At 39.6% G+C, this 144,179-nt stretch overlaps 1 protein-coding gene across 2 annotated transcripts; it reads right to left on the bottom strand.

The window, feature by feature from the left end:
- Window positions 1-46,170: 46,170 nt before the first annotated feature.
- GASK1B (golgi associated kinase 1B) lies at window positions 46,171-115,604 on the bottom strand. 2 transcript variants are annotated; one of them, XM_060178900.1, is made up of 6 exons: window positions 115,523-115,604; window positions 113,150-114,283; window positions 87,345-87,559; window positions 69,130-69,159; window positions 55,948-56,174; window positions 46,171-49,331 (listed from the first exon to the last, which is right to left on the bottom strand). In XM_060178900.1, exons 2-6 carry the CDS (start codon window positions 114,054-114,056, stop codon window positions 49,124-49,126), a joined length of 1,587 nt encoding a protein of 528 aa, XP_060034883.1. In that variant the 5' UTR covers window positions 114,057-114,283; window positions 115,523-115,604; the 3' UTR covers window positions 46,171-49,123. The 2 variants fall into 2 exon arrangements, with proteins under 2 accessions (XP_060034883.1, XP_007530448.2); XM_007530386.3 differs by lacking the exon at window positions 69,130-69,159 and having other exon boundaries at window positions 115,523-115,601.
- Between the last annotated feature and the right edge of the window lie 28,575 nt (window positions 115,605-144,179).

The following is a 144,179-nucleotide window of genomic DNA, read 5'->3' as shown; positions in this document are numbered from 1 at the left end:
TTTCTTCTTACACTGCAATGCTCTAGTACTCAGTACCACTGGTAGAGCATTATTACTATTATTATTTGAAGATTAAATGTTTCCGTAGTTTTTGTGCTATTATGTGGAATCTAAAACCAAGGTCATGCTGCTTCAGCTTTACCCACTGTTTAACCAAGAAGAAGCCTTTTGGCAGAAGCACCTGTTCACTGCAGGCTGAACTAAATTGGTCCAAAGAAGAGAAAATGGTGCTGTGAGATGATAGGATGAAACTACAGAGCACACACCTCAGTAGTCAGCCTCTAGGTGGGTTTTCATTAACACATTGAGCCTGCCTCTTCACATAGACATAATGCCAATACTGCAAATCCATCAGTTGCACAACATTCACCTTGAACCTCCCCAAACCCATGTCGTCTCTGTGTTTTAGTTTTGATAGTGACTACAATGTCTTCCAAAGCTGAAAAGCATCTTAATGTCACAAAACTCAAAAGCATCTTCACTTCATTCCTCTTGTTCATTCCAAATTCACAAGACAGCTGCCTTTTAGCATTTCCTGCTTCTCCAACTATGACTTGAATTCAGACTTTCTACATCTCTTACCTGGAAAGTCACATTAACCCTCTAAATTAGTCTCCCAGTCTTTACTTTTCCCCTATTTTTATATCTCCTTCACAAAACTGCCATACATGTCCTCTTAAGTAAATCTTAGAATTGATGATATTTCATGCCCCCCTTCGGAAAAATGAGTCCTTACAACCCACTTATTTGAGGAAATTTGTTTCAACTTGTGCTAGGAAGCTTTAAAATAATGGTGGGAATATATAAAGATAAAAGATATAGGAACAGGGGCTGGGTGGTGGCACACCTGATTGAGTGCACATGTTATAGTGCACAAAGGCCCAGGTTCCAGCCCCTAGTTCCTACCTGTAAGGGGATAGCTTTATGAGTGGTGAAGCAGAGCTGCAGGTGTCTCTCTGTTTCTCTCCCTTCTATCACCTCCTTCCCTCTCAATTTCTGGTTGTCTCTAATAATTAAAGATAATTCAAAAAACAAAAAAAAATTTTAAAGATATAGGAATGAATTATAAAAAATGTCAAAACTGAGTTGGAAATTAGTTCAGCTGATAAGGTTTTTGCCTTGAATTGGCACTACAGCACTGAGGAAGCACAGCTGCTATGGATCTCTCTCTCTCTCTAAGATAGTGAAAAGTTTGGTCTGAGAGTCTGAAATCACATATATGTGAGCCTCCTGCATTGAAAAATGAAAAAGTACTTAAAAAACTTTAAAAACAATTTTACTTCAAATCTTATTTTGCATTTTGCTGAAGTTTATTAAACTTCCTATATGAAATAATCCTATTTAGAGAATGTGAAAACATATGCCCCTGCATACTTTTACAAAAGCAAAGAAAGAAATCTGAAGTGAATATAATTAGTATGTACATGGGGAAATGTAAATCAGATAAAAGTTCTGCTTTTCCTGAATTCAAAAACTGTAATGTAGTTTTTATAAGAGAATAGCCTCCTCTTGGGAAATATATATTATAGTATCAATAGGTAAATTAGTGTAACATATATGACTTATTCTTTTTTTTCTTTTTTATTTATTTAAGAAAGGAGACAATAACAAAATCATAGGATGGGGGGGTACAATTCCACACAATTCCTGCCACCCAATCTCCATAACCCATCCCCTCCCCAATAAGCTTTCCCATTCTCTATCCCTCTGGAGGCATGGACCCAGGGTCATTGTGGGTTGCAGAAGGCAGAAGGTCTGGCTTCTGTAATTGCTTCCCCGCTGAACATGGACATTGACTGGTCGATCCATACTCCCAGTCTGCCTCTCTCTTTCCCTAGTAGGGTGGGTCTCTGGGGAAGCAGAGCTCCAGGACACATTGGTGGGGTCTTTAGTCCAGGGAAGCCTGGCCGGCATCCTGATGGAATCTGAAACCTGGTGGCTGAAAAGAGAGTTAACATACAAAGCCAAACAAATTGTTGAAGAATCATGGACCCAAAGGTTGTAATAGTTGAGATGAAGTGTTGGGGGGTACTCACTGTTATTTTTAATTGGTTCAGACTAAAATGATAAAAAAGAATTTATATGTGTGAGAAAAAGAGTAGTAAATCAATTTTGCAAGATATTAAATATTGGTCAATCAAAGTTTGAATCATTTTCCTGAAAAAAATTTGTGTCACTTTTTGCAGCTGAGGACCATAGAGAAGAATTGCCCAGATCCACAATCTATTTCTTTTCACTAACAACTTAAAACAGTGAGGACTTAAATGTTTGGAATAGAACTAAAACAGACCTACTAGCTATCTTCAAAATGGAGACCCCCAAATCTTCGTCTGCAATATTCCAGCCTTTAGGTTCATGATTAGTCAACAATTTGTTGGGCTTTATATCTTAACTCTTTTTTTTCATCCACCACCTTCCTACCATCATCAGATGCTACCACGATGCCAACTGAACTTCCCTGGGCAGACGACCCCACCAATGTGTCCTGGAGTGTCGCTTCCCCAGAGCTCTGCCCCACTAGGGAAAGAGAGAGACAGGCTGGGAGTATGGATCGACTTCCCAATACCCATGTTCACCAAATAAGCAATTACAGAAGCCAGACCTTCCACCTTCTGCACCCCACAATGACTCTGGGTCCATACTCCCAGAGGGATAAAGAATAGGAAAGCTATCAGGGGATGGGATGGGATCTGGAGTTCTGGTGGTGGGAATTGTGTGGAGTTGTACCCCTCTTAAACTATGGCTTGGTCAGTGTTTCCTTTTTATAAATAAAACTTTTTTTAAAAAGTGATGACTTACTAGTAATTACGGAGTAGGAAAGACTAGCAGTGTTTTAGTAAAATACCTGTGTTTTGGCATGTCATATGTTTAGTTCTTCTTCTTCTTCTAGCGTTTGCCCTTCTTCCGTAGCCAGTTAATGGCTTTGAAAGTGACTAGGATCCATGTGGATTCAGTCGGCTAGGAAGGATCGTCAGTTTCCCCAATGAATGGGTACTCACGGGATGCACCACAGGAAGGTCGATCCAATGCATCCCATATGTTTAGTAAGGAGTTACATTAGTTTATTTTTTCTTTGATAGGTGTGTTGCAGCTAGTTCATTGTTATTGCAATCTACTTTCAATTCATTCCCTGCTTATTCGGATTCTTGTGAAATGAATTTCCCTGGGCTTAAAATTTCTTCATCTGCAGAAAAGGACAGTTGGGAAATAACTAAAATACATCTCCAAGGTTCTTTTTCACATGAAGAAATCTCATAGTTTGCTTCCTGTCTTCTTTTTAATGCAGTGTAATTATCTCACCCACAGACTTTTTGTCACAAAGGGAAAAAATGCATTCACTTGAGACTCAGGTGAAATAAAATTTGTTGTCATGCTTGTTCCTTCTTACATGATTTTAATTTCTTAATTGATCTGAGAATTACAAGAATCTTATTATAACCAGGACTCTAAAAAATGCTGGCTCATGCCTTAGATTGTTTAAATTCTTACCCGTTACAGAAAACTGTTGGAATAATTGGTTCCTCGCCAGTTGAATGCTTTTAATTTTTATTATTTCTCCGCACTTGTATAGTGCTTCACTGTTATGAAGCTTTGCGTAAATGCTAATCTGGCATTTGCTAAAAATAATCAGCAGCATGAAAGAATACTGCACAGGACAAAATGCTTTATAGTTGACTACAATCTTTCCAATGCATTATTTTAAGTGTTTTGCAAATCACTGGCAAAATAAGGTAAAAGGCTAATATATTTTCTCTTCTTTCTCCTCCCCAAGGGGGATTTGAAAAGAACTAAGAGCAGTGCTGCTGAGAGTCTGAATGAAACCAACCTCTGACAGAAACTGGAGTCAAACTGAAATTCATAGAGCCTGAGAGGTTAGATGGCAAGAGACTCACAGATCACTTATTGCAGTAGATGCGATAGCACAGGAAATTAATAGACAATTGTTTGATTCTTTTTTTTTTATTGCTGGGCTTCAATGCCTTTTTTTTTAACCTTTTTTTGTCTTCTTGTCTTCTTCCTTTTTTTTTTTTTTTTACAGGGAAGGGAGAAGTTGACAGGGTTGGGAGATAGGAAGGGAGAGAGAAAGATAGACACCTGCAGACTGTTTCACCACTTGTGAAGCATACCTCCTGCAGGTGGGGAGCGTGGAAGTGGAAGGAGAGTGGGGACTGGAACCCAGGTTCTTGCAGTTGGTGATGTATGCGCTTAACTGGGTGTTCCACCACCCAGCTCCCTTGATCAATAATTCTCAAAGATATTTGGATCCTATGCCATAGGAGAGAGTCTACTTTAGAAAAAAATTAACATTCCAAAATTTAATTAAAAAAAAAAAACACAAGGAGAATGTGAAACCTCAAGCTGCATCACTTAAAAGTAAAATTATCAGTGTCTGCTCCAAGGATGTCACCAAGAAGAGACTGATAAGAGGATGCGAGGTGGCACACCCAGTGGAAGGCACACAACACAGTGAACAAGGATTCAGGTTCAAGCCCCAGGTCCCCACTTGCAGAGGGGAAGATCACAGGCCTGAAACAGAGCTACAGCTGTCTTGCCATGCTCTCTTCCCTTTGCCTCTCAGTTTCTCTCTGTCTCTATACAAAAAAAAAGGAAGGAAAGAAGGGAGGAAGGATGGAAGGAAGGAAGGAAGGAAGGAAGGAAGGAAGGAAGGAAGGAAAGATGGAAGGAAGGAAGGAAGGAAGGAAGGAAGGATGGAAGGAAGGAAGGAAGGAAGGAAAGATGGAAGGAAGGAAGGATGGAAGGAAGGAAGGAAGGAAGGAAGGAAAGATGGAAGGAAGGAAGGATGGAAGGAAGGAAGGAAGGAAGGAAGGAAAGATGGAAGGAAGGAAGGAAAGAAGGGAGGAAGGAAGGAAGGAAGGAAGGATGGAAGGAAGGAAGGAAAGAAGGGAGGAAGGAAGGAAAGATGGAAGGAAGGAAAGATGGAAGGAAGGAAGGAAGGAAGGATGGAAGGAAGGAAGGAAGGAAGGAAAGATGGAAGGAAGGAAGGATGGAAGGAAGGAAGGAAGGAAGGATGGAAGGAAGGAAGGAAGGAAGGAAGGAAAGATGGAAGGAAGGAAGGATGGAAGGAAGGAAGGAAAGATGGAAGGAAGGAAGGATGGAAGGAAGGAAGGAAGGAAAGATGGAAGGAAGGAAGGAAAGAAGGGAGGAAGGAAGGAAGGAAGGATGGAAGGAAGGAAGGAAAGAAGGGAGGAAGGAAGGAAGGAAGGAAGGAAAGATGGAAGGAAGGAAGGAAGGAAGGAAGGATGGAAGGAAGGAAGGAAGGAAGGAAGGAAAGATGGAAGGAAGGAAGGATGGAAGGAAGGAAGGAAGGAAGGAAGGAAAGATAGAAGGAAGGAAGGATGGAAGGAAGGAAGGAAGGAAGGAAGGAAAGATGGAAGGAAGGAAGGATGGAAGGAAGGAAGGAAGGAAAGATGGAAGGAAGGAAGGAAAGAAGGGAGGAAGGAAGGAAGGAAGGAAGGAAAGATGGAAGGAAGGAAGGAAAGAAGGGAGGAAGGAAGGAAGGAAGGAAGGAAAGATGGAAGGAAGGAAGGAAGGAAGGATGGAAGGAAGGAAGGAAGGAAAGATGGAAGGAAGGAAGGAAAGAAGGGAGGAAGGAAGGAAGGAAGGAAGGAAGGAAGGAAGGAGGGAGAAAGGGAAGATGGAAGGGAAATAATTCATGAAAATGATGGTTTCTTGTGCTGGCACCAAGCCCCAGTGATATCAGCAGTGCCAAAAAAAAAAGGGGGGGGTGGAAGGAGGGAGAAGAGGAAAGGAAGAAGGGGAAAAGAGAAAAAGAAGAAGCTGATGGAGGTAGTGCATGAATGACAAGCAAACTGCTAACAGGTAACATCTCACAGGGATTTGTAGGAGAGCAAGCCTTTTCTGAATCAACTCCATTCCACTGTGTGACTTTTCCAACAGTTCCAGACCTGTCCCACTTCCTGGCAGCTCTTAGTGAATCCTGAAATCCCAACAAGGAAAAGCAATCTCTTTACCCCAAAAGCCCAGCAACCCCTCTTCCCATTCAGATCTTCCTACCACTCCTACCTTCTCTAGTTCTGGCTTCCCTCAAATTTATTTATTTATTTATGAGCTTTTAAAGATCTGTTTATTAATGGGAGAGAACCAGAACATCACTCTAGCACATGCAAGTCAGGAGATGAAACTTAGGGCCTCAAGCACCCAAGTTCAGTCAGAGTCCCAATTATTGTGTCACCTCTAGGAACACCTCAACAGTTTTTTAACATTCTCATTCCATTTGGGTTGAATAAAATAGAACAAATCCCCTCCAAGCACTTCAGTGTAAGGTAGGGATGGGGGGGGTGCTACATTTTATAAACTATAAAATTGTATTCTCTAGCAGGCCCCCATAATGAAATTGTATGCATATGTCAATGACGCCACTGTAAAGCATTAACCCACTCATACATGAATACTTTCACATAAAAGTCCTTCTTCTGTAGCAGCATGATAATTTGCCTGGATAGTCTGTGTGCTTTGTCCTACAGCTGACCTAGATTAGAAGCAGGCTCCATGCTCCACAGCACTAGAGGAAGCTTTCCTGTGATGGAATCTTTCCCTTTCTTCTTGTTTCTCTAACTTCCTCTTTCTATCTGAAAAAAAATTAGCTTGGAGTGGTTGAGTACCATTTGTTTATTACCTATAAATAAATAAACACATAAATAATCACTGTTCTTGTCTGGGGAGATAATGTCATGCCTGCATAAAGGACCAGAAAGCTGGATCAGGGAAGAGAGTAGCTGATTTCAGGCTCAGGGAAAAAAAAAAAAAAAAAAAAAACTAGTATAGCCACAGACCTTTTGGAATATAACTAAAATATGCCTACTAGCTAGCTACAAAATGGAGACCCCCCAACTCTTCATCTGCACTACTCCAGCCTTTAGGTTCATGAATGGTCAACAATTTGTTTGGCTTTATATGTTAACTCTCTTTTCAGCTACCAGATTCCAGATGCTACCATGATGCCAACCAGACTTGCCTGGACAGACAACCCCACCAATGTGTCCTGGAGCTCCATTACCCCAGAGCCCCACCCCACTAGGGAGAGAGAGAGACAGGCTGGGAGTATGGATCCACCTATCAACACCCATGTTCAGCGGGGAAGCAATTACAGAAGCCAGACCTTCCACCTTCTGCACCCCACAATGACCCTGGGTCCATATTCCCAGAGGAATAAAGAATAGGAAAGCTATCAGGGGAGGGGATGGGATACGGAGATCTGGTGGTGGGAATTGTGTAGAGTTGTACCCATCTTATCCTATGGTTTTGCCAATGTTTCCTTTTCATAAAATAATAATAATAATCATTGTTCTGTACACCACTCTGCATTAAGAGTGAAAATTATCTTTTTAAGATTGTTAACATCAATTTAAAAAAAAGCTTTAATCAGGATAAAGAAGACATGTGTTGATTTTCAATGCTTTACACATGAAAGCCATATAATATTATAGTTAAAAAGATTTTAATAGCAACTTTAAATACAAATTAACTGTCATTGTCTCAGTCAATAAATTTTAAGTATTTATAGTATTCTGGGTTCTATGGTTAATAAGATGAGTCTTGGGGTCAGGTAGCAGCATACCTGGTTGAGTGCACACATTACCATGTACAAGGATCTAGGTTCAGGTCTGCAGTCCACATCCTCAAAGCAAGAGCTTCACAAACAGTGGTGCAATGCTACAGGTCAGTCTCTCTCTCTCTCTCTCTTTCTCTCTTTCTCTGACTTCTTTCCTCTCAATTTATCTCTGTCCTGTTAGGAAGGAAGGAAGGAAGGAAGGAAAGAAGGAAGAAAGAGAGAGAGAGAAAGAAAGAAAAAGAAAGAAAGAAAGAAAGGTCACTCGGTATAGTAGATTCATAGTGCAGGCACTGAGCCTCAGAAATCATGCTGGTGGCAATTAAAAAAAGTACAAAAACAAGACAAGTCTTTGCTTTCAGGAAACTTCCAAGATAATAAGAATTATATTCAACAAAGCTACAGAACCTAGATATAGACCCAAGCTCATGAGACAGGGCACATGTGCACATGTATCTATAAATTGAAAGATGCTCCTTCTGGTCACTCTCAGGCCACCTCATCATCAGAGGCCCTAGTCAGGGAGTCCTGGGATTCCTGCATAGATATGGTGGGGCCAGACCTCCAACAGATCCCTCTCTCCACCATCACTGAACATCTCCATCAGAAACAATATCATAAACCCTCTTGTGGGCCTCTACAGGACCTTGCCCTCAAGGTAGAACAACAGTGGTAAGGACTGCCCTACTCTCCAAAAGGAGTCTGGGTCAACATACTCTTGACACTTAAGGAAGACAGGTCCTGAAATGAGAGCAGCCTAGAATGTTCCTAGCAATGACCATGAATACAAGCTCAGACCTACAGGAATGCAGAGGTTACAGGGGCCCCTGTACTGAATATGAATAGACACAGGCTCCAAATCAAATTGATGGGGTCTTCAGTTAATGGTATTATTATACTATTCCTATATTTGGAAGATACTCTCTGCCCTGATCCAGCTTTCTAGTCCAACACTAACACCATCTCCCCAGACAATACTTATAACCCAGGCAAAAATTAGTAAAGTCATGGGCCCCTTGGAATATACTTAAAATAGATCTACTAGCTTTTTCCAAAATGGGGACCCCCAAATCTCATCTGCTATATTCTATCCTTTAGGTTCCTGATTATTAAACTGTTTGTTCTGTTTTATATCTTATTGCTTTTCAGCCACCAAGTTGCAGATGCTACACACAACACAATGTCAATCTGACTTCCCTGGGGAGATGACCTCACCAACGTATCCAGAAATCCACCTCTCCAGAGCCACGCCCCACTAGGGAAAAAAAGAGACTGGCTGGGAGTATGGATCGACCTGCCAACCCCCATGTCCTTGTGAAGAAGCAATTACAGAAGCCAGACCTCCCATCTTCTGCACGCCATAATAATCCTGGGTCCATAATCCTAGAGGGATAAAGAGTAGGAAAGCTATCAGTGGATGGGATGGGATACAGAGCTCTGGTGTTGGGAATTGTATGTAATTGTAACCCTCTTAGCCTATAGTCGTGTCAATCATTACTAGATCAATTTAAAAATTAAATTGTCAGGAGTCAGCGGTAGTGCAGCGAGTTAATCACACATGGCACAAAGCACAAGGACCAGTTTAAGGAACCCTGTTCAAGCCCCTGGCTCCCCATCTGCAAGGGAGTCGCTTCACAGGCGGTGAAGCAGGTCTGCAGGTGTCTTTCTCTCCCCCCTCTCCATTTCTGTCCTACCAAACAACGATGACATCAATAACAACAACAATAATAACTACAACAATAAAACAACAAGGGCAACAAAAAGATAATTAAATAAATAAATAAAAATTAAATTGTCTAAAAATCAATTAAAAATTCCCCCAAAAAACATTATGGAGATCCTACTTTCAAAAATTTTTAATAAAAAGATATTAAGCTATAGTGGTTGAAAATTTTATTGTGTTTTAACTATGATGTATATATGCTTGAGTATAGTTTTAATTTTTGTAAAATAACAAGAGATATTATTTTTGGTGGGCCTATGAGACTAGTCTCAGAAATATATATATTGATAATGCTGCTTTCTTATGAAACATGCTATTACTACTCCCACACTGTAATTTACCTTGTTACTCTTAAAAGAGCTTCTATGTATAATATACATATATATATGTGTGCATATATATATATATATATATATAGAGAGAGAGAGAGAGAGATTCAGAAGCAATATATTTCTGCTTTGTAGAAATATTTTTATTTCTTGCTATGACACCCAGCCAACTTCAAGTTTTTAGGATTCAGACTTGTAGCTGGTGTTGACAACATTGTTAATCTTCCTACAGAGACATTCAGGGGAAAATTACCAAGGCAGAGTTGGAAAGAAGTCAGCATCATTTTAAAACATGACTTCTGCTCAGACAATATTGTCATTGTCTAAGTGCCAAGGTCTTCTTGGAACTGTAAAAGTTTTCATGATAATCAAGACTCACTGTCTGTTAACCAATAAATTGCTTTTGAGTTCTAAAATATCCACTGTGTTTCTTCATAGAACATGGTATCTCTGAAGGAGAAAATAGCATTATGTTTGAATTATTTCTTAATGAAATTAGGTTTAATTAGAACAGGCTTCACATTAAGGATATATATATATTTTTTATATATATATTTATATATATAATAATATATATTAATTATAATATTATAAAATAATTATAAATAATTATAAATAATTATAATTATAAATAATAATTAATTATTAATTAATAATAATTATAAATAATAATTATAAATAATTATAAAATAATATGTATTAATTAAATATATATATATTATATATATAATATATATATATTTTTTTTTCCTCCAGGGTTATTGCTGGGGCTTGGTGCCTGCACTACTAATCCACTGCTCCTGAAGGCCATTTTTCCCATTTTGTTGCTCTTGTTGTTACCATTGTTTTTGTCATTATTATTGTTGTCATTGCTGTCGTTGTTTCTGGATAGGACAGAGAGAAATGGAGAGAGGAGGGGAAGACAAAGACAGGAAGAAAAAGACACCTGCAGACCTACTTCACTGCCTGTAAAGGGACCCCTCTGCAGGTGGGGAGCCGGGGACTCAAACCAGGTTCCTTATGCCGGTCCTGCGCTTTGCGCCATGTGCACTTAAGCTGCTGTGTTACCGCCCGACCCCCGGTAAATATATTTTTATAAGCTAGAAAGAGAGATAGTTCAATGCATAGTTCCATCACAGGCAATGTTGTGATGGAGCAAATTTCATTCCAAAAATTATTGTAGAAGTAGAAGTGCATTTTAGCAAGATGTGATGTTGAAAGCACATGTGAATATTTGCAATTATGCATTGAATATTTTTCAGATAAAAAAAAAAAAGGTCGGAGATTAGGTGATAGTGCAGCAGGTTAAGCGCATGTGGCACAAAGTGCAAGGGCCCACATAAAGAGCCCCAGCAATAATCCTGGAGGCAAAAAAAAAAAAAAAAGGTCATGTCTGAGACAGGCCACAACTGTCACTTCCACCTGAAACTTGAGAGGAAGCAGAAAAAAATTGCAAAGAGCGAAGTGCAAATAGGTTAAATAGTAATTGGAAGCACGTTGGTAACTAAAGAAATGAAAACCAAGGGGACTAAATTGGAGTCTCTGTCTTAGGAGGAAAATTCAAAAGCCCCTCCCCCCAAATATTGTCATGAAGGGATTTATCTTATCAAAAGTTTGCATCGTCAAGGGTTCAAATCATTCACGAACACGTAATTCATGAATGTTCTCTGAGATGACACAGAAAACCAAAATGGAAGCGATTTGTATATAGGTTCTTAACCCACATAAGTGGCTAAGACAGCTGAGAAAGTGGTTATAGCTCGAGCACTTGCGGCTGTAAGCAATTCAGCAGCAGAGTAATTGTATTAACATTACTGAAACATTTATGAGTCACTCTACAAAAAGGCACATCTAATTTCCTTGCAGTATGGGCTCATTTGATAAAATTGTTGATTTTTTGCTCTGTTCCTTTGATATATTTAATATGACTCACCGCGGTTGAGTAAAACCAACATAAGCTGTTCGTGTAGCATTAATATATTCAGTACGCATTTCCTAGAAAAGGGGTTTTGATACTCATTTTCTATTCAGACATTTTTATTTCCATGTTGAGTTGTATACAAAAAGACTACAATATATTATTACAGGGCACTGATGAGATGCTATTTGATTCTAGTTCCTCTTAACCTATATTAAATAAACACTACTGTGCTGTACACTCCCTTTTTTTTTTCATTTAAAGGAAATAAAATTGCTGGACGATTTTGTGCAATCAACTCAGTCCTTACTGGTTTTGAGAATTGCTGCAATTATTTTGATTCCTCTTTGGATTTCTCTAGTTTGTTTGCCTTTTCCATGTTGAAAAGTGCAAGTAGCACATAAAGAATGATTTATGACTTATGTTGATTCACTGTGCAATTCATTTTATTCCTCACCTCACCTACAATACCCTTGCAGAAATTAAGAAAACTAAAATCCTTTATTTTATTTTATTTATTTATTTTCCCTTTTTGTTGCCCTTTTTATTATTATTGTTGTTGTGGTGGTTATTGTTGTTATTGGTGTCGTTGTTGAGGAATGGAAAGAGAAGGGGAAGACAGGGAGGGGGCAGAGAAAGATAGACACCTGCAGACCTACTTCACAACTTGTGAAGCGACTCCCCTGCAGGTGGGGAGCCAGGGGCATGAACCATGACCCTTTTTTTTCTGATTTTTTTTTATTGAGGAATTAATGTTTTACATTCAACAGTAAGTACAATAGTTTGTACATGCATAACATTCCCCAGTTTCCCATATAACAATACAACCCCCACTAGGTCCTCTGAATCCTTCTTGGACCTGTATTCTCTCCACCCACGCACCCCAGAGTCTTTTACTTTGGTGCGATACGCCAATTCCATTTCAGGTTCTACTTGTGTTTTCTTTTCTGATCTTGTTTTTCAACTTCTGCCTGAGAATGAGATCATCCTATATTCATCCTTCTGTTTCTGACTTATTTCACTTAACATGAATTTTTCAAGGTCCATCCAAGATCGGCTGAAAACGGTGAAGTCACCATTTTTTACAGCTGAGTGGTATTGCATTGTGTATATATACCACAACTTGCTCAGCCACTCATCTGTTGTTGGACACCTGGGTTGCTTCCAGGTTTTGGCTATTACAAATTGTGCTGCCAAGAACATATGTGTACACAGATATTTTTGGATCGATGTGTTGGTTTCCTTAGGATATATCCCCAGGAGAGAATTGCAGGATCATAGGGTAGGTCCATTTCTAGCCTTCTTAGAGTTCTCCAGACTGTTCTCCACAGAGGTTGGACCAATTGACATTCCCACCAGCAGTGTAGGAGGGTTTCTTTGACCCCACACCCTCTCCAGCATTTGCTGCTGTTACCTTTTCTGATGTATGACATTCTCACAGGAGTGAAGTGGTATCTCATTGTTGTCTTTATTTGCATTTCTCTGACAATCAGAGACTTGGAGCATTTTTTCATGTGTTTCTCGGCCTTTGGGATCTCTTCCGTGGTGAATATTCTGTCCATGTCCTCCCCCCATTTTCGGATGGGGTTATTTCTTGTCTTGTTGTTGAGTTTGGCAAGCTCTTTATATATGTTGGTTATTAAACTCTTGTCTGATGTATGGCATGTAAAGATCTTCTCCCGTTCTGTGAAGGGTCTCTTGGTTTGGGCGGTGGTCTCTTTCGCTGTGCAGAAGCTTTTTAATTTGATGTAGTCCCATAGGTTTATACTTGCCTTAGTCTTCTTTGTAATTGGATTCGTTTCATTGAAGATGTCTTCGAAATTTATGCGGAAAAGAGTTCTACCGATATTTCCCTCTAAGTATCTGATAGTTTGTGGTCTAACATCCAAGTCCTTGATCCACTTGGAATTTACTTTTGTATTTGGTGAAATACAGTGATTCAGTTTCATTCTTCTGCATGTTTCAACCCATTGTTTCCAACACCATTTGTTGAAGAGACTCTGCTTTCCCCACTTAATAGTCTGGGCCCCTTTGTCAAAGATTAGATCTCCATAGGTGTGGGGGCTCACTTCTGGGCTCTCAATTCTATTCCACTGGTCAGTGTGTCTATTCATGTTCCAGTACCAAGCAGTTTTGATGATAATGGCCCTATAATACAATTTGAGATCTGGGAGTGTGATGCCTCCAGTTCTGTTCTTTTTTCTCAAGATTTTTTTGGCAATTCTAGGTCTTTTCTAGTTCCAGATAAACATTTGTCACATTTGTTTTATTTTCCTAAAAAATGTGCTTGGGATCTTGATGGGGAGAGCATTAAATTTGTACATGGCTCTGGGTAGTATATTCATTTTGATGATGTTAATTCTACCAACCCATGAACATGGAATATCTTTCCACTTCTTTGTGTCTTTTTCAATTTCCTTGAGTAGTGACTCATAATTTTGTATACCGAACCATGATCCTTATGCCTGTCCTTGGCGCTTCACGCCACGTGCGCTTAACCCGCTGCGCCACCACCGGACTCCCAACTAAAATCCTTTTTATATGTCATTGCAGGAGTCCTAATTTTGCTACCAATGAACAGATACTCAAGTGGTTTGTCTTACACTTCTTACATTAGACAAAGAATATAACCTAAGGATTAGAATTAGGAAGTAGTTTTACCTTTTACCCCGTCACCGTAATCATCACCACCACCACTGTTATCACCGGGACTCAGTACCTAAACAACAAATCCACCACTCCTGGCAGCTCCAACTCCTCAACCCAAGGACTCCATATAGGTTCCCTCTCTCAAGGCTACAAATGTGAGCAGTGAGCTGCAGGAACTAGAGGATTCAACTTCTTCACAATTTTGTCCAGTGATCATTATGGCTAATGCCTGATAGCCAGGTCTTAAAAAACATTTTTATTCAATGTCTCATATTTCTGTTTCTTTTTTTGGTTTTATCAGTGAGAAGGATGCTTTCAGTCTGTTACAATAGCTTGTGCAGAAGATGAAGTTCTTCCTCACATTTTAAATAACAGCTAGAGGGAAATGTAAATCAATTAAAGAATACAAAACAAACAAAAAACTCTGAAAATGTCCTCTTCATCTCTTGCATTAGTGATCTTCAGTAGGGGTTTTTATTTTGTGTTTGTTTTTAATACAGAGAGAAATGGAGAAGGAAAAGGTAGAGAGAGAGGAAGAGGGAGAGGGAGAGGCAGAGGGAGAGGGAGAGAGAAAGAGAGAGAGACAGCAGGCTGAAGCACTTCTTCCCCTCTCCTGAAGCTTCCCCCATGGGCTGAGGTCCAGGGTTTGAACCCAGATCTTCCTACATGGTAATATGTATATTTTACCAGGTGTACCACTGCCTCACTCCTTATGCTATCACTGTTTTCCTGTGCTGAGTATAATCAAGATTCTTTTTAGCCTTAATTTTTATTACTTAAATCACAAGTATATGAAAGCTCTTGACATTTCTTCAGAATCTGAATTTGCTTCTCTCTGTTCTTCACTCTACAATAGTCCCTGTTATTATCTCTTAACATTCATTATTTTTATATCCATTAGTACAGTGTCAGATTTTTCTCATAATATCTATATTTTCCATAGCTTGTCCACATCTAAATTTATGAATCAAGATCTTCTGTGTTCCCTAAAGAACACCTTGAGCATAGCCAATGTAGTTATAATTATTGCAATATCATTTTTTTTTACAATTCTAATGAATCTGGGTCAAAACTGGGTTAAGTTCAATTTTCTGACAACTCCCTTTATGAGTTTATTATTAGTTCACTGTATGCCTGGTAATCTTCAACTTAATGACAAATATAGTGAACTTTGCCTTGTAGGCTGTTTCATTCTGGAATGCAGTTAGGGTAGCTGAAAATTAGTATAACTTTTCAGACCTCCCCTTTTTGATCTTTAGGTAGATTAGTGTCCAATTTAAGTTTAATAATTTTCTACTACGACTAAAGCAGGACCTTCCTTGAAGTATAACTTATTCCCGTAAACCTGGTAGAATAGGAAACTTCTTCTTACCTTAGGTGCCCAGCACTGCTGCCTATAATTTGAGTTCTTCCTTCACTTTCTCAGACTTGAGTAGGTTTTGTTTTATTAGTTAATTTTAATGAAAGAGAAAAAGATACAAATAGAGAGAAACCAAAGCATTGATCAGCTCTGGCTAGTGGTGGTGGTAGAAATTGAACCTGTGCTTCAAAGCATAAAAATCCTCTGCAAATCATTATGCTGCCTCCCTTGCCCACTTTTGTTGTTGTTGTTGTTGTTGTTGTTGTTGTTTTTCTTATACATATGCACTAGTCAATTGAGTTCTCAAGGAAACCACTTCTACAGCTCCAGGAATCAAATTCTGTGCATCTCTTTCCTGCCTGGTACCCTATTATGAGAACCACAGTCTCAATCAGTGTATGTTGACCACCAGCTCCAACTCCTCAACCCAAGGACTCCATTTAGGTTCCCTCTCTCAAGGATACTACTGTGAGCAGTGAGCTGCAGGAACTAGAGGATTCAGTTTCTTCACATTTTTGTCCAGTGATCATTATGGCTGATGCCTGATAGCCAGGTCTTAAAAATCATTTTTATTCATTGTCTCGTTTCCATTTCTTTCCTTGGTTTTATCAGTGAAAAGGATGCTTTCAGTCTGTTACAATAGCTTGTGCAGAAGATGTTCTTCCTCACATTTTAAAGAACAGCTAGAGGGAAATGTAAATCAATTAAAGAGAGAACGCAAAACACACAAAGAAAAAACTCTGAAAACGTCCTCTTCATCTCTTGCATTGGTGATCTGCAGCAGTGAGTAGATTAGAGGTCCTTCTTGCTCTATCTTCAAAGCCATAGCTTTGTATCTCTGCACATTCTCTAGTTTCATTTACCTCTGGCCAAGACAGAGAAGATCTACTTTAAAGAATCCGTGTGATTAGATTGTATCTATATGTACAGTTTAATATACGCTCAACCACCTCCAAATTCCTAGTCACATCTTTAAAAATCCTTTTTGCCTGGCAAGATAAAATAGTCACAGACTCTGAGGATGAGAATATCTTTAGGGGATCATGATTCATCATTCAGCTTGCCACAGTTTACATCTGGTGGTTTTAATTTTTAACATTCCACTCACTTGTTTTAAACAAGAAACACACACACAGATACACACACAAAATCACCTTTGTTTTTCTGTTTGTTTGTTTGTTTGTTTGTTTTCTAAGCAGAGCTATAATGGTGGTGGTATGTGTTGGGGGTGGGAGATTGCTATGCAAAGAAAGACATGTGGGGAGCAGGTCTTCAAAACTATTGTAGAGCCAAGTAGCATCCCTGCAGAAAGATGGAGGCATGATGGGGTCAGGAGGGAGTCACAAAAGTCCTTTTAAAAGTATTTGGTCAAGTAAAAAGCTTTTAAGAAAATTAATTTTGTGATTATTATTTATATAAACCAGTATATTAATAAATGAATAAAAAAATTTGTGGGGCCAGACGGTGGTGCACCTGGTTAAGTGAACACATTACAGTGCTCAAGGACACAGGTTCAAGCACTGGTCCCCACCTGCAGGCTAGTGGCTTTACAGGAGGTGAAACAGGTCTGCAGGTGTCTCTCTGTCTCTTTCCCTCACTATCTCCCCCTCCTCTCTCAATTTCTCTCTGTCCCTATCCAATAAATAAATAAATAAATAAATAAATAAATAAATTGGACTGATTTCCTTGCACATTTTAGTAGTGAGCCTTCCTTTCTTGCCCCCATGGTACTGATTCTTCCTCAGTCATTAGGATTAAATAGTGAAGACTAGCATGCAATGAGTTCTATATATTACAGGGTTAACTCCTGTTTCTTAGCATTTACCCCCAAGAGTCTTATCTAACTGTTCTTATGTTGATTGAGATTGTTTCTCAAGCCAATTTCATGAGCAATATAAGTAATAAAACAAGAGTCAATATTTATTAAGCACTTATGATAAGCCAGGCACTTGATTTAGCATGAATAACTCCTTTGGCATATAAAGCAGTAACTATGATTGTCCTCACTTTATTAATGAAGAAATGAAGCATAGAAAGTGTGATTTTCTGACTGTCTTAGAAGCCTTTGAAGTGGAGGTCACTTCAAAGAGCAATTTTAGTCCAGGATCTGAATGTTTGATCCCTATTTTTACTGCATTTCAAGTTTCCGGAAGTCAGGATCGGTGCCTTAATATTTCTGTTACTCCTGCAAATCATCCGGCACAGTACTAGTGCTTAGGTGTGTAACAAAAGACTGCATCAATAAAAATTAATCCCTTTCCTGTGTTTAAGCATTATGTTAATTAGAAAGACATGCCATGAAAGGTTTCCCTTGACTTTATTGGGACAGGGTGAACATGGAAAAATCGGCATGACACATAACTTAACAATCACTATATATCGGTATAAGGAAAATAGTATTGGGGCCAAGCAATAGTGCACCTGCATAAGTGCTCCCATTACAGTGCCCAAGGACCCGGGTTCAATCCCCTGATCCCAACTACCTGCAAGGAGGTAAGCTTCATGAGTGGTGAAGCAGTGCTGCAGGCGTCTGTCTCTCTGTGTCTCTCCCTCTCTATCTCTCTTTCCTTCTCAATTTCTCTCAGTCTCTAGCCAATAATAAATAAATAAAAATATTTTAAAAGATTTATTTTTAAAAAGAAAAAATAGTGTCATAGAACTGCTTCAAAAGCTAGTCAGTTACACCAGGAAGCCTCCTCAGATAATTTACTAAAATTTAATATTTGCACATGGATGTACATCTGACTCTGAAATACTAAACAGGATTCATCATTTTAATTTTATTTTTGCCTCCACGGTTATCACTGGAGCTCTGTGCCTGCACTATGAACCCACTGTACCTGGAGGCCACTTTTCCCATTTTGTTGCCCTTGTTGTTGCGCTTGTTGTAATTGTTATTGTTGTCATAGCTATTGTTGTTGGATAGGACAGAGAGAAATGGAGAGAGGAAGGGAAGACAAAGAGAGGCAGAGAAAGATAGACACCTGCAGACCTGCTTCACCGCTCGCGAAGTGACTCCCTGCAGGTGGGGAGCTGGGGGCTTGAACAGGGATCCTTATGCCTGTCCTTGCGCTTTGCGCCACGTGCGCTTAACCTGCTGCACTACTGCCCAGCTCCGAGGATTCATCATTTAATCTTGAAATAGTTAAACTTTGAAAATTTTTCACAAAAAAACAGAGTGCATATATATGGTGTATGTATAGTTTATCATGGTATATAATATTTATATTCTACATCATGTAACATATATGTTATATGTTTGTGTATATATGTAGAGAGACTCCTCCAATCATCAGTGAAAAGATTTTAAAGAACATAATCTTGAGGTTTCTATAAATGTTTCCCTCATGTAAGAAGGAAATATTTAACTACTTTTTTGAGTTCACTGCCATTACTGACAAGTATTTTAGAACCATCATCCAAAGCAAGCTTACTTGGAAGAAGTGTCCTACCATTAATATGAGTTTTCTATAGCTACCTTAACAAGTGACAACAAATTAAGTGAACTGAAACAACAGTTTATTCTGTAAGCCTGAAGTCCAAATTCAAGGCATTGACAAAACTGGTTCCTCCTCAGGTTTCAGAGGGGGAATCTGTCCTGCGTTTCTGTTCTTGCTTAAGATGACAGCTACCAGTCTTCAGTGTTTGTTTGCTTGTTCAATCTGTATCACGTTCCCTTCTCTGCTTTTCTTCCTATGTATTAGGATCTGTGTCTAAATTTTTCTTTTTTTTTCATAACTTCACAGGTCATAATATTAAAATTAAGGTTCACCATAATGAATTTTGAAAAGTCAAAATGATCCTACTAAAAAATTATTTCCAAAAATAGGGTCAATTTCACAGACACTAGGGATTCTTTTGTTTATTTTTATTTATCATGAAAGGTTCAACACTCAGCCAACAGTTTTCATGTAGAATGAAAGAGACAGAAGGAGAGAGTAAAAGATAACATAGTATGAAGCATTTGCCAATGAAGTGGGGGCAGGCCTCGAACTTGGGTCATGTTTACGCCAGAGTAAGTGCATTGTCTAGGTGAATTATCTTGCCAAAGTTAGTACTAGGGGTTTAGAAATTCAATATGTCCTTTGTGATGACAGAATTCAACTGTAGCTCCACCCTGCTTGTTGAAGAATTTAAAGTTAAGAATCACTCTTAAAATATTTTTCCTTTCTTTCTTTATTATTTATTATTTTCATTATTTTTCCAGAGCACTGCTGAGCTCTGGCTTATGGTGGTGCAAGGGACTGAACCTGGGACTTTGGAGCCTCAGGCATGTTTGCCTCTTTGCACAACCATTATGCTATCTACCCCCTCCTAAAGTCAGGAATCTTTAAGCCAAGTCATTTAGCTCTGACTCTTTGGGTACTTTACAGGATTCAGTGATTTGGTTTTATATAGATGCCCTTACACCAGACATTGAAAAGTCTTGCTAAGAATCAAAGAAAGTGTTCAGGTCAAACCCTGACCATTAAAATATGAAATACATCATCTTTTCTTTCTCAACAGCATTTATGTATTATTCATCAGTCATGTAAAGCTTACATCCCATTCTGTCTTGTCTTATCTGGTTGCCCCCAGGTTGCTCTACAACTGATTCAACAGTCACTTAATCAGCTGCTATTTAATAGCTTTCTGTGTGCTCAACACCATACATAGAATTATAAGGCTAATGAAAAAGCCCTTACTGTGATATTATAGAAAAAAATCAGTCAAGACAATCTTTTCACGATACCCAGAGGAAAAAACCAAGACCAAGAGAGGTTGATTGTTTCTTAAAGTGAGTGGTCTAGTTAGTGACAGAATCAGCTATGTCCAAGGTATCAGTTTTACTTAACCTACTCATATTTTTCCACTCACTACTATGCCATAATATCAATATAACCCACAAAAATAGTGATGGAGTATTGCCATTCTAGTAATTACTTTCAGCCCTGGTTAAGGCCACTATGGAACAAAATCCCAATTTTGTTCCCTTGGAATTTAGTATTAAATCCCAGGGAAGTGTAAAGTGTTTGCATAACCTTTACTAGAAATGCATGAATAGAGCAAAAGCAAGTACACCAAGTACAAGACTCAAAGACCTGATGAACAGGCAAGTAAGTCAGAAAAGGAATCGATCAATCTGCTGGGATTTAAGCTCCTTTGATCTTCCACAATCAGTGAGATGAAGGGGTAGCTGCAGACCTTTTTGGAGATGATAAATGGAATTTTAAGCATTAGATAGGTTCACACTTTGTCACCCCCCCTTTTTTTTTTAATCTGCCAACAAGGGCTTCCTTCTTATCTATCTTCTAGAAACAGTTCCCTTCAAATAATTCACATATCAGTGCAAAGCCTGAGTAACCCTGGAAGCATGTATAGTTAAGAAAGGGACATGGGAATAAAGAGGTATGTAAAAAATAAAGTGCTGTTTACTTGCCGCTGAGACTGCTGACACTCGCCTAACTGGCAAAGTACTCCTGAGATGTCATTATTGTTATTTATTTATCCACTTGTTTATGTTAGCCAGAGCATTGCTTAGGTCTTGTTTATGGTGGTGCAGGGGATCAAACCTGAGCCTGGGGTCTCAAAAGTCTTTTGCATAACCATTGTGTTTTCTCCCTTAGGCACTATCAATTTGACTAACACCTTGGAAGTTCTGTGAGATCAGATCAAGCCTCCTGTGTGTACAAAAGGTGAGGCCGAGATTTCCATGTCCATTTAGAAGTAAATATAGAATTTATGATGATTTTTCATCTCCAGAAGCAGTGAGCATGTTTCTTCATTCTTTTTTAAAGCTGCAAAAATACTCTGATTCCCATGAAAACGTTCTTTTGAGCTATTTACTTGTGAAATGTTAAGAAACCCATCCTCTGTTCTTGGCAAATAACTTTGACATCAGCAAGTGCAGAAACAGATGCTTGTCCATGCTATTATCCAGAAGAGGGGGAAAAAAAATACTCAAGGTCAGAGGTATTTGAAAAAAATTCCAGTAAATAACAGATGAGGGCGATTACATAAGATGAAGGGTGAACAAAAATGAAGGAACCAATGATTCTATCCCTGAGCTCCGCTAAATCCTGTAGAAGAAAAAAACAGGAGGCCCAACAGCATTCATTATAATTCATTTTCATTGTGAGTGCCTCATCTTAAATGATAACATTTTAGCAAGCAGCTTCATAATCAGGCTAAAGTCATCCCAAGGTCCCAGCTTCTCAGGATGTTTCAAAAGTTTCCTCTACTATTTTTGAGATATAATGATTTTTTTAAATATAATTACACCCAAATTCCACAAAATACTATTTTCCTAGAGGAAAAAATACATAGACATTTCATCATTCTCAATTTTTTAAAATTATGTTTATTAACCTATTGGATAGAGACAGCCTTAAGTTGAGAGGGAAGGGGGTGATAGGGAGAGAGACAGAGATACCTGTAGCCCTGCTTCACCACTCACAAAACTTTCCCCCTCCAGGTGGTGACCTGCGGCTCAAACCTGGGTCCTTGTACATTGTAACATGTGCGGCCCCCATCATCTTCAAATTGTTGAGTAAAATGAGATGCCTCTGCTGTTATGATAAACATCCCTACAAAGGAGCGTGAAGTTTGTTCTATCTGAACAAAACACATACCAAAGCAAGAGCCCCAAGAATACTGCTCACTTGTAAGTCTGTTTAGTTATTTCTTCTGTGTTGGAAATGTATTAATCCTCAGCAAAAGAAAAGATGGGTATAATGTCAAGGGTATTGAAGATGGGAGCTAAGAATTAAACAAATTATTAATTTGCTTGAATTAAAATAGGTGTGTAAGGAGCCTGAGAGTGTAGTGGTTATGCTAAAAGATTATCGTTGTCATGTCTGAGTTTCCAAGCCCAGCCAGTTTCAGTCTTCAACACCACCATTACCCAGAGCTGAATAGTGTTCTGATAAAAAAAAAAAAAAATAGATCTGCAGAAGTATTTGGTAGTCTGCTGGTCTATGAAACCAGACCAACTCTTACCTGCTGCCTGTGATTGCAACACTTACTAGCATTTCTTTGTACTTATCTGATATTGCTTTCAGCTGGTTTATGGATTTCCAACGCAAGTTCTGGGTTTCAGACCCAATCTTATTATTTGGAGATGGAGTAGAGAGAAGCATAAATGAGTGTCAGTTGGGCATGTGGTTTAGCCAGAGGTGAAGCCCTCTTTGCTATCTACTAATAAGTAGAAGCAGGCAAATATCTTGACCCACACTGAAGAGGTAACAGAAGGTACTGTTTCTGTAGGCCCACCCACCCAAACCAGGCCTTCTCATTTCACAGCTGGCCTTGTTCCTTTCTCTCCTCCAGACCCAATGATTGGAGATAACCCCATGCAGAGCCAGAAGTGGGGGGTGGTTATGGTTTCAGGAAGCTTTTTTGCTATCAGTGTGGCTGAGAAATAATCAGTAGGAATCCTTGAAAAATGTTAAGGAAATTAAACCATTAACAAGAAGATATTTCTAGAAACAAATTTCTCACCCAAATTTAATTAATATATCAGCACAGAGATTGATTACTTCGTTCATTTAACACCTAAAGCAGAATTGCTTTTATTCAGTACCCACTTGATATATATTGATTTTATTTTTCAAGACACTACCTCATGCTAGATCCTAAATTTCTTTTAAAAATATATGTATGCGGGAGTTGGGTGGTAGCTGCAGTGGGTTAAGCGCATGTGGTGCGAAGTGCAAGGACCCCTGTAAGGATGCCGGTTTGAGTCTCCGGCTCCCCACCTGCAGGGGAGTCGCTTCACAGGTGGTGAAGCAGGTTTGCAGGTGTCTGTCTTTCTCTCCCCCTCCTTGTCTTCCCCTCCTCTCTCCATTTCTCTCTGTCCTATATCACAATGGCATCAATAACAACAACAATAACACAACAAGGACAACAAAAGGGAAAATAAATAAATATAAAAATATATATGTATGCATGTAAGCATTTGATGAGCCTGAGAAAGTAAGAAAGGGGCTTGGGGTAGGTAGGCAGAGTACTGTTCTGGCCATATCTGGTCCCAGTGATCAGTCATGGCCCTCTACTCACTGAGCTACCTCCCCAGCCACTACATCCTAAACTTCTTAAACTTTATTGTCTTTGACTATGCAATCTCTCTCTCTCTCTCTCTCCTTTAGAGCTTTATTGAGTAAAAGTTTATAGTACAGTCTTTTTAAAAAAATTGTATTATCTTTATTTATTGGATAGAGATTGTTAGAAATCAAGATGGAAGGGAGTGATAAAGAAGGAGAGAAACAGAGAGACACCTGCAACACTCCTTCACCACCTGCAAAGCTTTCCCCCCTGTAGACGGGGACTGGGACTGGGGTTCGAACCTGGGTCCTTGTGCAATGTGATATGTGCGCACAACCATGTGTGCCACCATGCAGATCCAGTCTTTTTTTTTCACCATTCCCTACACCAAAGGTCTGTGTCCCCATTTCCACCCCCATGGATAACCACTATAATTCTCCCACAGTCTTACATATAGGTTGACGCTTTTTTTTTTTTCAAGTTCGTATGCTCAACTGTCTACATGCCCCACAAGTGAAACCTTTCTGTAGCTGTCCTTCACCTCCTTACTTGCTTCACTAAGTATAGTCTTCTTCAATTCCATCCACTTTATCTCAAACCAACTATGTCATCTCTGCAGCATTTTTTCCAGCACAATACCATAGACAAATGCTTTTCACTTTCTCATATTTCTTAATCTCCTACTCCCTCACCTTTTGCTATATGAAATATAGAAATCAGATACCATATTCATCTATCACACACAGTTAATTCTGTAAGTTCCAAGACTATACGTACTGACTTTTCTATCAGTACCAACCTCCATCCATCTCCACCTAGGTGGAGATACTTGAGTGAAAATTCCAACAGAAAGTTTCAAAACTGTTCTTTGCTCACCAACTCGTGTCCAGCTTTAAGAGACCCAGGGAGTGGCTGCTATCATTTTTCTCCTCATTCTCTCTACATTCGATTTAGTTGTGTTGTCTATTCTCTGGCTTTTTGGTGATTAAATGAGTAACAAAGATACAAACCTGGAAGCTTATCCATGGATGTAGGACATTTGATTGACTTAAAAATTCATTAAGGAAAGTATAATCAGAAAGTCCGGAAGATAGGACGAGAAGGACCTAAGAGGAAATACACCAAAGTGGTATCTCACGAGTCTTTGACTCTATACTAAATACTGAGAAAAATCACTGATGAAAAACAGCAACTCAAATCTGCAGGTACAATTTGGTCTTTCATATTCTCAGACATCTGTCATCACGTATGACATGTAGGGACACTTGGTGTTGAGAAGGGAGCAGCATGAGGTCTTTCTGTCAGGATTACAACTGAAAACATCCCACCTACATAAGAAGAGCTTTTTCATTAAAATCATGGGAGGTTTGAACTTTATGACCAGAAATAAAAATGAATTACTTTTATGTTTTTATTTTTATTATTTTATTTTATTTGTCTCTAGGGTTATTGCTGGGGCTCGGTGCCTGCATTATGAATCCACTGCTCCTGGCGGCCATTTTTTCCCTTTTGTTATCCTTGTTGTTTATCGTTATTGTTGTTACTATTATTATTGCTATTGCTGTCGTTGTTGTTGGGTAGGACAGAGAGAAGTCAAGAGAAGAGGGGAACACAGAGAGGGGGAGAGAAAGATAGACACCTGCAGACCCACTTCACTGTTTGTGAAGCAACCCCCCTGCAGGTGGGGAGCAAGGAGCTTGAACTGGGATCCTTATGCCAGTCCTTGCGCTTTGTACCTTGCACTTAACTTGCTGCGCTACCTTTCAGCCCCCAGTGAATTACTTTTCCAGTTTGGTTCTTCTTCCCTCCAAATAGAAATATCCTCCCATAGGTAAACTGGAAAAACCAGAACGTTAGGCTTAGGCTCTTTGAGGGATGAATGAACCCATCAGATTCAAGAGTCAAGCTAAGAAGACTCATTAAGAAAATTATAAATTATGATTTGTAAATTATATTTGATTTAGTAAACACACCTTATCTTATTAAAAGTCTATACCATCATTATTACATATATATAGTTATCATATCTGAAAAATTAACTTAGCTAATGAACCAGTTCACGGGATATGATTGTAGACAAGTTCATGATATTCTTGACTTTTCTATCGCTCTTTTTTTAAAATGTGTAAAAAAATATTGATTTAGTATCAACTGTTCTTTTTTATCTTATAGATGTTCTCATTGGACTGAAGTAGGAGAAATAGAAGAAAACTACCATGGAATATTGAAAAAAAAAAAAACAAAGAGTGATATAAAAAATAAATCCAACTTATGTGATTTTCAAGATTTATCTGTAGGGTTTTCAAGACAGCTCACCTGGTAGAATTCCCACTTCCCTATGTTCAAGGCCTTAGTTTGAGACCCTTGTATGTCAGTCATATGGAAGTATGACAACTACAACACTGTGGGAAACTTCTCTGCTATGATGACTTTCCTTCTCTCTTTGTCTCTATTTTTCTATCTCTTTTTCTGGGGACAAAAGAAAGAAAAAGAGAAAGAAAAGAAGGAAGGACTTCAGAGTGGGTATACTTGTGCATGGATGAGACCCTGGAGCACAAAAAATAAACAAAAAAGTCAAAATTCACAAATTATCTTAAATGTATAAGTACATATGGGTTTCTCTATATGCTTACCATCTCTAAGTTCTCTCTTCACATGTTATCACAACCACTCCAGTTAGGTTTTTGTCCTTCACTACACCAGCCAAACATTTTTTACCATTTAAAATTTTTTTCTTTTTTTACTTTCTTGAGAGAGAAAGAATTAGAGAGACCAGACCACTATTCAGCACTGAGGATTGAACTTGGGACCACTGGGACCTTGGGCATGCAAGTCTACTGCTCTAACAACGAAATGTCTTCTTGACACTTCTGTGAAATGTTTTCTCCAGGTCACTAATTAATGGTAATTTTTTTAGTCTCCAATCACTGTTTCTCATCTTTATATTTTCTTTTCTTTAGATTCCAGTGCACTAAAATTGCCTGCTTTTCTATCATGTTGGTAGTTCCCCCTCAGACTCTCATTCCTAATAAATATCTGTTTCTTAAAATGTCCCCAGAGATCTATCTTCCTGGTAGTTCCAATTGTGGCCAACCTGGGATCATCTCATCTTGATAATTGCCAATTCATCATTTTCTTTCATATCTTACTTATAGCCTGTTAGTTCCACCTTCAGAATGTACCCAGACTCTCTCTTCTGGCCACTGTCACTACTCTGGCCTAACCGAAATGACCATGTGAATATAGATCCCTACCACAGCCTCCGATTGGCCTCCTGCATCTGCCCCTGCCCCTGTAATTTATCCTCCACAAGTCAACCAGAATGATCCTGTTACAAAGGAAATTGGATGGTACCATCTTTTAAATTACTAAATCTTAGTTAAAAACCAAAATACTTACAATAGCATTGAAGTCTCCACGCAGCCCTGCCCTTTTTTACTTCTCTGTTGAGACTTCAACAACAGAGCTGGTTTGGTTTGCTTGCTCCAGACATGCTGTCCTTCTTGCTCTTTGCAGTACATTCAAAACAACAGTCACTGCAAGTGTCAAATATTCTTCTCCCAAATACATGTGTGACTTAGGCCCTCACTACCTTCACGAAGTCGCCATCTGGCACCCTCTTACTGAACTCTTCCAAAATTACACAATTTAAAATTATAATCCCCACCTTGGCACTTCTGATCTCTTTTAACTTGTTCTAGTACTTCTGCACTCCACTTCTGGTCTCTCAATATTTTATAAAATGATCTGAGTTGTTTACCATCTGCCTTCTTCACAATATAAAGTGAGCTCCTGGAAATTAGCCTCTCGATAAATATTCTAGTATATTAGACGACTCATTTCAAAAATAACAGTTTTCTTAAGAAAGACCACAAGGCAATAACCTACAATGAAACTTCTCTGTAAATGTTCCTTTTTTTTTTTTTTTTTTCACTCCCTAAGATTGCTAGTCTAATTTCCTCCACTGTTAGTCTCTTATGGGACACACATCTGCAAAGTTTAGGAAGTGATGGTGAAACATGTAGAAATACAGTGAAAAATGTAATAGTTACCAGAGAGAAAGGAGAAGACAGTGGGAAGAATAAATAGAGCAGTCACTTTGCTAATGTGATGTTTGTAGGACTAGGGTAGGAGTGTATTGAGATTGGTGTACACAGTGAGGTGTGAAGTTGTATGCCAGAAATGTTTACAGTATGGTTTACCAGTGATAAATCACTTAAAAATGAGTTTCTTGAGTTATAATTAAATTAGACTTGTAAATTAGCTCTCATAAAAATAGAATTATTAGACTTGTATGACTTTCAACCAGAGTCTTTGTTACTATTTACAAGGAAGTGTTGAGTAAATAAACATATATATACATGTAATATAAATAATTTGGTTCTAATTTCAGTATCAATATTTATATTGAAGTTTGACATAGTTTTGACTTATGGAAATCTGTCATATTTACTAGTTTCCTTACATTTTAATTGTCTTAGACTTGTGACATTTTTTTTCTGTTTCATGAGCTCATGTATCCCCAAAACAAACTTCTTCAAAACAACCACTTCATGCATGTAGTCTTTTTACTAGTATGCAAAATTCATGTTTTAGGTGTCGATTACTTTGTTTTATGATATGAATTGTGCTGCATTTAACAAGAAACTAGGTACTTTTTAAAATGACAATGGAAAGTACATTAACACAAAACCAACTTCTACACAAAAGCATGTCTTGAGAAACAGAATTTATGATTTGTTTTCTAGCAATAGCCCCTTATCAAAAATCATTTTGTAATAACCATTTCTTTGAGAATGACCACTTTCGCTCATTTCTATGTTAATGGCACTGAAATGGATTTGACAGACTATCTTGACTTTAAAAGAAAGAACATGGCATCTTGAAATACCAAATCACCTCATTCCCCCCAAAAGGCACCGGACCACAGCCATGAGTTCCATATTATTTCCTGTGTCATGGTATCAGATACCCTACTGGTTAAAAGCTTTAAAGTGTCTTCATGCTCATGATGCAATGACTGCATGGTGAGCCCCAGTATTCTTTAAAAGCTGTAAGTGTGAAAGCCAGATGGTAGCGCAGAGGGTTAAGCACACGGACCAGCACAAGGATCCTGGTGCAAGGCCCAGGCTCCCCACTGCAGGGGGGTCGCTTCAAGGGGCAGGCGATGAAGCAGGTTTGCAGGTGTCTCTCTTTCTCTCCCTATCTCTGTCTTCCCCTCCTCTCTCGATTTCTGTCTGTCTCATCCAACAACAACAACAGCAATGGCAACAATAACAACAACAACAAGGGCAACAAAATGGGAAAAATGGTCTCTAGGAGCAGTGGATTTGTAGTGCAGACATGGAGCCCCAGCAATAACCCTGGAGGCAAAAAAAAAAAAAAAGTTGTAAGTGCTTTAAAGGGGATATTTATATTTTAGCCGTCAATCTTCTAAAAATGGTCAATATAAAAGCTTGAATACTGGGTAGTCTTGTGGTAGCACACAAGACTAAGTGCACAAAGTACAAAACACAAGGACCAGCTCAAGGATCCCGGAGCCTGCCTCCCCACCTGCAGGGAGGTCACTTCATAAGCTGTGAACCAGGTTTATAGATGTTTATCTTTCTCTCCCTCTCTCTATCTTCCCTTCCTCTCTCAATTTCTTTCTCTCCTTACCAATAAAATGGAGGGGGGGAAAAAGAAAGAAAGGAAGAAAGAAAGAAAGGAAGAAAGAAAGAAAGAGAGAGAGAAAGAAAGAGAGAAAGAAAAGGCCGCCAGGAGCAGTAGATACATAGTGCCAGCACCGAGCCCCAGAGAGGTGATAAATAAATAAATAAATAAATAAATAAATAAATAAATAAATAAATAAATAAATACTCTAATGCTTTGTACAAGTCAATCAAATAGGTACAGGGTTGTTGACTATATACCAGAGACCATTTTAAGGGTGTCATCACACATAGCGCTAGCAAATATTCCTTCAGTTAAAACCATATCTCTGGTCATGAAAGTAGATTTTTTTTTTAATATGAGACCAAGTAAAAGGGCTTTTTCCCAGCAAAGTTGATTTTATAGGGGTTTATTTCTGTCCTTTGTTTTTTCAGTCTCTTGCTTTAAAATACACTAACTAATCAGTTGCCCAGAGCTCTGCCTGCTATTATATCTATACTTGCAAACTAGCAAATTCAATTTTGGACAAAACAACACAAAGTAAAATGAAGTGGAATGGTGTGATTTTAAAGGGGCTTTACTGTTCTTTGTTCTGTGAACCTGACCAGTTTGCACCTCATAGTAACCTCACAGTCCTTTGTTCAAACTCACAACATCGAATGTAAAGAATGGCTTTACATTGTGATTGCCTTACCCAAGGACTCCAAATGCATCAAGAAAAATGCTCATCAAGGCTTAGAACTGAAAGCAGTATTTATCTTGTATGTACCCTAGTTCTGTATAACTCAGCATCATGATAAATGGGTTCAGACTGCAGCTCAGAGCAGTTCTTATTACTTATGAATCATAAAATCTAAACACGTGGCCCAGTATGGTAACACTTTTAAGGTCCCAGCATAATGGGACATTGAAGACTCTCATCTCACATGAATGAGTAGATACTAACATGTGGAAGATGAAAGATACAGAAAACTTAATAATTATTTCTATCATCTCTCTAGTAGTCAATTTTTCTTTCTTTTCTTTTTCTTCCTTTTTTTTAACCAGTATACCATTTGAATTTAAATATTCATGACAGTGGAGGTTGAACCTAGGACCTTTTTCATATATGTTCTGTGTACTACCACTGCAAATCTTTCTGGCCCTTATTAGTCATCCCCCCCACACACTTAGATATCTACTCTGGAGGCCAGGTGGTGGCACACCTGGTTGAGCGCACATATTATAATGCACAAAGTCCGGGGTTCCAGCCCCTAGTCCTCACCTGCAAGGGGGAAAACTTAACAAGTTGTGAAGCAGTGTTGCAGGTGTCTCTCTGTCTCTCTCCCTCTCTGTCTCCCCCTTCCATCTCAATTTCTGGCTGTCTCTATCCAATAAATAAATATAATTTCAAAAAATACCTACCCATAGATTCTGCAATTTATTTCAGAATGCATAAAAAATGCAGCTGATCTAAAGTAAGTCACTATGGCTTAGCAAAGAGAGCACTAGATAGGTTGAAAGCTTATATGGCCCAATTGTATAATATTAAGTGTGATCTCAATTAAATTAGAATATGGATCTCATTTCAATCACTTTCTGGCTGTTAATTCTAAGCCTAGCTATTAACTTCATTGTTCTTTTATTTTAACAGGAGAACTGTCCAGCTCTTATTGTTGAAGATCAAACTTGGAATATCTCACATGAAGTCCTGTGTGCTACTGCTTCACAGCTTCCCTCCCCAGTCACCAATCACTTTAGCTTTTGTTCCTTTTCTCATTTGTTGGATAGATAATGAAGATTAGATTAGATTAGATTAGAGCTCCAACCTCACTAGTGAGAGCACGAAATGGGTAGTTGGCATTACTAAATTTGGAGAACTGTCATATTTTTTTCATGTCACAACTTTCTAAAAATTACATTTTTTGAAGTGTGAATGAAAAATTTGGACAAAATAATTACCAGCCCCCAACATGTCATTCTAATCATTATTTGCCTATTGCTTTATTTTTTTTTCTGTTGATCTAAATGGTGTCCAATCCTTACATTAGAAACTTAAAGGAGGGGAGTTGGTGGTAGCTCAGAGGGTTAAGGGCACGTAGTGTTTGTGGTGCAAAGCGCAAGGACCAGCATAAGGACCCCGGTTCAAGCCCGCAGCTCCCCACCTGCAGGGGAGTAAGTCACTTCACAGGTGATGAAGCAGGTCTGTGGGTGTCTATCTTTCTTTCCCCTTCTCTGTCTTCCCTCCTCTCTCCACTTCTCTCTGTCCTATCTAACACAACAATAACTACAACAACAATAAAAGAAAAACAACGAGGGCATCAAAAGGGAAAATAAATAAATATAAAAAATTACTTAAAAAAAAGAAAAGAAGAAACTTAAACGAGGGCTGTAAACGTGGCACAGTGGATAAAGTATTGAAGTCTAAAGCATGAAGTCCTAAGTTCAAACCTTGGAACACCATGTGGAAGATAAATGCCCTGGTTCCCAAAGATATCTTTATTTATTATATATTTTTGTTAATAAATATATAATAAATAAAAATATCTTTTTAAAAGCAACTTTTGAAGAGTCATAAGATAAAATGAGCAAGAACTTGGTAGAGACATGGATAGTTTAGCTGTCATTTGCCGAATCAGTAAAAGCAAAGCCATAACTTTGCTTTTTGAAAATGTTATTAGTGATTCAATAATGATGAATAAGATTGTGGGATAAGGAGGATATGATTCCATACAATTTCCCACCACCAGAGTTCCATGTCCCATCCCTCCACTGGAAGCTTCTATATTCTGTAGTCTGTCTGGGAGTATAGACAAAAATTCTTTATGGGAGGTAGTTCCTAGGAAAAATCAACAATGTCAATAAAAAATTTCAGCACAAAGACAAAACTTGCTATTGTCAAAAGGTAATTCAATTAATAAATACAAAACAACAAAAATAATGATTAGTTGTGGCTTAATGCATTTGTGTATTATATAAATGGATTTAGTACTTACCAACTTTTTCTTTCAGATAGAGCCTATATTCACACGTATCCATAAACTAGGACAAAATATATACCTGAAAGCAGAAGTACACAAGAGTCTGCAGTGAGTACCCCCCAACACTTCATCTGCACTATTCCAGCCTTTAGGTTCATGTTCAACAGTTTGTTTGGCTTTGTATGTTAACTGTCTTTTCAGCCACCAGTTTCCAGATGCCAGCATGATGCCGACCAGACTTCCCTGGACAGATGACCCCACCAATATGTCCTGGAGCTCCACTACCCCAGAGACCCACCCTACTAGGGAAAGAGAGAGGCAGGCTGGGACTATGGATCAGCCAGTCAACGCCCATGTTCAGCAGGGAAGCAGTTACAGAAGCCAGACCTTCCACCTTCTGCAACCCACAGTGACCTTGGGTCCATACTCCTAAAGGGATAAAGAATAGGAAAGCCATCAGGGGAGGGATGGGATATGGAGATTTGGTTGTGGGAATTGTGTGGAGTTGTACCTCTCTTGTCTATGGTTTTTTTAATGTCTCCTTTTTTAAATAAATAAATTTTTTAAAAAGAATTTTTGTCATGTCAGCATAAAAATTTTTAGTCAAATGTATTTATAATGTCTATGATTCTGGGGATTGTTTATGATAATGACCTGCATTTTATAAAATTGAGTGTTGTTGTTTTCATTGAAATACATATTTAAAAAAAAAGTCTGGCTTCTGCAATTGCTTCTCCACTCAACATGGACTGTTTGGCAGGTCAATCCATACCCACAGGCTTTATGCGGTACTAAGATTCCATTGCAGCCATGTTTTCCATCTTATTGGACAGGAAGGAGACAAAGTGACAGAGGGAATCAGAGAGAGAGACAGAGAGAAAAAGAGAGAGAGAGCTGCAGATCTGCTCAACCTCTTGTGAAACGTTTCCCCTGCAGGTGGGGAGCAGGGGAAAGTACCCATGATAGGGTACTTTCGCTTAGTACTATGTGCACTTAATCGGGAGCACATTTGAGATAGAATTTGAGATAGAGAAGAGAGAAATAAGTATTATAGAAAATGGGAAAGAACTGTTAGAGACTTTACAAAGATGAAATGCTGTGTACTATAGAAACTTTATTCCAATAGTCAAATTTCTTACGGAGCTTACAGGGGGGTGGGGGTGAGATGACAAATGAAATAGAGGTTACAATTTTGCAGTGTGCTCAAAAACAGAATGTATGGATTAAAAGGGGGGCAGATAATAGTAGAGAAAGAGGCCCATGACATTGAAGGCCCTTTAAGAGGATTATGTTGCAACAAAGAGAAGCAGTTTTGCAGAAGATGGCTTCTTGAACTCTGCTGTCTGGTTCCCATTACACTTTCCCTTCAGAGAAATACTGTTTCTTTTGGGCAGACCATTTTGCCAAATAAGCTATTTAAATATTGATTTTTAGAACATTTCCTTGATTTGAAAGTACACTACGACCATTGGCAAAAGTCCAAACTATTTCTCTTTTTCATAATTTGTAAGTGTAGTTTCACTCTACCCCAGAGAAAATAGAAGAGCAGTATCTAAATGACATGAAATGCACAACTCCAGATAGTAAAACATCAGTGTTGCTGGCCACCGTTCACTTGGCTGGAACTACTGTGAAGGCTTTTTCAGATACTCCTCAAGAGAGGCTAATTATTTATACCATGGTATCTGAAAAGTATTCTTTCTTTCTCTTTTTTTTTAATAGGAACACAATGTATGGGGGGAAGTACATGAAATTGATTTTTCTTATGTTTGAGAAGGTTTTTGTTCGATTGTCTCTAATTTCTGTCACATCACATATACACATAGACTAAATTTTACTTTAATGATCAAAATATTTCAAGAAAGAAGGCAGCTTAGTGTGAATATGCCCACTTATTGTTCTCTGCCAAGGTCTAACACTGTGTCGACCTTACGTGAATGAATGAATGAATGAATGAATGAATGAATGAATGAATGAATGAATGAATGAAGAAAGAAAGCCTTCAAGAATACAAATTAGAGGGAGTCGGGCTGTAGCGCAGCGGGTTAAGCACAGGTGGCGCAAAGCACAGGGACCAGCATAAGGATCCTGGTTCGAACCTGGCTCCCCACCTGCAGGGGAGTCGCTTCACAGGCGGTGAAGCAGGTCTGCAGGTGTCTTATCTTTCTCTCCTCCTCTCTGTCTTCCCTCCTCTCTCCATTTCTCTCTGTCCTATCCAACAATGACAACAACAATAATAACTACAACAATAAAACAACAAGGGCAACAAAAGGGAATAAATAAATAAAATAAATTAAAAAAAATACAAATTAGAAAAAAAAATTTATTGAGGGAACACTGCTTTGTAACATTATGTCAGTTTCAGATGTGCCTCATCATAAATCCAAATCTACCCATGCAACAAAAACTCTACTACCAACACTTTAATTCTATCCATCACCATGCAATTAATCCCTTGTGCCTGATTCATCTACACTCCTCTGGCTCCTCCTACCTTCATGCTAATCGCCACTAATTTGTCTTATAGTCTAAAAATTTGCGTTTATTTTTAGTTTATCTGCTTGCTTCATTGCTCTGCTCTTATGAGTAGAAGCATACAGAAGTGGGATGCTGGATTGAATGGAATTTCTATTTTCATCTCTTGGGGAATCTCAGTGCATCTTTTCATGAGTGCACTACATTACAGTCATACCCAAAGTAGGAATGATTGTATGAGTTCTTTATATAGTTTGGTTATTATCTCCTGTCAGATGTATGAATGTAAACAGAGCCTTCCATTTAGTATAATGCCTTTTCACTTTGATGATCATTTCTTTGGCTTTGCAGAAACATTTTAGTTTGATAGCAACTGAGGAGCATGCTAGGTATATTTTCTAGTTTATATTTTCTTCTATGTATTTTCTGCTGTCAGGTCTTCTAAGCCTTTATTCCAGTTTGGATTACTTTTTGAACTTGGTACTAGATAGCATTTTTATTACCGTCCTTTTACACATGTCTTTTCTAAATGATCCCAACACCAATTATGGTAAAGACTTTTCTTGCTCTGTTGTAGAGTCTTGATTCCTTTGTCATAATGCAGTTTTCCATATATGTACAGGCTTATTTTTAGGCTCTCAGTTCTGTTCCACTGACTTGTGTGTCTACTTTTATTTGAACACAATGCTGTTGTTCTTACTATCAGTTTCTGGCATATTTATCTATATATGTATATATATGAAGTTGGAAATCATATCTCCATTTTCTTTTTTCTCAGTTTGCACAAATAAATTAAAATGGGATGATCTCACTCCCATGAAGTTTTCTATTGGCCTCAGGTGAGCCAGGTGTTAGATTTGGAACCAGTTAGTGATTAAAAACAAAAACACTGACAAAGAGACAGATTTCCCTAGTTTACACCACATACACATCCTTGAATTTATCAGTCATGATCTAGGAAACTAGGCAGAGATGAAATGAGTTGCTATGGATTCTCAAGGGGCATGTCCTCAAGAAGAAAATGGTTATTTGATAGACAAAAAGAAATTAAAATTCTATTTCCTAGAGAATAAGTATTTCATCTACTCAGTAGAGCTTTGCCTTTGCCCAGCACCACATGAGAACAACATGGATGTCCCAAGGAACTGGTGGTGTCATGTCACTCACTCCTCTGTATTTCTTTTTTTTTTTTTTTTTTTTTTTTTTTAAATTTTTAAAAATTTCTTTATTGGGGGATTAATGTTTTACATTCGACAGTACTACAATAGTTTGTACATGCATAACATTTCCCTTTTTTCCATAACAATACAGCCCCCACTAGGTCCTCTGTCATTCTTTTTGGACCAGTACTCCCCTCCACCCCACCCCAGAGTCTTTTACTTTGGTGCAATACACCAAATCAACATTTTTTTTTTTTTTTGAGCTGGGAGCGCAGTTCAATCTTTATTGAAGAGCGGGGATGCAGTGTGAACTAGCTATCTTTTTGTTTGTTTGTTTAATTTATTTCTTTATTGAGGAATTCATGTTTTACATTCAACAGTAAATACAATAGTTTGTTCATGCATAACATTCTCCAGTTTCCCATTTAACAATACAACCCCCACTATGTCATTTATCATCCTTCATGGACCTGTATTCTCCCCACCCACCCACTCCAGAGTCTTTTAATTTGGTGTGATACGCCAATTCCATTTCAGGTTCTACTTGTGTTTTCGTTTCTGATCTTGTTTTTCAACTTCTGCCTGAGAGTGAGATCATCCCATATTCATCCTTCTGTTTCTGACTTATTTCACATAACATGAATTTTTTTTTTTTTTTTTTTTTTTTATTTATTTAAATTTTTAATTTAAGAAAGGATTAGTGAACAAAGGCATAAGGTAGGAGGGGTACAACTCCACACAATTCCCACCACCCAATCCCCATAACCCACCCTCTCCCATGATAGCCTTCCCATTCTCTAGCCCTCTGGGAGCATGGACCCAGGGTCGTTGAGGGTTGCAGAAGGTAGAAGGTCTGGCTTCTGTAATTGCTTCCCTGCTGAACATGGGTGTTGACTGGTCGGTCCATACTCCCAGTCTGCCTCTCTCTTTCCCTAGTCAGGTGTGTCTCTGGGGAAGCTGAGCTCCAGGACACATTGGTGGGGTCCTCAATCCAGGGAAGCCTAGCCAGCATCCTGGTGGCATCTGGAACCTGGTGATTGAAAAGAGAGTTAACATACAAAGCCAATCAATTTGTTGAGCAAACATGGATCCCAAGATTGGAATAGTGGAGAGGAAGTGTTGGGGAGGTACTCACTGCAAACTCTAGTGTAATGCTGCTTTCAGGTATATATTTTGCAGTAGTTTATGGATACGTGTGCACATACGCTCTCTCTCACAGAAACTGGTATATGTCTAGGTTATGGGACTTTGTTAGAAAGTGAACTACCTGAGATGAAATTAGAGTGTACTATAAAAGGAAAGGTCTCACCCGAGTAATGAAGCTGAAGGGTTGTCACTCCACACGTGAAGTCTCTGGATACACTCTGAGGTGAAGCATGTTGAGATGGCAATCGTTGCTTTGGTTAGGTTGTGATCGGCGGATGCAATATTATTTGGTATGGAATGGGAGAAGCATACGGGAAAGTGAGCCCTATCCAAGGGTGCCAGGACTGGGGGAAGTAGGGGCTCTATAGTGAAGATGTGAGGTTCCTGCTGTCTTAGGGTTCAAAAAGACAATCAATAGTTAATATTACCCACACATTATTTGTTAATTGGGTTAACTTTGAAAAGTCCCTTTGTTATGGTTTGCTGTACAGTACCCAGTATCTTGTATATAGCTGTGCTATTGGAAGCTTCTAATCTACTTGGTCTAGGCTTTTGAGAGAGTCCGCATATCAAATACGTAGCCTATCTATTAAAAAGATTCAGTTTGTCTTTTGAGAACCTTTGAGACATACAATTGATTTCCCCCTCTCATATTAATTAACTACTGATTTATATGACTACATTTTGCTAGGAGTGTACATAAACACCATTCCCATCACCAAAGGACTCCTCTGTATTTCTTTCTCTGGGAGCTACCACCTGCTGCAGTTACCAGGGTAATTCACGAGCATTTTAGTTTCGCTGCCTTCCAGACGGCACTGACCCAGTGAGTTAGAAGAAGAAATACTAGCTCTTCAGATCCTCCTTTCACTCATCCACAGTAATGAGACCAACCTGGCTGCCTCCTCAGCTGGTATGCCTTGATGTAAATAAAAAGCAAAGCCCTGTCTCAACTGCAGGGGGAGAAAGCTTTGCAAGTGGTGAAGCAGTGTTGCAGGTGTCTCTGTCTCTCTTCCTCTCTATCCTCCCCTTCCCTCTTGATTTCTGGATCTATCCAATAAATAAATAAAAAAAAATTTAAAAAAACAAAAAACAGATCCCTCCGGGCCTGGTGGTAGCGCTCCGGGAGGTTAAGTGCAAGGCCCAGCTTAAGGATCTGGGTTGGAGCCCCCGCTCCCCACCTGCAGTTGTGGTCACTTCACAAGAGGTGAAGCAGGTCTACAGGTGTCTATCTTTCTCTCCCCCTGTCTTCCCCTCCTCTCTCCATTTCTCTCTGTCCTATCCAACAACAATAATAATAACCACAACAATGATAAACAACAAGGGCAACAAAAGGGAAAAATAGCCTCTGTGAGCAGTGGATTTGTAGTGCAGATACCAACCCTCAGCAATATCTCTGGAGTCAAAAAACAAAAAAAAAAAAAAAAAAAGCCATCCTGCCAAGTCGTGAAGAATATAATGGAAGAAATGTACCTTATTTGTTTCATATCACCTTCTGATACTCCAACCTTCCCTCCTCTCACTGTGATTCAAGATTCCCTTGATGGTCAACTGTACCACAGCCCAGTAATTCCCCTCCAGTGCACATTGCTAGTCTTCTTCCTCTCCTACTCTTAAAAGGAGACACCATTTTGCTCTCTACCCTGAAAGGTTCCCACAGGGCTGGTGAGGCTCTAATGAGAATGTACCTTTTGTGAATTTCATATGTCTTCTCAAAGACTACAATGAAAAGCAAGAACAATGGGCACTGGGACAAAAAAATGTAAAGTACAGACTTTCAAGGAATTTGACCTTGAAATTTAAATTCTACCTATTCTGAATTTTTAAAATCTGGAACTTAACTTCTTGTGTCATCTTAATTTTACTCCTGAAAATTTCATTTCAGAGTTCAGATATCGCTTTGACTCTTAGGTGACTTTTTTCCAGAATCATTTCCCAGATATAATCAGATCTCTTAAAACTCTGATGTAATGCAATGTGGCAATACATTCTAAGACAAGAAAAGTGATTGAGAAAATCTTCATAAACAAATATTAAAAGTCACCAGTTTTTTTGTTTGTTTGTTTTTGCCTTCCAGGGTTATTGCTGGGACTTGGTGCCTGCACGATGAATCCACTGCTCCTGGAGGCTATTATTTTCTCTTTTGTTGCCCTTGTTGTTTATCATTGTTATTATTATTATTGTTATTGCTGTTGAATAGGACAGCGAGAAATTGAGAGAGGAGAGGAAGACAGAGAGGGGGAGTGAAAGATAGACACTTGCAGACTCACTTCACCCCTGCAGGTGGGGAGCCGGGGCTAGAACTGGGATCTTTAACGCTGGTCCTTGTGCTTCATGTCCACATGCACTTAACCCGCTGCACTACAGCCCAGCCCCTGCAGTTTTGTTTTTTTTAATGAGTTTCTATCAATGGGCTCAAGTCACTGTGTCTAGAGTCTACTCTGCAATTTCTAAAAACATTTCTGATTCTCACAATGAGGAGTGTACTGTTTAGCACCTGGGCTAAAATGATTATTTCATTAGAAATTTGTGATTTCCAGCAGCAACAACAACAACAAAATGACTGAATCCAAAAATAAAGCGAGGATATGAATAGTATATCCTTCAAAGAAGATGTCCAAAAGACCAACAAACATGAAAAAAATGCTCCAAGTCACTGATTATCAAAGAAATGCAAATAAAGACAATAATGAGATACCACTTCACTCCTGTGAGAATGTCATACATCATTAAAGGTAGCAACAACAAATGCTGGAGAGGGTGTGGGGTCAAAAGAACCCTCCTGCACTGCTGGTGGGAATGTCAATTGGTCCAACCCCTGTGGGGAACAGTCTGGAGAACTCAGAAGGTTCGAAATGGACCTACCTTATGATCCTGTAATTCCTCTCCTGGGGATATATCCTAAGGAACCCAACACATCCATCCAAAAAATATGTGTATACCTATGTTCATAGCAGCACAATTTGTAATAGCCAAACCTGTAAGCAACCCAGGTATCTAACAACAGATGAGTGGATGAGCAAATTGTGGTCTATATACACAATGCAATACTACTCAGCTATTAAAAATGGTGAATTCACATTTTTCACCTCATCTTAGATGGAGCTTGAAGGAATCATGTTGAGTGAGATAAGCCAAAAGGATGAATATGGGGTGATCTCACTCATAGACAGAAGTTTAAAAATTGGGAGTCGGGCGGTAGCACAGTGGGTTAAGCACACATGGCGCAAAGCGCAAGGACTGGCATAAGGATCCTGGTTCGAGCCCCCCACTCCCTACCTGTAGGGAAGTCACTTCACAGGTGGTGAAGCAGGTCTGCAGGTGTCTTTCTCTCCCCCTCTCTGTCTTCCCCTCCTCTCTTCATTTCTCTCTGTCCTATCCAACAACAATGACACCAATCATAACTACAACAATAAAACAAGGGCAACAAAGGGACTAAATAATAAATAAATATTTAAAATATATCTTAAAAAAAGAAATTTAAAAATAAGAACAGAGGGAAAACACAAAGCAGAACTTGGACTGGGTTTGGTGTATTGCAGCAAAGTAAAAGACTCTGGGATGGGAGGGAGTGTTCAGGTCTAGAACATGATGGCAGAGGAGGACCTAGGTCAGGGGTGAGAAGGAGTGTTGTGGAAATCAGAGAAATGTTAAGCATATAGTAGTTACTATATTTTACTGTTGACTGTAAACCATTAATCTCCCATTTAAAAAAAAAGGAAAAAGGGGGGGATTTGTGTTTTTAGGGCTATAGGGTAAGTCATCTGGAAGGACGCCTGCTTTCCCATGTGTGCGACCTAGGTTAAACCCAACCCCCACCACACTGGAAGATTAGCTGTTGTGGCATTTGCCCCTGTCTCCTTCTGTCTGTCTACCTAAAAATGGTGACCTGGAGTGATGACTGGTGGTAACCAACTCTGTGTGTGTGTATGTGTGTGTGTGTGTGTGTGTGTGTGTGTGTGTGTTTAACTAGGAATTTGCTATTCTAGATTTTACTGCATCATTCCTCTTTAAACACATCATCTCTATTTAAAACCAACAATGCAAGAATGACAAGGAAAATCAGTCAATAGAAGCAAGAAATAGCATAGCCAGATAGCTACCAAAATTCTAGAGAAAGCCCTATATTTTAATTGTCATTTATACCTGATTCAAAAGGAAGGCTTCTCTTAGAAGCTTTAAGAAAACCCATTTTTCTCTTACAAAAGATCTGAATCTTGTAAGCTTAATCCCAGGTTGCATCCACAAAGTTAGAGAGATTATCTGAATCATAGTTTATTAAAAAAAAAATGTTGACCTCAATTTTTAATGCCCCTGAGAACCTGAACTCAGGATACAGAACAAGATCTCTTGTTGTACTAAAAAGAAGTTGAACCAGTCACATTGGGTACTTTATGAGCCAAATAATGTCTGGTGTCCTGGAGCTAAAGAAAACGTTGGCGCATCTTGCAAAATCACAGCTGTTTCATTCTCATTTAGTGACTGGTCCCACTCTCTGCAGTCCAGTTTGCCTTGTGCAATATAGCACAGCTAGCTATTCTACAACAAGTGATTCAAACCACTAACAAGGGAGGTTTTCTTTCTTTCTTTTTTTTAGCTCTTTATCTCAAAAGCTTTAGAAATCTTGACAAGCAATGCAAGAGATACACATTACTTTTTTTAAAAGAAGATGCATAGAGATTTCTTAAGGTATACATAATTGTGTAATTTTTTTTATTAACATACTAAATCCTCTGTGGAATCATGAGAGTACAAAGAACACTTTAGAAAACTTCCTAAGGGGAATAAAAATGTCAAACTAATTCAACCACATACACAACTGCTGAGAGGAAGGCTATCTATGACTTCATTCACTTAACCATGTGCATTTTTAGGTTGCAAAACTGTGAGCCAGCAACCCTTCTGAGTCATATCTTTTTTTTAAAGCAAACTTCTAGCCCATGGGTTGAGAGAACTTAAAAGCCAGGGGAAAAAGCCATATTTTGACTTAAGACAGCTGTGTATGAAGTAGGAAGAAGGCAAAAGTTGAAATGCATAAAGATTCTGACTTGCTCTGACAGGTCAGAGAAACAGGAAGGCAGAATAAAGCTCTTTGCAAAAATGTCAAGAAAGTAATTCTATTAAGAAAGAGCTCATTCATTAGTTTTAAGAAATTGCCTTATAAAAGGCAGCAACACTATGATGACATCCAGAGTATTAATCAAACAACTTTATTTGGTTGCATACATAAACTTCTCTCATATTCTAAGCATTGTAAGTAATCTGTTGGCATCTTTTGTGCAACAGAGCAAAAAAAAATCAGGTAACTGATAGTTTCTAATAAACTAGAGGACTGGGCAGGGGACATATCTCAGCAGATGAACACATGTAAGCTGAGTGGTCTCTGCTCTGGTCTCTCTCTTTCTCTCTCTCTCTCTCTCTCCCCTCTCAAATACATTTCAATTAATGAACAAAAATCAAGATAAAGTAAGTCCAACACATTAAATTCTCTAATTGGTTAACTGAAGGGTAGTAAAAAAGATACTGACAACATGCATAATCATTATTAAACAGTTACGAGAAAGACCAGGTGGTGGTGCATCCAGTTAAGTGGACACATCAGCATGTGCAAGGACCCAGATTCTGGCCCTCAGTCTTCACTCGCAGTTGAGGGAAGCTTCACAAGTGACAAAACAGGGCTGTTATTCTATTTTTTGCTTTCTCCCTCTTTATCTCCCCTCCACTCTCAATTTTTCTCAGGCCTATCAAAATAAAATGAAAATGATAAAACAAAATATAAATAATTACTAAGTGGCCCCTTAACTTTTGTCAGGATGCTTTGCAAAACATCTAAATATTTTTTCTAGAACCTATAATTTCACCTTTATATAGCAATTTTAAACACTTTTTTCTCCTCCCCCCTTTTCATTTGACAGGACAGTGATAAATTGAGAGGGTAAAGCAGAGAAGGAGAGAGAGAGACTGACCCGCAGCACAGCTTCACTACTGATGAAGCTTTCCCACTGCAGATAGAAACCAGGAGGTTGAACCTGGGTCCTTGGACATGGTAATATGTGCACTCAGTCAATCTCCTGCCCTCCTAAAAGAAGAAAAAGAAAAACAAACAAACAAAAACTTCAGGATGTACTAGGTCAAGATCTTTCTAAGGCAGATAATTTCCCTTTTTTGAGTTCTGAGCCTGGAAGATCAGAAAAATTTTACAGAGTGCTAAAATAACCTTCCAAGAGTCCACATCTCCATAAATGTAAGTGCAGAATTGTGCAGGCACTAATTTTAATAAACTTACGTAGGTGATCCAGAGCTAGAATATTTGTATAAACAAAGTAATTATAGTTGTACCACGAGGCTGGATCACAGTGGTGTTTGCAGGACACATTAAGATGAGTAAGCCTATTTTTCCAGACATAAAAAATGACTTAAAAAAATACCATTTTAGGCAGTAGCCATCAAGAATAGATTAGAGATAAGAGTCAAAGTCACTGGAAATACAAAAATCTCTCGAGTTAAAATTTATTTCTGGACATTTCTCAAAAATGAATGCTACGTTCAACTTTTCCAACTAAAATAGGTCTTAAAAGTATAATTACAGATAGAATTAATAATTAACCAGTTAGAAGGCTAATTATTTAGTTCATCGATATTGTATAAGACAGAAAATGACACGTTATAGACTATGATTATCAAGCTTTTTAGGATGAAATGTTTCCTTGCAAATGCTACTCCCTGTCAATTCACAGGAAAACGTGGCCTAAAATTATCAACACACATGAATAAACCTTTGTAAACTCTTAAGGGTTTATTCTGACGAAGTTTTGATATAATTTTCTAAATCATTCTCAATGCCAGAGACAACTAGATAACTGTGTAAATTGGGGCATCTAATAACTTGCCTCATGTATCCTAGATTTATCATCCAGAAGAGTATAGGACAACAGGCAGATCACTCAGTGTCAGTCAGTTCTTAAATAACGTATTGATGTCTTGAAAGTTTGTTAGTTAAAAAGATTTTTAATGGTTATCAAGCCAAAGAAAGATATGTACCTTAGGCTGGCAAAAATAATAAATAATTCCAAGGGATAGCGTACTGCTTTGCCATGTGCATGACCCAGGCTAAAGTCAGGACCCCCACCTACACTGGAGAAATAATTGGTGCTGTGGTGTCTCTCTCTCTCTGACTCCTGTGTTTATCTAAAAAGTCATCCGGAGCTGTAAAGCTCTTTGTGATATCAAAAAATAAATAAAAATGAAAAAGACATAAAAAACCTTTCTGAAGGGGAGTCGGGCAGCAGTGCAGCGGGTTAAGTGCACGTGGCGCGAAGCACAAGGGCCAACATAACGATCCCGGTTTGAGCCCCCCACTCCCCACCTGCAGGGTGGTGGCTTCACAGGTGGTCAAGTAGGTCTGCAGGTGTCTCTCATTCTCTTCCCCTTTCTGTCTTCCCCTCCTCTCTCCATTTCTCTCTGTCCTATCCAACAATAGCGATATCAATAAAAACAACAATAAACTACAATAATAAAGAACAGCAAGGGCAACAAAAGGGAAAATATATATATATATATATATATATATATATATATATATAAACTTTCTGAAACCTGACCACTCTGTGATTAAAAGTTTATTATAATAAACTTTTAAAATTTTCAAAAAATAGGAAATTATGACTCATACATAAATAAGTACAAAATAAACACATCAGAAAATTGTATTCAAATATTAATGAACATGGTAACTACTAAGATGGTTAAACCATGTTGAAGATTATACCACAAGCTAAATATTTAGAGGCAATACTAGGATAAGATTGTGGGCCTCAATATAAAATTGGTTAACAACCACCACCATGTGGCTTGTATTTTCCAGTAATCAGAAAACACATTTCTACAAGATAAAAACCTACACGTTAACCTGTGTCCTATGATATTGGTAAACAGTCCATTCAACAGAGAAGCAAGGCAGTACTGCGCTGATTAATACTCAGGTTTTCTGCCTATGTCTAAGTTTCAGATAACTTTCATACAAGTCAAATTGTTTTTCATAAACTAAAATTGTCCTAAACATATTTAATTTAAAAAACTGTACCAAGAGAGATCTGAGCACCCCTCCACAATTTTATGCAACACTGATCAATTCCAGGGCCTCACACGTGTAAGACATGCACTTTATCACTGACTCACTTCTCCAGCCCCAATATTAAATTTTTAAGGAAAAAATCTTTATGCTTTTCTCATCTTTATTTGACCCATGAAAAGCTTTTATATTTTCAGAGTCATGCTCTGAGTCTTGGCTTGCACTGTGCCGAAATGAACATTAAAATTTTATGAGTCCATAAATGTATCTACATCTGTGTTATTTTATGTGTTGCCTATGAAATTATGTATATTTAAAGAGACTATAGAATTAGTAGAATAATACAAATTCAAGGAGTATAAATATTTTGAGGCTAAGTCTAAGAAATTTTATATTTCTGGGGGCAGGGCAGTAAGTAGTACACTGGTTTAATCACACATACTACAAAGCGCAGGACCAACACAAGGATCCCGGTTCAAGTCCCTGGCTCCCCACCTGCAGGGGGATCACTTCACAAGCAATGAAGCAGGTCTGCAGGTGCCTATCTTTCTCTCCCCCCCCCCCCCGTATTCCCCTCCTCTCTCAATTTCTCTCTGTCCTACCCAAGAACAACAAAAACAGCAACAACAACACTGGAAAAAAGATGGCCTTCAGGAGCAGTGGATTCCTAGTGCAGGCAATGAGCCCCAGCACAACTGTGGAGGCAAAAAAAAAAAAAAAAAAGGAAGAAAAAAGATTTTATATTTTAATGAGCTCACAAATGCCTAGTTAATTTAATAAATATGAATGCTATAAAGAAAACTTTAAATGTAATAGTAATATTTACACCAAGCAAAGAAAATGGAAGCAAAAACTAAATCTCCTATTATAGTTTATAATATTTAGTAACTAATTTGCTTACCACCTAAAATAATACTATTATGTATACCAAGAGAAAGCAAAATATCACTATTGATGTTATCAAATATATGCATAGTCAAACACTATCCAATAAAATTCTTGGTTTCCAAATTTTCCTTTTACCAAAAGGCAGCAAACATTCTTTCATACATTTGTAAAGTAAACCATATAAAAAAATTAAAACAAACTTATCTTTAACAAAAAGACACACATCTTTAATTTTCAATATTTTATTACATATTTTTAAGATATTTATTTTCATACCATCAGCTAGATGGGGATAAATCCCACTGAGATAAGCTTTTATATGTCTGCCAATGTAAAGTGTTTTATTTTAAATTGATTGAGTTATAAATAAACCATACAATATGTTTGTGTGAACCAAAATACAGCATAATCTGAGTGCATTTGACGAGATCGGGCGTGTTCAGGGTGGTATGGCCGTAGACCTGAGTCCATTTGAAATGCACAGAGTATTCTCATTTCCTCAACAGGAAAAAAGAAAAGACTTATTAGAATTAAACACCTGTCCTGCAACTATCCACTATTCAAAAAAAAATACATAGTGTATTATTCACTGATTACAAAACTGATTACAAAACAGAATGCATTATAAAAAAAAAAAAAATCCAAAGTGGTTAAAGTTAAATATGTACTCTGGAAATTTTCACTAAATATTAATCATCTTGGAATAACCAGAGGCAATACATTTTGACCCACAAATTACCCAAATTGAAACTGTCCCAAACTGAAACTGGTCACTCAGTTCATCAAATCTGAGTGTTAAAAAGCTGTGCTTGAATGTGAGTCGAGAGAAGTAATAGACAGACAAAACACTCCTTTCTCTCACTGGTCTCTCTTCTCACATACACACACTATTCCGGCATATTGTTCCTATAGATCTATATAAATCAGAATCTCCCAAGAGATTCTTTTAAAAATGTTTGTATTCATTACAATATTGAAGTAAATTGAAGTAAAATTGAAGCTTATATCTAAAGTAACTGGAATTCAGTGGAGGGTAGATAGCATAATGGTTATGCAAACAGTCTCTCATGCTGGGGCTCCAAAGTCCCAGGTTCAATCCCCTGAACCACCATACGCTAGAGCTGAACTGTGCTTTGGTTTCAAAAAAAAATTTTTTTAAGAAAGAAGCTGGAATTCAAACACAGATTTGTATAAAGATGACATATCACCCCAAAAAAGCATATAAATATTTCACCTTGCTTTAGCATGATGTGAGGAAATTTATCAAAGGTTTAATCAATGAAAAGTTTGAGTCTCCAAACTCCAGTTTGCAAATATTTTCATCAATATGCTGATTTGCACAAAAAAAAAGTTTTAAAAAAACCTGGAAAAGTCCAGACATGGCAAACAGAAGTAGAGACTCAAGAGGGCAGAAATAGTATGAACACATTGTACTTTGAAAGGGGTAGTTACTTTGGACCTTAGAGGAAAAAAAAGAAAGAAAATGTTCCAAAGCCCAGTTTATCCAAGGGTCAGTCAGTCAGTTCCTCAAATTTGAGTGTTAAAAAGTTGTGCTTGAATGTAAGTCGAGAGAAGTGATAATTAGATAGACAAAACACTCCTTTCTCTCACTGGTCCCTCTTCTCCCATACACACACTATTCTGGCATATTGTTCCTGTATAAATCCGAATCTCTCAAGAGATTCTTTTAAAAATGTTTGTATTCATTACAATATTTTAAAATAGATTTTTCATGATATTGTGTTACCATTGATCAGAATTCAGAAAATGGGGCACATTTAACCAACAATCTATTAAAATGAGAAAATGGAACTATAATACATACTATATATTAAATTATATTTTCAAATTTTGAGGAAGAGAAGTCAATAAACCAATCTTTAGGCAAGGAGTGAAGTATGTAGAGGTGGGAAGGTAATGATGATTTGCTCCACACGTGATACCTGTCATGTATGGAGTCATAAGGATCTTCAAAAGACACAGATTCAACACAAGCACTATGTTGCCACGTACCTACACTTAGTTGAAAAAAAAAAGGTTATCCAATAGGTTATCTTGTTGACCATAATTAAATCAATAAAAGGTAAATTTTAAAAAGAAAAGAAAGAAAAATAGGAAGAAGGAGTTTGAGGGAACTATTTAGAGTTATTTTTGTCCAATTTTCCATTTAACTTTGCATCATTACCACTGGAGAGAATTTAATCAAAATTACATTTTATTCTATGTTGTTCATGTTTCCTATATTAGAAAAAACAAGCCAATATATTTATCAAATATTAATATCTAGTCCTATTGTCAATATCTTGGCAATACCAATCAAATCAGATTAAATATAAACGTTAACAACAGATTGTAAGAACTCCACTACTGTTAATAATACACATAGAAATTATAATATATTCTTTGTAAAAAAATGACATTAGAAGATATCCCATAGATATGATATTAAATAGAAACCTATTTTATAACCGTTTAACTTCTACGCTATCAAATAAAGCCTGCACTAAATTTGATAAAGCAAAACTGTCTAGCATTCAAGTTGCCAAATTTAGTTTCAAATTTGACAAGAAGATAAATGTCAAAAAAAGGAATGAAAAACATGATTCTTGTTCAAAATCAGAGTGTCTGATCCTTTAACTAGAAAAAGAATGTATACTGGTTTTGTCAATAATCCACCATTTTTACTGAGCATCACTGTTTTCACAGATCACAGATCAAAGTGGGGCTGTCCCTGGATAACTCTGTTTTAAGTCAGTGAAAAAAGAGTATCAAGAGCCATTCCCATTAGTATTAGGTCAGATGGATCCAAGTGGCATATGAAGTGTTATTATTAAAGGAGTCAGTAGCTCTGGATTACACTGTTCTATTAAGTGGCATGGCAAATGCTTCAACGAAGCTTGCTAGAATAATGATTGGATCCATTCTGTAACTAGATGTTAAGACCCACATGACTTGACATTACAGAATAATATTAAAAGGTGTTTTTGAGCAATACATTATTTAAAAGCTTTAAGTCTGCTTACAGTACTCAAGCTGATCACATATACTTGGCCACATTTATATATTTTAAGTATTCATTTACACTGTTTCATTCATCTACTTGAGGTCTGTGTACCTGATTTGAAAAGAGAAAAGCATATACAGTATATGTCTAGTACTCTTGCCAAATGGTCATTTTGTTACTCATTCATAGGTAATACTCTGGCGCCATGTGCATTGATATAGGTGAGAAGAATTTTGGCTCTCTGTTCCACCACATCTATAAGTTTCTCAATCCCTTGTCTACCTCCTTGACTTTCCCAATAAACTTTATCAAGAAACAGAGACTGAAGAAGTTTCTGCCGCAAGTGCTGGCTCTTCAAAACAGAAATTGCAGATTCAGGAAACCTGAGAAGATAAAATATTACATACTCAGTAACTGCTTGGAAACATTACACCTTACCCAATTGCTCTGCCCTTCATTAATCTGCGTAAGTCACACCATGAAATAGCACCTTGAGAATCAAAGACATTTTTGTCACCGTCAAGTTGACACTTCCCTTAATAATAATATACTAGAACTGTTTCAAGAGACCTGAATTTTCTGACATACTAACATCTTTTTTAAGTTCATTACATGTAGAGAGTGATGCGCAGAATTTAAAAGGATTGTTAGCTTGACGAAAGTGCTTTTCTTAATCTAAAACTTCACATCACCCATAGAAACCACTTTAATCTGCCAAGCAGAGTAGTATCCTCATTAAGTGTCAATGTAGATTTTCATGCAAGAATAATTGAGAAGCAAAATGCTGACAATTTCTGTAAAGCACTCTTTCCAAGTAGAAGTTACGTGACTAACTTAATGTGAAAAAAAAAAAAATCCAAACTGAGAGAAACAAATTATCCATAATGCCCAATAAGGAAATGCCTTAGAGCAAGTTATATCAGGAATTGAGGGGGTTTTATTGAGCAACAATATTAAATTGTCTTCAAATAAATTTAGCAAAATTCAAGTTTTAAAATCAGTAAATTCCAAAGCAAATACCTTTCTGAAAAGCCTAAGGTCACTTTAGAAGTATTACTGCCACATTATCTAAACAGAGGGCACCTTGTGTTTTTTTATTTTATTTATAAAATGGAAACACTGACAAAATCATAGGATAATCACCACCAGAGCTCCATATCCCATCCCCTCCCCTGATAGCTTTCCTATTCTTTAACCCTGTGGGAGTATGGACCCAGGATCATTATGAAGTGCAGAAGGTGGGAGGTCTGGCTTCTGTAACTGCTTCCCTGCTGAACATGGGCATTGACAGGTTGATATATACTCCCAGCCTGTCTCTCTCTTTTCCTAGTGGCGCAGGGCTCTGAGGAAGCAGGGCTCCAGGACACATTGGTGGGGTCGTCTGTCCAGGGAAGTCTGGTTGGCATCATGCTAACATCTGGAACCTGGTAGTCCAGGCAAGACCGAGGCCCTCTATGTTTTTTTCTTTTTCCCTCCTTTCAGAAAGTATAAATCCAGGAGCTAGAACACATAGATTAAATGAATGAAGGACACAGTGAAATTTCTGACTCAAAATCATAAGTAATGTTTCGCTGAATCTCTAATTTGGCCTTTTCTAACTTCTATGAAAATGCTGATGGAGCAAAGTAAAAATAATGGAATCTCATACTAATTTTCAACCTAAACTCATTAAAAAATGAAAACAATAATGTATATTTGTTTAAATAGGGTCGTGCCAGAAGTTTCAAGCCTTCTAAGTACTTTCCAGATTTTAGAAAAGAGCAAGCTGGAGTTGGCACTCAGGCAGTTTTCATGTTAGGGAGGCAGTTACCCCAACATCTCTGATGCTACAGAAAGAAGTCAGAGACCTGGACACGCTGAATGAGCCCAGGAAAGCGTAGAATGAAATAATGCTATAAAAAACTTGGTTCAACAATTTATGTCCGTATAAAAAGCTTACACAGGGGGTCGGGCAGTGGCGCGGTGGGTTAAGCGCATGTGGCGCAAAGCGCAGGGACCGGAATAAGGATCCCAGTTCGAGCCCCTGGCTCCCCACCTGCAGGGGAGTCGCTTCACAGGCGGTGAAGCAGGTCTGCAGGTGTCTATCTTTCTCTCCCCTTCTCTGTCTTCCCCTCCTCTCTCCATTTCTCTCTGTCCTATCCAACAACGAATTGCGTCAACAAGGGCAATAATAATAACCATAACGAAGCTACAACAAGGGCAACAAAAGGGGGAAAAAAAATGGCCTCCAGGAGTGGTGGATTCATGGTGCAGGCACCGAGCCCAGCAATAACCCTGGAGGAGGGAAAAAAAAAAAAAAAGCTTACACAAAGATGATTATAGCAGATTTATCCAAATGTGTGACTATTTTGAGGTAGTCAAGATGTCCTTCAGTAGGTGAATGGACATATAAGGGCACTATACCCAGAACTGAAGTTATTATTGAGCACTAAAAGGAAGGGTGTTCTTAAGTCATGAAAAAACATGGAGAGAACATAAACGCATATTTATATGTGAAAGAAGTTAATCTAAAATGGCTACATACGAAACTCTAGAATAAAAGTCCAAACTGAGAGATGATAAAAAGAATCAATTGGTGACCTCACTGATGTACCCTGAAATCCAACCTCTCCAGAGCCCTGCATCACTAAGGAAAGACAGAAATAGTCTGGGGGTATGGATTGACCTGCCAAGGCCCATGCCCAGCAGAGAAGCAATTACAGAGGCCAGACCTTCCACCTTCTGCACCCCGTAATGATTGTGGGTCCATACTCCCAGAGGGATAAAAGAAAAGGAAAACTTCCAGTAAAGGAAAGGGGAGGGGAAAGGAGGGGAGGGGAAGGGAGGGGAAACTCTGGTGGTGGGAATTGTGTGGATTTATACCCCTCATATCCTACGATTTTGATCATTATTACATCAATCAAAAAAATTAAAAAATCAGTTAGTTGGTGGTCAAGGGCCAGACAGTGGTGTACATGGTTGAGCACACAAGTTATGTGAAAAGATCTAGGTTTAACTCCGGTCCCCACCTGAAGGTGATGACTTTATAACCAAGCAGTGAAGCACTTCAGGTGTCTCTTTTCCTCTCCCTCTCTATCTCAAATCTTTATTTTGATTTTTCTCTATTTCTATCCAATAAAATAAAATAAAGCAACGGTGGTCAAGTTTAGAGATGAACAGGAATGTACAAAGGATTTTAAAGGAAACACAAGTATTCTGTATGACATTATAATGGTAAATGCGTGTCATTATACATATGTGAAAACTCATAAAATGTACAACTCAAGTAATAGGCCGATAAGTAATATAAGAACCATTCATTGACTATAGCAAAGAAAGGTATGACCATGGCTGAGCTCATTGGTGTTGGGAAAAATTAAGTAAGGGCATAAGGGGCCTGAGATATCCAAGCATCTTCCATCCAGTTTCGTTCTGATATACTGCTCACAGAAGTAAACTATTGGCCCAGTGAAATATATCACTTCAATGTGCTGATTTGTCATGTTGTCACCTAGGTTTGAGTCTGTCCTCTACCATATTTAAGAAAGCTTTGGTGCTATGACACCTCTTTCTCCCTCTCCCTCTCTTTGTCACTGTATCTGTCTCTCTCTCTTCATCTCTCTCTTCCCCCATACCAACTTTTGTCTCTGTCTAAAAAAAAAAAAAAAAAAGCAATCTTTTAAAAAGTTGGTCATTAACCGTAGATGACTTAAGGAAGACAATTCTTTTTTTTTTTTTTCCTCCAGGGTTATTGCTGGGGCTTGGTGCCTGCACCACAAATCCTCTGCTCCTGGAAGCCATTTTTTCCCTTTTGTTACCCTGGTTGTTTCACCATTGTTGTCTTTATTATTATTATTATTGATAGCATTGCTGTTGGATAGGACAGAGAGAAATGGAGAGAGGAGGGGAAGACAGAGAGGGGGAGAGAAAGACAGACACCTGCAGACTTGCTTCACCGCCTGTGAAGCAACTCCCCTGCAAGTGGCGGGGGAGCTGGGGGCTCGAGCTGAGGGCTCGAACCGGGATCCTTCCGCAGGTCTTTGCACTACGCCCAACCCCTGAGGAAGACTATTCTTATTCTATTCTTCTCTCCTCAAATCTCCCAACTTCTCTGACTACACAAATATCATGGAAAATTTTTATAACAGCCAAAAAATAAATAAAACACAAGAGTGTAGGCCTACCTGTTCACTGAACAACACAAAGGCTCTTCTGAAAATGATAGTGATAAAATGGAAACATTTATACATATATAGATAGAGATATATGAGATGTCCATTAAAACCCTAAACCCCAAAGACAATAAAATCTTCTATATAATTATTATAACTTCAAAAATAAAATCACTTAGGTCCCAGAAGATGTGTACCATTTAATTTAGTGGCTGAAGTATTAAATATTCTTGCTACATGATATATTCATAAATTCATAATTTATAATTATTCCATGACCCTTCAACTAATTTAGTCGCAGTCGATTGTATTAGGTAAAACTGTGAATCTCTTTAGTGATTAATCCTTTCCATAAAGGTAACTCAAAAAATAACGTATCATTGCACAACACTGGTTAAGAGAAATATTCCATGCATGCATAGATCTGGGCTAACAAAGTCTTCATTTCTGCTCTTCAGCTTGTGAATTACATATTCAAAGAAGATTTAACTTTAAACCCATTACTTCTCATAATGCACTTAATTTCTTGTAAAGGATAAATAAAATTGTATTCATCTTTATGTCAATGTAATGATTGGCTGAGCTGTATTCTCTAGGAACTCTTAATTTTAAGAGGGAAATTAATGATCAAAGAAAACACCATAAAATGAACTCAGAAAGGATGCTCTCAGTATGTAATTTCTTTATATTTTATTTATGACTCATAGAAAAAAGAATCTGCCACATATTCTATCTCTAATCCACAAGGAAATGTGAATAGTATATATTAGTGGGGCAAGACTTGGCAAAAAAAACTGTTGAAATTAGGGCTCATAAATCTCTCACAGGAATACTACCAGCTCTAGAACTGGAAGTTCATAAAATTCAAACTACCCCATTCATGGGTACTTAGAAAGTACTATTGAAACATGCCTTACAGTATTAGCAGAAAGACTAATCATAACAAACACAAGGGATGTCACAAAACCTACTGAATTTGGGGAGATCTGTGTACTATCCTGTTTTAGATTTACGCATGTACATTCTGTCCATCTTAGCCTCGTCATAATAGGTGGTTAGCCATTTTGCTAAGACACTCTCTACTGCTGAGTCACAAATACATTCTAATATCTAAGCCAGCCTAATTTCTTTTTTGGGGGGTGGGGTGGAGCTGGGGTGGGATGGAGAGGTGGCTGTATTTATTGATATAATAATAATAGGTGGGAATTCCATTAGGTTTTTTTTTTCAGTTCTGTCCAACTGAACCCCCCCCCCTTTTTTTTGCTTTTCTTTTTATTTTTTCACCACTCTCACCACCAAAGGTCTGTGTCCTTATCTCCAATCCCATGGATTCTCCCACAGTCTTAGAAATTGGTTGACATTTTGCTTTTGTTCACATTGATATACTCAATTCTCTATTTTCCACATCTGAGTGAGACCATTCTGTAGTTGTCCTTCACCTCCTTACTTGCTTCACTAAGCATTATCTTCTCCAATTTCATCCACTTTATCCCAAAGGACACAATATAACCTTTTTTTTTAATTTTCTTTTCCTTCTTTAAAAAATTTTTTATATTTATTTATTTATTTTCCCTTTTTTTTGCCCTTGTTGTTTTTTATTGTTGTTGTAGTTATTGTCAGATAGGACAGACAGAAATGGAGAGAGGAGGGGAAGACAGAGAGGGGGAGAGAAAGACAGACACCTGCAGACCTGCTTCACCGCTTGTAAAGTGACCCCCCTGTAGGTGGGGAGCTGGGGGCTCGAACTGGGATACTTACACTGGTCCTTGCGCTTCAGGTCATGTGCGCTTAACCCACTGTGCTACCGCCTGATTCCCACAATATAATCTTTTTTATTGCTGAATAATACTCTGTTGAGTATATATCCCATAACACTTTCTATCCAATCATCTGTTGAAGGGCATTTTGGTTGTTTCCAGGTTTTTGCTGTTGTGAGTCAGCCTAATCTCTTATTAAGGTAAGACAAGTGTAGTGACTCAGTGCAGTTCTGAGGTGGAGGCTAAGGTTTAACCTATATATCCATAGACTGTGCTGGATAGCTCAGAATCTACAGCTGGACTCCTTTCACTAATAAAGGTTTCAATTTCCGTTTTTTTCCAAATGGATAGAAGCCACCAGTCAATGTATTCACATTTCTTAGATGCAGGACTCCTTTTTTTAATTCTCCCTCAATTCTGCAGTCTTTTGGGTCCCTGACAGCCATCTCAGAAGTATCCCTGTCTCCTCAAATTCTTGGCTATTCCTGAGTATACAAATATTTATTTCCTAACTTCTCTCAACCCTCCCTTTCAAGTGGTACATGCATTTCCACATAATCTATGTTTATTGGAAGGATTTACATATGTCGAGAAACCCTCTGACCTGAATTAGATAGCTGGTTGTCTTTTGACACTGTGTTCTACTCAACGGATTGGATCTAGTTTTCACTGCATTTGTAACAGTCATTCAAATTTATGATGCTTCTGAACCTCCTGCCATGTCAATATCTGCATGCCTGTTAGTTCTCCCATGTCCTGCCCCATGCCTTAACAGCACAGCCTCTGCCACCTGCTCATCTCTGGCCTGCCAGTGTCCATTCCAAAGACCCCTGCCTGCTGCCAGCATGGCCAAATGGATTTACACATTCAGCACTAACCAGCACAATGGGCGTGAAGGGTAGCAGAGATGCTCTGTAGGTGACATGAGTTAGTGATGGCCACCCTCAAGTGGCACTGTGGTTCTCCTTTTTCCACTTTTCTGGAACCCAATTCCCACTCAGACAGGTATTGGGTGGGAGTTTCCTCGAAGCTTAGCACATATTTAATATAAATGTGATGTCCTGCACATGTTACTATGTCATACAACTTACTCTTTGATGCCTTCTAACAACTTGAAGTTTAAGTTATCTTCACTTCGGTCAAAAAAAGCCTTGTTGTCTATAAAAACCAGATGTCTTGGGTCATGCTTTCGCTGCATAATGTGTGTGAGAGGCACATAATCTTGTCTGTCACACTTTGGCCTCAGTCCATTCTGTACACAGGCATCTTCCTTTCGAGGTCTGAATCCACAGCAATTCGTATCTAAGCGATTGTAAATCTGAAAGTGAAAAACAAAAACAAAATCCAAGATACTGAGTAAAAAAAAAAACTATGGGAAAGTTAGAGGATTTCCGGAGAACTGGTAATTTCTGAATAGCTGACTTGCCAGAAGCTAATAGGGCCAGGCTCGCTTAATTAAAGGCAACTGTCAGAGTAAATCCAGGGTTCATATCTTTCTGACTCAGCTATGGCTGCAAGCATTTCCAGCTTTTGCTAATAGCTTAAGAGTCATCATCCAAGTTAGGCGCCTCCACCCTTAACACTCAAAGTTCCCACTGATGTCACACGGAGAAGCCTGGCCAGAAGAATCTCTGGCTTTATTTATGAGACAAGCAAGAAACTGCTGTACTTTGACAAAGCCAGGGGGTTATGTCCTGCTCTCTCTGGCTGGTTAAAGAAAACCTCTATTATCTCAGTGATTCCAGACTTGAATGCATCCCTTAGAATCACATGACTTCAGAGAATATTTAACCTGAAACAACACAGCACAAATCTATGGAAAAGACATGAGACTCAGAAATTATCACCCAATATACCACAGTTGTGGAGATCACAGCTCGATTCCAAATAACTGAGCATAATAATAAAAAAAAAAAAATCTAATAAACCAACTGTGGTTTAACATGGAGACTGGAGCTACTAACTTATAGTCAGAAGAAAACAGACATTACTTAGAAAACAAAAGGAGTGTGGGGGTAGATAGCATAATGGTTATGCAAAGAGACTTGTGCCTGAGGCTCCAAAGTTCCAGGTTCAACACCTCACCACTATAAGCCAGATCCCAAAAGTGCTCTGGTAGAAAGAGAGAGAGAGAGAGAAAGAGAGAGAGAGAAAGAGAAACAAAAAAAATTATGTCAGTTTATTTAGGGGGAAAGAGAAATATTTATCCACCAAATAAGTTTTAAGTATGTGCTCAAAAAGTCAGATTCTGTTGTCATGCTTATTAGTTCAGTAACTTGTACAGACTCCTTTACAGCACTGACACTCCCTTTAACCATCTATGTAATGGGAATGATAGTATGTATTTACCTTGTGAGTAGCGGGAGAAATGAAGATACTGGTGCCCCTCTAACTCTGACCCAGACATAAAGGTTACTCAAAAATTAAGAGATTCAAAATATGAAAACTGCTTATTACTGTTCACACACACACACACACACACACACACACGTTATATGAAACAAAGGGAAATAGTTATCATATATATATATATATATATATATATATATATATATATATATATATTTACAAACTCCATGAATGCCTCACTCCATCACACTATGTTGAATAATTTAAATCTAACAAGGACTGTACACAAATTCATGATTCAGAAAACTGTGAGACACATTCACTCACTTTTATCATATTGGCATTAACTATCCTTCTATTCTCTTCTTTCTGTTTTTGCAATCCTTCTGGAGTTGACCATTCCAGGAGACCAACTGACAAAGGTATGCAGAAACAGTGACACCGACATTTATTTAGTCTACTTGGAAATGATTACTCACTCATCCAACAAATTATTACTGAACTTCTACAAAACTTTCAGGAGACTAGGCCCAAAGCTAAAACAGTCTGTGGTCAGCCCCCCAGGCCCCTCACTCTTTCTCTTTGAAGAAAAGGAAGCAGTTTTATTAATTTGGCCTCACTAAACAGCATATGTTGAAAATCAGAGCTATAAAATAATTCAATGTTAGCATAATTTCAACTACAATATTAATAAGGTCTCTCATATTGGCTACATGTGTTTAGAATATGATCCTTACGGACAAATCTACCAAAACTCTTCTGAAATGCTCCTCTGACTCCTAAACTCTCTCCTTGTGTGTCCTGGAGCCCTGCTTCCTAAGAGCTCTGCTTCCCTAGAGCCCGAACCCACTAAGGAAAGAGAGAGGCAGGCTGGGAGTATGGATCCACCTGCCAATGCCCATGTTCAGCAGGGAAGCAATTACAGAAGCCAGACCTTCTGCACCCCATAATGACTCTGGGTCCATACTCCCAGTTAAAGAATAGGAAAGCTCTAGATACAGTTTGAAGTGAAGCATGCTGAGGTTGTGTTGATTAGGTTGGGATCAACAGATGCAATAAACTTTGGTATGAATTGAGAGAAGCACGCAGGAAAGTGAGCCCCACCCTAGAGGTTTCAAGACTGGGGAAGATACAGGCTCTATAGAGGAAGCTGAGGTTCCTGCGGTCTTAGGGTTTAAGAAGGCAATAGATGTTATTGCTGTAATCAAATTATTTGGCAATTGGGTTAACTTTGAAAATCCCTTTGTTAGGATTTGCTGTATCATACACAACATCACCATAATTTATGTCTTATGACATTATCTGTATATAGCTGTGTCTTACAGAGTAATGCCACCCGTTGCTTCTGTTCTAAGCTTTTAAGAGAGTCAATATTTCAAAGACTCAGCCTATGGTCTGTTTATTAAAAAGTTTGAGACATATGATACAGAATTCTGGTGGTGGGAATTGTGTGGAGTTGTACCTCTCTTATCCAATGGTTTTGTATTTCCTTTTTATAAATAAAATTTTAAAAAACTCTTTGTCATGGGTGGTGAGTGTGGTATGGAACTATACCCTGTAATCTTAATAATTTTATAACCCACAATTAATCACAAATAAAACATGAAAAAAAAATAGGAAAGCTATCAGGGGAGAGGATGGGATACGGAGTTCTGGTGGTGGGAATTGTGTGAAGTTGTACCTCTCTTATCCTATGGTTGTGTCAGTGTTTCTTTTTCATAAATAAAAATTTTAAAAAGGGAGTTAGGCAGTAGTGCAGTGGATTAAGTGCACATGGCACCAAGCACAAGAACCAGCATTAGGAACCTAGTTTGAGCCCCCAGCCCCCCACTTGCAGGAGAGTCGCTTCACCAGCAGTGAAGCAGATCTGCAGGTGTCTTTCTCTCCCCCTCTCTGTCTTCCCCTCCTCTCTCTATTTCTCTCTGTCCTATCCAACAACATCAATAACAACAACAATAACTACAACAACAATAAAAAACAAGGGCAAAAAAGGGAATAAACAAATAAATTTAAAAAAAAGAAAGACCAAGACATAGGGCTCTATTTCTATTGTTCTACAACAAAGGCAAGGGTATCACATACATTAATGTTAAATAACAAGTGCTCTCCTACTTTTAAACTATAAGAAAGCAATTGTGAGAAAGACTGATTTAGGTCATCTTTCTATTGCCTTTCCACCATCAGACTGTTTCCTATTTTTTAAAAATTTTTTACTTATTTTTATATTTTACTAGTGATTTGTTTTTTTAAATCTAAGTTTTTATTTATAAAAAGGAAACAATGACTAAACCATAGGATAAGAGGGGTACAACTCGACACAATTCCCACCACCAGAACTCTGTATCCCATCCCATCCCCTGATAGCCTTCCTATTCTTTATCCCTCTGGGAGTATGGACCCAAGGTCATTGTGGGATGCAGAAGGTGGAAGGTCTGGCTTCTGTAATTGCTTCCCTGCTGAACATGGGCATCGACTGGTTGATCTCCCAGCCTTGTCTTTCTCTTTCTCTAGTGGGGAAGGGCTCTGGGAAAGCAGTGCTTCAGGACACATTAGTGGGGTTTTCTGTCCGGGGAAGTCTGGTTGGCATGCTAGCTGGCTGGCATGCTAGCATCTGGAACCTGGTGACTGAAAATAGAGTTAACATACAAAGCCAAACAAATTGTTGACCAATGATGGACCTAAAGCCTGGAATAGTGCAGATGAACAGATGAAGAGTTGGGGGGAGGGGTGGAGCTCCGTTTTGTAGATAGCTAATAGGCATATTTTAGTTATATTCCAAAGGGCCTGTGGCTATACTAGTGGTTTTTTTTTTCTTTGCCTGATCTTGAAATCTGATATTTATGTGGATCCTGAAATTTATGTGGATCCTAATTATTGTCTGGGGAGGTGATGTCATGGCTGGCAGAAGGACCAGAAAGCTGGATCAAGGAAGAGAGTAGCTCCCAAATATGGGAAAGGTGTATAAATATGGTTGACTATAAACCCCATCAATTTGATATGATCTGGGGCCCATATTCTGCTTCGGAGCCTATGTGACCTCTGCATCCCTGTAGATCTGAGCTCACATTCTGTGGTCATAAGTAGGAACGTTCCAAACTGCCCCAATATCAAGACCCATGTTACTTAGGTGTAGCATAGAGTATATTGTCCAGCCTCCCTTCGGAGGATGGAACAGTCTCTACCGTTGTTGATCCAAGTTGAGGGCAAGGTCCTATGAGGGCCCACAAAGGGATCTATTGTGTTGTTTCTGATAGGAATGACCGATAACAATGGAGAAAGAGATTTATTGGAGGTCTAGGCCCGTCAAGTCTGCTTGGGAATCTCAGGACTCCCTGAGTAGGGTGCCAGCTGAGGGGGTGGCCTGATAGTGACTAAAAAGTCATCATTAAAGTATGCCAGTCTCTTGCCCTTATTCAGCTTTTGCAGTCCTTGCTTTGATAAGGTTAGCTTTGGAGTGAGTGAGAGAACTGTAGTAGGAAGTAGGCGAGGAGGGTATCTAAGTCTAAGTAGACACTATTTCATTATGAACTTTATACTGACTCACCACAGACTATTGTGTATTTTTGCTTTCCGGTATATATTTTCCCCTGATTTATGGATACATGTGAACATATGCTCTATCTTATGGGACCTGGTCTATATCTAGGTTTTGGGATTTTGTTAGCAAGTGAACCTCCTGGAATGGAATTTGACAATACTATAAAAGGAAAGGTCTCACCCGAGTAATGAGGGTGAAGGGTTGACAGACATTCCATGCCTGACGTCTCTGGACACAGTCTGAAGTGAAGCATGCTGAGGTGGTACTCCTTGTGTTGATTAGGTTGGGATGGGAGGATGGAATATCATTTGGTATGAATTGAGAGAAGCCTGCAGGAAAGTGAGCCCCACTCTAGAGGCTCCAGGACTGGTATTTTTAAAGTGCTTTGTCTGATCTAATTTTGATACATTCAACAGTCTGTGATGATTTCACCACTTTTCCGACAGACTGCTGTGCTTTTCAAGTCTCATAGGCTTTTTTTTTAATATTGAAAAACAGTATGTGTGCCCAGCTTAAGTTCTCTTCTAGAAAATATTCACTGCTCAGGTTATGTTGACCTATGTTTGTACTTGGTAAGGATGTTAACACAATTGAGTGTGAGTTTGTGTGTGTACCTATCATTGTGGAATAGCACTGGAAGTATTGCGTTTTGTACTGTGTTTGTACTTGTATTGTGTTTTTATTGTCCTTGTACTGTGTTTTTATGGTCCTTCAACATAGTAAATTGCATGTTTATATTATAGGCTTTGTCTAGTAAAGGATTAAGGAGTTCTTATGTTTAGTTCTTTTCAGAATTTTGTTTATAGTTTCCCTATTGAATTCACATTCAATATACCAAAAATAATCTGACCACAAAACCAGAATCCATACTCTTAAATTCATGATCATTTTTCTCAGCCTATAATTTAGTTATAAATTGCATATATATGTATATATATATATATGTGTGTGTGTGTGTGTGTGTATATAGACATATATATATATGTTACTTTAAGAGATTTTGCATATTTTTAAAGCCTCATAAAACATAGCCTAGAGAGTCTAAGGTTATATATGAATCCATATGTGTTTTTAACATATTTGTACAGTATGCCCATTAAAACTATCATCTCGAAGGCTGGGCAGTAGCGCACTGGGTTAAGCACTATGCTAAGCGCAAGGACCAGCACAAGGATGCCAGTTCAAGCCCTCAGCTCCCCATTTGTAAGGGCGTCACTTCACAAGCAGTGAAGCAGGTCTACAGGTGTCTTTCTCTCCCCCTCTCTGTCGTCCCCTCCTTTCTCAATTTCTCTCTATTCTATCCAACAGCAACAACAACAACAATAACAACAGCAACAATGGGAAAAAGATGGCCTCCAGGAGCAGTGGGTTTGTAGTGGAGGCACCAAGGCCCCAGCGAAAACCTGCAGGCAAAAATAAAAATAAAATCATCTCATTTCGCTACTGCATGATTAAACACTGTAGTTCACATCTATGTGACTCTACTCTTAGATAATCATCCCACATAGAAAATTCCTTTAGAAGTGGCTCAGCAAATTAGCTCACTTAGATAGTGTGTTGTTTTGCCATGTACATAGCCCAAGTTGGAGCCTAGTTGAAAGAGGCTTCATGCTATGGTTTCTATCTAAAACAAACAACAACAACAACAAAAAGTCAAATCTTTGGAAGTAAACTTTGTCTGTTGAGCACTGTGAGTATGCCTCACTAGTTTTGCAGTGCGTTCCAATTCACATCATCTCATTCTTTTCAATAAGAAAAAACTCACAGAGGCCAGGTGGTCCCACAGCCAACTGAGCACACATGTTACTGTGTAACACCCCAGTTTAAACTTCCATCCCCTTCCTGCATGGAGGACGCTTCACGCTTTTCTAGTGATGAATCAGTGTTATAGGTCTTTCTCCCCTTTATCTCTCTATTCCCTCTCAATTTCTCTCTACCCTATCGAAATAAAGTCTTTTACAAAAATGTTGTTCTGCATGTTAAGATTCTTACCAACAATCACTTTCCATAAAATCATTCTTTCCTCTTTTAGGAAAAAATATCTTTTCAATGTTTACCTAAAATTATACTCAGAAAAATCCAGGTGTTCTAGCCAATTTGGGGGGGGTAGGATATTTTTAGATACATTTCCTTCTGAGATTCTTTAAATTCCACTTTTCTTGAGTAGTCATAGTTTTTCCTTTAAGAAAAAGTATCTCATGAGAGACTCAAAATTATACTTGATGGAGCCTTAACACTAATGACGCAAATGTTCTAACTAGTTCTCAGAGCCCTTTAAAAATCTCCAAAAATTCAGTGACTTTCCACTCTTCTGCACACAACCCATACTGTGTCTTCAAAAAGTGTGTTTATGGAAACAATTCTTAGTTTATTTATATGATCTAATACCTTCAAACAATCCAACTACAACAAGGGCAACAAGAGGGAAAATAAATACATATGAAAAATAATCCAAATTAATTTAGGCAATTCCTCTGCAAGGCAGTATAAAATATTGCAAATATTAATAATTAACACTACAAAAGCAGTGATTCACTAAATGCTTCGTGAGATCCAGGAACTATACACATAATACCTTCTAGATGTTCATTCCATTTACAAAAACATCTTGAGAGGCAAGTACTGCTAAAAGTCTCACTTAATAAATGAGGAAATGGACAGAAAGAGATTACTTGACATCACCTAGCTTCCTCAGCTCGGGTATGTCAGAAGTGAGGATAGTCCAGATATCTCTTACTTCAAAGTCATGTTCTTTCTGGCATGACTGCATCACTTGGGTAGGTGTGGGCTCCAAAGAAACACTGCCAAGTGGCCAGCACATTCACAGAGGATGTTAAGTGATTAAGCACTCAGTACATTCTGGTTATAAGTGTAAAACAAAATGTAGTAGATTTCAATGGAGGCATCCAGGGAAAAACCTTAGGAAGGAGAGGATATTATAGCTGAGATTTAAGAAAAGTATCCGAGACCAAATCAAATCAACAGGCTTTACAGTCAACAATATTTATACCCCTTCCCCATATTAGGGAGCTACTCTCTTCCCTGATCCGGCTTTCTGTCCTTTTTCCAGCCATGACATCACCTCCCCTGACAATAACTTGGATCCACCTGCATATCAGATTTCAGGCTCAGAGAAAAAAAAAACTAGTATATCTACAGGCCCTTTGAAATATAATTAAAATATGCCTACTATCTATCTACAAAATGGAGGACCCCTCCAACTCTTCATCTGCACTATTCCAGCCTTTAGGTCCATGACTGTTCAACAATTTGTTTGGCTTTTTGTATGTTAACTCTATTTTCAGCCAACAGGTTCCAGATGTTAGCATGATGCCGACCAGACTTCTGTGGACAGACAACCCCACCAATGTATCCTGGAGCTCCGCATTCCCAGAGCCCTTCCCCACTAGGGAAAGAGAAAGACAGGCTGGGAGTATGGATCAACCAGTCAACGCCCATATTCAGCAGGGAAGCAATTACAGAAGCCAGACCTTCCACCTTCTGCAACCCACAGTGACCTTGGGTCCATACTCCCAGAGGGATAAAGAATAGGAAAGCTATCAGGGGAGGGGATGGGATACAGAGTTCTGGTGGTGGGAATTGTGTAGAGTTGTACCCCTCTTATCCTATGGTTTCGTTAATGTCTCCTTTTTAAAATATATAAATATAAATAGTTTTTTTAAGTATCATCTAAAAACAAATAAACAAAAACAGGCAAAGGCATGAAAATAGGAAATCAAGTTGGGGCCAGACAGTGGCACACCTGCTTGAATGTATATGCTACCATACTCAAGTACCCAGGTGCAAGCCTCCAGTCAACACATGGGGGAGCTTCATGAGCTGTGAAGCAATGCTGCAAGTGTCTCTCTCACTCTTGCTTTCTAGCTCCCTTCCTCCTCTTAGTTTTTCTCTGTCCTATTAACTTGAAAATAGTAACAAAATAAATAGTTTCAGAAGGAAATCAGAACAAAGGGCATATATATTTTTTCATTTTATTGGATAGGACAGAGAGAAATTGAGAGAGGAATGGGGTAGAGAGGAAGAAAAAGGTGGAACTCCTGCAGGTGTTGGAACAGGGGTTCAAAGCAGGATCTTTTTGGGGGTCTTCGCACTTAGTGCTATGTGCACTTAACCCAATGCACCACGCCCCCCCCCCCAATTTTCTATCATTATTTCTAAATGCTTACTTGCGATTTTGTACTTTTCATGAACCAGTAGGACTTCTTGGCTGGCACTTTTAATAGCACAGTCTGCAAGTTAGGTCATGGAGGAAAAGAAATATCAAGGTAGGAATCAAGGCAAAAGGTGACAAGAATATTATACCTACATGAAAAAGCCAAAAATCTTTTGTGTCTCCAAGGTTCATTATCATCTTCTTATATAGAACTGAAAGGAGGATAAAAAGGCAAGTGAGAGATGTCTCAAGAACACTACCTGAAAAGAACCCAGGCAGAGATGTACTTGCAAGGTGAAAAAAGTAAAATGAAGATATTCTTTTTTTTAAAAAAAAAAATTATTATTATTTATATTATTTATTTTCTCTTATTGTTGCACTTGTTTTTTGTTGCTGTAGTTATTGTTATTGATGTCATCGTTGTTGGATGGGACAGAGAGAAATAGACAGCAGAGGGGGAGACAGAGAGGGGGAGAGAAAGATAGATACCTGCAGACCTGCTTCACAGCTTGTGAAGCGACTCCCCTGCCAGGTGGGGAGCTGGGGGCTCAAACCCGGATCCTTATACCGGTCCTTGCGCTTCGCACCACATGCGCTTAACCCACTGCACTACCGCCTACTCCCAGAAGATATTCTAAGATAGAAATTTCCCTTATCAAACAGCAGCTTTACCTACCATTTGGCCTGGGTGATACCTTAGTAATGCATTTACTAACTCATTTCTTTTAATCAGTAAGTGGATCTTCCCAAAACTTGAATCCTGGGACTACAATTTCAAAAGCTGAGTTACTGTTTCTGCAGCCTTGTTCTTTTCCTTATTTCCTCCTTCCTCCTTTCCAAGGAGCCTCCTGTTGTCTGTTTTGACTTTAACTTAGATCTGTTGTTTTCAACCTATTTTTCATTTCTACCTAATAACGAATCATGATGTCCTACTATTAGACTACCTCATCAGAACTTCCCAGCAATAATAATAAAATCCTCTTTACTTGATAGTTTTATCTTCTCCACAGTTATCTGCCTTCTCAATACATACATCTATCATTTCATTCATATATGGAATATAGAAATTTAAACATATGTACTTACACAAAATGTCAAATTGTCTGTAAGACTGTGAGAACTATGCTGGTTAGCAGTGTGTGGGGAGCCAAAGAACTGTGGTCGAGGATGTATGGTGTGGAACTATACCTCTGTGCTCTTACAGTTTTGTAAGACATTACTAAATCAATCATTAAAATGCTAAAATAAATTAATTAAAAGAAATTTCCCTTGACCACACTTTTGTTTTATTGAGTTCTTTTAGTTAAATGGATAACCTTGAAGATATTCTACCTCTATTTTCGTAAAATGCTGTAAGGGAATGTGAGTAAAGATGCAGTGTGTGTTATTTCTAAAGTGGATGCCCACACTCATTTGTTAAAGTTGGTTATGCCACATTTGAAAACAGCAAGTACTTTTATAGAGAAAATTTCACCTTTAGAGAGAGAACGTCTACCTACATATTACTGAACATGATGGACAGAATTTGGCTATTTGAGATAGCAATCAATTATTTATTGCCTGCTAAACAGTAGGCACTTCACATGCCTGTTATTGGAAACACTCTGATGAAATGTGGCTTTCACGTTTTTGTCTAGCTATTTATAAAGCTCATCCAAAATACTGACTTTTATTGGAATCCCAGCTATTTCATTGCCCTCTCATGTATCTTTAAACAAATGCATGCAGAAAATAAAGTCAAGTTTCACTAATAACTGGGTTCCAAAAATAAAAGCAAAAAGACAGTGAGAGTGGTTAACACAACTATCCTGACCCTAAACATAAAAGATACATAGGGATATTTATTTGGCAACTAACAGCTCACCCTGGAAACCCATCTAAATGAATATGTCTCAAGGTGAACCTGCACTGTGACTGACTACATATGGAACTAGAGTTAGATCTCTGTTGTCTAGTGAATAGGTAAAAGTACTTAAATCATGGAGACCAGCAACCTCAGACTGCACCACCTCCAATAAGTACTTGTTGATCCAGACCTAGTCTCTTGCCCAAGGAGCTATACAAAGCAAAAGCAAAACCCTTTTTCCATCATCCTACACCTACACCTGCATCACTTAAGAACTCTCACCTCGGGGCCGGGCAGTAGCGCAGCGGGTTAAGCGCACATGGCACGAAGCACAAGGACCGGTGTGGGGACCCCAGTTCGAGCCCCCAGCTCCCCACCTGTAGGGGAGTCACTTCACAGGCGGTGAAGCAGGTCTGCGGGTGTCTTGTCTTTCTCTCCTCCTCTCTGTCTTCCCCTCCTCTCTCAATTTCTCTCTGTCCTATCCAACAACAACGACAACAATAATATTAACAACAACAAGGATAGACAAGGGCAACAAAAGGGAAAAAATGGCCTCCAGGAGCAGTGGATTCGTAGTGCAGGCACCATGCCCCAACAATAACCCTGGAGGCAAAAAAATGAAAAGAAATAAAAAATCCTTAAAAAAAAAAAAAACAACTCTCACCTCAGAAAAATAATAGATTTCATGCTTGTTCTGTTGCCATGGCAACAACTGCCTATTAAATTAGTATGCATGCAGATCCAACTAGCAGAGCAGTTGAAGTGTGAGAAAGTAAAAACACTTTGTGATATACACACCTAACAACAGTTACAGGCATCCTCATGTCTCTGCCTCTGGAAATAGCAGTTATTGCCTTCTGTATTCTAGAACTCCACCTCTAAACTGTAATGTATACCTAATCAACACAGGGTCTCTTATTTCCTCTACCTCACCACATCATAAGTAAAGACAGAAAGGTATTTCTTCATGTTCAAGTAAAAATGTGCTTAGAACCATAATATATTTGGTTTAGTTCCACAGTTCCATATACTTCACTCCTGAATAAGTTAAGTACCAAGAATCAAACATTATTCTGCCACAGAAAGACTCTGTGGAAAAACACAGGCAAGTTATGATCTATATTTAGAGAAAAAAAATGTATGTACTATAATTTGTATGAGCAGAACAGCATGAAAATAGTCTCTGCCAACGGCACACCCACCTTCCTATAAAGGTTTATAAAGGGCCTAGACTAAGAAAAACAATAGTTTTTATAGCTTATGAAATTCTTATGAAATTTATAGAGTGCATATATTAAGCAAGTCAACTCAAAACAGTAATGAAATAATCAGAAATAAGTCTCTTTAAATTGTCTTCTTTTGATGAAATGAAACACAATTTCTAATGATTTCATGGAAAACATAATTGTAAATATGCTCAAAGCTGCATACATCTGGGGAAATGTCTTTCATTGAAAGCTATTCTGTTGTTCTACTTGATGGCTATATTTTCAGTATACTTTCTGTCAGTTTTATTCCCTCTAATGTATGTATTTTATTGTAAGAAAATCTGACAATAATCAGAAAAAATAAACTACAGAATTACAGTAAAACCCAGTTCTAACGATAGAGACAAAGGTTCCTGGGTTGACCAAACTTTAATTGAACTCTTAAGACTTCTTTCTTGAAACCTACTTTCATGTAAACTCTAATTTCAGCAAGTCTTAAATCAGTCAAAACAGAACACCTCAACTTGATATCTGATCACTCACAACACTTAGTTTCCAAGTCCTCTGCTTCCCCTTAGGTGATGTCTAATTGCCTTGACCAGTCTTCAGCAAAAATGTTGTCAGACTAGTTTTGTCGACTCCCCTTTACTTATCCTCTAAGTAACTTCCTAGTCACTGACCCAAGCCTATTCCTCAGCTACAAATGTCTACTTGTACATTTTATAGCAGTACTGAGCTCAATCCCTCCTCCCCCAACCCCAACTCAGATACACACTGTAAAATCCCATTATAACCCCTATACCTGTCTCAATAATCCTGAATGAAGTTTGCTTTAGCATTCTTTTTTAAAATTTATGTTATTTATTCATGAATAATGATAGGTGGAGAGAGAGAGAAAGAACCAGATACCATTCTGGTATGTGTGCTGCTGGGGACTGAACTCAGGACCTCATACTTGAGAGCCCAATATTTTATCCACTGTGTCACCTCCTGACACTGCTTTAGCATTCCTTAAAAGCATCATTGAATATATTTTCTAACAATGACTAACAAAAACTTAATATTAACATATGCAAAAGCTAATTACATTCATATTGTCCAAATTAATTGTATCAGACTAAATTTTTACATATTTTCCATTTATTTAAAAGTAAATACCTTCTGATGTAGAATAATGATTGCCAGGGTCTAGGAAGTAAGGAAAATGAGAAGGTAATCATGAAAGGGTAAAATTTTTCAGTTATGTGATTACAAAGTTCTGAGAATCAGACATAGATTACAATTAATAATATGTAATAAATAGTAAAGATGTACGTCTTAACCCTACAGAATTGCGTTTTGCTATGCCTCTGTAAAATTGGGGGAAAGCAACATAAATTCTCCTTTCTTAAGAAACATTTTTCAAAAATCACTTTTACATGTATATGCAAAATTCCCCCATTCAAAGATGGATTTGTTTCTGTTGTTCCTCTGGTTAGAAAATAGCTATAGGGAGTTGAGTGGTAGCGCAGCGGGTTAAGGCCAAGTGGCGCAAAGCGCAAGGACCGGCATAAGGATCCCGGTTCAAGCCCCCGGCTCCTCACCTGCAGGGGAGTCGCTTCACAAGCAGTGAAGCAGGTCTGCAGGTGTCTATCTTTCTCTCCCCCTCTCTGTCTTCCCCTCCTCTCTCCATTTCTCTCTGTCCTATCCAACAACAACAACATCACTAACAATAATAACTACAACAATAAAACAAGGGCAACAAAAGGGAATAAATAAATATTTAAAAAAATAAGAAAATAGCTATAAAATATTTTTCTTTCCATAACTCAGAAAGGAAATTCCTGGATATTGCTAAAGCTCTTTTCAGCATAAAATTCCTACTTATGAAAACAACCATAGAGGATACATACGGTTTTGTACAATTGCAAGTGAGAACAAAGTTCAGAGAAGGTTAAGTAAACTACTCAGAGTCCTACACAACTAGTGAATGAATGATGTGAATTCCAACTTCACTGTGTATCTGCTATATCAACCAAGATCATATTTCGCATAGTGCACATAATAAATGCTTGGTTAAAAAAGATGGGAGCCAGGTGATACCCAGCAGGTTAAGCACACATGGTGCAAAGTGTACTGACCAGCGTAAGGATCCCAGTTCAAGCCTCCGGCTCCCCACCTGCAGGGAGGGTTACTTCACAAACAGTGAAGCAGGTCAGCAGGTGTCTGTCTTTCTCTCCTCCTCTCTGTCTTCCCTTCTTTCTCAATTTCTCTGTCCTATCCAACAACTACTATAGAAATAACAGTAATATTATAACAACAACAATGATTAACAGCAAGGGCAACAAAAGGGGAAAAATGGCCTCCAGGAGCAGTGGATTCGTAGTGTAGGCACCGAGCCCCAGTGATAACCAAAAAAAAAAAAAAAAGTGAAGGCTAGGGGACCAGGCTATAGCTCAACCAGTAGGGCGTATACTTCACCAAGTACAAGGACTGGGATTTGAACCCCCAGGCTCTACATAAGCACACCATAAAAAGGGCAAGTTTCATGAGTGGTGGAGCATTGTTGTGATGCTTCTCCATCCATTTCTCCCTGTCCCTCGTGCACCTCTCTGTCTCACGCCCTCTATCTAAGCTACCCACTGGCAGTTGGGGAATAATGCAGGCATGAAGCGTCAGCAAAAAACTCTGTTGGCAATATATCTATATCTATATATCTACATCTATATCCTAATTCAATCATTCACACACTGAAATATAGCTAACAGAAATAATTAACTACTACAAGATTTCCATGTTTTCCTCTTGCAAATAGTTCAGAATCTTACTATTAAAATCAAAGAATCCAGGACCAGGCAGTAGCGCAGCAGGTTACGCACACATGGCGTTAAGATCCAGTGCAAGCCCCAGCTCCCCACCTGCAGGGGGATAAGGGTCACTTAATAAGCGGTGAAGCAGGTCTACAGGAGTCTTTCTCTCCCCTTTCTGTCTTCCCCTCCTCTCTCCATTTCTCTCTGTCCTATCCAACAACGATGACAACAAGGGCAACAAAATGGAAAAATGCCCTCCAGGAGCAGTGAATTTGTAGTGCAGGCACCCAAGCCTCAATGAAAATCCTGGAGGGAAAAATATATATATACATATCATTGAGTCCTAGAATAATACTGATATAATATCTTATTATTTACTAACTACTACTCAAATAAAGGCTATTTTATTTTGAAAAAAATGCTGAAAGTCAAGTTGGTTAAACTTACAGATATCAGAAGACTTTGACGTCCAATTCTTTTCCTTTTCATTATTTATTTATTTATTTATTTATTTATTTATTTTTTAGAGAAGCAAAGCAAAGACAGAGAGAGTGAAACCTACCAGCGCACCAAAACTTCCTTCAACGTATTGGGGGTCAGAGTTGAACCTAGGTCATGTACATAATGAAGCAATGCACTATCAAAGTGAGCTATTTTCCTAGCCCTCTATTCATTTCTTTAATTTAATTTAATTTAACTTTTACCAGAGCATTGCTCAGCTCTGGCTTATTATAATATGGGGAATTGAGCCTGGGACTTTGGAGCCTCAGGCATGAGAATCTCTTTGCATAACCATTATGCTCTCTACCCCCACCCTGGCCCTTTATTTATTTATTTATTTATTTATTTCCTCCAGGATAATTGCTGGGCTCGGTGCCTGCACCATGAATCCACCACTCCTGGAGGCCATTTTTCACCCTTTTGTTGCCCTTGTTGTTGTAGCCTCGTTGTGGTAATTATTGCATTGTTGACGTTGTTCGTTGTTGGATAGGACAGAGAGAAATGGAGAGAGGAGGGGAAGACAGAGAGGGGGAGAGAAAGATAGACACCTGCAGACCTGCTTCACCGCCTGTGAAGCGACTCCCCTGCAGGTGAGGAGCCGGGGGCTCGAACCAGGATCCTTACGCATGTCCTTGCGCTTTGCGCCACATGCGTTTAACCCACTGCGCCACCGCCCGACCCCCTATTTATTTATTTTTAACAAGAGACCAGAAGATGAATCCAGAGCCTTGTGCATGCATGATATTGCTAAACTATCTCAACATTATTATAGTAGTTTTGACATCATGGCTTCTCTGACAGAAATCCAGAAATGTCATTTTCCCTAAGATTGCATTCCCTTTGGCTACATACAGAATAACATTTTTGAAGTTCCATACACCTCAGTTGTTCCTATGGAAAAATCATCATGTTCACTTTTCCAGTTTCCTTATTTGTTTCCTGGCAGATTGACCCAGCAATCCAAAGCTGAGACCACCTGTTTTCCTCGAACACAATAATAAAGGTTACTTTCATTGTTTGTGGTTCAATGGGATATGACTAGCAAAGAAACTAATCCCAAAAGTTAGTCCAAACAATGTGTTCAAAAAATCTTTGAATCCCAAAAGGTCGGTCACTGAAGTAACCACACAAACTTCCTTTCAAATCCCTGTTCTCTTTGGAGATAATCCAACACGATTTGGAACTGATGCATATTAACTATGCCCTGATCAATTTCATCAGTCTAAAAATCTCATGGCCGTGGATGAAATAAGTAGAAATGACATGTAATTAGATAACATATACTACACTCTTGATTCATAATTAAATTAAAATTGACCCAGAAATGCTCAGAAGGTTGCCACTTAGCAGTACAAGGTTATAAACATAATGTACTTGACCAGACGTCTTCTCCTTTAATTCATACTGACACAAGAGTAAAGACGTGATAGCCAATTTCCCATGTCTTAAGCAAATTATGCAGTAGCATAATCAATGTCAGAAATTTCTGAGCAGAAATGCTAAACAGTAGTAGGTGCAAAGAACTTATAAACTCTAAAGCCTTTTGAGTTGGAAGTAGACATCTAGGGTAACTTATATGCTCCTTAACTGGAGACATATGTTTTGAGACACAAAAGTAACTAAAGGTCCTGGGTGGTAACACATCTGGTTAAGCATATACATTGCAGTATACAAGGACCCAGGTTTAAGCCCCTGGTCCCCACCTGCAGGGGGAAAGCTTCACAAGTGATGAAGCAGGGCTGCAGGTGTCTCTCTTCCTCTCTATCTTCCCCTTCCCTCTAGATTTCTAGCTCTCTCTATCTAGTAAATAAATGAAGATAATAATAAAGAAACTCAAAAGTATTTTCACAGTGGTCTTCCTAATCTTTTTAATATCTTATTAATGTAATTTGAGTGGGAGGGGAAAGACTATAAAAGGTCAGTTTCTGAAGAGGGGTAGGTATAGACTTCCCAGATCAGACACTCTTGGGAAGAGAGGATTTTGAAGGAGTCAGCATGTGTCCCTACTATATAGACCAGGAAAATGAAAGCATAATTGGAAGTATAGATAAATCAACAGGACATCTGGGAAGGAATAGCACTGAGAAATAAAAGACGATAGTTCCCAGATATGAAAATGATAACAGATCAGACTCAGTAACCGAGTCACTAAATCTCAAATGGCGACAGAAGCCCACATCCTAATTGGGAGCTGTCTAGACAGAATATAAAAGTACTTGGGAGTCTATATTCTATATGCTAACAATTCCTATTGGTTTATTTCATTTGTTTGTTTATTCTTTTAAAAATATTTTTATTTATTCCCTTTTGTTGCCCTTGTTGTTTTTTTATTGTTGTTGTAGTTATTATTGTTGTTGTTATTGATGCCATCGTTGTTAGAGAGGAGAGATATGGAGAGAGGAGGGGAAGACAGAGAGGGCGAGAGAAAGACAGACACTTGCAGACCTGCTTTATCCACTTGTGAAGCGACTCCCCTGCAGGTGGGGAGCCGGGAGCTTGGAACAGGGATCCTTACGCCAGTCCTTACGCTTTGCACCATGTGTGCTTAACTCACTGTGCTACCGCCCGATTCCCCTTGTCTGTTTATTCTAAGATAGAGACATAGAGACAGAAATGGATAGAGAGTGAAAGAGACCACAACTTCGAAGCTGCAGTAAGGGCCAGACTCAAACCTGGGTGGCACACATAGCAAAGCAGCACACTATTTCTCACCCAGTGAGCTATTTCAGTGACCCCCACTATTGTGTTTATAAAGTGAAAAAAAAAAAACTAGTAACCTATGCTCACACACAAAAAAAGAATACATGGTTATAAAGCAAACTGATTAAAAGAAACATCCCTAAAGTTAAGTAAGGTTTTTTGTATATGGTAAAGAAGAAAAAGGCGATACATACATATTTTGATATCTCTCACAATTTTAGTTCCATTTTGGAGGACTTTTTTTTTTAAGACTTTTTAAAAGATTTTATTTATTTATGAGAATGATAGGAGGAGAGACTGAGAGAGAGAGAGAATCAGACATCACTTTGCCATATGTACTGCCGGGGATCAAACTTAAGACCTCAAGCTTGAGAGTCCAATGCTTTTATCCATTGCACCACCTCCCGGACCACGGAGGAATTTTCTTGACTGTTGCCTCATAAATCTAAATTCTAAGGAATAAACTCTCTTTAATATCTTCTTCCCTCCATACTTCTATTTCTGGCATCATTTAATCACAAGCCTGACCAGACCCTGCAACTCTCTAATTATTAAAAATGAAGGAATAGTTACACTCAGTAATGCATATGGTTAGGTTACATTATGGCAAATGGTAAAATATACCATGTAGGTTTTTAAAAAATGGCAATACATATTATTATGTATGTGAATTATTCTAAAATGATTGCAAAGATACAAAATTAAGCTCATGGAAATGACTGCCTCTAGGAAAAAAAAAAAAAAAAAGACCATAAAGAGAATATGTGGTGTATTGCACCAAAGTAGAAGACTCTGGGGGTGAGAGGGAGGATCTAGGTCTTGGAACATGTTGGCAGAGGAGGACCTAAAGGGGTGTTGAATTCTTATGTGGAAAACTGAGAAATGTTACACATGTACAAACTACTGTATTTTACCGTCAACTCTAAACCATTAATCCCCGCATAAAGAAAAATTATTCATCAAAAAAGAGGATATGAAAATATGATTAAAGGTGGCTTTAATATAAGTCATACCTCAAAAAAATCTAAAAAGGAAATACGCAAAAAAGTATATATAACAGGACAATGCTACAAGGTAGAAACTTGGCCTGTGTTATGGTTGTCTTTGAAGACTATGAAGAGTAGAATCTGAGAAAAAAAATTCCAATCTTATAGAATGAGAATCCTGCAATTAAAAGGCCAGGTGGTGGCACACGTGGTTGAGCACACATGTTATAATGCACAAGGACCCAAGGTTCAGCCTCTGTTCTCCCGCAGAGGGAAAACTTTGCAAAGGGTGAAGCAGTGCTACCAGTCTCTCTCCCTCCCTATCACCTCCTTCCCTCTCAATTTCTGGCTGCCTCTATTCAATAAATAAATAAAGGTTTTTTTTATTTTAAAACAGAATCCTGAAGTTAACAAAGATTTGAGAGATATTTTCAGCAGTTTCTACCATAGGTACCAAAATGAAAGCTGTTTACCCCAACCTGACTTGAATGACAGGTCCCTGGAATGGACCTTATATGACTTCATGGTTTCCTACAGCACCAAATGCTACAAAAAAAAGCAGCTCTAGTCTGCAGAAAGGTCATAGGAAGACCTTTGTGACCCCTACCCAGTTGACCACCGAAGAGTTAGCAATTAAAACCCATCTGAGGGCGGGGCTAGATAACATAATGGTTATGCAAAGAGACTCTCAAGCCTGAGGTTCTAAAGTCCTGGGTTCAGTCCCCCCACCACCACCTTAAACCACAGTTGAGCAGTACTCTGGTAAACAAAATAATAAAAATAAAACCCATATGATTTACATAAATACTACTTGCCATTTCTATATACATTAAAGTCACTGAAATATGCAAAATATTGTTCATGTCATTTAATGTTCATTGGAGAGGAGTTTAATCTGGTTCAGCTAATAGCAGGTGGCTTTGCAGGGGTGGGATCTGAACTGTTGTCTTAGGATGAAGAGACTATACTTTAGGTGGGAAGAGCAAGAGTACTGTTACAGTGGTGAATAGACTATGAAAATGAGTGCTTGCTAATTGCACGTAGACCAGATTTACACACACACACACACACACACACACACACACACACACACACTACTATTCAGTTAATTGCATATTTTTATTCCATTATTAGTGGCAAAGCTCACACCTATAGAACACAAGTATTATCAAAGAGCATCATTGTAGATGAAAATGGGAAACTAGTGAGTTCAGATCCTATTACTTTTTAAATGCACTGCTAATTATTTTTCTGTATATGTTGTGCCTAGATAAGAAACAAAGAGAAATTATTCTTTTAAAAAGTATTCCTTGATAGTGTGCCTTTTTTGTCATGCATGAGACCTGGGTTTGAGTCCAACCTCCACCACATTAAGGGAAAGCTTGAAGCTGTGGTATATTTCCCTCTCTTCTCTGTCTCTACCTGAAAAAGTCAGTCTGGAGCAGTAAAAGCCCAGCTGATGGGCCTCAGGCAGTAAGGAGAGAGGGAAAGAGGAAGAGAGGGAGGGAAGTGCCTCAGACAGAAGCACACATGCTTTGCTTCAGTTGAGGAACCAAGGTTCATCTCTGGCACTACAAATGACTCTTCAGTGCTAGTCAGCTCCCCCATAAAAATTAGTAAATACAAATATACAAATCTTTGCAAATGTATTCCAATAAATGAAGAAGTAGTGATAGAACTAAGGCATCAGCATTTTCAATACTTAGTGAACAGATAAATAAATACTAAGTAAGCATGAATCAATGCTACTGTCATAAAACAAGTAACTAAGCAAACACTATGTGTCATCCCTCAGAAGAATGCACTATCTATAGGGCACCAAAGTAAAAACCGTGTGGTGATCAGGAGGGTGGACATGCAGCTTCCTGGGCCGGCGGGAGGGGGGGTGAGGGGGTGTGATGGGACACAGTCTTTCGGTGATGGGAATGGTGTTTATGTACACACCTATTAAACTGTAGTAATATAAATCACTATTTAATTAATATGAGGGGGGAAAATTGATTTTATGTATAACAAAGGGACTTTTCAAAGTTAACCCAATTACCAAATAATGTGATGATAACAGTAACTAGCCATTGTCTTCTCAAACCCTAAGACAGCAGGAACCTCACATTTCCACTATAGAGCCTAAACTTTCCCCAGTCCTGGGACCCTAGGGTAGGGCCCACTTTCCCGTATGCTTCTCCCAATTCTTATCAAATAATATTGCATCCGCTGATTGCAACCTAATCAACGCAACAAGTGCCACCCCAGCATGCTTCACTTCAGACTGTGTCCAGAGACTTCAGGTGTGAAATGACAACCCTTCAGCTTCATCACTCAGGTGAGACCTTTCCTTTCATAGCATTCTCTAATTCCATTCCAGGTGGTTCACTTCCTTACAAAGTCCCAAAACCTAGATATAGACCAGGTTCCAGGAGATAGAGCATATGTTCACAGGTATTCATAAACTAGGGCAAATATATATCTGAAAGCAGAAGTACACTAGAGTTTGCAGTGAGTACCCCCCAACACTTCCTCTCCACTATTCCAAGCTTTGGGTCCATGATTGCTCAACAATTTGTTTGGCTTTGTATGTTAACTCTCTTTTCAACCACCAGGTTCCAGATGCCATCAGGATGCCAGCCAGGCTTCCCTGGACTGAAGACCCCACCAATGCATCCTGGAGCTCCGCTTCCCCAGAGACTCACCCTACTAGGGAAAGAGAGAGGCAGACTGGGAGTATGGATCGACCAGTCAACGCCCATGTTCAGCGGGGAAGCAATTACAGAAGCCAGACCTTCCACCCTCTGCAACCCACAATGACCCTGGGTCCATGCTCCCAGACAATGGGAAAGCTATTGGGGAGGGGATGGGATATGGAGATTGGGTGGCAGGAATTGTGTGGAGCTGTAACCCCCCACCCTATGATTTTGTTAATGTCTTCTTTCTTAATTAAATAAATTAATTTAAAAAAAGAATTGCTACTCCAATAAAAGTCACAATCATAAAAAAAAAAAGAAATCCGACATTAAATTTGACATTAAATCTAAATCTGATGGTTATGCTCTAATACTAAAACCAGTATATATATGAAATATTCCTGACAGGAACTGAAATAAAAAGCATCAAAGATAATAGATAGAGATGATAGAGGGAGAATGGATGGATGGATGGATGGATGGATGGATGATATGTAAACATTTATAAGACAAGTTGATGACTTCTAATTTTCCCTCTGGGTTGGATAATAGCACTGTAGTTGCTTTTTTTTTAAGTCTAGTGATATATATGCTAAAATACTTAAATAGGAAAGGCTATAATATCATTAAATTAATGTGGGCATATGAAGTAGATAAGGGTAAAGATGAAATGAGAATGGTCATGAGTTGATTAACTGCTAAATTTGGATAACGCTACATAAGAATTCATTCTAATAATCTATCAACTTCTGTATATGTTTAAACTTTTGTTTAAAAAAACATTTTAGGGGGTCAGGCAGTAATGCAGCAGGTTAAGCACACATGGCCTGAAGCACAAGGACCAGTGTAAGGATCCGGGTTCGAGCCCCAACTCCCCACCTGTGGGGGGGTTGCTTTATATGTGACAAAGCATGTCTGCAGGTGTCTATCTTTCTCTCCCCCTCTCTCTCGATTTCTCTCGGTCCTATTTAACAACAACAAGGGCAACAAAATGTGAAAAAATGGTCTCCAGGAGCAGTGGATTCATAGTGCAGGCACCGAGCCCCAGCAATAACCCTGGAGGCAAAAAAAAAAAAGAATATTTTTATTATCTTTACTGATTGGATAGACAGAGCCAGAAATTGAGAGGGATGGGGGAGATAGAGAGGGAGAGAGACAGAGAGACACCTGCAGCCCAGCTTCAACATCCGCAAGCTTTCCCCCTGCATGTGGGGACCAGGGACTTGAACCTGGGTCTTTGTGCATGGTGATACATGCACTTCACCAGGTGTGCCAACACTCGGTCCCAGGTAGGACCTCAAAACTTCAGTCATAAAAGACTATTCCAGAATAACTGTGATATCTCTCCAGCCCTAAACTTTTCCACAATGAAGTTTTAATGTACTAAAGCATTTATAAAAATGATTTGACATCAAGTAGAAGTCATCTGGTTTTGCAAGAAGCAATATGATTAAAAAGGGAAGGGAAAAAGATATTTATAAAATAAATATAAAAGGGGGGGAAGCAGAGAAAAGAAGTTCACTTGGTATTTTCTTGTAACATGTTGACCTATATAGCAGAGTCTTGCTGGCATGAATAGTAATGTAGAGAAGTCAACATGGTCACAGTGATTTTGAAGACCTGTCAAAGTTCAATGTCATTCAAAGATGATGAGTAAGCAAAGCAGGATTCAAACAGGAGTAAACATTTTTAAACCTTGCTGGTTTCAAGAACAGTGATGTCTTGAATAGAAATAGGTAAATCAAGAGGGTGGACTTTTTAGGGAAGGTGATATATTTGCATCTAGACATCAAGATTGAGAGATTGAAGTGACAACTTGCTATTTAAAGTAAATTGCTATAGGCTTAGCATAGACACACAATACATAAAAACAATGCCCTGTCCTGTGCTCTCACAACTGTGATGACTTACCTTAAAAGAAAGTATCATAGTTAAAGTTCAGTAATAAACTCACTGAACACAATAAATAAGTCAAATTGTCTTGGCACTGATATTAAGAGAGCACATTCTTCTTTTAAAAACTACTTCCTTTTTATAAATAAAAATTAAAAAAATACTTCCTTGGCATGATTTAACCAAGTAGTTTATGTTCTTTTTTTTTTTTTCTCCTCCAGGGTTACTGCTGTGCTCGGTGCTTGCACCATGAATCCACCGCTCCTGAAGGCCATTTTTCCCCCCTTCTTGTTGCCCTTGTTGTTGTAGCCTCGTTATGGTTATTATTATTATTATTATTGCCATTGTTGATGTTGTTCATTGTTGGATAAGAGAGAGAAATGGAGAGAGGAGGGGAAGGCAGAGAGGGAAAGAGAAAGATAGACACCTGCAGATCTGCTTCATTGCTTTTGAAGCGACTCCCCTGCAGGTGGGGAGCCTGGGTCTCCAACCGGGATCCTTACACTGGTCCCTGCGCTTTGCGCCATATGCGCTTAACCCACTGCACCACCACCCGACCCCCATAGTTTATGTTCTTACTCTGCAAAAAGAAACTGGTTTTCAGTACTAGAAGCATAACTGTATGTTCTTTTCAACATCATGTCTTCTATCTCAACGTGCGTAAATGTTTAACGCAATAAAGATAATATAGGTGTCCAGTACATATCACATTTTGGATCAGTTTGGTCATGCATTGCAACCAGTGTCCATAAGAATCAAACTGCAGAGTTACAAGATGATCTGGAAATCTTCTGAGACCTCTTTAAATAATGTAAGTTCTGAGCTGTAGTATCATTAATACCGAAAATAATGTCTGCTGGTGACAAAGTGTAAACAGGTGCATAGTAGAAACGATGTTAAAACCAGACTTTGGAATTGCATTTTATATCACATTTCATAAAGTTAAAAGTCTACTGCAACCACAACAGTGTTAGTACTTGGTACACCCGTGGTGGCAAAATCTGGACTTTTTCTTGTTTGTTTGTCTGTTTGACCAGAACTCTGCTCAACTCTATGGTGCTGGGGTGAGGAAAAACAGCTCTGAAATTTCTCTTTTTAAAAAACAGATTTTATATGAGGTAACAGGGGAAGAGAGAAAAAGAGAGAGAGAGTGCAGAATACCACTCTAATAGATTCAGCAATGAAAATACAAGTGGAAGCGTCATGCACGCAAGTTCTACACTGGGTATACCAGTCCTATTTACTTCTTTTCCCAGGTTTTTCATTTCCAATGTCTAGAATGACACACACTCCTTGGTCTTCAACAGAGAGCCATTTTTCTCATTATCAAAGTTGCTTATTTTTTTTTTAGCAATAGTAATTTTAATCTGATTTTTAATAGTCTTTGCTTTTTTAGATTCCACTTCAATATGTCAACCAGAATTTCCAAAGCTAATCCTAGACTTTCTTTGCTATGTAAAGCTGAGAAATTATCTGATAACATCAGCCCTCACTGTTTTTCTAGTAATCGAATAGGAACATCACCAGTTGCTGACTTGACTTTACCAATAAATACATGGCAAGAGACAATTTCAACAGGCAGAGTACTGATTTTGCAAATCAATAAGTTAATCCAAACTACAGTATCATCTAGAACTCTAAATCACTATGTTTTGCTGTCAGAGTACCAGACTGAATGTCTTTTCCCTGATGGTTTCTGAAAATCAAGTTGCCACCAGATGGCTAAGCAAGGAGGGAAACCTTCACAACCTGTATCAGAATTGAATTCTTTCTTTGCCTAATGTATAGAATGCTTCTGTAGAAACAAATATTCAAGGCAGGGTGGTGGCTCACCTGGTTAAGTCCAAGCCCCTGGTCTCCACCTTCAGGTGGAAATCTTCACCAGTGGTGAAGCAGTGCTGCAGGTATCTATCTTTCTCTCCCTTCCTATCTTCCCCTCCCTCTCAATTTCTCTCTGATCTAACAGATAGAGTAATGTATTTTTAAAAAGAAAACAAATATATTTTAATGAAAAATAATATTTCTTCTTTAGGTGATTTTTAGATGGAATTTTTAGTTAATCAAAATATTAAATGGGAAACAAATGACCTATGGGATGAAAGGTGATAGAGAAGAGAAAAATATTATAGCCTGTTCATCTAATTCACTATAAAAGGATTGTTAGAAGTCAGATAAGAGAACTATGGGCCGGGCAGTAGCGCCACGTGTGGGGCTAAAGCAAAGACAGGCATATAGATCCCGGTTCCAGCGGCACCTCCCCACCTGCTAGGGTGTCACTTCACTAGTGGTGAAGCAGGTCTGCAGGTGTCTGTCTTTCTCTCCCCCCTCCTCTCTCAATTTCTCTGTCGTATACAACGACATAATAACAACAATGATAAACAACAAGGGCAACAAAAAGCAGGGGAGTGGGGGGTGGAATGTCCTCCAGGAGCAGTGGATTCGTAGTGCAGGAACCCAGCCCCAGCAATAACCTTGGAGGCAAAAAAAAAAAAAAAAAAGAGGAGAATTACATGAAGAAAGTCAACTCTGGGGGCTGGGGCAGAGCATATCAATTCACATTTTACGTGTTGAATTTATGAACATTAAGTCTATTACTCACAGTCATCTAGGGAAAAAACTGTTTTGAATGGTACAGGAACTCTCCATACCCATCATTTCTTCCACTTAAAGGACTCACACTTCCAGTTTTTCATTAAAATCCAAAAATCTCTTCCTGTTTCTCATGCTCACCTGATTGCTGAAGGTTCTTCTATTTCTAGATTAGTTACATGCACTGCCTCACTCACTTACTTACAATCCCAAAAGAACAGTAGCATCTGGGCTACTAAAAGAAGTCACTTGGAGAGGGTGTTGGCGATGCTTTGCCTTAGGAGAGACCCTCAGGCTCAACCTGATGCTGTTGACTGGCTACGGAAGAAGGGCAAACGCTAGAAGAAGAAGGAGAGACCCACATTTGAACCCAACCACACTGTAAGAAGCTTTAGTGCTGTGGTCTCTTTCACTCTGTCTCTCTGATTTCTCTATCTCTATCAAAAACAAACATACTTGGGTCAGGCAGTGGCGCAGTGGTTTAAGTGCATGTGGCGCAAAGCACAAGGACTGGTGTAGGGATCCCGGTTCTAGCCCCCGGCTCCCCACCTGCAGGGGAGTCGCTTCACAGGCGGTGAAGCAGGTCTGCAGGTGTCTGCCTTTCTCTCCCCCTCTCTATCTTCCCCTCCTCTATCCATTTCTCTCTGTCCTATCCAACAACGAACAGCATCAACAATGGCAATAATAATAACCACAAGGAGGCTACAACAACAAGGGCAACAAAGGGGGAAAAATGGCCTCCAGGAGTGGTAGATTCATGGTGCAGGCACCGAGCCCAGCAATAACCCTGGAGAAAAATAAATAAATAAATAAATAAATAAATAAATAATAAAAACAAACATACCAAAAAAAAACACAACAGAGTAGCATCCCAGTTGCTTCTAGATAATGTTAGTTTTATTTCAGTCATGTTCCCTGATACATTCTCTTTAATTATCTGGTTAGTTGAATAACTTGTGAGATCAGGAAGAGAGTCCCATCCATCCTTTTACTACCAGTAGTAAAGCTACTAGGTGCCTGAAACAGATAGGGGCTCCAATTCATATCTGAGAAGAAAGGTATTTAATTTATTTTGGTGGTGGTGGAAACAAACATCCCTCATATATGTGCTATCTTTCTTCCTCTATATAGATATCCCTTAATTTCTTTTTTTATTATTTTTTATTTCTTTATTGGATAGAGACGGTCAGAAATCGAGAGGGAAGGGAGGGATAGAGAGGGTGAGAGACACCTGCAACACTGCTTCACCATTGCAAAGCTTTCCCCCTGCAGGTGGGGACTGGGGAATCGAACCTTGGTCCTTGTGCACTGTAACATGTGCGCTCAACCAGGTGTGCCACCACCTAGCCCCCTAATATCCCTTAATTTCTAACCAAAAAAAGAGCTACTCTTTGGAAAATGTAAATACAAGAAGGAGTTCACTAAATAGCAAAAACACTAAATATTGTGTATTCATTAAGATCTCTAATTTTTTACATTTCTCTTTCTTTGACAAAAGTTTCTCTGCAGAAACTTTTTTTTCTTTCATCTTTAACATTTTAAGTTGGCAGGTGGTTTAATATTTAATATAATTATGTAGTTTTCTTTGATCAAACAAACAATGCTGAGTAACTGTGACATTTACAGACATGTTGCTGCTAATATCAATAAAAAGGTTACAGATTTGAGAGAGGAAATTACCCTTGAGAAATTAAAAGCCTATTAAAGAAGGCAGGCTAGTCAAAAGTAATGAAATACTAATAGGCTAGCACCTATAATATAATATGAGTGGGAAAATATATACAATTAGAAAAATAAAGAGATTTGTGAATGACATACCTTAATGAATAAAAATTCTTATATTGACATTTACCTCTAGTATTACTTATAGATGACCAATCTTTTAATAGGTAACACTCACTGTACCAGGCATTATTCTGACTTGTTCATATGTATAAAATATTTAACACTTTCAATAGTCCTACATATAAAAATATTATTATTTCTGTTTTACAGATGAGTTGGCTGGAATACAGAGAGGTTATATAGTACTTTTGATTTTTTATCACCACTAGAATTATTGCTGAGGGTAAGTAACTGCAAGAGGAATCCACTACTCATGGTGACCATCTTATCCTTTAAAAACATCTTTTTAAAATTTTATGACAGAGAGAAACTGAGAGGCAGTGAGATAGAGGGAAAGAAAAAGAGAGACACCAGCAGTACTGCTTCACTGCTCATGAAGCTTCCCTTTCCACCTTCCCACCCCCACAGGTGGGGAGCAGAGGACTGAACCCCAGACCCTTTTGCATGGCAACTTGTGCACTGAATCTGGAGGGCTTCCCTGGGTGTGCCAACATCTGGCCCCCAAAGTAATTCTTATAGTTAAATAATACTGTATTGGCAGAGTTAGAATTTAAATTCAACAGGTTAGGGAGTCGGGTGGTAGTGTCGCGGGTTAAGCACAGGTGGCGCATAGTGCAAGGACCGCAGTAAGGATCCTGGTTCGAGCCCCTGGCTCCCTAACTGCAGGGGAGTAGCTTCACAAGCGGTGAAGCAGGTCTGCAGGTGTCTGTCTTTCTCTCCCCCTCTCTGTCTTCCCCTCCTCTCTCGATTTCTCTAGGTTTGATCCAACGACGACATCAATAACAATAATAACTACACAAATAAAAAGGGAATACATAAGTATTAAAAAAGACAAAAATGAATAAATTTAACAGGTTAAAATCAGAAGCTATCTCTAAGACTTTGTTAGAGCTATAGTGGTTACCAGTGTGTATGTGGGGTGGGAGAGGCACAGAACTTTGGTGGTTCTGTGGTCTTACAAATCACTGTTAAATCACTAATCACTAAACAAAAAATGCAAAAGATTGACTCTAGAATCTCAGCTTTTAACTACTATATAGACTTACTCTAAGGTCAAGAAGTAAATTTTCTAAATCCTAAATCTTCTCTTGTTTCACATAAACTTTTGAAAGAAATTTGATTAAGTCTTGGAAACTCTAATGTTTTCTACAACACTGCTCTCTTGTCTTCCTTGCGGAGATGAATTTCTGTCTATTGCAATTCATACTCCTACACTTCAAGAATAAAAGATTACTTGTGCCTCTACTGCATTAGCCCCAGTAGAATGGCATAGAATTGGATGGAAAAAAAAAGTCGTATGCAGAACATTTACAACAGGCTTCTGCCTTCTCTTGCTTTTGCCCTCACATCTTACAGCAAGTGTCTTAGTTTGTTTCTAGTATAATTTGTCTCAGACTGCTCCAAAAATCCATCCAGTATATTCCAACACATTTCCAAACATAATTTGAGTCATGTATTTATTATGACTTGAATGTAAATTTTTGAAGTTATTTATTTGTGATGAGAGTGGGTTACAGGATTGTAGAATTACAGACAGCCACTGCCAACGCTCTGTGTCCCCACCTTCCTATCTCCCAAAGACAACCACCATAGGTTTCACAGATCTTTTATAAAAATTTTAACGTAATTGAAAAGGAATATTGTGCAAACGATAACTATTTATAATATCATTCATGTTTAAAAGAAAAAAATCAATTTTTTCACTAACCTCAAGAACTTCAATGTCTCAGTGGGTGACCACTTCACAAACATCTCGCCTCATACTCAGCATTTGCACTTCATTAACTCTACACACCTTCATTCATTCTCTACTTCATTGCTAAAATATTTTATCAGAGCAATTTCCATTAGCCTGTGGATAATTTTAAGTTGTCACATTGTAATGGTTTAAACTTGGAGCCTAGAACTAGTCAGAATTGTTGAAAGGGTGGTAGCACAGTGGGTTAAGCGCACACAGCGCAAAGCGCAAGGACGGGCATAAGGAAGCCAGTTCTAGGCTCTGCTCCCCAACTGCAGGGGAGTCGCTTCACAACTGGTGAAGCAGATCTGCAGGTGTCTGTCTTTCTATCCCCCCTCTCTGTCTCCCTTCTTCTCTCAATTTCTCTGTCCTATCCAACAACAACAACAACAATAATGACAATAAGAACAACAAAATGGGGGAAATGGCCTCATCTTAGATACTGTTCTGTGTTATCCTTTCAAGGATATTAATAAAGCAGTCTTGAAAGTCTGTGAATTAAGATATTCATAAGAAATAGGATATACACTCACGGTACTGAACTATATTTTTCGATACTGTAAGTTCATATCATCTGTTTAAAAGAAAGCCCAGTTTTAAATGGACCAGTGCAGTTCAAATGCATGCTCAAAGGTCAAAAGTATTGTTAATTTATTTATAAAATGGACTGAGCCAGGGAGGTAGATTGGCATTATAGTAGTCCCTCTATAATTTTTTCTTGCCAAGATAATAAAAATATCTCCTCTGATGGCAAATGTTGAGCAGGTCTGAAAACAGGCCATTTAAAATGGGTTATTACCTCAGTTGAGAATTCCTCAGCAGTGCTACAACACTTACCAAGACCACTCTGAATCACCCCAATGGGATCTGAGGGGCAAGGGAACATGGTTCTCATGTCACTTCTTATAGTTTGAATAAGGAAAAGTAGCTCCAACATGACAACAACAAATCCACTTTTCTGAAGTGGAGAAGCCAATGGCAGCTGGACTGTCTTTGGACAATGGAATGAAGGGGTGAACAGAGCCATAAGGTCTTTATTAAAAGGAGGTAAGAGAGGAGAATTAGAAAATGTCAAAAGTTATTTGATTATGAAAGTAGTAAATATTTATTATGCTCCGGTATGTAGTTTAAACTATGTGCAAAAAAATTACTGAAAAGAAAAACAGGTGAAACGGTGGTTATAAGCTTTATGTAGTCCAGTGACTGTTGAACCATAGTGTGGAATGATGGTAATTTATTTTATCATCAACAGATTTCAGGAATTCTCAGCTCCAGCTTTCAACATTGTGAAACTCTCACTAAATTTCATTTTCCTTGCCTACCCACAATGGAGTAATACTATCTACTTTAAAGAGCAATAGATGAGTAATATCAATTATTTGTATCTCTAACGGGTAGTATTATTGCAGGGCTGAACTGCTGAACAATTATTTCTTCAAAGTTCATTAAAGATCTGAAGTACCTTTCCTAAAAGATATTTCCAAAAAGGAGAGAAAAGTTTATAACATGGTGCTATGTTTGTCAAATGTTGCAGTATGGAATGTGAACTCTAACTTTTTCAAATCGACAAATGCAGAAAATTGTTCAGTGTCAGATTTGGGTAACTAAATGGCAGTCTTAGAAAACCATTTATTTGATTAGATAAACTTACCTGTAACAAAAAATCAAAGAGTGCCATCTTGGACCACTCATGGTGATATATTTCAGTACAACCCCATTCAGGTTTGGGTACTCGGCCATTCTGCCAGCACTTCTGTTTCAGCAACTGTTGATAAGCTCCCCAGGTGAGCTGAACAGAAGAATGGGTCTCATTACTTGCTGGTAACAAAGATGAGTCCCACAGAATAACAGCACATGGGCGGCCATCTGAAGAATAATTAAAGGAAAACATGTTAGCATGCTACTAATTTAATCTATAATTCTGAGGAGGACAAATCTTTCATAGTCTTACCACGGCCATCTGTCAGAAGCAAGAATTAACTAGGTGATTCATTATGGCCCTTTTCCCATCTGAATTTTTAATATTTTATACCTCAAAGATGATGCTTCCTAATAAAAGTCATCAAACAGAAAGGTATTGTTATATAATAAAAGAAAACATTTTAAGCCAGATACTTTATAGATGTGGTAGAAATAAGCGACTAGCCATCAATAGCAACGTCCTCTGGTTAATGTGGTTTTTTTCCACATCTAAAAGCTGCCACCACAAAAAGGGGAAGAATCCAGACATTTATAATCGTCTATTCAATGTCTAAGTGGAGCTGCTCTCTATTTGTAATAAGAACTGTCTGCTTCTTCTGAGGCCACATTATGATGTAAGGAAGAAAAAATAATTTGGGGGGAAGTTGCGACTGAAAAACCGTATGTTCACAGCAGCCACAATAATCTCCAAAGGAAAAAAAAAAAGAAGAGGGGTTTTGGTCCAATTTGATGGAAGCAATTGCGTTATTGGTGATGGATCATTTATTAACATACAACTTCAGTGTTGTTAAGCAGATGTTATTTCTGCAACAGCAGGTGCAATATTTTGAAATTGATTTTTAAAAAATCTGCCACTTGAATTGTTTGTATCAAAATCATAATTTTCTTTGATGAACTCTATAAGAAATACAAGTCTGAGTAAAATGATTATGAACTGGAAAGATCATCATTTGGGTGCATTACATTCTACTTCAAGGGAACATAAGGCATGCCTTACCAAGCACAGGCCCTAGGCTGGAGTCCTGACATCACATGGGAGTATCATGGACAGAACTAGGGAAGCCCAAAGGAGGGTGGAGCAATGCTATATGTGGTGACTCTCACTTCCTCTTTTCTCTGTAAAAGACTTTAAAAAAATGTCTCGAGTTGGTGCTATTGTGCATGTCTGAGGTCTATCCAGGGACATCATAAATTTTTTTTAATATTAAATTTCAATTCAGGCTGAAAAAAATAGCTTCACTCTCAAACCCCTTTTCTAAATAAAAAAGTCAAGAAATGATGCACTACAGTTCTGCTTATATATCGAAAATCAGAATTAGGGTGTGTGGGGGGTGGGAGTCAACCAAGTTGCAAAAACTTGAAAAAGGCTCACCTAACTTTTTCTTAACAAGCCCAGACAAGAGAAACCTCTGACTGGAATGTTCAGACATGTGCCAGGAATTTTTTACAGTCCTTTTAAATAATTTCAAAGGTTCTCAGTCTTTACTTTTTTTTTTCCTTTTTATTGTTGTTAAGGAATTTCATTTGATCACCTTACTTATGTACCATCTTCCGGAGTTCTTTGACAGGGAAAACAGTCATCTTCTCTAACCACTCTTGAATTTGGTGTTACAGTGACTCAGTGACTGTAATTATAATAGCATTCACTTAATTATCCTAATTTTCTCCTTTCCAGTTTTGCTTAAAAAAAAAAAAACTTTCTTCTTTTAGCCCTAATATTTAGGCTAGGGTACATGGTAAGTGGCCAGGTTGTGGAAATTCTGTGAACTGTTGACACACAACTAAGAGAAAAATGCAGAAAAAGACATGAATGATAATGAAATTTCATTTTTTTAACATTATCTCTCTCCTTTATTTATTCCTTGTACTTAACTAAGTGGTTTGTGGTTGCTGAGATCTATTTATTATCTTCTTAGATACAATCACTTTAAATGTGTATTCATAATTATGTAAATATTGTGCTAATAAAAACAGTGATAAACTCCATGACAAACCAATTTATTTTATTTTATTTATTTATTTATTGGATAGAGACAGCCAGAAGTTGAGAGGAAGGGGGAGACAAAGAGGGAAAGAGACAGATACCTACAGCACTGCTTCACCACTTGCAAAGCTTTCTCCCTACAGGTGGGGGCCGGGGGCTTGAACCTGGGTCCTTGAGCATTACAACATGTGCTCTCAACCAGGTGCACCACCGTCCAGCCCCTAAACCAACTGATGATAAGAGAAGAGACCAGTGCAGATCATTGTAGCAAAAAAAACAAGTGTGAGACACAACACAGCTTTCTAAAACTTGAGCTTCAGTCTCCTAAAATAAACATCAAAAGCTCAATTTCTGTGTTTTTAGACCAAAGTCATACACAGATTAGTGCTATGCATTCTAGGAGCCAAGAAGTGTTTAAGGGAGCTGAAACCTAACTCTGAATCTCAGCAACACAAATCAATACACATAGTTAGTTTCCTTAGCAATGAAAACGAGGCCCTCAGAGAAACAAGGAAGTGATCTACATAAACAATTGGAACTTTTAACAGCCTTCAGGGCTGCTTTGCCTTCCCTTTAGAAACATTTGTTTCTCATTTTTAAAGTAACTAGAAGTACATCTACTCCTTTTAAGAAATGTGGAAACATATTAACATGTGTAGCTTCGAGGGTAACAATCAATCATCTCATACCCCAGAAATTGGTTCTGTTATTTGTATATTTACCTCTGGTGTTTTTCCACCCGTCTTTCACACCTGAAAATTTAGATTGTATTTAGGAATTTAAGAAATAGTGTTTATAATTAGAGCTGAAACTCCAATCCAATAGCCTGTGTGAATTTTAGTCACACTACTCCTTAACTTTATAAAGCTAGAGAAGTTGTAGGAATTTTCTCAACCTTGCTTTTATCTTCCATATAATGGGTATGATAATGTTCCTTTTTTTTATTATTTATTCTCTTTTGTTGCCCTTGTTGTTTTATTGTTGTAGTTATTATTGTTGTTGTCGTTGTTGGATAGGACAGAGAGAAATGGAGAGAGGAGGGGAAGACAGAGAGGAGGAGAGAAAGATAGACACCTGCAGACCTGCTTCACCGCCTGTGAAGCGACTCCCCTGCAGGTGGGGAGCTGGGGTTCGGGATCCTTATGCTGGTCCTTGTGCTTTGCGCCACCTGCGCTTAGCCCGCTGCACTACAGCCCGACTCCCAATAATGTTCCCTTTTAAACAGTCTTCTGGAATATAGCATAAGTCTTCTGGAATATAGCATATGATGCAAAAGGCTTTCAAGCCTGAGGCTCTGAGGAGCCAGGTTCAATCTCTTGCACCATTACATTCCAGAGCTAAACAGTGTTTTGGAAAACAAAAGGGCAGGGGGAGGGAAGAAGAAAGAAGGCCAGAAAGGACCAGTAAGGAGAAAAGAAGGGGGCAGGGGAAAATAGCATAATGGTTAGGCAAAGAGATTCTCATGCTTAAGGCTCCAAAATCCCAGACTCAGTCCTCCATACCACCATAAACCAGAGCTAAACAGTGATCTGGTGATAAATAAATAGTAAAATAAAATAAAATAAACTCAAAAAAAGGAGTAAAGAAACCAGACTTTGCAACGGGATCAGGCACTTAAATTTAATTAGAAAAAAAGAAAAATTGGGGGAGTCGGGCTGTAGCGCAGCGGGTTAAGCGCACGTGGCGCAAAGCGCAAGGACCGGCATAAAAATCCCCGTTGGAGCCCCCGGCTCCCCACCTGCAGGAGGGGTCGCTTCACAGGCAGTGAAGCAGGTCTGCAGATGTCTGTCTTTCTACCCCCCCTTCCCCTCCTCTCTCCATTTCTCTCTGTCCTATCCAACAATGACGACATCAATAACAACAACAAGTACAACAATAAATACAACAACAGGGCAACAAAAGGGAAAATAAAAAGAAGGGCAACAAAAGGGAATAAGTAAATAATAAATAAAGAAATATTAAAAAAGGGAAAAAAATTTTTTCAAGTTAGTGCCAAATATATATGCATATCCCACAAATGTTTTGTTCTATTACACAAAAGCATATTGTAATAAAATTCACCAGTGTTCAACTATCCTTGCTAGTTTAGTGAGCATCTACTATGTGTCATACTGTTCTAAAACCTGAAGCTCTACAAATGAATTACCAAATGACTACATATAAATTACTATTATCATTACTCTTTTACAGAACTTATATGTATACCAGGAGAAAAAGCAAAAACTTGGTAAAGTAACAAACTTTTCAGGATCATCTTGTACATATATGTTTGAATGATTTCACCAACTCTTATATCACAAATACTTATAATTAAATATTCTGAATAGTCATGTAAGATGTAGTATGATAATCTCTTAATACCACAGCGCTCAGCAACTTTTGATAAAAACAGAAAGTAAATATTTTAGCTTTTGAAGAACATATGGTTTCCTCCACAACCATTCGACTACATGAGCCCAGCTCTGTTGCAATCCAAAAGCAAGGACAATATATAAACAAACAGTCATGATCATGTTCCAATAAACCTTTATTACAAACACAAAACTTTGCATGTCAAATTATTTTCCAGTATCACAGTAATATTCTTCATTTGATTTTTTTCCTGAACATTTAAAATCAGAGAATCAATAGATAATTGAATGAAGACATGGTATACATACATAACAGAATATTATTCAACTGTTAAAAAAAGAAAAGCAAAAGAATTATTTTGCAACACCACGGATGGAACTAGAGGATATTATGCTCAGTACAGTAAAATAAATCAGACAGAGACAGACAAACACCATATGATTTCATTCGTATGTGGTATATAGAAAATCCAAACAAATGAATGGACTAAATCAAACAAAAATAAACTTTCAAACTGTAAGACCAATTAGTGGTTACCCAAAAGGAAGAGGAGGAAGATAAACTGGATAAAACTGGATAAAAGGGTTCAACTGTGTGGTAAAGCATAGCACTGTACTTTTAGTGGTGAACTTAATTAGTATGTATACACACGTTAATTTTTAGTGGCACACACTAGAACCTAATACAGTGCTTAACAGCAGTATCACACCAATAGTCAAATGAAACAGAAGAACTCATCTGCAGTCCTCAGGTCATACAAAAACAAGCAATGTGCCATCTTTGGCCTGCAGGATAGAAGAGAAGTACATGGATGCAACTTACTAAATTTTATTTACAATTTTTCCACAATTTATCACATCAATCTTTTCTACTGAGACATTTTTCTGTTTTTGTTTTATTTTATAAATTCTGTTTATTTTAGTAGGGAGAGGCCAGAGCACTGCTCAACTTTGCTTTATAGTAGAGGTGAGGATTGAACCTGGGTCCTCAGGGCCTCAGACATGAAAGTCTTTTGGATAACCCTTATGCTAATATCTCCCCAGCCCATATTTTCTATACTAAAATTTTAAAGTTGTTTTCCAATTGTCAAAGGAAACTGTTCAGCTGATAAGAATAACTGGTTTATAATCAACATCCTGTGCTTTTCTTCCAATCTACCCCCAAATTATCTTGAACGTTAATGTAAAGAACTTCTGTCCTGTCTTACCGAAATCAGTGCACCTCAGGAACAGGTGATTTCTAGAAATGTTATAAAAGCAGGGTGTAACGAAAATAGACCTACTAGCTATTTTCAAAACAGAGACCCCAAATCTTCATCTGTAATATTCCAGCCTTTGGGTTCATGATTAGTCAACAATTTGTTTGGCTTTATATGTTAACTCTTTTTTTTCAGCCACCAGGTTCCAGATGCTACCATGATGCCAACCAGACCTTCCTGAGCAGATGACCCCACCAATGTGTACTAGAGCCCTGCTTCCCCAGATCCCTGCCCTACTAGGAAAGAGAGAGACAGGCTGGGAGTATGGATCGACCTGCCAACTCCCATGTTCAGCGGGGAAGCAATTACAGAAGCCAGACCTTCCACCTTCTGCACCCCATAAAGACCCTGGGTCCATACTCCCAGAGGGTTAAAGAATAGGAAAGCTATCAGGGGAAGGGATGGGATATGGAGTTCTGGTAATGGGAATTGTGTGGAGTTGTACCCCTCTTATCCTATGGTTTTGTCAATGTTTCCTTTTTATAAATAAAAATTATAAAAATAAAATAATAAAATAAAGCAGGGTGAAAAGCAGTTCTCAGACTGAGCAATAGAGGGGCGCTGTCCCACAGGATGGGTCAGTTCCTGCTTCATCAGTGCATGTGCCTTTTGAGGTCATTACTTCTAGTCAGCCTGGCTCCAGACCTCAGGGATTTAAGTTCTATCGCAAGCAGAATTCCACATTTATAAAGTATGGCTTTTAAAAGAATTAAATGAACTTTGTTAAATCTAAAAGGATGACAGGAAAAAAAAATAGCTTCTGGAAACAGGAAACTGGTTAAAGCAACTTACCCTCAAGTGTTTCTGAAATGAGGAACATTAATCTCCTCACATACAGGTTTGTCAAAATGATGCAGTATCGTACTCTCTAGAGAAATCTTAACAGTGAAGAGATAAAATTCTAGCTGTCAGAGTGGTGAGAAAGCAGGTTTTAAAAGGTATGTGGGTGTTCGTGTAAATTAAAGCTATACAGCTGTCTTTTAAAAAAATGAAACTTGCCAAGAAACTTGCTTTTTCCCAAATCTGAATGTCTCTTGAATTTTGATGTTCTCTTGAGTTGTTGTTTTATTCAAAAGTATAGAAAATACATTCTTTGGAGAAGATGAATGTGGAAGTTCACTAAAAATGAAGGCTATGCACAATCTTTTTTGCTTTGAACACTGGCTGACTGCACTGTTAGTAAGTTGTGACCATCAGTTTGTATTTGTTACTAAGCAAAAATAAGTCAAGCCATCTTAAGGTCTTCAACATATCCCTTTAGGGCTCAAGGTCTTACACAATCTTTTGAACAAGAAAGAAAGAAAAGTAACAGTCCAACCCAGAGCCCTTCATTAAAATAAAAGTAATAAATAAATCAATCTCTACAAGACTCGTTAAAGAAAACAAAGGCTGAGATTGGTGAAATCGATTGGGTGGTACTTCTATACATGTGAAGACCTGGTTCACACTACATTGATGGAAGCTTCTGCACTGTGCGAGGGGGGTGGGGGGGAGGTGAGAGCAGAGAGAGAAGCAAACGCACTTGGAATGGCACATGGGTTCAAGTCCCTGGCAGACCACATGGATGCGCTAGAGTATTAGGAAAATCTTTTGGTGTCTTCTTCCTCTCTGTCTCCCTTCCTAGTTGTCTGGAGTAGTGTCACACACACACACACACACACACACACACACACACACACACACACACACTCAAATGTATCTCAGGTTTATCTCAGATGTATCTTAGGTTTCTGTCAGGTTCCATTAACTGTCAACACTGCACAATCTCTAGCTACTAAAAGGAAATTAAAAAAAAAAAAAAGATGTATCTATGTGCTTTATTTTACTGGGAGAGAGAGGAACAGAGCATAGCTCAGCTCTGGCAGAAGGTGGTGGTGGAGAATGACCTTGTATCCTCCCGAGACAGGCATGCAGGTTGGTGCTCTAATGGATTGAACTACCTCCCCAACCCTAAAAGGCAATTGCTGATACTGATGCAACTCCAAAAATAACACAGCAGGTGTCGAGCTGCTAATGAGTGCTTATGTACTGGCTGCACTATTTCTGTGCAATGGATTTTGCTGGAGGGTTTAAGCCATTAAAAGTAGTAGGCTGGTGGCTAGAGAGAGGGCTCAACAGCTAGAACAGAGGACTTTTATGTGAGTCCCTGAATTCAATTTCTCTAGAACCACAAATGCCAGAGTAGCGTTCTGGCCTCTACCTCCTCCATTGCTCACGAAGCAAATCAGTATTTTTTTTTAATTATATTTATTTATTCCCTTTTGTTGCCCTTGTTTCTTTTGATTGTTTTAGTTACTATTGTTGTCTTCATTGTTGGATAGAACAGAGAGAAATGGAGAGAGGAGGGGAAGATAGAGGCGGAGAGAAAACTAAGACACCTGCAGACCTGCTTTACAACTTGTGAAGCGACTCCCCCTGAAGGTGGGGAGCTAGGGGCTCCTTGCCCTTTGCACCACCTGCACTTAACCCGCTGCACTACCACCCGACTCCCACAAATCAGTAATTGTTTAAAGTATTATTTTGAAGTGAAAAAAAAAAAACAGGTTAAGACGTCTTGGTTTAGAATAGATGAATGTGAAGGTGGGCCATTAAGAATGTGAGATTTTGTGACTGCCTTGAGAAAGAAGGGAATGTTAAGAAGTAAATAAAATCGGGGGCCAGGCGGTAGCGCAGCGAGTTAAGCTCACTTGGCACAAAGTGCAAGGACCAGCTTAAGGATCCCGGTTCGAGCCCCGGCTCCTCACCTGCATGGGAGTCATTTCACAAGCGGTGATGCTGGTCTGCAGGTGTCTATCTTTCTCTCCTCCTCTCTGTCTTCCCCTCCCCTCTCGATTTCTCTCTGTTCTATCCAGCAACAATAACAACAATAGTAACAACAACACCAATAAACAACAAGGGCAACAAAAGGGGGGAAAATGACCTCCAGGAGCCGTGGATTCATGGTGCAGCCCCAGTGATAACCCTGGAGGCAAAAAAAAAAAAAAAAAAAAAAGAAGTAAATAAAATCACATTTCTGCTCATGGGTTTAAACACAGTTGATCCTTGATGAAGGTAAAGACTGGGTGGAGGGTGGCCTGATCCCCTAAGTAGCCAAAAATCGATGCATGACTTTTAACTTCTCCAAACCTGAAATACCAATACCCTGCTGCTGATGTAGGATCTAAATGATAATGTAAAAAATCAATTGGCACATATTTGCATGTTATATATACTGTATACTGTATTTTTATAAGAGGACAGGCTAACGGAAATGAAATGTTAAGGAATTCATATGGAAAAAAAATACATTTGTAGTACTGCATGATATTTTTTGGTACTATAATTTCATGTTGTTTTTTCTTTCTATTTTTATTTGATTGGACAAAGAGAAATTTAGAGGGGAAAGTGGAGGTTGGGTGATGGCATAATGATTGGTTAAGAGCACATAGTATGAAGCTGCAAGGACCCACACAAGGATCCCGGGTCCTCCCCACCTGCAGAGAGTCGCTTCACAAGTGGTGACGCAGATCTGCAAGTGTCTGTCTCACTATCTCTATCTCCCACTCCCCTCTTAATTTCTCTCTTTCCTATCCAATAAAATGGAAAAATGGCTGTCAGGAGCAGTGGAGCTGTAGTGCAGGCACCGAGCTCCAGCAATAACTCTGGAGGGAAAAAAAAATAGGGGGAAAGGTAGAGAGGGAAAGATAAAGATAGACATCAACACATATCTGCCACTGCTATGAAGCGAATCCCCTGCAGGTGGGGACCTGGGGCTTGAACCCAGGTCCTTGCATATGGTAATACATGCCCTCAATTGTAACACCTAACCCTTACGTCATCAAAAGTCTGTGGACCATCACAGTTCAAGCTGATGCTCAAGGATCAAAGGTATTGATGATAATTCATTTATCTGAAAGAGAAAGAAAGGAACAAAGAAAGGTAGGAGGAAGGAAGGAAGGAAGCCAGGCAGGCCAAGTAGTGTTGCATCTGGCTGAGCGCACATGTTGCAAAGCGTAACGACCCAGGTTCCAGCCCCCAGTCCCCACCTGCAAGGGGAAAGTTTCAGGAGTGGTGAAGCAGTGTTGCAGGTGTCTCTCTGCCTCTCTCCCTCTCTATACCCCCTTCTCTCTCAATTTCTGGCTGTTTCTAGCCAATAAATAAATAAAGACAAAAAAGAGAGAAAAGGAAGGAAGGAAGGAAGGAAGGAAGGAAGGAAGGAAGGAAGGAAGGAAGGAAGGAAGGAAGAAAGGCAAGAAGAAAGATAAGGCCAGGACCAAGGAAATGGTTCAGTGTGTTATACCATAGGATTCATGCTGGAGATGCCAGAAGTCTCAGGTTTTAACTCCATTACCACCATATACCAGAGCTGAGCAGTGTCTGATATCTCTCTCTCTCTGTCTCTCTCTCTCTCTCTTTCACACACACACACACTACTAGAAATGGCTAATCAATTAAAACAAATTTTAAGTATTTATAATTGCCTTCAAATATACCTACTTGGGGAATCAGGCAGTAGCACAGCGGGCCAAGTGCACATGGTGCAAAGCACAAGGACCGGTTCGAGCCCCCAGCTCCCCACCTGTAGGACAGTAACTTCACAGATGGTGAAGCAGGTCTACAGGTGTCTATCTTTCTCTCCCCCTCTCTGTTTTCCCCTCCTCTCTCCATTTCTCTCTGTCCTATCCAACAGCAGTGACATCAATAACAACAACAATAATAACTACAACAACAATGAAAAACAACAAGGACAACAAAAGGGAAAATAAGATAAATATAAATTTAAAAAAATAGACCTATGTGGTTCTTGAGCTTCAGCTAGAAAGATTTCAGAATGAGGCATAGCAAACAGTGGAGGCCTGATTCCCAGCCGAGGTCACATAGAGCTCAGTGTTTAGTAGAAACAGATAAGTGCACACACATAGTGACAATGAGATGAAATGCTTGTCAGCTGAGTGTTGTGAAGAACAAAAATAAAGACTGCACTCTCAGTGAAGAGCTGGGAAACGAAGAAACGTTAGGCCCTAGAATAGCCAACTGTAAAAAGCCACAGTAAGGAAAGAAGAGAACCTTCCCTGGAAAGGACCAAAGAGTATTGGACAGGGTAGAAAAATAAGTCTGGGTTGTGTGTGAATCCTGTAAGATGCTGAAAATACAGTATTGTCAAATGTTACCAAAAATCCAAACCTATATTAGGTTTTTGTAATTGAAGAAGAAGAAGGAGAAGAAGGAGAGGAGGAAGAAGACGGAGGTGATGAAGAGGTGTAATTGCAGTTATAGGTGTAGATTCACTATGGCACAAGCAGTCTGGAAATGTCAAGACCTGCCTTACAGTTAGACTTGTGGATGATTTAGAAAACAGTTTTAAAAAGTAAATGTTTTTATTTACTTATCCAGCTGTGTTTCATTTCCTAACTTGTTTTATTGAAGTTGGACTGAGTTAAAATAGTCTTCCTCTTTGCTCAAGAGTTAGCAAAGGGCAAAGCTGAGGAAGAAGCAAAGGTCTTGTGACTTCCTCTATCACAAGTGGCTTGAGCAGTTCAGATCACGGGTTCTACTTTAAAAACACAGTGTCTTTCTTTGTTCTGAACCTTTGACTCACCAACAGGAACTTCTGCTTTCGAGGGCTGCCCAGGAATTCTGCTATATAAGTGGAAACTCTCCGACTCCTACGTTATCAATATCCCCCAGGAAGGAACGAAGGAAAGAAGGAAGGAAGGAAGGGAGGGAGGGAGGGAAGAAAGAGGAGGCTAGTGGTGAAGCACCTGGTTAAAAGCACGTTACCATGGGCAACAACCTTGGTTCAAGCCCTCACTCCCTGCCTGCAGAGGGGATGCTTCAAGAGCAGGGAAGAAATTACTGCAGGCTTTTCGCTGGCACTCTCCCTCTCTATCTCCACTCCCATCTCAATTTCTCTCTGTCCTATCAAAAAAAAAATTAAAAATTCCTTCTAGGAGCAATGGATTTGTCCATCAGATACTGAACCCCAGTAATAACCCTGGAGGTAATGAAGGAAAAAAAAAGAAAGAAAGAAAGAAAGAAGGAAAGAGGGGCATCGGGCAGTAGCGCAGTGGGTTAAGTGCACGTGGCGCAAAGCGCGAGGACCAACGTAAGGATCTCAGTTCATGCCCCCAGCTCCCCACCTGTAGGGGAGTCGCTTCACGGGCGGTGAAGCAGGTCTGCAGGTATCTGTCTTTCTCTCCCCCTCTGTCTTTCCTTCCTTTCTTCATTTCTTTCTGTCCTATCCGACAACAGGACATCAATAACAACAATAATAATAACCACAACAATGGTAAAACAACCAGAGTAACAAAAGGGAAAATATGGCCTCCAGGAGCAGTGGATTCGTGGTGCAGGCACCGAGCCCAGGCAATAACCCTGGAGGCAAAAAGAAAGAAAAAAAGACAGAAAGAAAGAGAGAAAGAAAGAAAGGAAAATTAATTTCAGAGGATGATGACAATGTTATCACTGTGCCAGATTCCCCAAACAATTACATCTTTTAAACAAAATGTTGGTCATATCAGGGTGACCTAGTCCTAGGCAACCTAACATGTATTATGTAGATAAAATAGTGTTGAATTCCTGACCAGAGTGGCCTCCCTCTAATGCAAGCTTCCTGACATCATTCCCCTTCTTCAAATCTTCTAGTGATACTCTATTATCTACAAGATAAAGCCACCCCCTCCCCACCCACCACAGCTTTATCACACTTCCCTCCCAGTCCCACTCCCTCCCCAACTTTAATCTCCTGTTTTCAGAACATTTTACAGCTTCCTAAGTACAGTCTACCTTTGTACATTTTTCACACATCTGTTCACACTACCATTTCTAAATCCAGCCCATCTCTTACTCCACCCACAGTGACTTTCAAGAAGCAATTCTGCTATGTCCTCTTCCAAAACTCATTACAACCTCCCCACCCTCCCTCCTACACCTAAGTTTTGAGCTAAATTCTCCCTTTCTGTTTCTCTACAGCCTCCACAAGACATCTCCACAGTGCTCTTCATGATACTGTTCTAGTAGGTTGATAAGAGCTGTATCTTGCCATCCAGACTGAGAGATGTGTGCTATCAGAGACCATTTCTTAATTATGTTTGGATCTTCAACTCCTAGCAGAAGGTCCTAGGGAAGCATGCAAAAATTTGAGGAATAAAGAAAGGAATGTTTCGTGCCCCCCCCTTTTTATTTCTAGTCCTTGGGTTCTGAGAATACTTATTTGAATTTTGTGGCATCCAACCAAACTGTGATTTCACTGTCCCCATTCTAAATGGATGCAGGAGTCAAGAGATAATTGGGACTATAGCAATTCATATTTTTTCATTCTACCCAAAAGATACTACAGACTCCATACCCATGCCTCCATATTCCATGAGACTTTTGAAATGATAGAGAGATGGGTGGTGAGAGTATTTCCCCTTTTCATCCCAAATCACTAACGCTGAAAAGGGGAAGAATTGAGGCATCACAGTTGTCAAGGCAGTAGGGAGAGCAGGTTTCATTGTGAATCTCTGATGATCTGAGCAAGTGCAGAATCTGTATTAGATAATTATGTAATATCATTAGGTAATATCGAAGAGCAAAAGAAAAGATAATAAGAATAGGATGCAGTAATGAAGAACTAACTAGGCTACGAAATTCTTCTGGCCCATGTTTACACTGTATACAAAATTTGGAGGGTGTGAGGTAACCTTGGAGTCTCATTTCCCCCACCAAAAAAAAAAAAAATCTATCCAAGAACAGCAGGCCTGTGGGGCTTCTGTGAAATGCAAATGGCTGAGCACTCCACAGGTGAGAAACATTAGTCCTATCCACTGTCAGTTCCAAGCACTTTAATTTCATGACCAAATTTGGCCATTTTTACTTTTGTTCAAGTAAACATAAAGCTAGATGAGCAAAATAAGAAAGAGAGGGAGTCAGGCGGTTAAGTGGAGGTGGCACAAAGTGCAAGGACCAGCGTTAGGATCGCGGTTCAAGCCCTGGCTCCCCACCTGCAGGGCTGTCGCTTCACAAGCAGTGAAGCAGGTCTGCAGGTGTCTTATCTTTCTTTCCTCCTCTCTGTCTTCCCCTCCTCTCTCTATTTCTCTATGTTCTATCCAACAACAATGATATCAATAACTACAATAAAACAACAAAGGCAACAAAAGGGAATAAAAATAAATAAATAAATATAAAAAAATTTTAAAAAGAAAGAAATGCTTAAGAGATACAGCATCAACCACTGAAGAAGCTTATTAACTAAATTACAAAAAAAAAATCTAGTGTTGCCATGTGTGAGGTGTTGTTACAAGCATTGTAAGTATATCACAACTCTGAATCTTCACAAGATGTTATGATTTGTTTTTTTTATTATTCTTCTCCTGATGACACTAATAAATACATAAGGCCCCAAGAATCTGAACACCCCAGGTAACAGAGTTAGTAACTGTAGCGCTGGAATTCACACTCAGAGTCTAGGTTGTCGGCAATCATGAGCCAAATTGTAGTGCTTCTGCCCTCCTCAATATATATGATAAAGTTCTAACCTCTCCCTACCCTGTACCTCAGAATATGACTGTATTTGAAGACAGGGCCTTCAGAATGGTGATTAAATTTAAAATGAAACCATTATGGTGAACACTAATCCAATGCTGCTATTTTCCTTAGAAGAAAAGATTGGGATGCAGAAAGTCATCAAACCAAATGAACACACACAGGCTACGCCTACCCGTGTTGGCATAGAAAGAAGGTGACTATCAGTCACCAGGTTCTAGATGCTGGCATGATGCCAACCAGACTTCCCTGGACAAGCAACCCCACCAATGTGTCCTGGAGCTCCGCTTCCCCAGAGCCCCGCCCCACTAAGAAAGAGAGAGGCAGTCTGGGAGTATGGATCAACTCGTCAACACCCATGTTCAGTGGGGAAGCAATTACGGGAGCCAGACCTTCCACCTTCTGCTTTCTATTCTGACCCTGGGTCCATATACCCAGAGGGTTAAAGACTAAGAAAGCTATCAGGGGAGGGGATGGGATATGGAGTTCTGATGTTGGGAATTGTGTGGAATTGTACCCCTCTTATCCTATGGTTTTGTCAATGTTTCCTTTTGATAAAAAGAAGAAGGAGGAGAAGAAGAAGAAAAAGGAGGAGGAGGAGGAGAAGGAGAAGGAGAAGATGAAGATGTAGAAGGAGAAGTAGAAGGAGAGGAAGAAGAAGAAGAAGGAGAAGAAGAAGGAGAAGAAGAAGAAGAAGAAGAAGGAGGAGGAGGAGGAGGAGGAGGAGGGGGGGGGGAGAGGGAGAGGGAGAGGGAGAGGCAGAGGCAGAGGGAGAGGGAGAGGGAGAGGGAGAGGGAGAGGGAGAGGGAGAGGGAGGAGGAGGAGGAGGAGGAGGAGGAGGAGGAGGAGGAGGAGACTATCAACCAGCCAAAAATCAAGGTCTCCAAAGAACTAAACATAGACTCTTTGATCTTGACCTTCTAGCCTGTAGAATTGTGAGGAAATAAATTTCTGTTATTCAAGCCACCTTGCCTGTGTAGTTAGGAATGACTACCCTAGAAAGTTACAATGCTTGCCAGACTGGGCTCTCACCGGCAAAACTCTTTGAGTAACACATTGCACAGTTTATTCCTCATGCTTAGCACAGTGCCTCACCCATTAACTGTCAATGTTATAGAGTCTAATTAAAATTGACTGCAGCTTTGTCATGTGTTCTTCAACTCCCCCCTGAGTGGGGAGGAGTCCTGTACCTGTGTGCTCCTCAGACCAATTCAGAGAGAGCAGCACACTCAATTCTGAGGGGAAGGTCATGGTGTTGAGTTGAGAAGGGTACTGACTATATCCTGAAGCCAGTGACACTAAGATGATTCCCTCTGAGCCACTGTACTCCCAAGATGCACTAGAGTCAGGTCCATGGGAGCAGGAGTTCTGGATGATTTTGTGCACTGATGTAGCTCCCAACAGCTACAAGAGTGGCTGGCTCTTAGCAGGGGCTCAATCAATAGTCCTTTAAAAGGAAAGAAGGCAAATGTGGTACTACAGAAGAGAAGAGGTTGCATGGAGCCGAGGCCCAGCATATTTATGTTGTGAGCCTGGGGGCAACTATTTACTGTCTCTTCCATGTCTCTCTATGTGGATCAATATCAGGTTCCAGAGGTGTGGCAGAGAAGCCTCTCAGGATGCACCACTTTTCTTTTTTAAGAAATACTTTATTTATTTATTTTGGATAGAGGCAGAGGGAAGTTGAGAAGGAAGGGGAATATACAGAGGGAGAGGGACAAGGAAACACCTACAGCACTGGTGTCTCCTGAAACATCTACATTGCTGGTGGGGACTAAGGGCTTGAACCTGGGGCCTTGTACACTGTAATGTGTGCTCTCTGTCAGGTATGCCAACAGTTGGTTGTGACCCCACTTTTCTATGAAGATGTGTAGAGAGCAAACAGGACTAGAGCAGAGCAGCATGGCTTAGAGCTCAGGAAACCTTTGTCCACAGTTGAATGGAAAAATTAAGCTAACTGGCTTAATTTGACAGCTAAAGAAATCCCCAGATACACACACACAGACACACACACACACAGAGACACACGTACACGCACACGCACACGCACGCATGCACCTATACTTCCAAATTAATATTTTAAGAAAGTCTACACAGAGGCCAGAGATTTCTAGGATACTGAAGTCAGTGCGTTTCCAAGTGGTGAGGGTATCTGGGTTATTCTCACAACTGCTTCTGTTCTAGCCTGAGAGCTGAAATATCATGAAATGAAAATCTACCCTTTCATGGCTCTGGCCATTGCACCATCACCCAGATCTGTGTGGCTGAACTCAAAAAAGCAATGGAGAAAGACACAGTGTATTTCTCTGACTTTATAATAAGACAAGGCAATACAAGTTGGAAAACAGGGAGCAACTTGGGAATCTACAATGAATTTAAATGGAAGTTGGTGGGATGCCTGCAGTCTGTCTTCTTAGCAGCTTTGGACATACAGAATTCGTGGAACAGGCTACCGTAACTTAGTATGACAGCTCTGTGGCAGTAAAGCAGCATCCTAAAAATAAAGCATACAGAATTCATCTTCCATGCTGGGCATGAAAAATAGTGCAATGCTTCAATGTGACCAAAATGGCGTCCCTTGGGATGCATTCACATTTCAGTGCAGACTGCTAGGGAAGATATAGCAAAGCTCAAAATTGAAGAGCACAGAAGGGTGCTGGGCTATCTCATGCTCTTGATTTTTACAAGGGACCTCCAGCTTTGTCTTAGATAAATATTGTAAAATACCTTGTGTAAAAATCAATCTTTTTTTTAATTTTTTTATTTTTTAACTAGAGCACTGTTCTGCTCTGTCTTATGGTGGTGTGGGGGATTGAACCTGAGACGTTGGAGCCTCAGGCATGAGTCTGTTTGCATAACCATTATGCTATCTACCCTCCACCCATAAAAATCAATCTTAATGTGTCAGCACCATACAGTACCTGATGACCTTTGAAGTGATTTGTGAGTTCTATGAGGATACTTTGGAAGAGAACATTAATATATTCAGCCACATTTGCATATGCATGATTGATTGTTTATGATAAAACAAGAAAATATGGCTTGCCCTTACAAAATATACATACATACCACTGCAGCACTGGAGTGGTATAGCTATACTTGGCCTTGCATAAAAACGTTCTCACTGGGTGTTGGGCAGTAGCGCAGTGGGTTAAGCGCACTTGGCGCAAAGCTCAAGGACCGGCTAAGGATCCCGGTTTGAGCCCCTGGGCTCCCCACCTGTAGGGGAGTCGTTTCACAGGCGGTGAAGCAGGTCTGTAGGTATCTATCTTTCTCTCCACCCTGTCTGTCTTCCCCTCCTCTCTCGATTTCTCTCTGTCCTTTCCAACAACGAATGACATCAACAACAACAATAATGACCACAGCAAAGCTACAACAACAAGGGCAACAAAAGGGAGGGAAAAAAGGCCTCCAGGAGCTGTGGATACATGGTGCAGGCACTGAGCCCCAGCAATAACCCTGGAGGCAAAAAATTTAAAAAAAATGTTCTCACTATTAAATTGTTGGGTTGACAACAGTTAAATAGAAGTGTTGACATAGTGTTAAGCCAGAATGTCTTGATAAAATGGGACTCTTCTTGCTATTATATCACAATTGCTCCAAGTTATGTTCAAGAGGTGATGTGAGTTGAAAGAAGTTAACACAGGAAGCTTTATCAGAGAGACCTTGATATGAACTTTAGTTCCACTGATCACTGACTATGCGTCCTTGGATATTTCACTGAACCTCACTGAACTGCAGGATTCAGGATATATCTTTCGAGTATTGGGTCCTTAAGTAACTTTCAAGACAAAATAGCACCAAAGTATAAGTACTGTGTGATGCCAAAAACTGGTTCTTTATAGACTTCCTGCTGACGATTCATTACTGCAGAATCTTTTTTTAATAATTTGATATTATACTTCAATTTGCTCTTGCATTTCTCACAGAGCTATGTAGAGAGGGAAGTCTGCCACAGGGAAAGCGTGGCACTCCCTTCCTAATCACAACCTTGCTCTTCTCCAAGCACACCTTGTCATTTTCTCAGTTATCTTTGGGGTAACACCTGTCTGCAAATGGTGTGGTATATAATGCCAGTGAGCCCACTAATTTCATGTGTGTATTTTTATAGGCTAGGAGAATCACGTTGAATTCATCAAAGTATACACTGCAAAACCAGTTCCAGGTTAACCTGAGCTGGTGGGGAATTACTGATAAGATCACCCACATTGGTTTGACCAATTTTAAAAACCCAAAGATGAACTTCATAACCAGGACCTTTGTCACTGAATCAACAGAAAGCTAAATCAGGCTTCATTTGATTCTTTTTTATGTCTCTCCCTTTGTTTCCTGTGTTTCCTTTTTACACACAGTTAATTTACATGATTTCCATGAATTAAGCGAGGTGCTTAATTACCCTGGGTCACTACCTGCACATTCACAAACCATCTCTCAGAGAAACACCCACCTTATAAACATTTTCTGTGGTGATCAGGTGGTGGTGCACCTGGTTAAGTGCTCACATCACAGTGTGCAAGGACCCAGGTTCAAGCCCCTGGTCCCCACCTGCAGGGGGAAAGCTTCACAAGTAGTGAAGCAGGGCTGCAGATGTCTCTCTGTCTCTCTCCCTCTCCATCTCTTCCCTCTCAATTACTCTCTGTCTCTATCCAATAATAAATAAATAAATACTTTCTGAGGATTTACTGAGCTAATGCACGCACAGTACTTTAAACAAAGGCCCCTGGTATATTGTAACATCAATATTACTTCTACTGTGGTGACAGATGTCTTCTTGGGAAAAAAAAAGTTTCCTATGGCCTGTATCTATACAAAAGTATATAAGTAATCTGCTTCTAGTTAGCTTAAATAGACAGACTAATAGGTTGTGGTGAGAGAGAAAGAAGATCTAATGGGCCAGGTTAGCTCACTTGGCTGAGCGCACATGCTAAGAGTGTGCAAGGACCCAGTTTCAAGCCCCTGGTCCCCACCCGCAGGAGGAATGTTTCAGCAGTTGTGGAGCAGAGCTGCAGGTGTCTCTCTGTCTCTCTCCCTCTCTACTGCCCCATTCCCTCTCGATTTTTGGCTGTCTCTATCCAATAAATAAATATAATTTTAAAAAGAGAATGAATATCAACTTTTTTTTGCCTCCAGGGTTATTGCTGGGGTTCGGTGCCTACACCAGGAATCCACTGCTCCTGGAGGCTACCTTTCCCCTTTTGTTGCCTTTGTTTTTTTATCGTTGTTGTGGTTATTATTGTTATTATTGATGTCATCGTTGTTGGATAGGACAGAAAGAAATGGAGAGAGCAAGGGAGACAGAAAAGGGGAGAGAAAGATAGATTCCTGCAGACCTGCTTCACCGTTTATGAAGCAACCCCCCTGAAGGTGGGGAGCCGGGGGCTCGAACCAGAATCCTTATGCAGTTAACCCGCTGCGCTACTGTCCAACCCCCAGAAGATCTACTTTAAGGTCTCTTAAATATTAATAATTGGTATGGAAGCAGATTGCTAGGAAGATTGCTGTCTTTTTTTTTTAAATATTTTTAACATTTTCTTTATATTTATTTATTTTCCCTTTTGTTGCCCTTGTTGTTTAACATTGTTGTGGTTATTGGTGTCGTTGTTGGATAGGACAGAGAGAAATGGAGAGAGGAGGGGAAGACAGAGAGGGGGAGAGAAAGACAGACACCTGCAGACCTGCTTCACCGCCTGTGAAGCGACTCCCCTGCAGATGGGGAGCCGGGGGCTCAAACTGGGATCCCTAAGTCAGCCACTCCTTGCACTTTGCGCCATGTGCACTTAACCCGCTGTGCCACTGTCTACTCCCAGACTGCTGTCTTTTAAACTCAGAAGCTGAAAGACAAGGGCTTGAGGTTTTCTTGACAACTAGCTCATTTTACAGTGAGTTGGAAGTCATGCTACCTTTCTTTAATCTCAAAAATTGAGGTAGAAATGTTTATTGCATCAGCTCCTTAGGTTAATTTATAAAGATGAAATGTCTATATTCAACTCACATCGCAGACTATCTATGTTTTTGGCACTGAGCCTGAGTTTATTTACACAAACATTCATCAAAAAAGTCAAGAGGACTGGAACAACATTTAGGGAAAGTAACTTAATGGGATTTGCTGACTGTTAAAAGACCTATCAGGTTCAATGATTAAAGAAGTAAACTATATACCCAAGCTAAATCCTATTGTTCCTCGTACAGAAAACGTATTATTAAGTCACACTTTAGTGTAAGACTAGCAGACCAGATTCACGGTCCCCATAAGCACAATCCCTGAAAACCTTATTGTTGGCAGTATAAAAAGGCTGTCAAGAACAATTTGAACTAAAAGCCTCCAAAGGAAACTTCAGTCTAGGTTGAGGGCCAGAAATAGTAGTACTTGCCTTGAGTGTTGGAAACTGGAGGCAAATACAGATTAACTGCTTAGAATAAATGGAAAAGTTAAAAATATGTATTTCTAGATTGATTCAAAAATATTTATGAAGTACCTGCTACGTATCAGACTTTCCACTAGCATGGAGATATGCAACAGGGGTAAGGATAGATAACATAATGGTTAAGCAAAGAGACTCTCATGCCTGAGGCTCCAAAGTCTCAGGTTCAATCCCCTGCACCACTATAAACCAGAGCTGTTTAAAGGAGAGAGAGAGAGAGAGACTGAATAAATAAAACATAAAAGAGCTGTTCCTTCCCAGACCTAGAACTTAGTGAGAAGGAATAGATTATTTAATAAGCATCTATAATACACTGTCATCACATTTAAGAATGAGTCAAAAATGGACACGGGGTAGTTAGACATGATCTGTCACCTTTTGAGGTAGACAAGGAGACATGAATAAATCTAAGATCGGACCAAGTGAAAAGCTGGAGGAAGCTACAAGAAAAACACATGGTGCTCTGGAAGGTAAAGAAAGGCAGGCACCATTCAGGAAAACATTAGAAATAGGCAGATAGAAATAGATGCCAAAATGCATACATCTACAAATGCATAGATCTACATGTATGCCAAAATGCATACATGTCTACATCTCTCTCTTTTTGTTAATATAGAGACAGTGAGGCAGAAGGAAAGAAAGAGAGAGAGAGAGAGAGAGAGAGAGAGAGAGAGAATAATTATAGGACTGAAGCCTTAAGCTTCCTTCAGTGTGGTAGTTGTTGGGCTTGAACCCATGGCAAAGTTGCACATTATACAAGTGACTACTTTCACCAACCCCTCATAGAGCTTAACATGACGTGACCTGATCTCTTTACGTACTTCATGATCTATTCATAGTATAATAATCTATGAGACAGTTAGGTTTTGCAGAATACTCATACCTATTTAAAGAACTCCACAGGCTGCTAAGGAAAGTCACCAGATTTCAGGACTAACCCTATAAGAAAAGCAGTCAGGGAGTCGGGCAGTGGTGCAGTGGGTTAAGCGCCCGTGGCACAAAGGGCAAGGACCAGCGTAAGGATCCCGGTTCAAGCCCCGGCTCCCCACCTGCAAGGGAGTCACTTCACAGGTGGTGAAGCAGGTCTGCAGGTGTCTATCTTTCTCTCCCCCTCTCTGTCTTCCCCTCCTCTTTCCATTCTCTCTGTTCTAACAATGACGACATCAATAACAACAACAATAACTACAACAACAATGAAAAAAAAGGGCAACAAAAGGGAAAATAAATATTTTTAAAAATTCCAAAATAAAAGGAATCAATAAAAGTCTGATAGTAGCTGAGATATATCTTTGGGTATTTATTTTTAATATATATATATATATATGTATATTTATAATAGAGACAAAGAGAAATTAGGAGGGAAGGGGGAGAAAGACTGATAGATATATTGGTAGGCACATGCAGCACTGCCTCACTGCTCATGAAGCATCCCCTCGGCAAATGGAGATTAGAGGCTTGAACCTGGATCCTTGTACCCTGTTAAGTGTTTGCTTTACTAGGTGTGCCACCACCCAACCCAGTGTCAGATATTTAATTCATCATATTGAAAGTCAGATTAATACAGACCTGGTGCCATTCCACCACTACTTGCTTCTGCGACGTGACAAGAACATCAAGCTCTGTTGGAATTATAAACCTTCTTCAAATTAAAAGCAACTGCCCTCGTTATTCCTAAAAATGCTAAATGATCAGAGCAGAGAATGAAATATTTGAAAGAAATCTTGGTACAAAAAAGCTTACTGAAATCAGCATCAGACCTGAGTTTTACTCCCAGACTCGCCATATAGAAACTTAATGAGTAAGGCTTGGAGGCTTTTTGAGTAACACCATATTTACTAAAGGCAATACTTACTGAAGGTGTACTTTGTGGCTGACATATGTATAGCTACTGTAGCAATCCTGACAGACTGAACTGTTATGTGCATTGACGTTGTAATGACCCAGTTGATGTGAAGGTGGCAACTAGCGAGCGACCTATCACATCAGTAACAACCACAAAGAAGCTGGTAAGCAGACTTGTCGAAAAAGCTAGAACTGATAAAACCCAGCTGTGTAAAGAGGCATTGCCGAAATTAAATCTACAGGAAGACCTGTGGATAACATACTTGTGAACTATGATATAAAATTGGAGATTAGGAGTCGGGTGGTGGTGCACCTGGTTGACTGCACATGTTACTATGTTCAAGGACCCGGGTTCGAATGCCCGGTCCCCACCTGCAGGGGGAAAGCGTCACAAGTGGTGAAGCAGTGCTGCAGTTGTCTCTCTTTCTCACTCCCTATCTACCCCTTCCCTCTCGATTTCTGGCTGTCTCTATCCAATAAATAAAGATAATAAAATAAATTAAAAATTAAAATAAAATAAAGTTGTATATTAAATTGAACCATGCTGAGATGGCCCCACACCCTTGAGGAGTCACTCCTTTAGAGGGACTCTGGTTTAAGAGAAGTGGCCCCTTTGGAATATAACTAAAATATGCCTACTAGCTATCTATAAAACGGAGACACCCCCCCCCCCCCCACCCAACTCTTCATCTGCACTACTCCAGCCTTTAGGTTCATGATTGGTCAACAATTTGTTTGGCTTTGTATGTTAACTCCCTTTACAGCCACCAGGTTCTAGATGCTAGCATGATGCCAACCAGACTTCCCTGGACAGACAACCCCACCAATGTGTTCTGAAGCCCTACTTTTACCCAGAGTCCTTCTCCACTAGGGAAAGAGAGAGACAGGCTGGGAGTATGGATTAAGCTGCCAACGCCCATGTTCAGCAGGGAAGCAATTACAGAAGCCAGACCTTCCACCTTCTGCATCTCACAATGACCTTGGGTTCATACTCCCAAAGGGTTAAAGAATGCGGAAGCTATCAGGGGAGGGGATGAGATATGGAGTTCTGGTGGTGGGAATTGTGTGAAGTCGTACCCCGGCTTATCCTATGGTTTTGTCAGTGTTTCCTTTTTATAAATAGAATAAATAAAGAGAAGTGGCCCCGCCCTCCACGCAAAAGAAGTCTGCTGGAAATCCTTGTCTGCTTGCCTTAGCAGCACTTTAGTGATATTCCCCAGCCTCCTCAAGCCCCTTTTACTGCTACCTGAGTTGTACACTAGTAATACAGTGTGGACTAATCCCACAATAAAATCATATTGTTGTTCTATCACAATTGACTTGAGTCCTAAAGTGAATCCCCCACTCACTGTTGACATGACAACCTGACACTAGAGTGTTACTACGAGTTCCATGCTATCTTCCCCTTTATTAACTGAAAGCTACCTCCTGAGATAGGTGAGTATTACCATTTTGCAACTGAGGAAAATGAGTCATAGAAAAAACATGATTGTTCATGGTGTCCAAGTTGATAAAGTTCAACCTAGGCAGTTCCATAATGAGGCTCCTAGCCATTGCTTTATTCTCCCAGCATCCAGCCAGGAGGATCTGAGGGAATTTCAATGGATATATCAGTGTCCAAAGTCTCAGAAAGTATTTAAGAGTTCATCTTCTATTCTCAAGGGCCTTAGTGAAACACATAGAGCCTTACAGGAATGAACCTGTGCCCTGCTTTTCCAAGGAAAGCCTTGGAGTATGGTTGTTGCCCACTACTGTCTTCTTTCACTGCAGGATCTTCCAGTTTGGATAGCTAACTTATAACAGATACCTAAGTACAGTGCTTAAGAGCTATTTTAAAGTGATGTTGATCAAATCCCATTTTAGCCATTAACTGACAGTTGAGATCAACTTCTTTGCCTAAATGATCCTCAATTTTCTCATATCTTAAATGGAAACAATAGTAGTACTTACCTGTAGCACTGTTGGGAGAACCAGTGGTGTTAGTGTATACATGAAGTCTGCAAAGTAATTACATAGTCCTTAACAAATAGTGAGCATCCAATAAAAATTGGCTTTCTCCAACATCTGATTAAATGAATACACATCAGCATGATCACAGTGGATCATCTTATGAGCTCGAGATATCAAAACACACCTATGAATCTGAAGCAACTAGATACAAACCAACATAAGAATGCCTAATCTTCTTAAATAAATCACTGACACAACAAGAGGCACCTATTTCACAGCTAAAGTAAAATTCCAAAGTTGATGCAAGTGCATTTTGGTTCTCTGTCACTCCCAAGACTTATCATCTATTCTAGTGCAGACTCCATAGTAGACTCACTAAAATGTTATTTTTATGTGAACAGAGAGTAAATGAATAGCTTTTTCTTTTTAGCTGTTGATCCAGATAGATTAGATGTGGATACATTAGAAGCAACTCCTGGAATCATTCTGTATTCAAACACCAACCACTGACTACCCTAGTTTGTAAGCAACTCCAGAGTAACTTCAAGATTCACAAAACATCCCATGTTTGTCTGGAGCAGGACCATAGTCCAGCCATCCTGCTCTAACTTTACTAGCTATAACCTAGAACCTGCCAAAAAGCTTATCAATTTCAAGAATCTTTGGAAGTTAGGCTCAATAAACCACCATCAAGGGACTGGAGAAATCATGTGGCTAGTAATTAGTATGCATTCTGACCTAATCGCCCATCTTTGCCTCATTGTCATTGTGAAATAAAGGGGACTAGCCAAGGGGTTGAATCTAACATGGTTGGGTTAGAAAGATTCCATCTGCTGAAGACAACCCACTTTCTTCTTCCCTTATCATTTTAGAAACATCCAACAGTGATGAGGAGACAGCACAATGGTTATGCAAAAGACTTTCATGTTTGAGGCTCAGGGTCTCAGGTTCAATCCCTAACACCTTCATACACCAGAGCTGAGCAGTGCTCTGATCTCTGTCTCTCACTGAAATAAAAGAAAATATTTAAAAAAAAAGAAACTCCCAACAAATGACATTCTATTTCCATAGTAACATATCTAATAATATGCTAGACTGTTAGCCAAGTCTTCGTTTCCAACTAGGACTTCCTCTCCTCATCATGCAAATTGCCATCAGCTTCAATTAATTGTAATAAGTCATTGAGAAGTGCAGTGAAAAGATGGGGGAGCAAAGATTACATAGTGTGGGTTTACTCTTGCATGTAGAGCTCAGCATTTCCTTGGAACTCTCACATCCTCCCAAAGCTGGGGGAAATAAAGAATGCCAACCTTATGGGAAGACATGTTGCTGCTGTCCAAATGTGCAACGTGGGTGGAGAAAATCATTTAGAGATGGGAAAGAGAGAGGGAGAGCAGAAAGAAAACTCGAATCCCCAACAGCTGCAAATGGGAAGCAGTTACCTTGGATGAACTCTGATTTCCTGCTCACAGAAGGCAGGGTCCTGTTGAGTCCCAGGATCCTATCCAGGTGGAAGGCAAACACCTCGCTCAGATCCAAAGGCGGCTTGAGCAGCCCGCAGGGACCAGAGCCACACCCAGGCACAGAGCCAGTGGTGCTCCCCTCCAGCACCAATAAGTAGCTTTGACTCTTCTGGGACACTGGCTGGAGGCCGGTTATGGCCCCATCTGCTAACAGGCGCATTCTGCGGATGTCTTCTTTGCTCAGCCACGAGGGGGCGCTCTCGCTGTAGATCCTGATGTTGCTTTCCTGAACCCTAGGCTGCTGGAGATCTGACTCCCGACTTCGCACTCCGAGACCTGGTATCAATTTCCAGGGCCGGTCCCCAACCTTGGCCAGCTTCCCTTCCAAGATATTACCATGTATCTCAGTCTCCACTGCCCTTGCAGCTGCCTGCAGCTGGAGGGATGGTCCCACCAAAGCCCCCTGGCCCGGGGCCAGAGATAGCAGCGCATATTTCTTCCTGCGCTTCGGCTTCACTGTGCCCCGGATGTTGGCGGGCTTGCTGCGCTTGGAACGGAGGGTAATGTACACCACATTGGGTTGCAGCGTGGTCCCATTGCCCTGGGACTCAGGAGGGGCCAGGGTACCATCCAAGGGTATCTCAGGAAAGGACACTTCAGCACTGTCTCTCAGGTGCTTCCCCTTCGCCCCTGCGCGTCCTTTCTGGAGAGAGGGGCGCCCCACCTGGCTCACCAGGAAGCCCAGGTAGATGGCACAGGCAGTGCCCAGCAGGAGGTTCCTCCGGGTCCGGGGGCGCCGGCTGCTCCAGAGTTTACACACCCGCGGGACACACAGGGAGCAGATGAACCAGTTTATGAGCTGCCCTGGCTTGTCTGGACAGGTCATTTCTCCGCCGCATCCACATGTTGGACAGAGTTTAAAGTTTGCAGTGGGCTCCTGCTGACATTCTGCATGGTCTCCTGGCTTCAACTGCCGCCGCCTCTCTCCTTAGGTGGCCAAAGTGGTCTCCCGTGGGTAGAGGTGGAAGTGAAGAGCTGGGAATGTTTCGGACACGCCCCACAGCAAACCTTTAAACTCCTGATCGTTTCCCCAAAGAGAAGTGTGGCGTGGTTCTGGAAATGAATGGAAACAGAACTGAGTCACAATCCCAAACAAGTTCAGTTCTTCTACAAGAGTATAGGAAAAAAAAAAAAAAAAAAAAAGGAATAACCCTTTCCTTTCACAACTATCACCACTAAATGCTTTTTAAGCAAAGTTTAAAGAAATCGGCATAAGTCAAATCATAAGACTTCATACTCAGTTTAAATTAGTAAAAACAAGTTCCATAAGTCAAGAAATATTTTGTAACTTATAACTAGTCATTCACTTTATTCTTTCTGAAAGAAAGGAATTAAAATTTGACAGATTCAGTTTTTTTTTTGAAATTCAAAAATCGTTTAAGTAATGGTATTTTTAATCCATTGCTATTTAAAATCTATTGCTATTAATAGTTAGTGTTTAAGTCCTGCACTAATTACAGAAGCACCGCGTACTAACATTTAAATACAGAAACATGTTATTTTAGTCTGATGGCAACATTTTCTCTTCATCATACATTCCATTATTATATATAAAGAATGATTACAATATAAAGCCAGAATATCCACGTCTTAGAAAAAGCTATTAAGTCAAACACAGATAAATACAAATTTGATTACTCTTTATTCTTTTTTTTCTTGACACTAAAGTTAGCTGAAAGAAAATATTACGGTATCTGGCTCTAATTTTTATGTAGTTCAAAAGTAAAAGAAGAATTTATAAGCAACCTTACTCACACAGTTGGCCCCAGGCTTGTCTCCAGAAAGAATGTAATCCCTGACTCTAATGCAAAGAACTTTTAAAGGCTGAGGCATGTAAGTAGAACATATTTCATGGTCAAGAGTGTTCCATATTTCAAATATCTCAGCTCAGTTTTAAAAGCTGCCTTGAAACCTACTAATTGCAAAGGGATACCTGAACACTCACTGCTGATAACCCAGTTTTATGACGCACAGGCTTTCTTTTCAGTAGTTTAAAATGCAAGCTTTATCATTATTATTATTTTAATTCCGAAAGAACAACTGCCATCCAGAAGCAGTCTCCAAGCAAATCATTTTCCTGCTTATTTTTAGCCTCTGTGAGCCCTCTAGTGTCTTGTTTGGAAACTGACTCAGAAATGTCAGGCTCTGGAATTGAAAGGATTGAGTGTTTGCTTAGCAGCAGCCGAATACAACAAATACCTTGTGAAATGAGGAATGCCATCCACCCCTCCTCAGTCCATCCCACATGGCTCAGATTAGAGCATGAAGGGCTTCCCGGGGACTAGGACTCACCTTACCATCTTGACTGTCTACAGAGGAAGTTTTTTTTTTTTTGTCTCCCACCACTTCTGAGAAGGCTTGGAAGTTTATAAAAAAAATAACTTGAAAAATAATAATAATAATAAGCAACCCCCCCCAAAAAAGGTAAGAAACGTTAACACAGCTGAGAGGCCAAATAGAGCAGTGAGGTAGGAGTAGTGCTCATAGATAGAGAAGGACATTTGAAGTGTGCAAGGGCATGGTGCAATAGTTTACACAAAGAGCCCTAGACTCTCTCTGATTGGAGGGCTTTTAAAAACAGGTTAGTGATTGGCTAAGGTAGTTTGCATGTCCTGGCACAAAGGCAGGACTAGTGACCTCAGGGTCTCACTTGGGCTTTTTCTTTTTTACTTCCATGGGAAATAGTATCAGAAGGCAGGCCTACAGGAAGGGGACAGGGACAGTGATTATTTTTCCCACTGTAAAAAAGAAGAGTGTGACACCGGTGGCCTGGAAGAGATAAGGGTTCAGCTTGTAAATCCTAAAAATACTACATTTCACAATGCAAACAACAACAAATGATTAAGGAATGGCTGCGAAGAGAGTGTGTTCCAAGTGAAGAAAAAAAAAAAATCCCAAAAGCATAGAAAACTTACATAAACACAGGCTTTTTTTTTTTTTCAGAAAGTGCTGCCACATGAAGGAAGAAGAAAGAGTAATTCTAATACTTACTGTGCCCTAGCAGTTCCTGTATGCTTTGGCTAAACGTTGTGAGACTTAAAGCACCAAAGCAATTTTCTTTGTGCTCCCAAACTCTTGAAACATACAAGCACAGAATTCCTTCCTAGACAGTAAACGTTAACTCTATGAAACTATGGCAGATCTGGGTAATATATATAGATATAACACATTCTGGAGACTATCCAACCTGGCTCTTTAAAAAAGTCTTTTGATTTTTTTATATAGTAAAAGATAGATTCTCCCCCCTCCCACCCCCACTGGATTACAATAGGGCTCTGCTAGCTGTCTCTAAATCAACCTGCTTGCGTAAAAAAGTGTTTAAAAGGCTGATAATGGGCCCAGGAGGGGGTGAAGGGGTTAGCAAAAGTTATGCAAAATACGTGCTTGCCTGAGGCTCAGAGGTCCCAGATTCAATCCTCAACACCACCATAAACCAGAGCAGAGCAGTACCCCCCATTAAAATAAAATAACTAAAATATGTATTGGGTTGTTAGAAAAGTCATGATGCGTCTTGGCATCAAGAAACATAGAAGATATGTCACGACTTTTTCCACAATCCAATATATAAAAAGAAAGCAAATAAAATTTGTGTGTTAATAAATTTGATAAGACTTCCCCTTTCCCCCTCAAAATATATAATTATTAGAAAAAATCAATAAATTGATCCCCCTATATTGCCATGGAAGAAGGACCAGTGGAGACTGACATATGGAGTGCTCAGAGAATAAACTCCAAAGGGAGACAGTCAAAAGAGGTAGCTCACCGGGAGTCGGGCTATAGCCCAGCGGGTTAAGCGCAGGTGGCGCAAAGCACAAGGACTGGCATAAGGATCCCGGTTCAAACCCCGGCTCCCCACCTGCAGGGGAGTCGCTTCACAGGCGGTGAAGCAGGTCTGCAGGTGTCTATCTTTCTCTGTCTTCCCCTCCTCTCTCCGTTTCTCTCTGTCCTATCCAACAACGACAATAACAATAATAACTACAACAATAAAACAACAAGGGCAACAAAAGGGAATAAATAAATAAAATTAAATTTAAAAAAAAAAGAGGTAGCTCACCATGCCTTGAAATGCATGCTGCCCAGGTCTGAGTACCTTTGGTGCTTTTGGCAAAAGAGAAAGCTCTGGTGTGGTGGTGTTTCTCCCTCTCTCTGTGCCTCTCCCTGACTTTCTGTCTGGATGAAGATGTGCCCCAGAATAGTGAAATCGGGCATGCGTGCTATCCCAGTTCAATAGAAAGGGAGAGAGAATTATATCCAAATTATATTCCGCCATGAGGATAATTTCTGGAACCATCCGTTCCACCCCGGTTCCATGGCTGCCAGTTCTTAGCAACATCGCCCCGCCAGATATTCGTTGGGATGCGGCATCATCTAAGTTCATTTCCCACGTCTACGCTCGACCGGACCTGCCAATATACGCGGATATCTTCGCCCACCCTGTCCAACGCTTGACGTCTCGTCACCCATCTGGTCCCCTACGCCTACACTGAACTTCTCTGTTCCAGTCTCTTGGAGACAGAGTTGGCAGTCCGCTGAGGTAAAGAACAAACACCTCATCACAGACCCCTGCAAGCGTCAACCCGGCTTTGACCTAGCACGTTATGATCGGGCCCTCCTCAATCGCTATCGAACAGGCCATGGCCGGTGCGCCGCTATGTTCCACCGCTGGGGAGCCAGAGACGACCCGAACTGCCCCTGCGGCTCCAGACAGACTATGACCCACATAGTCAACGACTGCCACCTCTCCAGATTCAAAGGAGGTCTCGAAACTTTACATCGGGCTCAACCTGACGCTGTTGACTGGCTATGGAAGAAAGGCAAACGCTAGAAGAAGAAAAGGAGAGAGAAGAACCTAGTTCAGCTCTGAGTTCTGCTCCATTTCTTAGCTGCTGTAATCATGGTAAAAACAAATGCTCTACTGGGGAAGCTGTCTACCACTTCCCAGCCACCTCCTGTCATTCTTACTATATAGTTTGTCCAAAAAATAAAAATCTCACTCAAATGTATACATAGCCCAAAGTTGAAAACATGACACTCTCAAGATACTATGTGTTAAAAAAAAAACACAGCAGCATTCTCCAATCTGAGAAAAAAAATAAACTAGAAAAAAAAAATCTTGGTTGCAAAGTGGATTTAAGACAGTACACTATATTGCAAAATGATTTTTTAAATTTTTATTTATAAAAAGGAAACACTGACAAAAACCATAGGATAAGAGGGAGGGTTACAACTCCACACAATTTCCACCACCAGAACTCCTTATCCCACCCCCCCATAGCTTCCCTATTTTTTACTCCTCTGGGAGCAATGGACCCAGGGTTATTATGGGGTGTAAAAGGTGGAAGGTCTGGCTTCTGTCACTGCTTCCCCACTGAACATGGATATTGGCAGGTCAATCCATACTCCCAGCCTATCTTTTTAACTCACATAAGAAGAGACATGATGGGAGGAGGAAGAGCATCATGGTCATGCAAAAAGATTTTCATGCCTGAGTCTCTAAAGTCCCATATTCAAGAGCTAAGCAGTGTTCTGGAAAGAAAAAAAAAAAAAGGAGGAGGAAGAGAAATGTTAAATAAAAATAGGCATGCTAAAAAACAAGATAATCAGATATCAGGGTGGTTGTTGGTTAAAAAAGAGAAAGAGAAGAATATATATATATATGAATGAAGTGGTACTGGAGGGTCTGGGCAGTAGCACACTCAATTAAGTGCATATATCACTATGCACAAGGACCCAAGTTGGAGCCCCCAGTCCCCACCTGCAGGGAGGAAGCTTCACCAGTGGTGAAGCAGGCCTGCAGATGTCTATCTTTATTTCTCCCTCTCGGCCTTCCTTCTCCCTCAATTTCTGTCCTGTCAAATAAAAATAACAGGGGAAAAATGGTGGCCAGGAGCAGTAGTATTCTATATGACAATAATGATGAGAAAAGCAAAGAAAAGAGATGAAGGGAAGGTTTAAAAGTACTAGCAGAAAAAATGACATCATTTAAAGAGACATAAGAGACTATGTGCATGGAAATATGTTACATGTAAAAGTACTATATATTTGATATATAAATATATCATATATAAATACAGCTATGAGCATCTTTTTAAAACTGTTGTTGTCTAGCCATTCTTTGCTTTGTGTACAGCAGAATGGGTGGAGAGGGAGTGATAACAGCAAAGTTGTCTTACAATCCATCAGACACTGTTAGATACTGTTGTAAATTAGTTCTGTGCACTTGGTGAGTATATAAAGTCCACCCTCGGGTCAGCTCTTTATTCTCACTCCAAAGACTGCTATCACTTCGGACTATACATTTATGTTTCCATAGCACTTTGGGATTTGTCATTCCACTGTCCTCTCAAGATCATAATTGTTTCTTTATCCCCTTTCTTCCTTCCTTCCTTCTTTCCTTCCTTCCTTCCTTCCTTCCTCCCTCTCTCGCTCCCTCTTTACCTCCCCTTCCTTCCTTCCTTCCTTCCTTCCTTCCTTCCTTCCTTCCTTCCTTCCTTTCTCTTTTGCCTCCAGGTCATCACTGAGACTCAGTGTCTGCACCGTGAGCCCACCACTCCCAGCAGCTTAACTTTCCTTCCTTCCTTCTTTCTTTCCAATTTTTCTCCCTCTCTTTCTCTTCTTTCTTTCCTTCTCTCTCTTTCTTTTTCATTTTATTTGATAGAACAGACAGAAACTGAGAGACAAGGGGAAGACAGAAAAAGAGAAAGACAGACACCTGCAGACTTGCTTCACCGCTCATGAAGCATCCCTCCTGCATATGGGGATCAGGGACTTGAACTTGGGTCCTTGTGGCCTGGTAACCTATGTGCTCAATAGGGTGTGCCAACACCTGGACCTCTCATCATTGTTTCCTAAGGTTGTTCTCTTGGGAAAAATTGCAGATGATCAGCAGACTGGCTTGCTCACTTGAGTTGATGAGCATAGGTTAAAAATTCCTTTCTCAGGATCCAGGTTCGAGCCCCAAGGCTCCCCACCTGTAGGGGAGTCGCTTCACAGGCGGTGAAGCAGATCTGCAGGTGTCTTTCTCTCCCCCTCTCTGCCTTCCCTTCCTCTCTCCATTTCTCTCTGTCCTATCCAACAACATCAATAATAATAATAATTACAACAATAAAACAACAAGGGCAACAAAAAGGAATAAATAAATATTTTTTAAAATTCCTTTCTCTCTATAATAGAAACTATTATAATAGTTATAATAGTTTAAAATCTATAATAGAAACAGTGGAAAAGTAAATAATAAGACAATAGTATGGTCCATTACAATTATGTGAGAACCTTTAAAAAAAAGAGTGGTGAAGCAGGTCTGCAGGTGTCTATCTTTCTCTTTTTCTATCTCCCCTCTCCTATCGATTTCTTTCTATAAAATAAAATGAAAATAGAATATATTTTATCCTTAAAAAAAGTTTCAGAAAGGGGTGAGTATACAATATATACTTTGTGTGTTAAGCCTCCCGTGAGTACCCATTTATTGGGGAAACTGATGATCCTTCTTAGCCAACTGAATCCACATGGATCCCAGTCACTTTCAAAGCCAGCAACAAGCAGACATCAGGCTCAACCTGACGTTGTTGACTGGCTACGGAAGAAGGGCAAACGCTAGAAGAAGAAGAATAGAAAAGAGATTAATACTTTTACATCTTGCTGTTTACAATAAAATTTCTTAGTATTTTAGGCATTTACAAATAACAAAGTTAAAGAACAATGTCACCAAAAAAAAAAAAAAAGTACATATATAGGCCCCATTCAACGCCCCTCAAAATTCTAATTTAGTGGCTTTGAGATGGAATCCTGGAATTGGCACTGTAGTTTGAAAACTTCTCATGTGTAGGGTCATAATTCACTCTAACCAGGTCCAGAAAAGGAATTTTTTAAATGTATAGTTCAGTGGTAAGTCTTTGGTTTCACTGTCTTTGAAATAATCTTTAAATTCATGGGCAGGGGTAAACAGTATATTGGTTATGCAAAGAGACTTTCATGCTTGCAGTTCTGAAGTCCCAGGTTTAATCCCTTGCATCACCATAAGTCAGAGCTGAGGGAGTCGGGCTGTAGCGCAGCGGGTTAAGCGCAGGTGGTGCAAAGCACAAGGACCTGCATAAGGATCCTGCTTCGAACCCCAGCTCCCCACCTACAGGGGAGTTGCTTCACAGGCGGTGAAGCAGGTCTGCAGGTGTCTATCTTTCTCTCCTCCTCTCTGTCTTCCCCTCCTCTCTCCATTTCTCTCTGTCCTATCCAACAACGACAACAACAATAATAGCTACAACAATTTAAAAAAAAGGGCAACAAAAGGGAATAAATAAATTAAATAAATATAAAAAATTTTTTTTAAAAAGTCAGAGCTGATCAGTGATGTTGTATTATTAATAATAATAATACATAAGAGTTCCTAGTTATAAGACCCCCCAAAACTTGGCTGTGGTAAGGCTGTCTTCCAAAACCAGGTTAGATAGTGAGACAGACTCTAATTCTCTCACCCCACCCCAAAGAGTGATCTTTCCCCACCCCTTTCAGGTGTATGATTTTCCTGACACCCCCCCCCATTATTGTTGGCTCAAATCATCACACAGACTGCAGATAGATTCATTGTTCCTGTTTCTGTGATGGCCAGACCTTTCTACTGGATCTCATCACCTTTCTAAATCTCTGGTACCCATAGTCCTCTTCCTAGATCCATACCCTTCTAGAACACTAATGCCAACCTCAACCTGAACTCTCGGGTACGACCACTATCCTTATGTCCATATGGAATTTTCTAGCATTTTTGCTCTCTATTTTACCCCAGAGCAGCACCAAGCCAGTTTTTCCTGCCACTGAGAATTACTTAGTTTTATAATCTTTGAAATGTTGTCATGAAAGTGTTAATTGGTACCAAGGAGTTTGTAGTTCCTTAAATAATCAAATATTTCTTTTTTTCCTTTTTTTTTTTGATAGAACAGAGAGAATTTGAGAGGAGATGGCGAGATAGAAAAGGAAAGAGACAGAGAGACAACTGCATTTGCTTCACTGCTTATGAAGCTTCTCCCACTTAGGGTGGGGAGCAAGGGCTCAAACCTGGGTCCCTGTGCATGGTTATGTATTCATTCATCTGGGTGCACCACCACCCAGCCATACAATTCCTTAAATAAAGTGTTATAGTATATCTGTCTTAAAAAGTACATGCAAAAGAAGTTACACCTGTTGTGTTATAATTTTCACTGACTACGTGATTAGTCCTGAGAACATCCTTCCTTCATCAGCAGCACTGCATCTATTTGTGATAGGAGAAGAAATTCAAAGGAAAACCATGTCAATGTAAAGCTCATCTCTCCTGTGTGATGCAATAATCCTATTTACAGGAGCCAAGGTACCTGACATTTCACTCATTTCACTGTGTTAGGTGTTCTCTCCATCTACTCTTGTGACCAGCTAAGAGTCACATGAGCCTCCCTGCCTTTGCCAGTGTAAAAATCTCCTACAATAAGCCACTTAGTCTCATTTCCTTGCCTTCTTCACTTCAAGTTGTGTTTGTGTTAGGGCATGACCAGAAACTGAGGAATATTTTCAGCAGCACACAATGCAGTAAGCACATAAAATCTATGACATTCAACTGAACCTCTATTTGAAATAAGTGTGTGTGGTTCTTATTTCACTCCTTGTTAGATGGTTTATGCATGTTACTTACTATTATCATTTGCTTTATAGTTCTAAGATCTAAGAGTACATAAAGTTATTGAAGAGTTCTAGGAAAATGAGTTAAGTTGGAGGTTGCCTGAGCTCCTTCTAAAAACCTTTGGGTTGACACAATATCTCACCTAGAGAGATTATCGGCTTTGCCATGTGCACAGCCCAGATTTGAGCCCAGCCCAGGTCTTGATTGCATTGGAGGAAGCTTCAGTGCTATGACTTCATTCCCACTTTCTCTATTCAAATATCAGCCTGCAGAGAAGAAACCCCAACAATGACAAAAATAACAACAACAACCCTGTGGGGGGGGGGGGGTGGAGAGAAAGAGAGAAGCAGAAAGACAAAGAGAATGAAAGAGACCACTGCACCAAAACTTATTAATGTGCCGGGGATCAAGCTTGAACCTGGATCACACATATGGCTTCACAAGCAGTAAAGCAGGTCTGCAGGTATCACCAGCCTTCCACTGGATATAGATAACTGAGCTTCTCTACTTCTGCACTGAAGGCTGAAGACATCAATAATGTGCTCCCCACCGCCCCCGCCCCAGCCTTTTCCAACACTACACTTGCAAAATCCAAGACTGATACTGGGTCCTAGGCCATTCTTGGCTTTGGATACAACAACCCATACATGCTACAGTGGTTTCTGGTCTTCAAAGAAGAGTAAAAAGTCAATCCAGCTGTCTAATTCCTTAGGACCATTGCAGGAAACCTGTACAGTGCTATAAATGATCTCTCCTCTCTTCACCTAAGGCAGAATTTGCATAAAAGGAATAAACTCTAGAGAACATTTAACAGAAGGCCTTCTAGGTACACTAGATTAAATTTGGCACATTAGAGACACATTGGAGTTATAAACACCTTTAAATTGGGAGAGAAAAAAAAAGAAGTAGAGAGAAATGGGAGGTCCATTTTCTTTTTTCATTTATCCACAGGAGTGTTGAGGCTTAGATGAGCCCCCCCCACTGTGTTCAGACACGTGTGGCCTATATGCCAAGTTTTTGGAGTGTGGAAACTACACCTTTGGGGGCCTGGCAATAGTTCACCCAGGAAAGCACGCAATGTGCAGTGTCTTGAGATACTGAATTGATTTGATGGCGCCACAATTTAAAAAAGAGATGGAATCTGTTAATAACCCATATCCTGCTCATCACGACTCACCCTCAACCCCCAACCCTAAGGATTCAGCTACTGAGAAAGAATTTGAGGTGAAGATTACTGTTCCACGTACGTTCTGTGTGACAGGGAGGAACTAGCAACACACTGCAGTTTCCAGGCAAGGGAATATGCTGCAGGGTGTGAGAATATCCCATCAACCCTGCTGCTCCCAGGTGTTGGCAAACTGGGGAGCATAGGCAGATCCCCTCGTGTGTGGACCTCATGGTTCTTGTATTAGAGGCAGCAATAAGCTCAGCAGTGAGTCACCATTAAGTAGGAAACATTCATGAGCGAAACATTCATGAGCGAAGGACAGGAAACATTCATGAGCGAAACATTCATGAGCGAAGCTACTGTTCAGTAATGGACTGGGTTATGAGCATGTGAGTGACAAGTCCTGGCATCCCTGAGACATAAGCAAATGGGTATTTTTTTGAGAGGTGTCAGAAGTTGCATTTTATTATTAATTTATTATTATTTTATCCTCCAGGGTTATCGCTGGGACTCGACGTCTGCACTACGAATCCACTCTCCTGGAGGCCATTTTTCCCATTTTGGTGCCCTTGCTGTTGTTGTTGTTACTATTGGTGTTACTGCTGTTGTTGCTGTTGGATAGGACAGAGAGAAATCGAGAGAGGAGGGGAAGACAGAGAGGGAGAGAAAGATAGATACCTGCAGACCTACCTGCTTTACGGCTTGTGAAATGACCTTCCCACCCCCCAACCCCCACAGGTGGGCAGCCAGGAACTCAAACTAGGATCCTTGCACCGGCCCTTGTGCTTTGCGCCATGTGTGCTTAACCTGCTACACTACCGCCCAGCCCCCCCTTTAAAAAAAAAAATGCCACCAGGGTTATGTAACGGGCTTTATGCTTGTACCACATATTCATGACTTCCACTGCCACTCTTTTCTTTTCCTTCTTTCTTTTTTTCTTTGTTCTATTTTCCTCTTCTTTTTTTGTTGTTGCTGCTATTGCTGCTATTGATAGAGATGGAGAGAAATTCAGAGGAAAGGGAGAGATATGAGGAGGGAGGGAGGGAGGGAGAGGAGAGCACACAACATGGCTTCACTATTCCTGAAGCTTCTACCCTGCAAGTGACAACCAGGCGCTTGAAAAAACTAGGTCCTTGCGTATGATAAGATTTACACTCACTGGGGGTCGGGCGGTGGCGCAGTGGGTTAAGCGCATGTGGCGCAAAGCGCAGGAACCGGCGTAAGGATCCCAGTTCGAGCCCCCGGCTTCCCACCTGCAGGGGAGTCGCTTCACAGGCGGTAAAGCAGGTCTGCAGGTGTCTATCTTTCTCTCCCCTTCTCTGTCTTCCCCTCCTCTCTCCATTTCTCTCTGTCCTATCCAACAACGAATTGCGTCAACAAGGGCAATAATAATAACCACAACGAAGCTACAACAAGGGCAACAAAAGGGGGGGAAAAATGGCCTCCAGGAGCGGTGGATTCATGGTGCAGGCACCGAGCCCAGCAATAACCCTGGAGGAGGAAAAAAAAAAAAAAAAAGATTTACACTCACCTGGGTATGCTACCACTCAAACTTGGAGTCTTGTTTTGTGAGCCAAGGATTAAGAGTGCAATTTGAACCATTCCCTGAACATGTACACTCAGCTGACTACGCCACCACATGGTCCCCCACTTAACCTTTATTAGTAACCCCTCCAATACTAATCATTAAAGCTGTATTTGGGAGGTCGGGCGGTAGCGCAGCGGGTTAAGCGCATGGGGCACAAAGCGCAAGGACCGGCATAAGGACCCCGCTTCGAGCTCCCGGCTCCCCACCTGCAAGGGAGTTGCTTCACAGGCAGTGAAGCAGGTCTGCAGGTGACTATCATTCTCCCCTTCTCTGTCTTTCCCTCCTCTCCATTTCTCTGTCCTATCCAACAACAAATGACATCAACAACAACAATAACCACAACAAGGCTACAACAACAAGGGCAACAAAAAGGGGGGGGAAATGGCCTCCAGGAATAGTGGATTCATGGTGCAGGCATTGAGCCCCAGCAATAACCCTGGAGGCAAAAAAAAAAAAGCTGGATTTGAGGGTGTGTGTGTAAATAATGAGTGAATGAATTAATTAATGAATGAATGAAAACACTAAGATGATGAATCATAATTCCCTGAAGAGCAGTTCTCAAAGTGAGGCCCTAGTCCAACACTCTCAGCTTCATCTGGGAGTTTGACAGACATTCTAATCTTGAAGCCAACTGAATAGCTTACCTGGAAAGTGTTCTTGTTTTCCATGATCCAGGTTTGAGTCTCGTCTCCAATGCATTAGAGGAAACAGTGCTGCGGATTCTTTGGCTCCAAGTTTGTCTCTTTCCTATCTATCTGAAAGTCATTCTAGAGTGGTGACACTCCAGTGACAACCACAACAGCAGTAGGAGAAATTCCATTCATGGGGGAGGGGGGTAGCAAAGTGGTTGAAACAATAGAACACTTTGCCTGAGGCTCAGAGGTTCCAGGTTTAAGCCCCAGCCACACTAGAAACCAGAACTGAGCAATACTATGGTAAAAAATAAAAAAAGAAATTCCACCTTTGAACCCTACCCTAGACAAACTGGGTTAGAAGCTATAGAGGAGAGGCTCTGTAATCTGTTTTGTAACAAGCTCTGTAGATGATATCATTCCTTCTGAAGTTCAATAACCACCACCTAAGCTGAGGAACCCCTCTCTCCCAAGGGAGAAAGTTAAAAAAATTGTTAGAAAAGTAAGATGTATGTATGATTGTACAGTGCTTTGGTCCTATTTAAAAGAGTCCTATTTTTTAAATATCTCATTTATTGGAGTACAAAAGAAGAATACAGAGGGCATGGTGGTGGTGCAAGGAATGTGTAAGGCTCCAGGTTCTAGTCCCTAGCTCCTGACCTGCAGTGAAGCTTCATGAGCAGTGAAACGGGTCTGCCCCATTCTTCTCCCCCTCCTCTCTCAATGTCTCTCTGTCCTGTCCAATAGAATGGGAAAAAATGGCCACCAGGAGCAGCGGATTCATAGTGCAGGCACCAAGCACCAGTAATAATCCTGGAGGCAGAAAAAGAAGGAAGAGGAGAAAAAGAAGACGATGATGAAGATTATATTAATATATTCTGCCCAGTCATCTTCATCTATCTAAATCTATAGATTCTAGCATCTATCTTAATTAGAAAATAAAAAAAGGAATAAGATGGTATGGACCCCTCAGGGAGTAATGAAATCAGGCAGGCATGAAGTCAGCTATCAGATGAGTTTAAATAGTCTGGTTCTGGGAACTGGGTGGTAGCGTAGCGGATTAAGCGCACGTGGCACAAAGAGCAAGGACAGGTGTAAGGATCCTGGTTCGAGCCTCCAGCTCCCCACCTGCAGGGGAATCCCTTCACAGGTGGTGAAGCAGGTCTGCAGGTGTCTATCTTTCTCTCCCCCTCTCCTCTGTCTTCCCCTCCTCTCTCCATTTCTCTCTGTTCTAATAACGACGACATCAATAACAACAACAATAATAACTACAACAACAATTTTTTAAAAAGGGCAACAAAAGGAAAAATATTTTTTTAAAAAAATTGCCTGGTTCTCATGACAAGTATCTACCCTTCTTGAGGAGAAACATGTAATGAGTAACCAGAGAGTGGGGCGTCTACTGACATATCTTTAGACTCCTGTATTATTCTTTTCTTATGGTCATTTAAAACATTTGAAGCACTAACTATATAATAGGTAAGATAGGTATAGCGGCTAAAAAGCTATTCAGTGACCTAGCAGACAAAACACATACAGGAGTCTACTGTGGAGTCTGAACTCCCATCTGCAACTCTGTCAAATTCCCACCTTCCTACTCATCTGTCATGCTTAGGAACTGCCTAAACTTAACAGACATATCTGTCTTCAGATCTCTACATTCCCAGTTTCAATATCCCCATTCTTTCTTGTTTAAATATGACTTAATAAATAGATCATGCTAACACAGAGCTTCAAATTTAGCAATTCTAATCATGCCAAATTTGTCAACTGCCAAGTGACAGTACTATGCTGACTTGATTAGTTTTACAGATTATTCATTTTCATCTGAATAATTAACCTACCAACCCATTATAACTTTCAAAATGAACCAAAACTTACTTTCATATTCATTTCCTGGATACTGGGGGGGGGGGGGAGATATTCCTCCTTCCAAAGTCAGAAGAACAATGATTTAAAATTATTTGAATTTCAGCTAGCTTCCAAAAAAATTTTAAAGTTTTTAAATCAACGAATATAATCTAGTATATATGAAAATAGTGGGTTTAGGGAGTCGGGTGATAGCGCAGCAGATTAAGTGCAACTGGCGCAAAGCGCAAGGACCAGCATAAGGATCCTGGTTTGTGCCCCCGGCTCCCCACCTGCAGGGGAGTCACTTCACAGACTGTGAAGCAGGTCTGTAGGTGTCTGTCTTTCTCTCCCCCTCTGTCTTACCCTCCTCTATCCATTTCTCTCTGTCCTATCCAACAATAACGACATCAATAACAACAACAATAATAACCACACCAATAAAACAAGGGCAACAAAAGGGAATAAATAAATATTTTTTTTAAGTGCTTTATCTTTAAAAAAAATAGTGGGCTTAAATAGCATGCAACAAATAGGAAAATCATTACTGAATGAATATACAAATAAAAAAATAACAGAACCCCTCTTATCCTATGGTTTTGTCAGTGTTTCCTTTTTATAGATAAATTTTTTTTAAAAAAAGAGGCTGGGAATATGGTTGAACTGCCAGTGCCCATGTTGAGGGGAGAAACAATTGCAGAAGCCAGACCTTCCACCTTCTGCACCCCATAATGATCCTGGGTCCATACTCCAAGAGGATAAAGAATAGGAAAGCTTCCAATGGAAGGGATGGGATATGGAACTCTGGTGGCAGGAATTGTGTGGAATTGTACCCCTCTTATCCTACTGTCTTGTCGATCATTATTAAATCAATAAAACACACACACACACCAGAAATTATAAAGCTGTTGGAATTAAAATTCAGTAGATAATAATTTTCTTCTGGGGGGGTCGGGCGGTAGCACAGTGGGTTAAGCGCATGTGGCGCAAAGCACAAGTACTGTCGTAAGGATCTCGGTTTGAGCCCCGGGCTCCTCACCTGCAGGGGAGTCACTTCACAGGCGGTGAAGCAGGTCTGCAGGTGTCTTTCTCTCCCCCTCTCTGTCTTCCTCTCCTCTCTCCATTTCTCTCTGTCCTGTCCAACAATGAACAACATCAACAATGGCAATAATAATGGCCACAACGAGGCTACAACAGCAAGGGCAACTCTTTACAGTATATACACATGTTTAAAGTATATTTTAATTAAACAAATAAAAATAAAAGCTTCACCAAACAATCTCACCACTGTGTCTGGAATCTAATAATTTTTAAATGCCTTAGGCAATATCTATGAACTAGGAATGCACCAATGGAAATTTTTGTATTTTGGTGTATATGAAATAATCCTAATGAATAATAAAATTAAACTAGATTGAAATTTATGGAACTTTGTGCCTGACAAAGTTACAGTTGTCTTCTTTATTATTTTTTATTGTTGTAGCTTCACTGCTCAGAGATGCCCTTTTCAGAGAGAGAGAGAGAGAGATAACACAGCACAAAGTTTCCCCTAATGTACCAGGGGTTAGGGTTGAACCTGGGTTACTTAACATGATAAAACAAGCACACTATTCAGGTAGGCTATTTTGTCTGACTTTTTTATTTCAAGGGTATTGTACAGAATTGTACCTGAAAGTATACCTTCATCCTCTCACAGACAAGAGATACCACTAGGTGGTATCTAGAAAGTGGCCATCAAATTGTAACAGGTCATTCACTAATATGCCACTGGAATGTCTATTTTCACCCCCAATCCAGAGGGGCAATGGAAATAAAGTACAAATGAGCTCAAGCTTTTTCAGTTCATGATTCATCTACATCTGCATAGAATCTAGATTCAGGGAGGTCTGTTTTGTCAGTATTACCATTTCCAGTGACCTGGACAATCCAACGATCTGCTAGCAGCACAACTGAACTCCCTTACTGCACAATGTAGGCAACTTCTGGGTCTTTTCTGCATTCCAAGATTGTGTTAGCTGTTAGCTGTATTATCCCACCTCTGAGTTAGGGAAGCTCTAGCCGTTCACACTGCTCTCTGTTTATTTCCAATATTTCATTTATTGGTGGTGTTGTTTCTTGCAATTAGTTGGACCCTTTGGTTTGTCTTGGGATTGGGTTGGGTTGATTTCAAGTAACACACATCCTGAAAACTTAACTCAGGCCCTTATACAAATAAATGCCCTTATCCAAATAAATAAATAAATTGACTAGTGTCATTCAAACATACAGAAGCAGAATAGGTTTCAGTGCAGCATGATCCACCTGTGTTACTCTGTGGTTCTCTTCCCTTTGCCCTTGTCAAATAGCTGGTTTCACCCATTCTCAAGCTGATGTCCCTGATGATTACCAAGCTTCCTGAAGTCACAAGCCTCTTCATCACTCCTTTTCAAGTGTAGCTGAAAAGATTATCAACAGCCAAGCAAGATTTCTGAACTTAATGCAGAAACCAGTCTCTATAATTACAAGAATATTATGCAAGCTTACACTTGGGTTACATTCTCATTGCTGAACTAAGAACTATAGTAACTGATTTGGAATTGTCCCTGGAATAGGATGTGAGATCAATCCCACAGAAGGCCTTAATCTCCTGGCTTTTCACAGTGGAATATGGTTAGCATAGTGTTGGGTAGGCAAACCAAACATCCATTATAACAACAATATATTAATTTTATGTTGCTTCCATAAAACCATGAGATGCTATAAGATAAAGAACAGACATATCTTTGTGTCTTCAGACCTACATCCTGGCTGGCAGACAGTCAGTATTCAATGGTCACATGATGAATGAACAAACAGAAATAATTAATTGTCTTCAGAAATACATTTGTCACTAGCCATTTCTCTAGCCATTTCTCTAATTCTTTAAGTAAATGATAATTATAACGATATGTGCACAATAAGCACTTCATCATTCAGTCACACCCTGCATGGTAATAATTTTTACTTATTGCTTCCTGAGTCTTTCACTTGATTTCAACACATTACAGATTATTTTTAGAAATGCTATTAACACAGACTTCAATTGCTGTCCTGTTTTCCCCTTGAGTGGTAAAGCAGTTGCTATGGAAACAGAATCCAATACCTCTCTGTGGAGCTGCACATCAATGCAGTTTGATGAGAATGGCTGACGTACTATCTCCTACTTCTATTTTATATGTCTGAAGATCTGTTGCCTCAAAAGGAGGCAAGTCATCATGGGACTGAGGCATACTTGATGAAGTATGGGGTTGACAGCTTGTCCAAAGAGATGTAGCAGAGCTCTCATCTGGAAATAATTCCTTAATCAGAGTTGGGGGAAAAAAATGCTTAAATTGACAAAAAAAAATTCCAAGTCACAAGGTAGATTTTATTTAAAGGTGAGAGGAAGAATCATTTTAACTGGTACTGCTCATTTAGTACAAAGTTACAGACTTGAGACCTTTCTCAGAGCACCATGCACAGTGGCTGTTTGAGGCAAAAAGCATACTTTTCCCTCAAGTTCATCTACACAAATACACACATAGGAAGCTTGCAGATCTAATCTATGTAGGTTGATGAAGCCAGGAAAATTAAACTCCCACGCATCTCTCATTACCTAAGGGCAATTCTCTGGAGAAAGTTGGAGTTCCAAACTCTAGCCTGCACATTTCCTATGGCCACATTTCTGGAAGTCCCTTTAGTGTTCATATTCTCCACAGCAGTATACCAATTGTGAGAACACTATCTGGAACCAATGGCCTCAACTACATATGAGCTTGTCACCAGACCCTAAATTCAGCTGGAACTATTTTTTGTAGTGTAAGATCAAACTTTGTCAGCATTCCAGAATCTTTTATTCTGTGACTGTTCTCAAATGGAGTTTTCTATCCTGTTGTAAGGTGTTTGCATAGAGTATATTACTGTGGATAATCTGGAGTTACCCAAAGACATCTCCTGGTAAAAATGAGAATGATGGGGGGCCGGGCAGTGGCACACCAGGTTAAGCACACAGAAGCCTAAGGACCCAGACAAGGATCTGGGTTCAAGCCCCTAGCTCCCCTCCTGCGGGGGTGGGGGGGTGGGGTGGGGGGGTGGGGGATTTGCTTCACAAGTGTCTCTCTCCCTCTCCATCCCCCTCCCACTCTTAATTTCTCTCTGTCCTATCCAATAAAATAATAATAATAATAAAAGATGGCTCCCAGGAGCAGTGGATTCGTAGTGCAACAAGCCTCAGCAATAACCCTGGAGGCAGAAAAAAGAAAGAAAGAAAAACGATGAGGTAGATACAGGGGAGAAAAAAAAGGAAAGTTGGGACATACTATAATATTATACTAAAGCCACTGTATCAAGGGCGCCTAAAGCACAGAGACCTTAGCAAAGCAGGTGAATAGAGCAGTAATAGCCAAGTTATTATCAGTCTTTGAACACGGACTACTAAGAGGCAGGTAGCAAAGAAACACATTTTTCATCTATAAACTGAGGCCTATACCAAGAAAAAAATAGAAACGACAGAAAATAAAATCAGGCTTAGAGCAGTCAAGATTCCACTCTGAATGTTGTGCAACTGCAGTAGAATTTGCAGTGGGGTCTTTTTCTTAATGTATTGTTTTAATACTGAATAGACAAAAACTGATTTTTGGTTTTGATCTTTTTCAATAATCTGAATGCTTGGCTTCCATTACTGACTCTTCCAAAAGAACACTTTTTTTATTATTATTATTGCTGTTGTTCAATATCTTTATTAATAGGTGTTTTCCAGTTTGTTGACTTTTTTGTGAAAGAAAAATCAAGTTGTAAATTTTTACTGCAAATTAAAAACAAAATGAAGCTCCTAAAAAATCTCAACTTGACCAGATTAAAAAGAAACAAACTTAAAAACCTTTAGAGGTTGTGGAGGATAGCAAAAATTATTTGGTGAAACTAATAAAAGCCCCAGTCTGCATAAATAACACAGATATTTTGGGTTATCTGGAAAACGAGCAAAAAAACAAGAGTTTAGGGTCTTCCATGACAATTTTTAATTTATTTCTTATTGCTGAAATCATATAAACTTTTTCCTGCTGGATAACTAGTGGTAGCATTAGTGCTCAGAGTCCAGTGGGGATGAATTCTCATCAGGTAGATCAGATGTTTTGTCTGCTTGCCATTTTGTGATTTAAAGTTAAGGTGATATTTAAAGATGACATTCAGCATATCTACTCTTGGTCTATGCTTTATCTGTCTCTGGGGGAGGGGGTGATAATGAGCTATTGAATTGTCATAAAAGTCACAATGTATTTTTTTTTTTTTTTACCCGTGCAAAAATGTGACTTTTCCAACAGCCCAGTAGGTCAAATTCTCTCAAATGTTTTGTTCTTTTTTTATATTAACCCTCCCTTTTAAATTTTTTAAATATTTTATTTATTTATTTTTCCCTTTTGTTTCCCTTGTTTTTTTATTGTTATTGTAGTTATTGTTGTTGTCATCGTTGTTGGATAGGACAGAGAGAAATGGAGAGAGGAGGGGAAGACAGAGAGGGGGAGAGAAAAATAGACATCTGCAGACCTGCTTCACCACTTGTGAAGCGACTCCCTTACAGGTGGGGATCTGGGGGCTTGAACCTTGCACTTTGCGCCACGTGCGCTTAACCCATTGCGCTACCGCCCGGCTCCCTTAACCCTTCCTTTTATCTTATCTCCATTTCCAAGGAGCACTCTATTCCATTCTATCATTTTTCTAAGAGAAGAGGAGGAGGTCAGTATTGTCAATGCAGTCTGTTCTACATATCGTCAGGTTTGGAAATATATTTTGTTAAGACATGCACAAGCTTCCTGACACTGAACACCTACATAACAAAATTAGACTATACTTGGCCCATTTTTTCCATATAACTCTAAGGCATTCAAGCCTTAGAGTTAGCCTTAGCCAGGTTCTCTCTGCAAGGTGCCAGTTGGGGCTGTTTTATTGCCTTGTTTACTCTAGGCCTATTGCCAAGTAGCTAGGTACATGTCTTGCTTCTACTTGTTTGAACAGTTTTCCAGACCAGCTCTTATTCTCTCTGACTTTGAATTTCTGCCCAACAAATTAAAGTATGAGAGAAAGAATGAAGACAAAACTAGCTTTATGGAGTTGGGTGCAAGCAATTAAATACTTGCATGCTACTTCAGGAAATCAATATTGTGCCAGGCATCATTCTAAGTACTTTACCAATCACAATTGATTTAGTCCATATAACAACCTGATGAGATCCATGCTACTAGCATCCTCATTTTATGGATTAGTGATTAAAAGACTTGTGCAAATGTCCCAGTGAATGTTGTTGCCATTGATTGAGATGATCAATGTAGAAGTGAGAATGCCTTTAAGCCATGTTAGGAACTCCCTTTTCCATTCTTCAAGGTCTAGAGACCAATAACTACCCTCCTATTCAGATGATTACACTTTTGCCTGTAGCTGGTGTCTGTCCATGATATACTCTTATTATGCCCAGGGGGTGCTCTAGGCTGCCACAGGGCTCCTACAGCTTGCTTGGTCTTTTTACGAGAAACTGTATTGTACTAGCATGTGTTTAATGGTCTTTCAGAAAAAACAGATGAAATTTACTGTGGGCTGGGGATACTGCTTGATGATATAGTATGTGTTTTGCATGTATGAGGCCCCAACTCTGTCCCTGGTACCAAAAGTAAATAAATGAATATTTTCATCATAGCCAATTTTCAATATGACATTATTAAGTATGGAATTTAAGAGTGATTTACACACTGTCCATTCTGTTGTAGAATACCTCTAAGTAGAGCTTTTACCATAAAGTGGTGATTCTTGGTTGGTAGCACAAGGGACAAGAGCAGACAGGGCTAGAATATAAACTTGGAAACATCAAAACCATCAGAAGTCTCACGAGTAAGTAGAAATCTAGTATGCACAGAAACGAAGCATCTGAAAACCCTACGAGCAGTGAAAGCAGAGACTCAATACTCCAATAGTATTTTATCAAAGGACAGCTGCTACAGATCATCTGTTTCTGTACCTCCTGGAGGCATTTAAAAAAATATTTCTGATGCTGTTGGGAAATTGTGCAGATGTGGTTCAGCTTGGCAGGGCTCACAAAGCACCCTGCATCCCTGATACTATGGCCCCTCCTTTTATTATCTACATATCAATCTTCTGTTTTGTCTTACAAATGACTAAAGGTCTCCTTCCTAATTCCCCACAGAGTATTGCTAATCTTGCCAGTTGAACCCCTAGCAACAATTGCTGGGAAGGTCCATACCATTCCTGGACCCCTTTGCCTTTCTCCATCTCCTTCCTAACCATGTATGGTATTGTCAAGCCACTTCCGTTTCTGTCTTGTCTCTTCCGTGTCCCAAGCTGGAGGAGGGTGGGCGTGCAGACTGAGAGGCCGGCCATTGCAGTTGGAGCCACGTGGCTTAACCAGATGTGCTACTGCCCAACTTGGGGATGAACAAAGATTTGAATTGTCCTGCCTCCACAAGCTTGGTTCCTGGGTAATCTCTCTTGAGTGCGATGCTAGCCCGACATCTGATGCAATATGTCTGTGTTGGGTCAAACTCTCTTAAGTAATTTATATATAATACCAGACTTGGAAATCTGCTAGATACCAAAAGCAGATGGAGTTAGGATATCAAGAAGTCCCCCAAACAAATAAAAGAGATCTGCATTCAGACAGCACTGACTGGATGGAATAAGACAACAGTAATGAAGCAATCAAATAAATTAAATGCACAATAAAAACCAGTGAAACTTGAACATCAAGAGACATATAAGACAGCTCTAAGTAAAGGCATCCTTCATAAAAATGCCTTTATATACCTCCCAGAAGTTTCTAACTTCCTGTCAAAAGATGTTGAAAAACAATTTATTCATAAAGATAACACGACATTTTAATTTTTTTTAATTTTTTTTATTTATTTTCCTTTTTGTTGCCCTTGTTGTCTTTTTGTTGTTGTTGTTGCAGTTATTATTATTGTTGTTATAGATGTCATCTTTGTTGGATAGGACAGAGAGAAATGGAGAGAGGAGGGGAAGAGAGAGGGGGAGGAGAGAAAGATAGACACCTGCAGACCTGCTTCACCGCCTGTGAAACGACTCCCCTGCAGGTGGGGAGCCAGGGGGCTCGAACCGGGATCCTTACTCAGGTCCTTGCGCTTTGCGCCACATGCGCTTAACCCGCTGTGCCACCGCCCGATGGCCGCCTGACTCCCGACATTTTAATTTTACAGGAGTGTGAAGGATAGAATGAAGAAAGAAAAGATTGGAAGCTATAAAGTTTAAAAGATAAATCAAGCAAAAGATGATGCCATAAGCAGTGGCTATGACAGTAGGAATGAATTACTGAGCTTGGTTTTGGTGATATTTTAGAATCAAAGCTGACATAGCATATTTGAGTGGATACAAAGGAAGAAAATTGGTGGAAAATAAAGATAATTCTCACATCTCTGGATATGAAGAGGAACAAAGAAAAACTAGAGCATATTTCACATATTCAACTAAATTATTCAATAGTTTCATTCAGAGAGATAGACATCAAGGAAAAAAAGAGATGAGAAAGTATATTTCTAACAGAACTCTTAACTGCAAATGAATCTGATCCTTACTCTCAGTGGGGGAAAAGTGATAGGAGGAAGAGGATAACAGGGCTCTGAATTCCAGCTTCATCTGATCCCAGAGTAAGAGAAGGGAAAGGGGAGAGACATTTAGATGAGGTAATAGAGTTATGTGTGGCTTGGAGGGAAAGAGAGGACTGGACCTGGAAGAAAGAAAGGGGGAAATTATGTAGAAATGTAGACAGATAGTTGTAGAGATGACAGCCCATATCTGCAACCTTGGGAGAACTGCAGTGGACTGTGGAGGGATCAGGGATTCAAAACTCTGATGGTGGGAACTGTATGAATTTACACCTCTGCCAACACCTAATTTTGTAAATGAATATTGAATCACTGAAAAAACTAGTAGAGTGCGCATGTTACCATAGACAAGGACTTGGGTTCAAGCCCTGGTAGGTGGAAAGTTTCTCAAGTAGTGAAGCAGTACTCTGTTTCTCTCTCTGCCACCATCTCCCCCTCCCATCTCAATTTCTCTCTGTAGGAAGGAAGGAGGGAAGGAAGGAAGGAAGGAAGGAAGGGAGGGAGGGAGGGAGGGAGGAAGGAAGGAAGGAAGGAAGGAAGGAGGGGAGGGAGGGAGGGAGGGAGGAAGGAAGGAAGGAAAGGAGGGAGGGAGGAAGGGAGGAAGGGAGGGAGAAAGGGAAGGGAGGGAAGGAGGGAGTAGGGGTAGGTAGCATAATGGATAAGCAAACAGACTCTCAAGCTTGAGGCTTCATAGTCCCAGGTTCAATACCCTGTGACACCATCCAGAGCTGAGCAGTGGTCTGGTAAAGAAAGAAAGAAGGAAGGAGAGAAGAGAGAGAGAGACAGAAGAGAAGAGAAGAGAAGAGAAGAGAAGAGAAGAGAAGAAGGAAGAAGGAAATCTGTTTCTTATAGGATCAAAGAGGGGTTAAATGAACACTAGACTATGGTAGTTATAGTGCAGCTATCTCAGAACATATTGATAATATCAGAAAGACAGAGTGAAAGAGACCATAGCATTAAGCTTTCTCCAATGCAGTGGGCACCAGGCTCAAACTTGGGTTGCACACATATCAAAGCCACACACTATCCAAGAAAGCTGTTTACCAGCCCAGAACATATTTTAGCATCCTTGCAGATAGCTTTTCATGTTTTGAGTACAACTACATCCAACCTACCCACAGACACAAGTGTATGAGCTGGATCTAGCCAATCCAAGCACCCCCACATGACTGGCCAGTGAATAGTTCAGGGATGGATCTCAGCTACACTAGTCAGTAGACTTCATGAGATCTGGCTATTAAATTTAACAGACTGTCCTCTTGAGCCTTTTCTCTTTGGAGATCACCATTTAGAAAGGGTGAGAGACAGATGGAGCAGTTTGCAACCTTCTTCCTCACTGTCCTAGAAAAAAAAAAAAATCTGACACCACAGAGTTCAACTGAGACCAAGTTAAATGCTGAGATCAGCAGAATAGTAGATATAAAAAGTGAGCTAGCAGCTCTGAAGCGCCAGTTCCAGACATAAATAGTCGTCTGATTAATGCAGTTATTTATTTGATTATGATAGCTACGTCAGCATCCTCCCAACCACATAGGACCAGGGCCTTGGATCCAGTTCCTTGCACACTCTAATGTGGGTGCTTAACCAGGCGCTCCACTGCCTGGCCCCTAGATTCTTTATTATTTTTTTTTCCTCCCGGGTTATTGCTGGGGCTCGGTGCCTGCACCATGAATCCACTGCTCCTAGAGACCATTTTTTTCCCCTTTTGTTGCCCTTGTTGTTTTATCATTGTTGTGGTTATTATTATTATTGTTGTTGTTGTTGCTGTCATTGGATAGGACAGAGAGAAATGGAGAGAGGAGGGAAAACAGAGAGGGGGAGAGAAAGACACCTGCAGACCTGCTTCACCGCCTGTGAAGCAACTCCCCTGCAGGTGGGAGCTGGGGGCTCTAACCGGGATCCTTATGCCAGTCCTTGTGCTTTGCGCCATGTGCACTTAACCCGCTGAACTAACACCCAACTCCCAGATTCTCTATTTTTGAACTAGCTCTTAACCCTATTTTTCTTTCTTTTTATTTGTTAACATGGAAACACAGAGAATACAATATAGTTTTTTACACTGCCTATACTTTCTATTTCAAATTAAGCAATAATTCTAACTGACCCACTTGGTGTCACATAATAGATAAATTCAATTCATCACATAATAGATAAATTCAATTCATCAGGTTTTTGAAATACTGTGATAGGCTTAATTTGAGCTGAACAGACGATGAACCAGTCAAAACTGTCCCGGTTCTTATAATAAAATGGCAGTACTCAAAAAGTCATAAAGTTAGGAGGAAAGGAAAAATTCCAAGAATAGACATATTATTCCCAGAAGAAAAGCAAATATAGCTCAGGATTCCCTTACGAAAAAGATAATGTTTTAAACATGTTAAATGTGAGTTCCCATAGTGGGCCAAAGGAGGCCAAGGAAATGAGGCCAATTGAAATTATAAGTCAAGTTCTTACAGAACTATCCACACATCTTATTTGATCTGAATGAAATGGGTCATCTCAGAGTATAAACTGAAAATTCTATATATAGTTCTAGCCCACAGTTAAGTTAGACTCTAGTTTCAAAAGCAATTTTTATCACTTGTATGTGACCCAAAAGATGAGAAAGTAGTTAAAGCACTGGGTTTCCAAGTTCAAGGTCCTGAGTTTGATCCCTAGATTGCCTGTACCAGAGATATATTGTGGTGTTCATTCTCTCTCTCTCCCTCTCTCTCATTAATAGAGATTTTAAAATGAACATGAAAAATAAATAGAGTGCAAAGCACAAATTAAGAGAAACAGTAAGGTTTGGAATCCTAGAGCTAGGACCCTAAGAACAAAATATTATAATCTCTGTTTTTCCCCAGTTGTGAAAAAGAGAAGATCAAAGGCTTTGTTCTGAGTGACAGAAATAATGGGGGTGCTATTTACTCAGAAAGAAAAGTAGGGCAGGCAGGAGGTAAATTTGAGTTTCCTTTAAATGATTTAAGGGGAGATGTCAAGTAAGCTACTAGAAATAGAGGGCTGGATTTCAGAAGAGCAATCTGGGCACTCCATTACAAGGTTAATGATAGCAGCAGGAACCATCTTAATAGAATGTCATGTCAACCTGGATAACCTCAAAGACTTCCTGACTTTAATTCTAGACCCACAAATAGATGAAGGAACTTTTGGAATATATGGAGACCACCAGGAGAGTGAAGTTGATGAGTACAACACAGGAAGGGGAAAAATCAGCTATGACAGATGGAGCTAAAGGATCTTAAATGATAATGTAATGTAGAAGTAGCCATAGAATTTAGCGATGCGGGGCCAGGCAGTAGCGCACCGGGTTAAGTGCACACATAGCGAAGCACAAGGACAGCTGCAAGGATAAAGGTTCGAGCCCCCAGCTCCTCACCTGTGGGGCAGGGGTGTAGGGAGTTGTTTCACAAGAGGTGAAGCAGGTCTGCTGGTGTCTATTTTTCTCTCCCGTCTCTGCCTTCCCCTCCTTGCTCAATTTTTCTCTGTCCTATCCAACAACAGTAGCAACAACAACAATGGAGGGGGGGGGAAGAATTTAGCAATGCAAATCCCATGGGTGGCTTTGACAATTTCCATAGAATGAAAGAGGTAAAAGGCAAGAGCTGCACTTTAGTAGTGAACACCAGCAAGAAAGATAGCACTTAATTGGGGCACTACCCTAGAACCAGGGATGTATAAGACACAGTGTCTTGGGACACTGACTCATAGATCTCCATATGAACTATAAGCCACACCTCTTACCCACACATAGGGACATATTTGGGGGGTAGAAAATGGAAAGGTTGAGAGACTACTTAGTAAGTGCTTACTAAGTAAGCGCTATGTTTTGTTGTTTAAGTTCCCCCAAGAGAATGAATACTAAGAAAGCTTCTGTTAAAGTGAATAGGTCAGGTGCTTTAAATCAAAGATGTTTTTTCTTCTTACCAGCAGATGGAGAGAGAGATCAAATCAACTATGGACAAGTCTAAAGAAAGATTTTATCCTCACTTGGACTTATTTCCAGTTTGATTTTTTTTTTTTCTTACTTTCTTTGGGTCAAATTTTCATTAGGATTTCCACTTTATATCCTGGATGCTGAGATGGTGGTTAATGGATATGAAAGCATCAGATCTTAAATTCAGTCCCCAGCACTGCATGTGCCAATGTGAGGAGTGGTCCCTAGGCGACCCCAGGCCCGGAGGGGGTTGAACACCAGGTTCCCTCTGCAAAGAGGTCTGTAGGCACTTCACCCCTCTGCTTACCAGAAGCCGAACAGATCACTGTCCCGCAGTAAAAGAGGCCTCCTGGCCAGACAAGATTAGCCCCACTGCCCAGGACCAGCCTGACCATAAATTCCTTTACTAAGCCACCTTGTTCCCCATACCAGCAATGGACCTCTCCCCAGTATTCCTTATTTGGACTGATCTTCCTCTGTTGGTCCTCTCCTTTTTTGCCCCTTTTCTTCTTTTTCTAAACCATATATAAATCTGTTCTCACCCCAATAAAATTGAGTTGTCTCTCTGAAGCACTCTGGGGAGGTTAGTGTCTCTGCGCGCCCACCCCTGTCCCTCAGGTACCTCCCTGGACTTCCCCGGTGGCCTCCAGCAGCTGAGGAGGTGGTGGGGTTTTGCAGATACAGCCCACGTGCCAAAGTGATGTTCTGCTTCTCTCCCCATCTCTCTCCCATGCTAACCTATAAATCTTCCCCAAAATTCAATATTTACTGAGGTATAGTGGAAAAATTAAAATTGTATATATCTAAGAAATAGAATGTGATGATTTGATATCCATATAAATAATTACAAGCCAAGCTAACACTCTTTTCACTTCACATGGTTAATTCACATGCATGTGTTTTGGAGAACATTTAAGGCACTCTTTTAGCATATTTCAAGTAAACAATACAGCATTATTAACAAGAGCTACTACACTATACATTAGAGCCTCAGAATTATGCATTTTTCGAAACTGCCTGGAACTGGAACATAAATAGACACACTGACCAGTGGTATAGAATTGAGAGCCCAGAAATAAGCCCCCACACCTATGATATCTAATTTTTGACAAAGGTGCCCAGACTATTAAATGGGGAAAGAAGAATCTCTTCAACAAATGGTGTTGGAAAAAAATGGGTTGAAAAAAATGCCGAATGAAACTGAACCATTTGGAATTTACTTGTGATTTTTTGGCCACTGTAGAACTATCTGATTTTGTTTCATGTTATTGAATAATGTCCATGTGAGCTCCCCACATGTGCAGGGGAGTCACTTCATAAGCGGTGAAGCAGGTCTGCAGGTGTCTATCTTTCTCTCCTCCTCTCTGTCTTCCCCTCCTCTCTCCATTTCTCTCCTATCCAACAATGACGACATCAATAACAACGGTAATAATGACCACAACAATGGTAAAAAAACAACCAGAGTAACAAAAGGGAAAAAAATGGCCTCCAGGAGCAGTGGATTCGTGGCACAGGCACCGAGCCCTGGCAATAACCCTGGAGGCAAAAAATAAAAATAAAAAAATTAAAAAATGAATAAATAAAAGTTCAGAGTGAGACCTGTATCTCACAATACTTTGAAAAGTATGTTAAGAATTAACAACTGATGTGCTGAAGAGAGGTATTTTGTCTTGAAAGTTGGCACCAGTACTTATTAGCTTTGTGAGTTCAAGCTAGCTACTCTTTGAACTTGTGTTCTCATCCATAACATGGAAACTGGAGCAGCATGTAACTCAACAGGAATTGCAAGACTTGAACTTGACAATGAAGATAAGAATGCCTGCCCATTCATAGTGAAGGCTCAATAATTCTTAGTTATGATTCATGGTGTTATTATATGTCTCCTAGGAGACTTTTTTTTTTTTTCAAACTCCATCGTTGCCTAATTCTCTGCCTTGTTTAAAGCCCTTGATAGATCTCATCAATGACACTCCGCTAGCACCTTCAATGACTTGCTGCCTATGTCTCCTCAGTGCAATTTGCTTAGTGTGTCTGGCTCAGCCTATCAATAACCAATATTATGATTCAATCAGCTTCCGTATCCTTATGATTTTTATGTTTACAAGATGTCCTTTATCAATAGCCATGTGAGAGAAGGTTTACTATTTGTAAGACCAGGTCCACTTGAGGTCACATATTGAGGTGGCAGGTAGAAAAAGAGAGAATGAGCCCAGAGTCGTATTTTTTTAATTGGGTCAAGGGTAGGAAATTAAGGCTTTCATATGCTATTTATTGGAGAATCAAAATATAAAGTAAAATTTGGAAGTCTGAAAGGAGGGAAATAAACAAGTGAATCAGTCACTCAGTTATTGAAATGCATCATGATCTTCAAAATAAAGGAATCTCACTCAGTAGGATTATGAGGTAGGGGTACAGCAGTTTGGTCTTTGTCCTTTATCTACCAGTCCTGTGACTGACAATGTGCTTACTGAGACAGACCCCGTTTTGAAGTGGATGCTCTCTTTGAAGTGGATGCCTCAGTAATCAAAGCTTATATCAGGTTCCAATCCCTGTGGAGAGCAGTCTGGAGAATTCTCAGAAGGCTAGAAGTGGACCTACTCTATGACCCTGCAACTCCTCTCCTGGGCATATCTCCTACGGAATCAAATACACCCATCCAAAAAGATTTGTGGGGACCAGGTGGTGGCATATCTGGTTAAGTGCACATGTTACAGTGCACAAAGACCCAGTTTCAAACCCCACGTCCTCACCTGCAGGGGGAAAGCTTTGCCAATGGTGAAGCAGTATTGCAGGTCTCTCTCTCTCCCCCCACTTCCCTCTCAATTTCTCTGTCTCTATCCAATAAATAAAAATAATTCAAAAAGATTTGTGTATACCATGTTTATAGCAGCACAATTTGTAATAGCCAAAACCTGAAAGCAACCCAGGTGTCCACAACAGGTGAGTAGCTGAGTAAGTTGTGATATATATATACACAAAGGAATACTACTCAGATATTAAAAATGGTGAATTCAGCTTCTTCACCTCATCTTGGATGGAGCTTGAAGGAATCATGTTAAGTGAGATCAGTCAGAAAGAGCAGGATGAATATGGGATGAACAGAACATCTTCAAAGCCTAGAAAATAAGATAATGAAAGACTTCCTCTGAAATTCTCATTAGACCCCACCAGACTTTTGCCCCTTGGAGGAACTGTATGTCCAAAAACATGGGTACGGTGTCATCTATACATCAGTAATACCAGTCGGTTTTCTTCAGACAACTTTGATAGCAGTGCTTATAAGTTAGGGAGAAACTACTGACAGAAAAACAAAGAATATGGGAGTGGCAGCACCTCTGAGTCCTCCCTACTATCACTGGCTGGCATAATTACAGGGTACTTGAATACTGCTGTGGTCATGCTGCAGGAACTATTGCAAATTTAGCATTAGAAACAAAAGAGACTTAATTTTATATACTTAGGTGAGCTTTACTTCCAACTTTCTTGCATTACATTTTAAAAATCTGATACAG

The sequence above is a fragment of the Erinaceus europaeus genome, chromosome 19, assembly GCF_950295315.1.
Source record: "Erinaceus europaeus chromosome 19, mEriEur2.1, whole genome shotgun sequence".
NCBI lineage: Eukaryota > Metazoa > Chordata > Mammalia > Eulipotyphla > Erinaceidae > Erinaceus > Erinaceus europaeus.
The sequence above is the reverse complement of the archived record's forward strand: the minus strand, read 5'-3'. Positions and strand labels throughout refer to the sequence as shown.

What these genes read in the sequence shown, in the direction of transcription:
- GASK1B (XM_060178900.1), bottom strand. Translation starts at nt 114,056, where the DNA reads ATGACCTGTCCAGACAAGCCAGGGCAGCTCATAAACTGGTTCATCTGC. An exon ending in TCATTATTCTACATCAGAAG is followed by an intron (nt 56,175 to 69,129) that starts GTATTTACTTTT and finishes TTTCACTTTCAG; the next exon opens with ATTTACAATCGCTTAGATAC. An exon ending in TTGTTAGAAGGCATCAAAGA is followed by an intron (nt 49,332 to 55,947) that starts GTAAGTTGTATG and finishes TTATCTTCTCAG; the next exon opens with GTTTCCTGAATCTGCAATTT.